The following is a 144,179-nucleotide window of genomic DNA, read 5'->3' as shown; positions in this document are numbered from 1 at the left end:
TTTAACCTGTTGTTGAGTTAGAGCCAGCGCAATGGCCAACTCTTCCGCCTCCATTACTGTCGAGTGTCTGGTGCTGCAGCACGCTACCGGGCCTCCGTTTTCCCTAGTGGCTACCGAAATGTGCCCTGAACTGTTTGTGCATTCTGCGGCATCCGTATACAAGACATCCTGCCGGCCCTGAAAGCGGGGTCTCATGGTAGATGGGATGCGTGTTTTTGTTGAGTGGGGGTATCTTTAATTTGTCCCTAACCTGTCTAGGAACCGGGTCCGTATTTCTCGAGCACGCTCGAGGCTCGTGCCCCAGCTTCTGCAGAATGCTGCGACCAGTACGACTGCGTAAATGTCTCTGATACTGCGAGGTCCTTGCAGCCTCAATGAGCTCTTCGAGGGTATTCGAAACCCCTAGACTCAAAATCTTGTTTGTTGGCGCACAGGGTGGTAAACCTAGTGCTGTTTTTATCCCTTTACGGATTAAAACATCCAGCTTGTTCTTTTCCGCCTGGTAAAGCCGCAAATAAGGTGCCACGTAGACTATCCTGCGGATTATAAAAGATTGCACTAGCCTAAGGAGGTTAGCTTCTTTCATACCCGCATGTTTGTTAGCGATTCGTTTTAGGAGTCGGCAAGTTTGGTGCTAGTCTCTAGTCTCTGAATCGTTTCCGAGTTCCTGCCGTTCGCCTGAATTCGTAATCCTAGAACCCTAATGCTTTCCACCGCTGGTATTACGTTACCGTTGACCCTGAGTGTGATTCCCGCGTTATACGGTCCGTCCTGCTCTATGCGCCGACGTTGTGGCGACCGCATGGGCGCGAGAAATAGCGCTTCCGATTTCTTGGCCGAGCAGCTGAGACCGATTGGTTCTAAGTATTTTTCTGTTACATCTATAGCTCTTTGAAGCGTCAGTTCAATTTGGCTATCACTGCCCCTGCACATCCAGAGAGTCAGGTCATCTGCGTTCAACGTATGGTTCAGCCCCGGAATTTTGTCCAGTTGTGCGGGGAGGCCAAGCATTGCGATATTAAAGAGGGTCGGGGACAACACCGATCCCTGCGGTGTGCCCTTCTTGCCCAGTCGAATACCCGTCAGTGTGTTACCCCTCATGCTTATAGATGCCGTTCTGTTTGTAATGAAATCGCGTATGTGGTTGTAGGTACGAACACCCACGTCTAACGCAGCCATACCCTCCAGAATGGAACACCCACGTCTAACGCAGCCATACCCTCCAGAATGGCCGAGTGCTTTACGTTGTCGAAAGCTTTCGACACGTCTAGACCAACGATCACCCTGGTGTCTAGCGTTGAATTTTCTATTATCTGTTCTTTTAGCTGCAGCATGACATCACATGCCGACAAATGCGGTCTAAATCCAGTCATGGTATTTTTATATAAACACTTGTCCTCAAAAAATTGTTTCAGCCAGGTCTGAGTCGCATGTTCCATCAGTTTGCCCACGCAGGCCGTGAGCGAAATGGGACGCAGGTGCTCGAAACCCGGCTGTTTTCCCGGCTTCGGGAGGAACACAAGGTTCGCGTCCTTCCATGCTGTCGGTAGTCGATCGGCTTCCCAACACTCCTGCATAAAGGTAGCGAGATGTCGGATCGATGTGTCCTCCAAATTTCTTAGAATTCGGTTGCTGACCTTGTCCGGACCCGCGGCAGTCCTGGTTCTCAATCTGTTTATTTCTGCCCGGACTTCGGCAACCGTTATCGGTTTATCGAAGTCCGGGTGTTCCTGCCCCCCGTAATCTGGTAATGGTTCAGCTGTACCCGTCGCGCAGCTCAAGTACCGGTCCCGGACTTGGGATATGAGCGTATCCGTGGTCCCGTCAAGTGTATGTACTAGCCGGTGAAGTTGTTGCCTGGCCTCCAGTATGGATTTGTCCGGATCTAGAAGATGCCGAAGCAAGTGCCACGTGCCTGCTTTCCCGATGTTCCGGTCCAGTTTGTCGCAAATTTTGTTCCAGTTTTGCCTTGTTAAATCGAGCGCGTACTCTTCGATTTCCTTGTTAAGCACGGCCAATTGTCTTCGCAAGTTCCTGTTCCCCCTCTTGTGCGCGATTCGCGTTTCAAGATCTTTCTTCTTGCGCCAGAGACGGACCATGTGACGATCTACTCCCTCGACTTCTTCGTAAACCTCTACCTCCTCTGTTGCCTCGCGGACCGACTGAAGGACATTTTTACTCCACTCATCAATGTTGCTTACGCCTTCCTCCTGACCCGTGCGGCCATTTCGGAAACCTTCCCAGTTCACCGAAGCCACCTTCTTGGTGCGGGAAACCGGTGGTCCGTTGTCGACTGCAATTTCGATAATTTTGTGATCGCTACCCAAGTTTTCGTCCGTGTTGCACCAGGTTGCCGAGATGCGGCCTCCGGTTACAGTTAAGTCCAGGGACGTGTCTGTCGAAACACTGTTGCCCTGCCTGGTAGGTCTTAGGGGATCCGTCAGAAGCACTAGGCCATTCTGCTGAATACTAGTCCATAGTTCGCGTCCTTTTACTTGCGTGTACTTATACCCCCATGCCGGGTGATGCGCGTTAAAGTCCCCGACTATCAAAAGGGGCCCTCCCTTCGAGATCACGCGCGCTTTCGGGAAGAGCTCATCGAAGCTGCATCGAAGCTGCAGCTGCATCGAAGCTGCATCGAACCTGCTCCGACCAGCCGAGTCCGACAGCCTTGGCGAGGGCCTGACTGATCAGCGGGCCCGACGTGCGTTTAATCACGCCCAGACCTTCACGAGGTCTAATAATCACCTTGATGCCTTCATCCGGGAATCTCGGAAGATTCATAGCGATCGATCGTTCAGCCGCTTTCCTCCGGACCACTTTGGTAGGACCTAAAACGGCCACACCTGCAAATTTGTCTCCGGCTTCCCCGCGTCCGACACGGTGCGTCTCCATCTTGGCGTTCTCCATGGAACCTTCGAGAAGCTTCCGTTCGTGTTTCGCTTCAACCTTTCGTTGGAGCACTTTGACCCAGCTACTGTCATAATGTTCCGGATCCAGGTCCGTACCTTCGACGGTCACCTCCATCGACATGGTGGGTCCACATAATCGGCGGTTGACCGGCGGCGTAGGGGCCTCCCGGCCGGCGTCTCCGGCCGAAGATGGGCTAGGCCTAACGGACGCCTAGCGCGTCCATCATCATCATCTTCAGCCTTACTACACCCACTGCAGGGCAAAGGCCTCTCCCATGTCTCTCCAATTATCCCTATCCTTTGCCAGCTGCATCCACCCTTTGCCTGCAAACTTCTTAATCTCATCCGCCCACCTAACCTTCTGTCGCCCCCTGCTCCGCTTACTTTCTCTTGGAATCCACTCCGTTACCCTTAAGGACCAGCGGTTATCTTGCCTTCGCATTACATGCCCTGCCCAAGCCCATTTCTTTCTCTTGATTTCGACTAGGATGTCATTAACCCGTGTTTGTTCCCTCACCCACTTGCCCGCTTCCGATCTCTTAACGTTACACGTATCATTTTTCTTTCCATGGCTCGCTGCGTAGTCCTTAACTTAAGCTGAACTCTTTTCGTTAGCCTCCACGTTTCTGCCCCGTAGGTGGGTACCGGTAAGATTATGCTGTTGTACACTTTCATCTTGAGGGAAATTGGTAAACTGCCACTCATGATCTGCGAGAATTTGCCATATGCGCTCCACCCCATTCTTATCCTTCTAGTTATCTCCCTCTCATGATCCGGATCAGCTGTCACTACCTGCCCTAAGTAGACGTATTCCGTCACAATTTCTAGGCTCTCGCTGCCGATTGTGAACTGTTGTTCCCTTGCTAGGCTGTTGAACATTACCTTGGTTTTAGCCGCCGCGGTGGCTGAGTGGTTATGGCACTCGGCTGCTGGCCCGAAAGTCGTGGGTTCGATCCCGGCCGCGGCGGTCGAATTTCGATGGAGGCGAAATTCTAGAGGGCCCGTGTACTGTGCGATGTCAGTGCACGTTAAAGAACCCCAGGTGGTCGAAATTCCCGGAGCCCTTCACTACGGCGTCTCTCACAGCCTGAGTCGCTTTGGGACATTAAATTCCGATAAACCAAACCAAACCATTACCTTGGTTTTCTGCATGTTAATTTTTAGACCCATCGATCTGCTCTGCCTGTCTAACTCATTGATCATGATTTGCAGTTCACCTTCTGAGTGACTCAGCAAGGCAATGTCATCAGCAAATCGCAGATTATTTAGGTATTCTCCATTTATTCTTATTCCCAACTGTTCCCAATTCAGGCCTCGAAATACCTCCTGTAAACATGCGGTGAACAGCATTGGCGAGATCGTGTCTCCTTGCCTGACGCCCTTCCTTATTGGAATTTTATTGCTAACTTTATGGAGGACTATAGTAGCTGTGCAGTTGCTATATATATCTTCCAGTATTTTGACATAAGGCTCTTCTACCCCCTGAATACGCAATGCCTGTATGACTGCTGAGGTTTCCACTGAGTCGAATGCTTTCTTGTAATGAATGAAAGCTATATATAGAGGTTGATTATATTCTGCGCATTTCTCTATCACCTGATTGATAGTGTGAATATGATCTATTGTGGAATATCCTTTACGAAAGCCTGCCTGATCATTTGGTTGATTAAAGTCTAACGTTGCTCTCACTGTATTAGCGATTACCTTAGTAAATACTTTGTAGGCAACGGATAGTAAGCTGATCGGCCTGTAATTTTTCAAGTCCTTGGCGTCTCCCTTCTTATGAATTAAGATAATGTTTGCATTCTTCCAAGCTTCTGGTACAGTCGAGGTCATAAGGCATTGCGTATACAGGGTGGCTAGTTTTTCTAGCACGATGTCCCCTCCATCCTTCAACAGATCTGCTGTTACCTGATCCTCCCCAGCTGCTTTTCCCCTTTTCATTGCTTCTAAGGCTTTCTTTACTTCATCTTTCGTTACTGGCGGGATGACGCATTGCTGTGCACTGCTGTCTGTCTCATTAACGCTCTGATTACATTGGCTACTGTACAGGTCTGTATAGAACTCGTCGGCTACGTTAACTATCTTATCCATATTGCTAATGACATTGCCCTGCTTGTCTCTTAATGCATACATCTGGTTTTTACCTATGCCTAGTTTCCTCTTCACTGTTTTTAGCCTACCTCCGTTCTTTACAGCATGCTCGATTTTCTCCATATTAAACATCCTTATGTCGGCTACCTTGCGCTTATTTATTAACTTTGATAGCTCCGTTAGTTCTATTCTATCTGTAGGGTTACATGCCCGCATGTTTTGCGCTTCTTAATTAGATCTTTCGTCACCTGAGATAGCTTCCCGGTATCTTTTCGAACTGTCCTACCGCCTACTTCTACTGCGCACTCTGTAATTATTGATGTCAGATTATCGTGCATTGAATGAACATCAAGATCATCTTCCTCAGTTAAAGCCGAATATCTGTTTTGCAGCGCTATCCTAAACTCCTGTGCTTTCCCTCTTACGGCTAACTCGTTAATGGTCTTCTTCTTCACTAGCTTCTTCCGTTCCCTCTTCAGGTCTAAGCTAATTCTAGACCTTACCATTCTGTGGTCGCTACAACGCATCTTTCCGAGGACGGCCACATCCTGAATGATGCCAGGTTTAGCGCATAGTATGAAGTCGATTTCATTTTTAATCTCGCCATTGGGGCTCTTCCAGGTCCACTTAATAATTAATTAATGAGGAATCCCACACCTAGTTCTCGTCTATCCTCTAACCCGCGATAGCACAGTACGTGTCCGTCCTTTAGTACTGTATACGCCTCACCTGTCCTCCTAACTTCGCTAAGCCCTATCACATCCCATTTAATTCCCGCTAGTTCCTCAAACAGCACTGCTAGGCTAGCCTCACTAGCTAAAGTTCTAGCGTTAAACGTTGCCAGGTTCAGATTCCAATGGCGGCCTGTCCGGAGCCAGAGATTCTTACCACCCTCCGCTGCGTCACAGGTCTGACCGCCGCCGTGGTCAGTTGCTCTGCAGCCGCTGGGGACTGAGGGCCGAGGGTTAATTGGTTTGATCATAGAAGGTTGTGGCCAAGTACTACACCAGGGTGGCCAAATCCTGCTCTGGTGAGAAAGTGCGTTGTCGGTTCTGGTCACCGAGATCAGGCCGCACTCCAGGCCTGGTTATGCAATTCCATCGACACGCGGATTTTTTTTAAACCCGGTGGAGAATTGCGCGGCACCAGGATTTGAACCCCGGTCCTCTTGCACGCGAGGCGGATGTTCTACCTCTACGCCATCGCTGCATTTCGCACAAAATCGATAGCAACAGACAAACGGTTGCACTCACAGTCACAAATTTGGTATCCACGTGGTCCTGACGTGTTCCCACGCACAAGGTATCATTGAATTCAACATCCGATAAACGTTTCTGGTACAACGAGACAGAATTTCCGGAGCCGACGTGAATCATATCCGCGCTCCTCGGCCCCAGGTTGCCAACCCTTTCGCTCCTGAGCGCGTGCGAAGAGCGCCCTTGTGCAAGCCTTGCGCCTCGTGCTCGTAGTTGCCATTGCAAACTGCGGATCAGTAATTTCACCACTACTCTTCAATATAGCAATGATCGGACTGGCCAAGCAACTAGAAAAGATAGAAGGAATCAGACACGCGATGTACGCCGACGACATCACGGTCTGGATAAACCGAGGCGCGCTCGGAGAAAGAGAAGCTGCAAGAAGCGGCCACATGCATAGAGGAATACGTAAAAGCAAGAGGCCTAACTTGCTCTACAGAGAAATTAGAACTGCTAAGAGTCTGGAGAGGCTAGATGAACCAGACGGTGCCACAAGAAGAAGCGTATAAGCTAAGGGTTTATCTGGAAGGGCAGCCGATACCAGAGAAGACAACCGTAAAAATACTAGGAATGTGGCTCCAGTCCAATCAAAGATGCAACCACACTCTGGCGCTACTCAAGAACACCACGGCGCAAGTAGCACGCGTGATAAACAGAAGACGGGATGAGGGAGGAAGACACGCTCCAGCTGGTCACAAGCCTCGTTATCAGCAGAGTAACATACAGCCTCCCCTACCATAACTACACCAAGCAGGAAGAGAAAAGAATTGACGCTATAATAAGGCAGGCATACAAAAGAGCATTACACCTGCCGCAACGCACATCAACCGAAAAACTATTAGCGCTAGGGATACATAATACCTTTCCCGAGCTAAAGGAGGCAACAATGAGCAACCAAATCCGAAGCTTAAACCAAACCAAAGCAGGAAAGGTACTCTTAAGAAGATACTGCAGCGAAGGATTAGTAAAGGAACTCGAGGCCACAAAAGAGATACCTGAAAATTATTGGAGCACAATACATGTCGCGCCCATACAAAAAATGTGGATACAAATCTACATAAGGCAAGAAGAGAAGCTAGGGCCGAACACATGCAAAAAAAGGTTAGATTAGAAAAGCAACGTTGCATACACTGACGCTGCGAGATACGACCACGACAACGGCGCACTGGCCACAGTTGTAAACGAAAACCTACAAGAAGTTACAAGCGCGTCACTAAACGACTGCACGGTTGTGGAGGCGGAAGAGGCGGCGATAGCTCTAGCAATCTCGGAAGGCAACCGTACCGTTCAGATCCCTGACAATCGTAACAGACTCGCAAACGGCAAGTCGAAATTACATGAATGGCAGAATAGGGAGCAGAGCGCCACGCATTATAGACACCCACCCAGCCGACAAAAAAAACATTAAACACACGATTGTCTGGATACCAGGGCATACAGCGGTAAAGGGAAACCAAGTGGCTGATAGAGTGGCTCGAGGGCCTACAAGCCGAGCACCGTATGCATAGAGCTACGAGGAACCCGAACCAGTAACTCTAAAATATTCAGAGATATATATACCGAATTACTACAAAGGTGTAAGAAGATATCCACCACCCAACGCAAGACTAAGCACTGAAGATGCAGCTGGATGGAGAATAATCCAGACACCTTCCCCAACCTAAATATCTTAAGGAAAATGTTTCCTACACAGTACGAGGCAAGATGCCCATGGTGAGGTGATAAACCAACACTCTATCATACGTCATGGGCCTGTAAAAAGAGAGCCCCCGATCATTACGATAGTCAATAACCCGAATATGGAACAGTGGGAGGGTATGCTGACCAGCACACACCTGGAGACTCAAAAGGGTCGGATAAACAGAGTGCGAGGCGCAGCCATACTCAGTGGAGCCTTAGACTAGGGCCCCAATCCTGTAACAAGATGGAATGTCAACCGAAGAAGGAAGACACCGTCTGAAGCCTTCAAAAACGAATTTGAGAGCTCAATAAATGTTCTTTCCTCCTTCTCCATTGCATAGGCACACGAAGTTGTTTACGAGTGTGGAGTGGTGTGGCGGGGAGGTTGCTGGTAGGTTGTGCTTCTGGAGCATAGAGGCTTCATACAGACGCCGTAATTTTCCCAGTTACGTTACTGCTACCGCAGTAAAGAAAAAGGGGGAAGCGATAAAGAGAGTTCGGGCAGATTGCACGCATGGCTTCTGACATGCGTTGGTGTGCAGAAGCCGCTAGGCATGCAATGCGACATTGGAGGCAATGGCGCTTGGTAAAATTTTCAACAACTTTGGTTTTCTTGACGGTTTCCTCTGCTCAACTAAATAGCACTACGCTGAAACTCTATGCTAAAACGCCTGCCCTGTCTGGGTGGTGCTGTGGTTATTCCACGGCAGAATGAAACCGAAAATATATCGTCAAAAACCATTTCTGACGTGTCAAAAGCGAGACAATATACACCCGCTAGCCTGATTGACTGTCTCGTTCTGGTGCGCCTGAAAAGGTTTTTCCTAACCAACCTGCGTGCGCTCGACTTGATCTGGTCACGCTGACGTTTAGGATCAGTGTGCCTTGGGCAGAGCGCGATACATGGCCGCCCGTATCGCACGCGCGGCAGCCCTCCACGCGTCATACCTAGGCGGCCGCGGCGTGAACTCACGTGCCTCGTGTCCAGGTCTGTCTGGTGGCGTGAATCGTGGCTTATACAATGAAAAATAAAAATATGTGCTGGATTAAAAAGATCTCGCCTAAATGAATGTTAAAGCTCTACGGGTGCCTAAACTCCTCCACTAAATGGCTGGAAGCAAACACTGTAGCCGATAGACTTTTGTCAGGCGTTGTACATGTCGCCTCCTCGCTGCTGCAGTCCTTGCGCCTTTGGCGTTTGCCACACGTGCCATTATACTCGCTAAGTCTACCTGTCGCTGTTCTCACCGCACGGCCCGTCGCACACTGCACGTTTCACATTTGGCAATGCGCTCTGCAGTTCTGGCAGTGAGCCGGAGACGTTTTTCTTTGCTCCGTCATCCTTGCGTTCTTTCCGTTCTGACCACTCGAAGCACCAAGCAAATCCCTCGACCTCGCACTCATGTGCATGCAGCCCGCCGCGCACGCAGTGTGCCTCAATCCGCTCGTGTCCGTTTTTGCTCCATTTACATCGTACAATACACATTCATACTGATATAGCATAGCATTCTTTACGTGTCTTCCACCGCACCACAGAGCGCACTTCATTCTTTGTTTTTGTACTCGGAACAGCGCTCACACGAACATGTGCAACATAAACATGTATGTCACTGTTCGCTCTTGACTTCGACATCACTCCTAGCTTACCAAATCCTTGTTTTTTGTTGCGATATACTCGTAAATTTTGCAACGCTATTCCCCCAGTCTACCTGTAGCTCATGTTTGCCTGCAACTGTCCTTTAAATTAAAGAAAGATATACTTATATCTGCCAGCAGATCAGCCCAATTGTTACTGTGCACTCATGTCGGCTTCTTCAAATTTCCAGGTCGTTTTTGTTCGTTTCCGGAAGGCTTGGTGCTCATGAGCCGCCGTCACCTCCGGCGAGACATTCCGAAGAAAGAAGCCACACGCGGGACCACCCGCTCTATCACCAGTCATCGAGTCATCACCAGCAAGATGCAGAGTAGTCAGCTGGCACAGCCACTTTTGTCCCACGCGGCAGCCACGGTGTCCTTGGCGAATGCCAGCAGACCAGGCAGGAAGCTGTCTTCGGGATCCATTCAGAGGCAAGAATCTCGGTCTACTCTTGAGACGCTTTAAGGGGTACAGACACAAAATTTAGAACGCACACAAACGATATTTTTGTTTCATGGGCGATACCTTCTAACAAGTTCCTGTCGAAAGCATTGAGTCGAACATAATTACGATATTAAATGTTGTCTGAGGAGCCGCTCGGCATATGGACCTGAATGAAGTGAAGTCATGGTTCACTTGCCCCCAATTATTGTGACGTAACCGAACCCAGTGGTTGTTCGCTGGAATGAGCAGCGCTTGCCGTCGACCGTGTTGGCCGGTCGACCGTCACGTCAATGTTCATTTCAGCGCTGGCGCCGACCAAGTCCGAAACTGCCGGAGCAAAATCGTTCGTAATTATTAATGCTGCGCGCTTATGTTTTGAGCTAAATTTCATGATAACTGGGCCCAAAGACTTTTTTCAAAGGGAAAATGCGGATGCCTCCGCAACTCTGTACCCCTTTTTGCACCCCTTTAAGCTCGGTGTGCCTGCAGGGTCCAACCGCCAAGCTATTTTGATAACGTAAGGACAACGTGGGCTTCCTTGATTTGAGACACGTCGGCGGCCAGAGCACAGCGCACAGGAAGAATAGCTTACTGGAATCCACACTTCATCTGACTATTTCCTGCAGTAGCCAGCGCACGCGACGGCTACCACAAGTGAGCTATTCTCACGCGCTCATGAGCCAACCACAGTGTACATAGTCTGGAGGTGCATGGTCGCCTGCAGCTCATAGGCTCTACCCGTTGTGAGTCGGCGGAGGCGACATGGCTCGGGGAGCCCAGCGCGCACTGCATTCCTTAACGACTTGCCAGGAAGTTCAGACGCAAAAACGTTGACGAATCAGGTATTGCCTATCGATCTTTTAAATGCAGGCTGAATTTAAGCGCCTTGACATTCTCGACGAGAGCGCGCTGTGGAACCCGACTGCCGGATTTTGTCCCATCTCGTAAATAACGCAGTATAGCCAGCCATGGTTCTCTCCTGTTGACAGCTGAAGAAACGCCGGTCTAAGAGTGAGCGGCTATTTGCGAATTTGATGCTTTGGGATGGCGTGCTGTTAACTATTTAGCTTAGCGCTGGTTTCACTTGGAAAGTGCGTCACTGTGATTTCGGCATTTGCTATAGTGCAAAGCATCTCTATGCGGTGCTGGATATATACAGTGTTGCCGGTAACGCGTTACAAGTAACGGCGTTACCGGTAACGTGTTCCTTTTTCCGGGAACTTAGTAACGTACTCGTTACCTCTTCGTAACTGTAACGGGTAATGTCCCTCCGTTAACATTTTTGGTAACGGGAGGAGTCACGTTACCAGTTACTGTTTGTTCCAATTATCATCCACTCCACCCCCCCCCCCCCCCCTTCTTTTTCTCAAAAAGCGCAGAGCACGAAAAGTAATGTTTTAAATAAACAACACGTATAGGTGCTCTCGACGACCCTTGTTGCGGCTCGAATGCATGCCAGAAAACACCTGCCGTTGACGACGCAGCAACTAAAAAAAAGGGCGTCTCCCTCTCAAACGCCAAATGCCCTGGTTCGAGTCAGAGCCTCGGCACAGGTTTGATTTTTTTTAATCAGTGAGTGTGCGGGGTTTTCAGTGGCACCCATAGATCCCGCCACCTGGATACGTTGGTTAGCGGTTAAGCGCAGGCTCTGTTGCGTTTATACTCCGGCGTAACGCGCGCGCACGCTGCACGGCGACGTCACGTGGGCAAAAGCGAAACCCTCTATATCCAACTGCGCTTGACTGCCGACGCGTTCGGCGGCTTTGGCGCATTTTGACCGCAATGGCGGAGACTTGGAGCGTCTCTATTTCGCGCCGAGTGCGCCAGCCGCCGCAACCCCGGTTCGGCTCCGCGGCGAGGCGCGCGTTGTGATGTCATGTGCTTCCTGGGAGCACCGCCACGGCGAAATCGCAAGTTCGCCACCAGTAAAGTTTTCGCTTTAAAAGGACAGAATACGCATCAAGCACGAAACATGTGCATGAACACTCATTCACACAATTGCCTTCAACAGCCTCCGCTTCCCAAACCACTCACACACACACAACTCTCTAAAGAGTGGAAGCATGCGGAGCATTTGGAATATAACATTTTTCAGAATTACCTTAAATTGGTTGATAGTGCGGCGAGGTTTTCTTTGTGAAGCTAGAAATATTGATGTGTCATTTTGTGCTTAATGTCACATGCAGAAAATGGTTTCACCATGTGCCACTATAACATTGCTAAGCTCCTGCAGATTTGTGCAAAATAATCGTTAAATCAGGACTTCGCGTGAAATTGTTGTTTGAGCTAGACGCTTTATGTGAAATGTGAGCTTTATAAAATTGTTGTCGGTTCATAAGACGAAGACTAATTAAAGTTAGTGGCCATGAAGTAACGGCAGAGTAACGTGCGGTACTTTTTTTCGGTAACGGTAGCGCGTTCCTTTTATTTTAGAGTAGCGAGTAACGTATTTAGTTACCTTTTTTTTCGGTAACGCCTACAACACTGGATATATATACCGGGGTTCGCGTGCCCCTTTTACTTCGCGTTGTTCTGGGAGCATTGTACATGAATTGATCGCGTTAGCACTCGATTTCAACTGGCTTAGAGCCCGTTCACCAAGGTATCCAGGCTGCTTGCAATTCGTAAATAATGGGTGGCTTCTCACAACTTATTTCAAAAATTTTCCACAAAGAAAAATGCTGTCCATACATAAGGTCTAGTTACGCAAAATAGGTAGCTGCCAATCACTGCCAGATTGCATAGTAAGTGTGAATTCTCGTCTTTGGAAACCAGTAATAAAAGAACAAAATATGCACAAAAAGTTTGCAGAGTGAACTATAGGCAAGGAAGAAGTCCTGAACCTGTTCAAAGTGCCCATTATTGCAAACACACATAACGGCGCAGCAACGAATAGCTCTTGTTCAGTCTGTAGTTCTCCCTTGGAGCGCGGCTAACGCACTTTAAGGTGTGTTCAGGGACCCCGGATCAGGGGGGGCAGCCCTCTGCCCCCCCCCCCCCCCCAACATTTTTCCAGAGGGAGCAGAATCCTCAGGATCGCATTGAATATATTCTACGGTGCACCTTGAACAGGCATTTTTGGCCGCTCATTCACATTGAGTTTCTTAATGGATCTCAAGTGAGGACGTACAGTACACGCGCTGCCGACTTCGGGCAATCGGCAGAGCCCCAACATCTGGCAGCTGCTGAAAGGTTCTACACTCACGGCTTGCAGGCCCTTTTTCAGCCAGATATAATTAAGGAGCAAAGCATCGTCCGTTTCGAAAGCAGAACGCTTTCTGGCACCTTACAGACGGGGCCAAAGGGCTGAGGCGTCTGCAGCAACACACACTGCTTGCTGCTGGTACACCCGTTCGACAAGGAAGCTGAACCGTGCATTGCCGCTGCTAGCGCGGCACACGACACCCTGCTCTGCGGCTGCGGCTCCAGTGGGTACAACGGACGGACGTGACGTGGCTGCACCTGGCTCCAACTGGGTCGCGTCTAGGGCCGCTGATTTGCGTAGACGTTCCTGCGCTCCTTCTCCCGGTAAGTGGACATTCTCGAAATGGGTTGCACACCTCAGGCTGCTTGCTTTCGATTCTCTAAATGGATCATACATGGACAATTTATATTTACCGTAACTTTTATGGCTGGTTCATAGCATATTTAAACGCGACTGCTGAGCGTTACAATGAGGCTTCACACAAAAGACGATGTTTTTTTCTTATACACTATGCCAGCACTTTGTGATGATTGTTATTCTGCGTTGTTACGCTTTTTTTTGTGTGCACTAGGAAACTGAACCCAATGAAACGCGGAATGTTGGATATATACTGTTTAATGAAGACAAATTCACCATAAGATGGTAACAATGTTGATCAGTAGGCTGGACTGTAACATTATTATTCATCAGAATTATTGAGGATCTGCTGTCTGTCTTCTATTGTAGGTTATCATTCACTGTTTTGTTGGCTCATTGGGAATCGTCTTTGGGTGCATCAGTGGGTTTGCGTTGACAGCTACAACCGCTTTTTGTACCCGCATTGTACGCTTAATTAAAAGAGTTTTTCTGCTTGCGTGTTTTCTTCTGTGAAGTGATTGTTGAGACATTAATGTACATAGTTATGTAACGTACATTAATGTAATGTACATTAATACCCTTATAATAACTTACATTAGGGGTCACAGACGAATTTTTTCGGCACGAGGCGAATGTAGGGTTACTTGACGGCGGACCGAAACACTGGCCCGTCAACTCAACGGTTTGGTCGAAGAGGCCCTTTTCCCAAGCATCTCACCCCAGGAGAGCCAAGCACCAAGATGGGGGAAATCTTATACCCATTAGAAAACCGTTGGCTATCAGGGGTATCGAACCCAGCACCTCCCGAACTCGACGCGGATACCCAACCAAAAGGCCACGCTTCTGTTCATTGGATTTATGGGGTATTCTCCTTCGACGGCTACATAAATTACTTTTGAGTTTCTTGATGCTGTTTTTATTTTAGTTTCATTAAGTTAGCAAGGTTTCATTAAGTTAGCAAAACACCTTGGGCACAGCCACTGGGGTCCAATACAAAACGTTGTATTTAGTTTTGCCGAAATAAAGAAAATTTATTATACCCTCAGGGCCACTACGGCATTACAGAGGGGAGTGGTTACAAAAATGAAATCAATTTAACAAACTGGAGGTAATGAAACAGACAACGCTTATGTATTTGGTTATTTTTTATTTATTTAATTTTAGGACTGGTCGTTGTTGACGGCGCTTCGTGCAGGCAACTGGAGAGTGGTGTGTAGGGTCTGATCAACGTGAGGGGCAAGGGGGCATATAACAGAATGCGAGGTCCCACCTGCGGTCTTGCACCATGGGGCCTTTTTGAAATGTATTTCTTGTGTAACCTAATTGTTCTTAATTTTTCACTAAAATTTCACCTTCAACATTCTAACCTACTTTATAGGGCGTGTCCTCGGAGCAAGCCGTCGTAGACCGGTCGGCCGAACTCCGAGCTGTGCTTCGGCAGAGGAGAGCTACAGCGCGGGCTCGGCCACTCGTGGCGCTGGCACGCAGCCGCACTCGCGACCTGGCATTAGCGTCGCAACGGGACCGGGAACAAGCTCGGGCGTGGGCCAAAGTGCCCGCGTGCGTGCAATCCGACTCCCGACACCGGCCACTGTCCGAGACTTGGTTAGTGCTCTGGGCATTCTGTGGGATCTTCCCTCGTATTAATTGTGACAGCTGTGGGGTTGATTGGGGAGAGATAAATACGTTCTTCGCACTTAATCGCGACTGACCTAGTTCAAAGCCGCCTGGACCCCACCCGGTGGTCGCGTACGCAACCGAAAGCACGCCGACCACGGCGAGTCTTGCTCTGAGGGAACAAAGGAACGACACTCTACCTGACACAAACAGGTATTTATTGCTACAGCAACAATAACGCCAGCTATCAACAAGATACGATAACGAATCGAGCTCGTCCGACTCACCAGCAAGGTTCCGAGCGAATGTTCTCCCGCGCTAGGGCAAGGGATATGCTCCACGGCCGGACGGGACGAGATACGGGAGCCAGTGTTCCCACCGCTTCCTCGCCCCGTTGGCGAAGAGCGGAGCCGCGGGCGACACGTCCGCTCGCGCCAACGAACCCTGCCGAACCGTCATCTGCCCTCTTCCGCGTGCGAGCAGGCTCTCGCGCTGCGACGCAGGCACCCTCTCTCGTTAATTATGGTAACAAGAGAATGTGCTCCTCCTCGAGGCGAGGCTGCTGCTGCATCGCGGGAAAGTCTACACAGGGGACTGCCGGGCAGATCCCCACATCCCCCCCAACCTAAAACACCCACGCGCCTGAAAGTACATGATATGGAGGAGTCTCCTGGTTTTCATGCATTTGAGGCAGGTCTTGCTGCGGAGGTCACGCTGTCAGCGTCCACGCAGACTTCCGCGGTGTTCCGAAGGCGGCGTGAAGGTCTCCGCTGGGACGAGTGGTATGGCCCGCGGATTACCGTGTCCGCAGGCCCGCGAATAGAAGGCCGGTGGGAAAACTGCAGGCCAGGATTCTGCAGCAGTCGCCAGGGCAGCAGCAGCCGGAGGTTACTGCTGACTGGTCTCGCCGCAGCTGTCCCGGGTGGATGCGGCGAACAAAATACAGGCCGCTCCGTCGCAGTATGTCGCAACGAGACGATGTGCACCGGACAGCATGCCTGGGTTGCTCCACCGGGTCTGCAAAATTACCGAAACGCTCTCAGCGTGCCTTTAACATAGGTCACGGGAGGGGAAACGATATCCGCAAGGGCCTCGTGGCACAATGCCTAACTCGCTAGCAAAACGTGTCGGGCGGCTGTGCTAACGCAAAGTTCGAGTGAAATAAGCCCTTTCTTGAGTTGAACGAGACTGCTCAGTTCGTGCAAGGTTACAAAAAAAATGGGCGGGCAGGAGAGTGCGCACCCTCTCAACACCACGGTCTGGTGGTCGTGCCTCTTCTGACGTGGTGCAAGCAGCTCCGAAAAGCAATAGGCGTGACTACCACTGACAACGACCGTGACCACAACAAAGACCCGAAACGGATTACGAGCGCGCAGCCGCGAGGAGACATCAGCTTGTGGGGTGGTCCTACCCGGCTCACTGCACAAAGCAGCTTATGAGGGGTCGGCGCCCACCCTATCAGACGGTGTCGGGGCGCCCGGTGCCGAGCTTTAATACCAACGAACTCGTAGCGGCACCCGCGGACCCAGGCCACCCGGTTCCCAGAGCCGCTACTCCCAGAGTCGAAAAAAGAAACAGCAGAGAAAATATATACAGAAACTCGGACCACCCGCGCGGCTTCCACACTCACTCGCTTCGAACTCGGCAACTCCGCGGGCACTAGCCCTCGCGCTCCCTCGATGCGGACCAAGTGGTTCTCCCGAAGAAACTCCAGGGAAACTTGATGAAAAACGTGCTGAGCATGTCGAAAACTTCAAACATACTGCAGCGCAATACACCTCGCTCTCAAGACAGCATGCCGCAGGGCGTAGCGCTCAAAATTCACTCTAGGTTTAGCAGTTTTCAAGTCGGGACAAAGAGCGTTCATCGAATCGAACCGACAGTCGTGCAAAGTTCAAAGAGCAGGTCCCACGTTGGGCGCCAGATGTGGGGTTGATAGGGGAGAGATAAATACGTTCTTGGCACTTAATCGTGGCGTACACAGTTCAAAGCCGCCCGGACCCCACGTGGTGGTCGCGTACGCTATCGAACGCACGCCGACCACGGCGGACCTTGCTCCGAGGGAACAAAGAAACCACACTGCGGATGACAAAAAGAGGCATTTATTGCTACAGCAACAATAACGCCAGCTAGCAACAAGATACGATAACAAATCGAGCTCGTCCGACTCACCAGCAAGGTTCCGAGCGAATGTTCGCCCAGCGCTAGGGCAAGGGATATTCTCCGAGGCCGGACGGGACGAGATACGGGAGCCAGTCTTCCCCCGCTTCCTCGCCCCGCTGGCGAAGAGCAGAGCCGCGAGCGACACGTCCGCTCGCGCCGACGATCCTAGCCGAACCGCCTTCTGCCCTCTCCCGCTTGCATGCAGGCGCTGGCGCAGTCACTCGTTAGTTAAGGTAACTAACAAGGGAGTGTGCTCCTACTCGAGGCGAGGCTGCTGCTTCACGGTGCATCGCCGGATAGTCTACACAGGGGACTGCAGGGCAGATCCCCACACAGCAAACGAGAACTGCCAACAGCTGCTGCGTTGCATCTCGCCGGTGTCTTTCTCGAAGCTTTAGCTCTAGCTTCCAAAAAAAAAAACACTCACAGAATGGTTACACATACAAAAGGTGAGGAACCAGAAATAACGGCATCGTTTGCAAGAAAAATCACCTAACACTGCTTTATAACCAGATATGTAGACAAAAATAAACCCTGTACGTTTTGGCAGAAGCAATACCTGCGGTTTGAAAAATGATGATCTACTTCGTAAAATGAGGGGGGATCCAATGGTGTAAAAAAACTTCATAGTGTCCCAAAACAAGGCCCGGCACATGAACGACAGGTGTATTGAATGAGCACTTCTCAACCTAACCATTTACAATGTTTAAAGCTCCAGAAATAAAACACAAAGAATTAATTACACCAGATTGTTCAGCTGGTCGAGTGGATTCTGATGCATAATGAAGAAGCAGCGCAGAAATACGATGAAGGAGAGAAGGGGCATGACACGGGTACTGACTATCAACACCTGGATTGATTGCAGGAATACCATACATATGCCTCAACATAAACAACAGAGGGAACGAATTAAACCACTGTCAGCAGTCACCATGTCGCCGAGTGTTTAAGCTCGCAAGATGGCATGTTTACGCATATATTATTGTCGTATACGCAAAATGAAGAGACCCCTGTCCAACGTGTGCCAATCGACGCCAAACTGCATGCGGGCGTGACCTGACGAAGCACTCCTGTTGTCGAGACTCACGCAGCCCGCTCGCTGCATCTCTGTGCTCGTGATCGTCGCCAGCTGGTGCACCATCCTCGACACCAGGATTGCTTCATTAGGCTGCGCTAGCATTCATTTTGGAATGCATCGGCACGGGTTGGCTGGGGCCTCTTTATTAATGCGCCAGCATTGAAGGTCCCATGTCACACAAGAAGCGGTGCCGTCGTTGCCGTCCTCGAGCAATTCCTAATGGAAGGAGTTGTGACGTTGCAGCAATATTTCCTCCCGTGGGTAATTCAAACACGGCAGTGCAATCACACTCTTTCTTCCCATATAAAATATACGCTGCTCCGTCTACGCGCGGAACCTGCAGGCTGTGAAGGAGTTCAATTGTTGCTAGCGTGATCTTATTGGTCGCAAACGTCTGAAGCACGTTTATGTATGCAACCGCCCGTCCTGTCTGGTCTTTCTGTGTGGTTTGAGTCAAAATTAGCGCTGTTTTTTATCTTTTGTTACACAATGTTACACCAACTAGCCCAGCAAGAGGTACTGTTAAAGTAAAGTAACTTCGGGGAAAAATGAATCGGTATGAATAGGGTGGGATTCAAGCCACGACCTAGCTTGGAATGCGAGACGAGCAGGCTACTCCTACCAGGCCGCAAACGCTCGAGGGTTTAAGCGGGATAGAGGTGGACCTGATGAATGCGTTGTGGTCTTTGACTTGATGTGGTTCCTAAGGACAAGTGCTCATGTATGTATAGGTAATTATGAGTAGGCTAATTATCTATTAAATAATTCAACCACATTAATTCGATTTTTGAGATGCTTTATTGTACTTGAACAGTTTGATGCGTGAGTATGCGTGATGTATCGATGTGAGCAGTAGGATTCCTGCATCACTAATCTAGGAAAGAAGGAGAGGTATATAAAGGCTTCGCGAGGCTGGAGAGTGTGCCGCCACATGGTGATGCGATACTTCTTGACATTAGGTCTCGTCTGACTGTCGTGGCTTGGTTTCGGGTTTGGATTGGGCTGTAATTTCTGCTACACTCAAAAGAAAAAGAAGTAAGCATCTGGTAGAATGTTTGAATCCGCCGTTTGCACATGTTCCTGCTCGATCCGCTGAACGAATCAAATAGTGCATTCAGAAAAATATTCGAAATGAATCAAGTATGTTTTCAAGTTTTTGAATACTTGTCGAATAACTGGCGCTAACTTTGATGAAGGCTGGACGTGGATTGTTTCCACAACAGGGTGCACTCCGGTGCTGCACAGCATGCTGCCGCAGTCGATATGCTCGGGATGGGAAGTTTCGGCGGGACCAGGCGGTCTCTTCAGGTGGCCTTCGTTCGTTACAATTCACACGTGGCCTTGAAAGTTGGGCGATATGGCATGACACGGGCAGAGTTTGTAAGCCCTGCCTTAGGTTTGGGAATCCATGACTAACACGTAGTTCTCGCCATTCTCATGCAGTGAGATGTGGCATTAGTTTATTCCCTGTCGTAAACAGTAGCAAATTGAATTTTTTGCATACACAGGACGGTGATGGTCACATATCTATTACGCTGCCTTCATGACACGTACTCCTTTGTAGAGATGAGTGTTGCGTACTTTGAAAGGTATAGTTATAAAGCTCTTAAGTTATGGCGCGGTACGGCAGCGCCACCGCTAGCGCTTCGCTGTGACACACGATAATTGGTTTCGCGCGAGTTTTCATGCTAGTACCTGATTTTTGTGAAAGATTTCATTCGTATTCTATTTGATTATTACATACAGGATCCATATTCGATTAGATTTTGAAAGTACTATTCGCATACACCGCGTTCACTTGTAATTTCTCTAAAACATGCCCTGGATTGATTGCAGGAATGCGATACATATAACCTCAGCATAAACAACAGAGGGAACGAATAAAACCACTATCAGCAGTCACCAAGTCGCCGAGTATTTCAGCTCCAATATGGCATGTTGACGCATATATACTGTCGTATACGCAAAATGAAGAGACCCCTGTCTAACGCGTCGTTTAGTCCGCGTTAGCCAGCTGATGTTCAAGAGCTCTCTTCGTTTGCGCAGCTCGTCGTGCCCTCGTCATCCGGACCTGCGACGCCGACGCTGGGATCCGCAAAAGCACCTCCCGAGCTACACCTGAACTTCCAGCCGCAGTCTTTCGGCTCTTCATGACGTGCCAGGCAGCAGTCGGAGCGTAGCTCTTCTGGTGTTGCATGGTGCTGTAAAGGTGCAGGACCATTCAGCGCCATGCTGGTGTGCATGGCCAGCACAGCTGTGTTAAATTTAAAGTAGATTAATTGTTTTAGGTGTTTTTTGAAAAAACACGTATAATTCGATGTATGATTGGTGTAGGGTGTGGATTCGCCTTAGGAATCCAAAGAATAAAATAACAAAGATTTGATTCGTCACTCCTGTCGTCGTGAAATTTTTTTATGACCAGGCGAAGTTGTCGTGGTCCCGCTATCGCACTTCATTTAATACCGTAGTCTCAATTGGATCTTTGTATTGTTGACCTGTCGCTCCAGTTAATTCCATTCTTTCCGTCATCTGTAGCCTCACTTCGAAATGAAAACTACCGATATCTGCAGTCCCTTACTTTCGTCAAACTTCACCGAGCATCAAGTCGGAAGCTATAAACTACATTGCATAAACAGTTTTGCATTTTTGCATCTCGCATGCTGCCCTGGCAACGAAAAGTTCATGGCTGCGTCTTATTCGTACATGTGTGATGTTTAAGATGTTATCACTAACTCAAAACAGGTGTTATAAGAAACTCTATTCTGTGTGTGTTTTCTTTTTTGCGACGTGCTTTAAGCTTGTACAAATCAATACATTGATCCCACATCCACGGAATTTTCGAAAAGAACACGGCCATGTCAATAAAACCAGGCGGAGCATGAAATTTTGTCAGCAGAGAAAAAAAGACTGGCTCTACAATGGAAGAGTATGAAATCAACTGATGTGTCGAACAACACATGCCCACCACTTGAAACGGTAAGATGTGGCTTTCCTGAAGCCCCGCTTTCAGGTGAGAGTACTGATAAAGTATGGCGGCTAATCCGAAACTTTATCACCGCGGAGCGCAAGCAGCCGCACCCCATTGGACAGGCCACTGGGCGATGTGCACTATGTGTACATATACCCTTCACGCGCATTCCCTGTGACACAAGGATTCCCCTGCGACACAATGTTTATCATGTTGTTGGCTGCTTGGAAATTGGCACTGGAAATAGGCTGCGTCGTAATAGCTGAGCAGCTCTCCGTTTCTGCTCAGGTGTAAAGTAAATCACGGAGTGACAAGTTCGCCGGCCAGTGACGCGTGGTCTTCGGTGTGGTTGCGTGCGTTTTTTGGCGATGTGGTTTTTGTTCAACCCACCTTGACCGCTGATGAGAATTAAAATTTACATTATTCCAAAAACGAAACGTGGTATTACTGCTGTTCATTTGCGAACCTCAAGTTACAAAGAGGTGCTGAAACGTAACTGTTTATAAGCTTGATTTTAAATACCCTGCTCGATCATCTCTCGCCGAAGGTAATCGCCTTTTCGGAATGCACGGATAACAGTAATATTGGCATTCCTCGCAATGGAACTGAGTAACATTTAAATTTAGGCGAGTATCTGTTCACCGTTCAGAGGCAAGCACTGGACACATAAGTCGTCTTCCTGTGTAGTCCTCAGCAGCTACGTAGCGATGTGGAAATTAATAGGGGCACCTATGCATTTATCATGTGTAAATGCCAGAGAAAGTGTAACTGGCTCACTGCGTCACTGAAGACATCAGTCGCGCTGATAATAGGCAGTGGCGTGCACGTACAAAGTGGAGAAATTTTGCGCCTTTCATTTTCGGAATACCAGCGGAAGGTTTAGACTTTATTTTGAGAAAATGAAAGGCGCATAAATTGTTTTCTTTCTATTTCAAAACTGAAATAAGTTCAAGAAAACTATGTACAATGGTACTGAACCCATAGCCAAGGCTAGTGTCTGGTCCATCACAAAGATACCTTGCAAATACAGCAAGTGGAGAGAATACTCACGTAAAAAAATTCAAAATAATAAAATCCCAACACACAATTTGCGCATCAATTTTATTAAAAAATGTCAGTATATACAATTGCTGTTCATGCGGACTTTCTTTGCACATAACCTTAACAAAATTATTCCGTCCAAAATTCACCCTTCCAACCATCCTGAAAATTAGACTCAGCAAGAACATTTTGAGGGATTGTGAAAAATTACTTTTAATTTTAACATCATTAGGAAAGCCATTCTGTATTAGTGCACCGTTGTACTCAGTCATCCTTTTCCCGTATGTATTGCGGCATAAGTTTAAATGATTTGAACTTGCAGCTCGTGTCCTTTTTAGTGGTTATAAAAATACTTTGGTGAAACGGCTTATTGGATTCCAGTATTTTATGTATTGTCTGGGCAGTTTTTAACGTATAAATTTAATGTAAAGGTAATATATGGGCTGTCTGAAAAAGTGGCTTGCTAGGGCAACTGTGTTTGGAATATGTTATGATTCTTAGGGCTCTCTTTTGTAGTCGGACTATGCGTTCGAGATATGTGGGGTATGTGTTGCTCCAAGATTCTCTGCAGTAACTTAACTGACTATGTATAAAAGCAAATTATAGTATGCATAGAATCGAGTAATCAAAACATCCTCGCGCTTTCAAGAGAATGTGACATCCATATGCAAGTTTTCAACAAAGTTGTTTTATGTGATTTCTCCAGTGCATGTCAGAATCGAAATGCACACCTAGGTATTTAAAGCTTGTTACATTTTGTATCGGCTCATTGTTTACATGCAAGCGGATTTCGTTGTAGTTTAAATTTTTTTCCCCTTGAGCTGAGCACAGTTTATTTTGTTTTCCGGGTATTAACAGTTAGCTGGTTGGTAGTAAACCACTTTAAGACCCTAACTACTTCTTCGTTTACTTTGCTGTTTAGTTCTCCTATTGGGTCTCCTATAAATACTAACACTGTGTCATCAGCGTACATTAATGATTGGGAATATTTTAAGGTTGACGGAAAGTCATTTACGTAAAGCGAAAAAAGTTCGGTACCAGTACTGAGCCCTGTGGCACCCAAGTCAGCACGGCCCGGTACCAGTACTGAGCCCTGTGGCACCCAAGTCAGCACGGCCTGTGGTTTAGAGATCAAGTTATTCATTACAACATGCTGTTCGCATTTGGTGCGATAACTCTTAAATAACTACGCTATTTTCCCTCTAAAACCGCACTCGGTTCTTGGGTTAGTGAACACTCAATCGCGCTTTGAGCTACACTCGCAAGGGGTTTGCTTTTGAGGCCTACATTATGCTTCGTTATGCATCCTCAGCGACCATAACCTCTCTAAAGAGGAATGGCTTTGCGTCCTCAATCCTCCCAAACTTTAGACTTCTACCAGGAAAAAGTTTCAAAAATAGGCATTTTGGAGTAAAAATTGGGTTTTCCGGCGTACTATTCCCAATGTTGGAGGATATCAGAAAACCGGTAAATCATCTTAAGTGGTAAGGTGTCTAAATAATTTTTAATAATTATCTTTTTACGTTATAGAGTTACGCGCCTAGTTTCGATTAGAGATTTGTAGCTGTTCCTTAGTATAGCCATGCCGGTTTTTAGAATTTCGAAAACGCAATCATCCTTGGCGCTAGATGTTGCAGGAAAAAATTTGGCTTTTTTAACCTATTACGTGGAATGGAAAGGTGGGTTTGCCTGCATGCTTTCCGAAAGCGCATGTATTTTGGCAAGATGTAGCCAAGTTTTGTTGAGCCACAGCGCAGAGAATAATCGCGTTTTTCGAAATTCTAAAACAGGCATGGCTAGACTAACGAGCAGCTACAAAATCGTGACGTACTCAGTGTCTGCATATATATTTGTCATGTGGAAATAAACCGGGGTCCTTTATTCTTTGGCGTTCGCCAGGGGGGAGGGGGGGACGCAGGAGTCATTATCGAGGTGTTGTCCAGCAAGAAACCACATTTTGTCGGAAGTCGCTGTCCAAAATATAGTGTACCCACTGCAGATATCGCTGCCTGTTGCCAGCCGCCAGCATCATTGTATACCATCCGGATAGCAGCAATGGAAAATGTCACAAGAAACGAATGTTTCTTCCCAGCCTTTTTTAGTGCAGCCACCAGCGAGCTTCATCTTTGACAAGACGTCCGAATGGCCGGCGTGGATACAAGAATTCGATTACTACCGATTCGCCTCAGGACTTTATGAGCGACCTCAAGAGGCTCAGGTGCGTACGTTGCTGTACACGATGGGACGACAGGCACGCAGCATTTTCAAGACTTTCATCTTGTGCAAGGAAGACTCGAAGAAATACAATGTTGTGAAGAAGCAGTTCGATACCGATTTGGTTGCCACACGAAACTTGGCCTACGAAATCGGGTGCTTCCATCGCCGCCACCAAGAACCAGTCGAGCATGTTGTTACATACGCTGGCCGATAGATGTGACTACGGGAGATAAAAAAGCGGGTGATTCTTTTTCGACCGCTTTGTATTTGGACTACAAGACGCAATGGTTCCGAAGCTTATCGAATGGATGCGACGCTGGGACAGGCTGGTTGCTCACTGGTGCAGTCAGTTAATTTTTACGAACTCGACGCGAACTCTGGTTTCAAGCAAGGGAGGTTAGCAAGGAACGGTGAACTGCTCACAACATTCAATACTCTGGCCGTTATTGCTGTGAGCGGCCACCATTTGACGTAACTTCGGCTGCGGATTATTTTCAAAGACAAATATGGGATATTCTTGATGGAATTCCGGGGGTCATGAACTTAAAGGGCAAGTGAACAGGTTTAAGAATTCGATGAGTTTTAACCAGCCGAATGTTTGGAACTTGTAGGTAAAGCATGCGAAATCTTTTTCCGCCAGCATTTGAAACGGTGACGTAACCGCCGACTAAAGTGGCGTCAGTGTTCAGACTTCTCTGCCGTGCCCAGCGACAGGCAGAGGCCGCAGTGGTCACGTAACGCATAGCGGCAATATGTTCCCCACGACGAAACGGTTGTTTCAAGGAAGAAAACGAATGCCGGCGAAGGTGAAGCTCACGAAGCATTGTGCATAGGAAGACGAAGGGCATCATGCAGACAAATGCAGCGCACATATGAAATTTCTCCAGCATTACGTCACCATGAGTTTCCCCGCGCACCTTCATCGCACAAAGGAGAAACCTGAGCACCGTCGAGGTTAGAATGAACTAAATAATAGTTCACCGTAGTTGAGGCTTTTTTTGGTCAGTACGTCACAATTTTAAATGCTAGCGCAAAACTATTTCGTATGCTTTACCTAGAAGCTTCCTAATTCGAATTCTTCAATAGCCGCCAATTCTCAGAAAACCATTTTATTTTCCCTTTAACAAACGATGTCCTTACCCAGGTGAAAATTTGCTGCTGGTTTGCTGCTGGAATCCTACTGGTTCCAGTAGTACTGGTTTATTAGCACATTCCCAGCAGCTACTGGAACAAGCAGCTGATGGAACCAGTAGCCTATGGAATCAGTAGGTGTTGAAGACATTAGCGTCCATATAGCATCGAAACATTACATTTAATTCAGTTTAGATAAATGATTCGTAGGATATATCCTTTAATTTTTGAAGATTTCTGAAGCATAAAAACAAATTTAAACTTCCTAAACATTAAGCATGCAAAAAAACACTTGAAACCTGCGGTAAATTGGTAAACTCATCCTGCAGGACCATGCAAACCTGCCCCTAGTAGAAACTCAAGTACAGCTTCAAACCCCGTCTTGAAAAGCAGCAACTAGCAACAGTAAAGCCCTAAAATATAATACAACTTCCATGTGTGACTTGTGCTCACATTCTAATACCACATGGGTTCTTGCTGATATATACCCCCAAGATGGGTGTCCCACTGGTGTTAGTGGTGAATATTTAATAAGAAAAGTTATCTCATTAAATTTCTGACTTTTTATTCAAATCTTGCGCTCCTAGTCGGATAGGTTAATAGCCTGATACTACTTTAGTCTGCAGTGAAGCACCGCGCAAATTCACGACCGCCGCACAGATTTCCTCCACGACAAAAAAGTAGACCGTTGTTAAAACTTTTCTTGTTCCCTAAGCAACAAACTAATTGCAAGAAAAAATATTGGATCTACAATTTTAATGCCCTGCTTGTTTAATGTAGTCAAACATTAAAATGTTTATTTCGTTTACTATAGCGATGGGCCAGCGGAGTAATACAGTACGCAGCGGATCATGGCCGAGTGTTCGCAACTGCTGTTTTTTTTAAGTTGTATTCTGCTATAGCTGCAAATTTCTGTTAGCTGAAGGATATATTATTCACAAAAAAGCTCTCCGAACAGAACAACAAAAAATCCTTATGCTGGAACCAGAACGACTAGCAGAAAACTAGAATAAGCACCGGGCTGAAACCGGTGCAACAAGCAGGAAACCAGGAGGTTTCCTGCTGGTTCCAGCAGAACCAGTACAAACTAGTCGGTTCCCATACACAAATTTTCAAATGGGAATCTTTGGCCCTACTCAGAAGGAACACGGCGAACGGTTGTTTCGCGCCTTGGAACGCTTGGCCTTAAGCGGCATGACCCTAAACGAAAAAAAAAATAGAAAGTTTAGTGTAAAGGAGCTTTGTCTTCTGGTGTGCCGCGTGAGCCAATATTGCATACGCCCGGATACAACGAAGTTTCTGCGCAACTAAAAATTTAAAGTCGCCATCGAACGTGGCAGAAATGCGCATATTTTAGATCTTGCTAACCATTACTCACTATTCATATCAGGGTTTCAGAGTTGGCTGAACAAACGACACCTTTGGGTCAACTGCAGCAAGAGGACACTGAGTGGGTCTGCGCTGCGCTTCAGCCGAATATAAAAAATCGGTCGGATGTTTTTGTCTCAAGGTCAATGAGAGTAACTGAGATGCGCTATGCGCTAACTGAAAAGGAGACGTTAGCTATAACATGATCCGCAAAACGTCTCGAAAGCTATGGGCGTGGACTGCACATTATTCTTTAAGCGGATCACAAACCGTTGGTTTCTTTGCTAGGAAAGACTCCACTTTATCTGGATCCGCCTCTCTTTCAAAGGTTCAGAATGCGGCTAATGGAGTTTAGTTTCGAGGTGCAATATGTCCCGGGCAAAATTCTGTAAATAGCTGATGCACTCTCCAGAGCACCAATGCGAGGCCAAAAGACGAACTTCCTTTCGGTCGATGAAGTCAACTGTAACATTGCCGTATTGGAGTTAATCGAGTCGGAGCACTTCAGGATACAAGCCGAAGAACAAACGGACTAGACTTGTACGTTAATTGCGTCGCTATGTCCGTGAGGGCTGGCCTAGTCTACCTTCGTTATCGGCCGTTTGGAGGCCCTGTAGGAAGGATCGTGCCGTTTTGAGCGTATGTAAAGGTGTCTTCATGCACGGCTGTCGCCTTGTTATGCCACACAGCTTTAGGAGCAGTATGTTAAAGCTGGTTAATGATGGCCACCAGGGTGTTGTGAGATGTAGAACAGGGGGATGGGAGTCCGTGTGGTGGCCAGACTTAAGCTCTCATCTTGCGGTATTCAATGCCGTCTGCCGCGCGTGTTCCCAATTTCGCCTCCAGCCGTGCGAGCCGATGATTCCGACCGAGACGGCTTTTCGGCAATGCCAAAGGGTTGCGGCGGATATCTGCCACGTGAAATGCTGTGACTACTTGCTCATGGTGGATTACATTTCTTGATTTCCGGTATTGTGTCCGCTGACCTCTCTTAGCAGCACTGAAGGTATTTATCATATAAAAATAGTGCTTTCTACGCACGGCATACCAGAAACGCTGGCATCAGATAACGGTGGTCTATTTGTCGGCCAAGAGTTCAAACAGTTCGCGCATGTTGATGGATTCAAAAGTGTGACGTGTGGCCCTAGGTACAGGAGGCAAACGGGGAGGTACAAAGAATGGTTAAAACCGTGAAAGAACAGTTTCTAAATTCTGGTGAACTAAATCTGGCTTTCTTAGAGTACAGGGATACGCCGGGACCCCTACACAAAACGACAGCAGAGCTACTCAAGAGGCGGCGGCTCCGCACTACCTTGCCTCTCCAACCAAAGGAGTAGCCAGCTAAGACGCCCAATCTGAAAGAAGCGCGGGACATAGACGCAGCTTTCAGGGAGAATCAGCGGCAAAATTATGATCGCAAGCATGCTACCCGTCACCTTTTTGTGCCAGGTGATTCTGTTCGGGTCAAGGACTGCAGGCGAAAAGGCGTGGTTCTTCAGAGTGCAAAGCGGCCACGATTGTTTATAATGGTTTTGGAGTACTGTACTCTTGTGATACTCGTCGCGTGCGTGTGACGTACACAGTGTCTGGATATATATATATATATATATATATATATATATATATATATATATATATATATATATATATATATATATATATATATATATATATATATATATATATATATATATATATATATATATACACTTTTTGGAGTTCGCCTGGGGGGGGGGAGGCGAGGCACGAGTCTTCATCGAGATGTCGTCCTGCGCAGCACCACAATACTAGGCCGCAGAAGCCATGTCTTTACCAACCAAAAAGCCTTTTTTTGAAAATTTTTGAAAGCCTCCCTGAAATATTTCGTGTATGAGGAGGGAGTTCCGCTAAACAGCTTTGAAGCGTACTCTTTGGACTGTTTATTTTTGACGGGGGCTGTACCGGGGGGGATCTTTCATTAGCGCGTGCGTCCGATACATTATCTGTATCACATAACTGCAGGAAGGTGAGATAGAAATAGTAGAGGCGCAAGCCTCTGCAACGGCCTGATTTAAATTTGACTATAACCAAGCGGCGAATTTGAATGAACTGTTTGACAGGTCCCTGAAAGAAGTATAAGAACGTGCATGTGAGATGCTGTAAATAGAACGTCGGCCAGCAGTCACACGTGAAAGTTGCATAGTAGTAGTAGTAGTATAAGTGTTTAATAAAAAAAATATAATAAAAAAGGAAGTTAAAAGATTTTTGCTCACCCCGGCATCTGCCATCACTGTATCGGCGGCACCTGAGCTGGGGCAGCGGAAATTAAGGTTAGAAGGCAGTATGAAGAAGAGAAACGAAAGAGGTGAGGGGATAGCAAGAAAGGACATAGGGAGTAGTCATATTTACACTATTTACAGAGTCCAAATAATGTTGTCCAGGTCGTGCGCGCGTACAGTCAGAGAAGGAAAATAAAAAACACGCGCACATTGTTCGCTCACGGGTGCGCGCACTGCCCTGCGGCCACAGTAGTGTCTTGAGCGAGTCCGGGAGCAGGCCCAGCTCTCTGTAGGCCGCGAGCATATTGCGACGAGCATCAGCGAACGCGGTACAGCGAAGGAGCTGGTGCTCCAGTGTCTCCACTGCACCGCATAAATCACACACTTCACTCGTCGCGATTCCGTGACGCATCCGTCGGTCCCCGGGCCACACGCAGCCGATGCGCGCACGGAGGATCATTGCGCGTTGCGACCGCGATAGAGCGCGGCAGCCGTTGATGCTGGCAATGCGCTCACCTCCGGCGATGCGTGGGTCGGGGTGCTGCCGTCGGAGATGTTCGTGAATGACCGCTCGCACGTCCTCCAGCGCGAGGGGGAGATCTCGTGGCGGTAGCTGGTGTGCGGCGGTCGTGAGTTCGGCGGCCTCCTCTTTGCTGGTGATGCCGCAGTGGCCGGGCACCCACTGTAAGCGCACGACGCATCCTTGCTGCGCTAAGCACGAGACGCTTGCGAGGATGTCGCGCCGCACTAATGGAGTACCACGGCCGTTGCACTACTGTCGCACAGCAGAGCAGTTCTGGGTGGCGAAGGGACGATGGAGAGCAGCAGGTCCAATCCCAGCTGGATCCCCATCAGCTCCGCCGTGGTGGAGGATCCCAGGAAGGTGGTGTGTGTCTGGCTGTGCAGCTGCAGGGCGGGTATAGTAGCCGCCGCTGCGAGGGAGTGGCTTTCGCGGACAACTGAGCCGTCGGCGTACACGAGATGGTCCTGAAGCTCCTCGTGTAGGACGGCTATGGTCAGCAGCTGCACAGCGCACAGGGGGTGCTCCGCTTTCCCGCGATGCCGACGATTTCTCGCTGTATCTCGGAGGCAGCAGGCCAGGGCGGGCAGTGGCCGTAGGGGGGGGGGGGGGAGGGCGGCTTCTGTGAGGCGCTCATATTCCTGTAGCGCCGCACCCATTCGTGAGCGTGGGTGCGTGCGTATTCGTTGCAGAAGCGATCCGCCGTCCGGTGCGCGATGGAGACGGTCGATATGATGCAATGCCCTGCGCGCAGTTTGTAGCTGGAGAGGCCACGCTCCTGCCTCGGCCAGTGTTGCTGCGCACTGGGAGTTCTTAGGCAGGCCGAGGCATACGCGCAGGGACTTGCGGTGCTGGAGCTCCAGTTTCCTCCAGCACGGCTTGCGCACCGAGACGAGCGGCAACGCGTAGTGTGCCGCCCCCAATGCTGCGGCGTTGTACAGTCGCAGCGCGGCTTGCTGTGAGATGCCCTGGCCTCGAACGGTGAGCTTGTGAACGGCGGCGGTGATCCTCCTCATCTGCAAACAGGCCTTGGTCGCCGCGGGGCGGAAGGAAAGGCGCCAGTCAATGTCCAGGCCAAGGTACCGCAGTGATTTACGCCAAACAATCGGACTCTCGTCTAGTAACAGTGGCGCAAGGCGCGCGCGCGAGAGGGAAACGCAAGCCATGGCTACCGATTTGTCCGCGCTCAGCGACAGACCTAGGCCGCGCACGCAGGCGTCAATTGCTGTCAGCGCTTCCTGAAGGCACTGCCGCACGCGTAGCGCCTCGCCCGGTGGCCCCCGGCACCACAGAGCAATGTCGTCCGCATATATGGACATGTACACATGGTGTCGGCCGCTCTTAGGGAGGCAGGCCGGCACCACCGACATGGCCACGTTAAACAAAAACGGGGATATGACAGAGCCCTGCGGCACGCCCAGTTCCACCGGGCGAGGCTCGGAGAAATTGCCCCCTACTCGTACGCGCATGGTGCGCCCGTTCAGGAAGCCGCGAACATATGCAACAGGCGCCCGCTCACACCAGCTCCCTCGAGCACCGCGAGAATTGGTGCGCGATGGACGTTGTCAAAAGCGCTCGAGACGTCCAGCAGCAGCAGCGCAACCTGTCTTGCCGCCCTGGCGCGTTCCAGAGCCGTGACAACGTCCGAAATCGAATTTACCGTGCACCGCATCCCACGAAAACAAATCAGCATCCGCGGCTCGCTCGTTCAAACGCTGCAACGCCATATGCTCCATGAGCTTACCCGCCGCCGATGTTAGTTCCACTGGTCGGTATCCGCTTAGCTCCGTAGGTGGGCGCCCTGGCTTTCGGACAGGACAGACGACCGCGGTGCGCCAGTCCTCCGGTAGCTCCCCGTGTTCCCAAACAAGGTTGATCTGCTGCAGGAGGATCTGTCGTTGCTCCGCATCCAGGTTTCCCAGCATCTGGTAGGTCAACCCGTCCGGTCCTGGCGCCGATCGGCGGCGGCAGCGCTGCACCGCGTTGTTCAGTTCCGCCGCGGTGAAAGGCGCGTCGCAGGGACCTTCCGAGGTGACGAGAGAGGGAGTGGCGCCGCTTCTGGGGCTCTCGAGTGCAGCTATGCTAGCTGCACCTGCGGGGCTTAGCGGCACGAACTGGTCGGCAAACCGCTCAGCGAGCTCTTCGTCCCTGAGCCCGCTGGATATCGCCAGGGCGGAAAGCGGCTGCGGGTTTGCCTGTGGTTCCGTGATGCGCCGCAAGGTGTCGAACAGCCTCCGCGAGCTGGCGTCTTCCTCCATCCTATGGCATAACGAAGCCCACTGCCGGCGGTACAGTTTGTGGACGTGGCAGCGCGCTGCCGCGTCCAGACGGTTTTAGACCGTCCAGTTGGCGCCCCTGTCTGTCCGTCACGCCCTTCGCTATGCGTAGTCCCTTTTTTCGCGCAGCTCGAGCAGTTTGTTGCCAGGTGTGGGCTGCCCCACCCTCACCTCTGCTCTTCGGGTGTATGCGAGGGCGCTCCGTACCAGACTGGTGAAAAATGGGGCGCCTGAGGCGGCCGCCTCGTCTACAGCCTGCCTGAACGCACGCCAGTTGACAATGGAATATGTGCGTGTGGCGCGCGCCTCCGTCGCAGTGGGTTCAACCAGGATGGAGTAGTGTTCCGAGCCCGAGAGAGATGGTGATCGGTGCCATATCGCCTCGATGGCTCTGGATGCGAAGGCAACGTCGATGCAGGAGCCGGGTGTTCCGCGTCGTCGGAAGCTGGGCTCGCCGGTGTTCATTGGTGTGATTCCCAGCTGCATTGCTGTGTCGTGCAGGTCGTCTCCTCGCGCGGAGTGGTGCGCACTGCCCCACGCACTGTGGCGAGCGTAGAAGTCCCCACCGATGATTCGGCGTGGGGCACAACACGAACTCACTGCACGAAAATACAGCGCGTTCCACGCGACAGCTGAGCGCACGTAAACACAGGCCACCGACGTGTCAACAGCACCAACGCGCATTGTCACCACCACACACTCCTGGGCATCGGTTGTCGCCGCCGCCGAGCCAACGAGAGTATGTTGTACATCCCACCGCACATACACTGCACATCGCAATTTCCCAGGCCGATGGGAGCGGTCCACACAGGGCACTGCAGCACAGGACTTCTCCTCACATGTAGTTGCCGAATGATAACCAACATAACCTGGTAGCCGCCGTTGCGGCTCCCCATCGAGGACCCGCACATATGTTTCCTGCAGCGCGATAACCTCCGGCGTGCTTTCGTTGATGCGCACGCAAAGCTCGGAGTACCGCGCTGCAAGAGATTGCACGTTCCACTTCAGGATTGTGGGGATCCATGGTGGAGCCCGGCGACTAGCCATGTTGGGTGGCATCCAGTCGAGGAGAGCCTGCAACTTCTAAGCATGCCCGGCGTCCTTCTGAGACCTCCGGAAGCAGGGAGCTAAGCGCCCGCAGGGCAAGCTTGAGCATCTCAACCTCCCGGGCCCGTCCATCCGTAGGCTGGCCTGGGAATTTGCCAACAGGTGCGGAAGGTGCCTGGGGAGAAGTACGCGGGCCCGGTCTCTTTCGGTCACGCTGTGGAAGCTGCTGGCTACGCTGACTCCGTCTGCCGGTCACCACCTGCGCGTACGAAAGAGCGCCAGGCGGTGTAGTGCAGCGCTGCAGGGAGGCCTGGGGCGCCGTTTCCGCGGTGACCATGGCCCGGACCGCGCGCCGAGACAGAGGCACCTGCGACGTGGGGAGCACGGTAGCCACATGTCGCTCTCGCTGCCAGTGAGGGCACGCGGGGTCCGTGGCCGCATGTCCACTGTCCCGTGGACGTTGTCCGGGACCTGCACCGCGGTGGCAGCCCTGACCAGGGCAGCCTGGCGTCGCCGCTGGGCCCGCGACGTTGGCTGCCTCCACGGCACCAGGCCGCAGTTCGGTTCCATTCCGCTGGAGCTGTGCGCGGCTTGCTGCTGCGTGGACGACAATGTACCGCCCGCCGCCAGCTCGGCCGCCTCGGCTGTTTCCTCCAGGCGGCCCGGCGGCGCCGACTCCATCGTATCTCGCCTCCCGGCAGCCTGCGTGGGAGAGGGGGTGCTTTTCTCCTCGGTGGGCCCCTCTCCCCTCGCGCCGGGTGGGGCGAGGCTGAGCGGAGAGGGGAGGGCTCTTCGCAATGGCGGCCTGGTCTGGGCGAAGCCGGAATGCCCGCCATTGTGCTGCTCGGGTTCCCTGGAATGCGGTCCGGCCGGGCGACGAGGCGAGGCTGCCTGCTGCACTTCTTGTTGCGCCACGTGGTTGCTTTCCGCGGCCATCGGTGTTCCGGATGGGGAAGGCGAGCGACGGCGCTTCCGGTGAGTGGACTCGTCCATGGCATCGTATCCCAAGTCCGAGACCACGGCCGCACGTTTTGAGTCACTCTCCGGGGGCCACCTGGATGGTAATGGGGAGGCCCGCCATCGTTGCCAAGGCCGCTGGTGGTGGTGCAGCAGCCGACCCACGTGGTTGCTCCCGGCTCGGTCCAGGGAGTTGCAGGGCTTGAACTGACGCAACCGCCTCGGCCGGGGATAGGCTGGCAAGCTGCACCTCCTGAGTGGCACGCTCCAGTGCCACCAGCAGCCTGGTCAGGGTGGCAGCATCACATGGGCGAGCGTTAAAGCTGATCGACCTCGGCAGCGGCCTCAACGCACTCGGCTCGCGGCGAACGTGTCCGGGGCATGGTGGAGCCCGTCGACGCGAGGAAGGCTTAGGCGCTGCTAAGAGAGTGCCCTGAGAAAACACGTATGCTCCCTTCGAACGCCCAAACCGAAATCAAAGTAGCATTCATGGCACCTGAAAGATTGCTGAGCTTGTGCAGGATGCGTTGCCCGGTAAGAGGCGAAAGCCCGGCTGATGTATTAGATACAGGAAGACCTATATCTCTTCTCGGTGGGCAGTGGTGTACAAGATTCTACTGTCATGCGGAAAGTTCAACATCGGCCAAACGGGCAGGTGTATAATTGTGCGCCTGATGACGTTGTGTTCGTTCCCTTTCTTTTTGCATTTTTCAACACCTGTATATTTATGTTCCTGATCATGCGATTGGCCTAATCCTCAGTTGAAATTTGACCCTTGTCCTTGTCTTCTTGCTTGTCTTGTCGTTTTTGTGCACTATTATTTAGTTTTGAGAAAATATAGACCTAATATGCTTAATGAGGCTAACAAGAGGTTTATAAAGTAAGCACAAACGGTTTGGGCAGGAAATGTGCGTAGAACCGAAAACCACTAAAACGAAGACAACGTCATCAGAGTGAAAACGCACGCCTGCACCAGCTGTTCGCGCCATATATTCAATTTACTATTTTTCATGAATTTATCGACTTCCTGATGACACACTTGGTTTCAGTTCGCACCATCTCGGAGGCATCTACAATCTCACTTGTTAGTTGGTCGTTGTGATCTTACAGAATAACGGTACAGTGAAAAAAAGTGGTCGGCAAGGTAGGCTATAGTCACACGTTTTGCAATGCATAGCCAAATGGCCGTCACAGCCAACGCGAACCTTGTTCTTGTGCTCTTTTCGGCGTAAATTTATACACCTGCCCGTTTGCCTAATGTAGAACTTTCCGCATGACAGTGGAATATTCTACACCCCTCCCCGGTGACAAGGGACATAGGTTTCATGTGTCTGATAGTGGAAATGCAGTGAATAGAAGAGATAACCCCTAAGAGTGCAGACAAGTACTGAAATATCAAGGACGGTGTTAAGGTTATGAACTTGGCTGGAATACGGTGGTGCTTGCTAGCGTAAAACAAGGCTAAGTGGCCTTTTTCCTGCTGCTGCCTGATTAGGCAAAGGCTCATAAATCTCGTTGCATAGGTCAAGCAAAGTGCACAGCGCTGTAAAAATTGGAGATACGGGACAAGTTTCAATTACAAAGTTGGCATATAAAAAAACCGCTGAATGAGGAAGAACCTGAGCGGTACTTGACGCAGTGCGTTTCGTGCTTGAGATAAAGCGCACCGGTCTGAAATTTTTACCACAGTAATGCGTATTTTGATCATGAACGTCTGCCATACTGGCTGCTGGCATTAGCTCAATATGGCGCAGCCGCAGTGGTTATCAATACGTGATTGCTGTGGTTCCCCTGCTCAGGCGTGCCCAACACACTGCTGTGCGCATGTTGTTCGTTTACGTGACTGCAGACATTCACAGGTTAACTTTGGTCTTGTTGTCGCTCGCCTCCGTTGAAAATGGTCCATACCCAGAGCGCAGGTCGTTGAGCAGCGTTCGGTGCAAGCCGAAGCAAGATCTCTCAGAGTTGTTATTTTACTGCTATATTAGCTGAAATTTCAACTGCAGCGGCTATCTTCTCCGAAATGGGTTTATGCAGACGGATAATCGTGCTGACTTCTGTTGTGCATGTATCCGCTGCCATTCACGCGAGTGGATGGCGCGCATTGGAGGCTTAACTATAAGCTTCGTATTTAGGTTTGCTTAGTTGCTTTGCAGGCGATTACCTGTTGTAGGTGAATTCAGTTACTGAAAAAGTGCGCGATTGCGGCGAGGTTACCGGCAACGTCGCCGCAAGACATATATTATTGTGGGCAGAGAAAAAGAAAGAAAAATAATGTTTCCCAGCCCGCAAAAAAAAATCGCCGCAAGACAGGAGGAGCGACAGGTGGCGGGTTAGGACCGCGTACACAGACGGCGGCGGGCAGTGAGGACGCATGCGCAGCGTGCCCGCAGCACTAGTACAGGAACGGAAGCTGAAGCTGGCGCGCCAGCAAATCAGGGGCCGAATGTTCAAAACACCTCAAATCAAAATCCGAAGATAGATAACCAGCGTTGTCATCGTGATAACAGAGCGTGAGCAAAGCCAACTAAACAGCCATTACAACGAGTCAACAGCTTTGAGAATTTGGTATTTAATGTATGGTTTTCGGCCAACAGATGTTGAAGCCAGGTATAGCTTTCCGAGACCTGCTGCCAGAAGCCAAAGGACGGTCTTTCGACGTGTGCCTGAAAACAAGGGACACGTGAGAGAGGCTGCACACCAGGTACCACCATGCAGCATCCGTATAATTTAGAGGGTATATAGTGAGCCTCGGCGTTTTTTCAGGCATGTCTTCAAGACTTCGCCTTGCAACCTTCGTGGTGGCTCGGTGCTGATGGCGCTCGACTGCTGACCCGAAAGACGCGTGCTAGATCCTGGCCCCAGTGGTCGCATTTTGGATGGAGGTGAAATGCAAGAGGCGCGTATACTGTGCGATGTCCGTGCGCGTCGAAAGAACCGCAGGTGGTCGAAATTTCCTTGAGCCATTCGCTACGGCGTCCCTCATACCCTGTGTCGCTTTGGGGTGTTAAACCCCCATAAACAAAGATTTCGCCTCGTTTCCTTCCCGAAACCTATCTCTGTATAAGTAGTTTCATTTCACAGCTTTCCTTCCAAAACCCTTCGTACGCCCAGCGCTATTTTCGGAAAGTTGACACTGGCAACAGCGGCAGCACCGTGAAGACAATACTCCCTGTGGAGTGCCACATTTATAGCAGGATATGCGACTTGCACTAGGTAAAAAGTCGCATTAGCGGCTTACAAATTGACGCACGTGCATGGCGAAATTATGGTTCACTTGACATCGCAAACCCGTATTCACCGAGGGAGAAACTGCGTTAGCCCTCGCGTGAAGTGAATTGCGCATGACTTGCGTCGCGCTCGCCTCTTTTTCGCCAGCACACGAACTGACGTAATGGCGACATAGCTAGGAAATGTAGATCCTGCAAATGAGTATGCAGTTACCAAGTCACATCAAGAAGTTTACAAATGCTAAAAACCGCACGCGTTTTTATCTATGCCGCCAGTGATTACCCGACTTAGGAGAAATGCAAGCGCTGCATTTTGTTTTGCACACGATTTCAAAAGGCGAGGGCGCTCTCGTTCCTGCGGTAAAGGTCCCGCTCGCAAGTACACTCACCTTTTGGCGCTATAATTTGAGCACTGTGCGCAATTTATTTCCTTCATAAGCTCAGGCAATGCACTGCACAGACCATCGAAGCAGACACACAGAGGCAGCCGGGAAGAGTAGGTTCTTGCGGACGTCTTCGACCAGTGTCACTGAGAATGGATACTTGAAGAACAGCGACAGAATGGAGCTGGTCTGACAGAGGGAGCCGACCAGGCAGCCGGAACACGCGCAGGCCGGTTGACGCCGACATCGCCGAAACTAAAGCTCAGAAGGGCGCATGCCGCGGCGCTTATATGCATGCTCAGGTGCCATTGATTGGCGATGACGCGTCTGCGGCGATTTCCAGGAGACTAAAAACATCCGTTGAACGGTCGTACCAAAATGAACATGGGGGCTGTGCCATGTGGAGAGCGAGCAGTGCAACTATGGAATCGCGGGACTGGGTTGGTCGGCGTTCGAGCAACACTTGGCCACAGTAGGGTAGCGATGTTAGATAGAAGCAGAGATTTGCCTACATGCTGATTTAAAATTAGATGCGAAGCAGAAAAAATGATGGCTTCATGACCAACGTACGTGTGCGTTTCACAACGCACGCATGCGTGCACGCAAGTGCTCGTCGCATCTTCGCATTGTTCCTAAAAATGCGACCGCAAGGTATGCCACGTGTACAAGGAATTGCAGTGGCTGATTCGTGCTTCAATAGCGAACAGGGAAGCTACCTTCGCGTCTCGCTGTTGCGATGGGCCAAACATAAACGTCTGCCGAACGGTCAATCAAAGCGCTCGCATTGGTTCGATACTACAGCAAAGTGCATGCGTGGATGCGAGCTACACAGGCGTGCGCCAGGCGCCAGGTATTTCACGGGAAGGTAGCGCTGCGATCGCATTCTCTGCATGACCGCAGCAGAAGCTCAATTCGGGACGATTCGGTGCGCCGTGTACCACCTGGCTTTGGATACTTGCGGCAAAGAGGCAGACGCTGTACCTGTGATGCGAATGGCGGAGGGCAACAACACGTATTATTTATATACCCCATGAAATGCATTCGCATAGAACTGACGTACAACGGAGGCCTTAATTTTTTCGGCTTGAGGCACTAACTGCCTCGAAAGCTCGCTCGAAATTTTCTAGCATCTGAGGTGAAAGCACGCGTCCAAATGGACGCGACATGGGTCCAAATAGCATGGAGGCTAACTGCACAGCAAAGTTCGGCTCCACACGACGAGGGGGAAACTGCACGTTGAGCAAACACTGCATCAAACGCCCGCCACAACAGTACGTTGAAAAGACCAGCGTGTCGACAAAACAGCACGGTAACACGATAACACGGTGAAAAAAAAACATACAGTAAAGATCTTTAGTAATGCTTAAAGATATTTTTGAGAGTAAAAAAACGGTCTCTTCGAGATAGTGTGCCAGCAGTAGCGGATGTAGTTGGCCTGTGGCTTGTATCGACTGGGTACGACGTTCTAGTCATAAAAAGACCAATCTCACCGAAAACGCAGCTTTTTCAAGCTACGAACAACCAAGGAAGGAAATACAGCTGTCGCCACCACCGGACGATTCCGCAAATGAAATGCGTTCCTCAGAACCTCGCGCCGATCTCAGGGGCTACGCTACACTATAGTTCACTTCAAAAAGGAGGCCTCCCGACCTTTTCAGTAAGTTCGTCACAATATTTAATCGATTGACGCGAGGATTTTTAAATGCAATTTTTTCGCCTTACGCGCGCATTTTGGTGACGGACAAGCGTCAACACAGCCACAAAGAGCCATATATATTTCAACTTGCACTGACTGAGAACCGCAACTGGATTCTGTTGTCAAATTAAAATATTTGACAGCTTAATATCACAGTTCTCGTTTTAGTTTATGATTTGACGCTGCGGGAGCAATAAATATCTGCAATCAGCTTTAAATATCCACTAACGCGATTCTCATTGGTGCCAGGGAATCGCCCATGCGGCAGAGGCGGCAATTGCTTTGGCGATGGTTTCCCGGAAGGTGTCGTGTGTAATTGCGGACTCCTAGATTGCATGTCGTAACTATACCAGAGGAAGGATTGGTAAATACGGATATAGAATACTCAGAACTAAAGAAGACAGACTTTAAACCCATAGTCATTTGGACTCCAGTACACTGCAGATGTTGGAAACGAGGGTGCTCACGCCACTGACCACGCGCTATTACTCCGGGTCCCCCAAAATTCGCAGGAACATAAATATTCAGAACCGCTATTAAGCTATTGTGTTTTACTCCAACATTTAAGTTTAACGAGGAAAGTGTACGCCGAACAGCACAGAAATGTAAACAGGAAGCAAGGGGCCATTCTAAAAAAATTGAATTCGAACACTCAAATAAAGCTTGTCAAACACAGCGATATGTTTCCAAACTAATACGATCCGCATTGCGCCTTCCGCGCCGAAGCAGCTAACTTATGCCATAAGGTATAGCCATGCCAGAAAAACCCACAATAACCAAATAACTCAGGACAGGGGGGGGGGGGGGGGGGCGCCCTGTAGAGCTCAAATTCGGAAGACCAGATTTTGCTGTACAACCAGGCAAGAGCGGTGGCAAAAGCCTATAGGCTCCTGGAATGAGGGCCCACCCAACTATTATATGCATTAATCCCTTACTGCATGCATGAATTTTTGCTGTCTTTCTCATCGTCCGACAGATCCCTGTCGCTGCTTCGGTCACCATCGCTTGGAATTGGCCGGACTCCACAGAACTTGCCGACATCCATTGCCTGAAAAAAAAGGATGCTGCATGTTTCAGCACTGACAAAGCAATCAGAATTATGGCGCCAGAGCGCATTCTTGTTACTGTCACGAAGGCGCCGAGGCGTTCCCGAACCACAAATCTTGTCCCTAACTGCATGGTGTAAAAGTGGTCCTCACGGCGCATTGCAAGGGTTTTCAATCTTCAAAATGTCACAAGAGGAATATAACGAGCTAATCTACACGCTAGTGATTTTTTTAAAGACAACACAGCATTTACTTACCGAATTTCTCCATGGAACGCAGGAATCTAACTCCTGCTACAGTGTTCCTGGTGTTGTCGAACGTACATGGGGTTCAAAATAGCTTCAAAAGATGGAGGCACTACGGGTGCCGTTGCTAGCCAGGATACACATTCACGCTAAGCACGGAAAAATTCGTTTTTTTTTCGCTAGCTCTACAAGGAAAGTAGATAGTCTGGTGCGTATCATATAGCATAACAAACGGTTTTGTTTATCTTTCTCTCACTTTTATTTTGTACCAAATCAAAGATAATGCAGGTTATACCACACTAACATTCTGGAAGTCTTGGTACAGTAAAAAAAATTAAAATAAAAAAACGCGTAAAATAAAATTATTTTGCACGGAGAATGAAGGCAATAAAAAAAACGTGCTTGCACGCATTCACAGCTCGGAAATCTAATGAACGATGATAAGAAACAGAGTTTATGATAATGATGATGATGATGGCCTCTGGATGAATGGCACGTACCCACGATGGGGGATTGGCCGGGGTACATTGTTGATACAAAAGCACACATGTGTAAGGAGTGGAGTAATTAAATAATTTTGTGAAGAAGATGCAAATGTGGAGAAAAAAGGTGAAAAAGAAGGAAATGAAAAAGCCGTGAATTCAAATTTTAGCATAAGAATCGACCTGATGCAATTATATACCCGTGAATAAAATCGCACACAGGTTTCAAGGCATATCCCTTGGCGCTTGCCTCTAAGGAGAGTAGGATCGGAATAGATAGAGGGAGCCCCAGTCGAGCGTAGAGTTGCACGAGCAGAGTTGCGCGACGCCACGCAGCGCGTGCTCTCCCTGAGCTGACTGTGTGTCGATGCATGTTCCTTGCGACTTCCTTGCGACTCGAACGCTGAGGCCGTCATTCAGAAAACAACATTGACTGAGAAAAGACTTTCTGTACCTGAGCAGCATTCCTCTTCGTTAGTGGCTCCAGTGAGTGCGACGAGACAGCTGTAAAAGGTGAGCACCGTTTCTCAATTCTCCGCTGTCCTGAGCGTTCGTGCCGACTTAGCACAATGAAAATTGAAAATTAGTTATTGGGGAAGGAAGTGGCGCAGTATGTCTCACATCTCGGCGAACACCTGAACCGCGCCGTAAGGGAAGGGATAAAGGAGGCACTGAAATAAGAGAGGAAGAGATGCCGTAGTGTAGGTCTCCGGAATCATTTCGACCACCTGGGAGATCTTTAACGTGCACTTACATCACACAGCACACGGGCACCTTCACGTTTCGCCTCCATCGAAACGCTGCCGTCGCGGGCGGGTTCATACCCGGGCACTCCGTATTAGTAGCCGATGCTGAACCACTGAGCCACCGCAGCGGGTTATCACAATTCTCCGTAGGCATGTTTTAGAACCGTCTTTGCTTTCCCGTACAGTGAGTTCGATTATTACCCTCACCATCTCATTGTGACGTAGTGCTGCGTTTCACTACACATGAAAGTCGGCTTGAGCCTTTAGCACTGAGCGCGTTGTGCCTCAGTTGTCAAAAGCTGAATGCTTTCTTTGAGAGGCGAAAAGGAAAAGAACTCAGAGCGCTACAGAGCGCTTTGAAAAGGGACCTCGGTTTCCGCTGGTCGATACCGGGCGCTCTTTTTACATACGTCTGATTCGTTCGCATGCAGCGTCGCCCTCCAGCATGCAGCGAGATTCATTGAAAAGAATCCAGTCTATCTCGTCGCCTAGATAGATGTAAGCACGAAATGCGCTGGAGTAAAGACATATCGCTTGGAAAACTGCTCATAGACGGTGGCAGCCGCAACGGAGTTCTTGAAGAGCTTCTGTCATTAACAACCTTTGTATTCCTAGCACTACTTTTGCGAGCCCAAGCGTGCTCGCCGCCTTCCACCGCCACTTTTTGTGTATGGCGACGCGCGTGATCAGCGCTCGCCACGGGCCGTAGAAGTGGCGGTGGCGCCAGCACGTGCTACGCAGAACGCCGGGACGTTCGCCTCGGTTGGACGCCGCCGTCGCATCGTCGATGAACCCGTGAACGGAACAGTGGTCGCGGTTATGCAGTAAACCTCAAACTAATTCAAATTAAACATGAATCCGGCATTACGGCACTTAATTTCTCATCTTTTTCTTCTTTCACTCCTTTCTTGATGCCATTCGCCACGCCGCGATTGAGGCGTACACTGAGCAGTGAGACAGATGCCGCGTCTTTCCTTTCCTCAAAACCACGGTTTCGCTCAGCTGTCTTCGAAAAAATTCGGGGCGCAGAATGAAATGAAAATGAAAATTGGTTTGGGGGGAAAGGAAACGACGCAGTATCTGCCTCACATATCAGCTGACATCTGAACCGCGCCGTAAGGGAAGGGATAACGTAGGGACTGAAAGAAGAGATGAAGAAAGAGATGCCGGAGTGGAGGGCTCCGCAATAATTTAGACCACCTGTGTGTCTTTAACGTGCACCGACATCGCACAGCACACGGGCGCCTTGGCGTTCCGCCTCAATCGAAACGCAGCCGACGCGGTCGGGTTTGAACCCGGGAACTCTGGATCAGTAGCCGAGCGCCCTAACCACTGAGCCACCGCGGCGGGTCATATTCTCGGCCGACGTAGCAGCGTTTCGATTGGAGGTGGTGGTGGTAAACGTTTCGAGGGAGGCGAAGCGCGAAGGACGCCTGTGTGCTGCGCAATGTCAGCGCTTGTTAATGAACCTCAGGTAGATTCCAGACACCTCCACTATACGGCGTCCCTCACTGACCCTACGTCGCTTCAGGATTTCAAGACCACAATTTTACTTAAAGATGAAGACGCCGATATGCAAGGAACCGCGTGAAAGGCTCCGGTCATGGCAGCCTGATGTAATGCAGCGGGAAACGAAGCTGCTCTATTCGCGAAGCCGGCGGTTAGAAGGGCAGTTTTTTAGAGCAAAAGCTCTATTCGACGAAAAACGATTTCTGATTGCGTGTCTCCGATGGCCTTTCAATAACCTTGTGATGCCTGACATAGCAACAGCGTTGTTATAGGCTATAAACGCCATGCCATGTGTACAAGCTTGACCATGACCACCCTGGGGCCCGATTTTCGATATTCACATTCGCCTGTCGCTAAGGCGCCCGTGTGCTGTGCGATGTCAGTACACGTTAAAGATCCCCAGGTGGTCGAAATTTTACCGGAGCCCTCCATTACGGCACCGCTTTCTTCGTGTTTTCTTTCATTTCCTCCATTATCCCTTCCCTCACGGCGCGGTTCAGGTGTCAAACGATATATGAGACAGATACTGCGCCACTTCCTTTCACCAAAAACTAATTATTATTATTATTATTATTATTATTCGTCTGTCGGCGCCATGCCGCCTCCCTGATTGGCTCTGAGAAGTGCCAATCAGCGTCAGTTACAGGCGCACATTTCGTGTTGACGTCAAGTTGACGTGGCGTCGAAAATTGCTTTTTAGAAGTGCTCTTCATGGTGCCCTTCTGTTAAGTATATACGATTGTGAAGGGCAAAAGAGGCTGCAGGTAATACGTATAAGAACACATGGGTACGAGTTGCCAATTTAGAGAAAATAGCTACATACTGGGAATGGGCAATTCCTGAAGTCTGATGGGCTAGACCAATGTCACGTGAAACTAGTGATACACATGAATTATGCAGTGATGCCAAATTGACGTTTCACCATGGGTACAATGAGCCGCCATTCCCAAAAATAGCTGCCCGGGCCGCAAGGTAATTGTATCATTACAGTGTTCTAGAAGGGGTAGTGCGCTCACATGGTGGCGGCGCTTGATGCACTTCGTGTCGCCGCCGACAGGTGGCGCGGTTCACAGCGTCACCTGAAACTCGCTGCCATGTCGGAGTAGAACGGGTACCGCGCATTGCTGCAGTTCCCGAAAGAAATGCAACACTCACGATATGCAATGCGCGATACTTGTTGTGGTGCATCTTATCAGTGTACAGAGAAAAAAATTACCGCCGCTGTGGCTGATCTACGGAGCGTAGGCGATGTCTTGTACCGGAGGCGCGGATGAACGCGCCTGACTATTAACGCATATACAGGGCGCGAAGCAACGGACGATCCTCTTTTATTTCCTGCTATTAAAATGTGCAATGTGGTTTCTCAGCTTTTGAGCGATGGTTTTACAAGCCCTGGAAGGTGCTCGTCGGACCCTGGATCTCCTTGTGAAGAGGGCCTTCCTGAAGTATTTGCAGCTCATGCACTGTCCACCTGAAAATAGAAATGCGCGAAACATATAAAACAAAAAATTTAAATGCGCCAAAATGCAGAGAAAGCTTTTAAATTATGTAAAAAAGAAATGAAAGTACATGGCTACAGGCGGGTGACTAAATGTTACCCACCTTTTTTGGTTGTTACTTTACCGCTGCAGTGGACGTTGATTTAAGTCGCATGCCTGATTTTGAGCTGCTTCTGGAGGCCTGCTGTTAAAAAGCAGGTATCATAATCTTTGGCATTCAGTGCACCAACCCAAAGTTCGGTATATAGCTTCCACGCTCTCGGCTTCTTCCCGAGATTTTAGGATGCCTTCCTCAATCAGGCGCCCCCTCATGTACACCTTGCAGTAAGCATCGGGTTGTTTATCACAGAAGAACATGACAACTTTTATGGACGTGACAACGCTTTGTTCAAGGTAAGTCGACGTGCAATAAAGCACTCCGTTAAGGTCAGGAAGCTGATGTGTACACCAGTACTTGGAAATAATAATAATAATAATAATAATAATAATAATAATAATAATAATAATAATAATAATAATAATAATAATAATAATAATAATAATAATAATTTTTTTATTTTCTCATTCCAATACAAATGCGGGCCTGCCAAAGCCTTAGAAGGCTTGAGTGGCAGCGCCCGGCAGCAGACGGCACAAAACTGATGCACCGAGCACACAAACAAAAACAAAAAAGGGGGAGAAGGAGTTTTTAAACGAAAACAAAACGACAAACAGTGTTGATGCTCTGATGGAACGTCCTCTTGCGCCGAGCTGCAGTCCACCCCTGAAGCGCCGAGAGCAGCCGGTAGAAATTCGGAACGGTCACTGTCGTGTGCGCTTCGGCACTTTTTCTTCGTGGCTGCATTGTCATTTTCGCACCTCTTCCTTTTGCTCCTGAGCTTCGGTGTCTTCTTCGTAAGGTACTGCGGCAAATTCGGAAGAATTGTGGGGACGGCATCCTCCGACAGCAGCGGCTTGTCACGAGGATTGCGCACCTCTTTGCCGTCTAATATGTGCACGAAGTCCCTGGTTACAAAACGCGGTTCAAAATGGAGCTCGCAGACTGCACAAGACTCATCTAGCTTCTTATCTGCACGGTGGAGATTCCTCTCCCACCCCTTTCGCCGTTCTTCATCATGTGGGACGCTGAACAAAGACGCCTTTGGTGCATCCTTCGCACGACTGTATCCAGTCCGGCTCCCGGGTGCGAAACAGTAATTTCGACGGCGGCCAGGCATTCTCACGCACACATACTGCACATTGAGCCAAGCACCAAGCACAGCACAGGCACAGAGAGATATTTCCACGCATACAACGCCGGCGGTATCTGCAGTCGAGCGCCAACAACGCCGAACCAACCGAGCTGCACCGAGCGCTCCACCGCAACCGCAACACGAGGCAAGAGGTTTTTCAGGTGAAACATGCGTCAGCGCTCCTGGCGGGCATGCGGGAAGTCGACGCTGGGTGCGCCGTGGCCGAGCGGCGCAGGGATACGAAAGTGAGCCCACTGCCCATTCTAGAAAACTTCTAGAACACGTATCATGCAAATATGTGAATGAAACGCTGATTTATACGGCGTTAGGTCGTCGCAGTTTACCAGGCATTTATTTGAAACCAAAACTAGGCTTGTAAAAGTCTTCTTTTGTTTGCACAATCATTGAAACGCCGTCATAAGGGCACATGTGAAGTAAGCAACGCTTGAGAGCGTTAATATGGTTAAGGGAGAGCTTAAATGTGCTGCCGCATAGGGGCGCTAACTGCTTTCCCGTTCAAACCCTTCGCTCGCTGTGAGATATCATCAGTCGCGGCTTATGTAGTGTGGCAATGGCTGCGCTGGTGGTGCGTTTTGTCAGTTTTGCTGCTCGTTAGATTTATTCGTCGTCGGTCACACCCTAGAACTGCGAGAGGTGAGCGACTTTCGAGAGCACCAGGATGCTTTCGTGTTCTCTGACTAGACAGCTCGTCTGTGACCTGACGAGGCGTATGGTATGGAACCTATGCAAGGATGCATTGCCGTAAAAGGCAGTAGCGAACTGTCGAACTGTGAGGTGCGATCGCCAGCAGTGAAGATCGGTGAACGGATGGTGGCTTTGCGCGCTTGACGAGTGGATGACACGGTAGGTGTTCGTGCGGTCGACCAACAAACTTAAGGAATGTGTCGGGCTTCTCGACGAGACATCCGTGTGCATTCGCGCACTATCTGATGACAGCGTTGTCAGCAAGACAGCGTAAACGTCTGCCGGGAAAGGTGCAACGGGACAACGCCTCCAGCATCATTCAGGTAAGAAAACAGTTTGTATAGCGTCATCCTCGTTCCTTTTGCTCGCAGGCTGGAAATGACTTTAAAGCAAGGAAAGGAGTATCTGCAGGGCGCATGCTGCGAATACAAAATTTCTTTTCGGGATTTCGCTTTGCTCTGTGCAACATACTCCGTTTCAGTTTATGCACACAGCGCCAAGTTGAGAAAACTAAAGCGTAGCAAGCTAGTACATTCGTCGATATCTTGGTTTTTGAGGCCGATGAACATGAAAGGAAGCATAGGTTTGAAATCAGCTGGGAGGAGTGATTTCCTTAAGTGTGGAAAAAAATTGCCTGAAAGCTTGAAAGAATACTTTAGCCGATCATAAGCATTATTAATGAAGCACATAAAGGTGATTTCACTACTCAAGCTGAAATTTTCATAGCAGTGTTGCAGCATCAGTTACACTGTGGTGACGTGGAAATGAATGCAGGAGGGAGATAAAAATTTCTGTAAGGGGCACGCGGAAAACAAAAATATGAGTTTTGTACATTTCTTTCTAGAGGTGTGCTGTTCCTGCCGGCGAAGGTTCCAGCACATAAGTCTGTGTAGGATCCATTAATGACCAGTTTGCGTGGAATATGTTCATTGTCCAGTACTGCCCGCATGGAAATCGTCAAGCTGGTGAGCACATGCTTAGGGTGTTGTAGCAGGCATGAAGGGATAATGTGTTTACCTGGAGGAAGATGGCATACGGTTAGTGACATTGCATTTATATATATTTTATTGAGGCAGGAAGGACATCGTAAATAGAGCCTGCATATGAAAATAGTGTAAATTAAACTGCTCTAGTGTTTTCAGATAACCGCAGAGATAGGTGTGGGTGACACAGTGTTGTTCTCTGGTTTTGCATTATTCTTACTGACCACAATGTCACGGCAGCCCCATTTTTATTACTGCAAAATGCAGAAGAATGCATATACTAATAAACTCAAGGTAGTCATAAATAATTAAACCTGTGCCCTTCCTTGCAATGTTTTTTGTAGTGGTTTTCTTTACTTGAGTATAAAAATAATTACTTGTGCCCATCAGTTAGGGAAATCCACCTTCTAGTACCTGTAGGTATTATGAAACAGCTCGTTCTTTACTAATGATTGGTTTTGCAGTGAGCATATTTTACATTAGTATGTAAAACTGAACTCTAGTGTAACTTGCAGCTTCAACAATCTCACATATCTGGAAACCCAATGTCTAGATTGTTCGAAGATTTCAGTGGACAGGATTAACATGCAGGTGATGACGTGCATCTTATGCAGACGTCTCGGACAGCTCTTACCTTTGCGTTTCATATGCTCGGGAGCCATGATGCTAGATTCATCTTCGCTCACCTCTTGGCTGGACTGGTAAGCTAGGTGGGTGGCCATGCCAGGCTCCTGAACGATTACATGAGGTGCCTGCAAAGGTGTCGAGTGCTGTACTGCATGCTCAAGAGCTCTCTTCGAAGAGCAGCACGCCTTGGATTGTGCAACACAAAGTATTCATCCACGCTCAGGTGCAGGACCATGACACCACAGGCAAGTGGTGATAATAGCAGGAGCACCAGCATCTACAACATGGAGGAGGGAACAGCACTATTTGGATTCTACCTAAAGTACCGGAAGTATATGGTCAGCTGCTTGTGGGAATTACACTCACTGCCGTGGTTTTCATGTGTAGCTATGCCCCAAACAGTCAGTGTACATTTTCTCTGCTTCAAGTTTGATAGCATACTGTTAGGAAGCTGGTGAAGTCTTCATCATTTTGGTGCTCTTCTTTAAACAAGACCATATTTTTGGCTTTAAATTTATTGGTGGTATGCATGACAATAGAGATTAGCTTTTTCTGGTGTTGCAATTTTTCGTGAGTCAGGAAGTGTCCCAAGTGCTTTCTGCCTTCCGTGCACCAAAAGATGCTTTGCTGATTGTGAAGAAATGCCGTTCCTTGGTGTAGTGCCTCCTTTTGCGTTCTGCTTGTACAGTCGCGAGTAAAAAAATATTAGCACAAATCACTGGCGATCAGAATTTGTATATCTCACCACGTGGCGCTGTGGTTTGCAGACCTGCCTATCGGGCAGTTTCCATTTTTGCAGCATAGGAGGGATGGCAGGAAGTAAGTTTCATCAAGCGTGCCATCGTCCGAGCGTTGAAGTGCCGACCCTACGTGACTATACGTGCGGCATTTTTTTAGGCTCGGTTATCATTGTCAAATATGGCTTCTTTTTATTACTGTTTTTTATGTCCGTGATGGTTTGTGAAAAGGAACTCGCGGGAACAATAGATGAAACCGCTGCTTTTAGCCAGTATTCCACATGCTCGAAAAACCGATAGTTTATTTTTCTGATGCAACTAATTCACAAAAGTCACTTTATTGGGAAAGTGTAGTAACAATATTAACAGGAGCACAATACCCTCAATTCAGGAAAAGAAGTAAGGAGGATAGCCAGCTCGCTGTCGTGATGCGAGCAAACACGTCGTTGCACTAATGGTGTGCATATGCCCCATCGACCATCACAACGCTTTGAAGGCGCTCAGTAAAGAGTCAAACAGGCTGCTTTCAAGGTCAGGAAGAGCCTGGAGCCTGCTCCATTCCTCTTGAACTGACACCCAAAGGATATCTGACGATGACTTGAGCAGCTGCCTTTTAGCTAGTCTTTCATTAACCCCCGTATATTTTCAATTATATTCAAATGTGCTCCCTTGGGAGGCCATGGCAGCCCCTGGATGCAGAGGTGTTCAAGCAGTTGCCAAGTGCAGCACGGCTGAAGCTGCTCGCAAAAATAACTGCCAGACAAGCAAAAAAAAACAACTATCCTATTCTTCATCAGTTGCCTGCGGGAGCAAGGCTGCGTTAAAAAAAAGAGAGGGCGAGACAGAAAAAATAAATTTTGCTTGGCCGTGACAGTCCTCTGAACCCCCCTAATGCTGTAGAATGAGAACGTCCCAGCACTCTAGTTATCAACCCCTTCGTCACCCGCAGCGCCACGCGTTGTCATTCCGGCGCTCCGGTGTTCCGTCAGGTGTGCTAATCTTTTTTACTCGCGAATGTACACAACGAATATTTTATTTGGTGCTCAAGTTCGGTGGAAGAGAGGAAGGTACCAATATGTTTTCTTTCTGGTACCAGAGTGTTGACTGGACATAATTTCATCAGTGCTTGTGCAGAGCCAGCAGTCCACAACATGCTCAACGTACAGCATGGTCGCTATGCCTATAGTCATGTACAACATCTCTTCTTGAGGGTGGAAGACACCGTGTGTGGCACTGTTTGTGTAATAAAATCTCATTGTTTCTTGCCTCATGTCCTTTGGTTGCCTCTGTGCTGGCTTTAGGCTGATTCTTTCACATGCTGCATGTAGTTACACTACATGTACTACACCAAAGGACTGTTTTACTAAAGAACTATTACACTAAAGAAATATTATCTTGTGGGAAAAGCCAAGCAGTTGTTTCATGGTTAATAATTTCCAGGTAAAAATGCAAGGCTTGGGCACAGTTTTGACAGGCTACCCATTCCAGCTTTTCTAGTCGAAGTGGATAAGCCTGTCAAAAAACCTAAACGTTCTGCATTAATTCAGCTGGAGCTAACTGGAAGTATAAATTATCTGCCTAGATCTAATTTGTGTGTCAATAATTAAGCAGCAATTGATATTTTGCAGTTGGAAATGAACGGTTTCTAGCTGGAAGGATATTTCCACTTCAGCAATTCCTAGAAATGAGATATTTTTTTTCATCTGGGCTGTCAACCTTGTACGCATGCAACACAAGATCACTGCCCGCCTATGTGCTTAGTGGCACTGTGTGTGATCCCATTTTCACTGAGTCAGCATTTAGAATTTGCTCCGTGGAGGTTGGTGATGCTGTTCGGTGATTTTAAGGAAAATTGCAGTCAACCTGCTTACCCTGTGCACTCTTAATGTGACTGTGCCTCCAATGATGAACATGTTGCCATTTTCCAGTGTAACAAAGGTGACGGTTGGTTTCTCATCTTTGACATTGATGGAAGGCAGCTCTCTTGAAAAAATTTGTCCTTGTGTGTGAGCCATACTGGTGAATATTTGATGTTCCAGTAGGTAATGAACTGCAGTGTGGCTGCATAATGTATTCCAGCTTGCATAGAGGACAGTAGTGAAATTAAATCATTACAAAAATATTACACTCCACAAAGTGTAGACTGGGGGCGAAAAACACACCTCACTCCTGTCAGGCATAGCAACTTGTCTTCATCCCCCCAAAAAACTTTCCGTTACTGTGATGTGCGCAGGCTTTCCATACCCTTTTTCTACAGTTGCACATCTGGCCATTTTGATTCTTAAAGGGGCTCTGAAATACATCACTGCATTGGGTGCTCGTAGCCGCCTCCGTCGCTTGCACCTGCGTATATTAGTTGAGAGATGGCTATTGGTTAAATTTTTTGGACATCTACCAGCTACAATAGCCACGGCCAATAAGCCGTGTAGCTCCGGCTGGTCAGGAAGCTCTGCCCTTGAAGGTGGGGCCGGCAGAGGAGCACCAGGCTTCCATCGTGCAGAAAGTGACTAGAGGAGAGGGAAACGCGCGCAGATGCGGAAATTCAAATTTTGACTAGTGATCGCTCAGCTTCTACAAAGCACACTAAAAAACTTTTTCTTGGACAATACTTGCAAAGCGGCGTGCTTAACATCCCAGGCAACGTTATTATAGCCGCTTTCAAAGCCCCTTTAAGGTGTTGCCGATGCCACCAGCCATACAGCACTGCTGATATTATCTGTTAGTATGACAAAAAAAAAACTTTTATTCTGACAGTACAAGGAAAGAACCCTGACTTGCTTTGCTTTGGTTCTCGGGTCTAAGTAAAAAATAAAATTGCCAACACAGGAGTAGAAGAAGCTAATTTTTCAAAGGGCCTTAAATTCATATATTTTGCAACCTTTTCTACCATTATATTAGATATTAATTGTTTGTGTTATTTATAAACTTTAACACTTGGAAATTCAGCGTCATACCTGGACCCTGTGTTTCGAACTGCCTGAATGATGCTGCAAAGGCACTTTACCTTCCATGTGCACACACCACTATGCATCTTAATTTTTTTTGTTCCTACAGCAAGGGACTGCACTTGCCTTTGTGCCGATGCAGTTCAACCTTTATAATCATGTGCACTTAAAACATTGACTGAAAAAATCTATGGTGCAGTATTCGTGCTCGCACCCTCCTGTGTCGCTTGCATCTGCGTATATAAGTTGAGAGATGACTATTGGTTAAATTCATTGGACGTCTACCAGCTACCGTAGCCACGGCCAATAAGCCGCGTAGCACAAATACCCACCCTTTCCGTAATACTGCTGTGCTTATGTTGTCTAAAATTCTCTGTCTGCTGTCTGTGCTTTTTGCATTCTGTTGATGTTACTTTGCTCCTACTTGTCCAGTTTCCAGTAATTAAGTACCCCAGCAAGGACGATTTGAGGCATCATTAAACAAATCAATAAATAAATGACTTGAAATGGGCTGAGTGACTGCAATTATTAACATGGAGAGATTCCTTTTTGTTGGTTGGGCTTTGGAATCAAGGAAAGCATTATGGATGCATGTAAGCTTGAGTAATTAGCAGTAAGTGCTTTATGCCATCATCGGTACCTCAGTAGACACAGTAATATTTTTACCTGCTAGAAACAAAAGCAAAGATAAACATGCAATGCACTGTGATGTCTAGGGCATGGTATGCCTCAAAGGGAGCACTTGGACATGTTGGCTAACAGCCAAGAGGCAAAAATTCCTTTTGTTCATTTCTGCCTGCGTTATATACTGGTGTGCGGTGATAAGGTACGTACATGTGCCGTTTTACCATGGTTGCACACAACCATGCGCACACAGATCGGAGTGACACCACATGCCCGAAGCTGCCGCTCTCTAAAAGCGACAGGTGAAGACTACACAAGGAAACAATTTTTAAGATTTTTATGCTTTTCACACTCCAATGCTTAGTGTTATTTGAGGGCTCTAATTTAAAGTTGTGATGGGTTCTTGTCTCATGCACCCTGCTGACATTGTAAATCATTTGGCTTTTGAAGAACAGCTTCGATCGATTTGTTCCTTGATAATTTTCTCTGAAGAGGTTACCAAGCATTCATGATATGCATTGTCGATCTGTTTGATGTGTTCTGTGGTTGCAGTTGTCTATGTGATTTGAAGGGCCGCATGCTGCGCATTTAGTCATGCAGCTGTGTATAGTCTGGGCGGAATGACTCGAGAACATGCATATTGCGTATAGTCTTGGCGGAATGACTCGAGAACATGCATATTGCGTACTTTTCTACTTTGCAATGAGCTATCCATTAAGAAGGAGTTTATAAATGTGTACTTCGGTTGATCCTTTACTCGGAAACATGAGTCAGGCTCGTTGCATACTAGAGGTGAAAGCATGCAGATAAAATATTTTTGTTCATAGGCGCAGTTCGTATTTCATTCTAGCTTGACTGTACATATGAGCCCTGCTCTATTTTATAAATACTTGTTTTCATCAGAATTGCAGCTGGACATATTTTATACTTTGTATTCTTTTGTATGCACTACACTTATTGTTCGCAACTGCATTTTGTCTCGCTTGTCTTTTAGAAGATCTGGTGGACACTGCTTTCTGGCGATTCACAGATGCCCTTAGCACTTTATTTCGTGTTGTTCATTCCTGGACTGTTTTTTATTTTGCTCACCAAAGCCATGGTTACGAAAACACAACTCTTCATGAACGCTTCTGGCAGACATGAGAAGTTTCTTGGAGCAGGAAAAAGTTAAAGCCATTAAAATATGTTTTCACCTTCCATCTTCACTCTCTGCCTCTACGTTCCTTCCCTTCCGCAATGTTGAGTTGCTTATGTGAATACATTTTTTTCTAGCCGACTTCACCCTTCCAGACATTGAACCTTTCCCTTTTACGAGGAGTCTTGCTTCATTAGAAAAAGCTGCCTGGCGATGCTGTAGATTTAATATATTTAGTAATACTGCAGGCCAATATGTTGGCCTAATCAGGAGGTATTTCACAAACAAGAAGAAAGCACGGACAAGCGTATATCCTGTGACATGAAATGAACATAATGCACAAAAAGAAGCACGAATCTTGCGTCAACATCGCTAAATTTCACAAAGCAGATTTTGCAATGTAGCCATGAAATCGTTCGACTGAAATTCACCACTGGGAACTGAATTCCACTCGTTCAACATATGAGGGAGTAAACTTTACTTGTGAGTGTTCGTTTTCACGAAAATTGACACAAACAAATTCTCATGACTGTGTCATGTTCTCCTGGTATTAGGCCGACATACGGAAGCTGTTAGCCTGATACTTTCTCCAAAAAGAGTATTGTGTAGTAGTACAGCACAATTAATTTTTCTGTGTTTCTAGTGTCTATATTCTGTTTTGTAACATTTATGGCAATGGCTTCTTCTTCGTGAAATATTTTCCATATATAAATCTTGCAGCTTTTCTCTGGACTCGCTCGAGGTTCATAGTGTCCTTTTTAAAAAGTATGTGGGTCTTAGAGTTCACAAGCATATTCTAACTTAATTAGCACCATTGCATTGTGGGCTAACATTTAGGTTCTTACAGGTGCGTGTTTAAGCTTCCTTTCACGAAAATTGACACAAACAAATTCTCATGACTGTGTCATGTTCTCCTGGTATTAGGCCGACATACGGAAGCTGTTAGCCTGATACTTTCTCCAAAAAGAGTATTGTGTAGTAGTACAGCACAATTAATTTTTCTGTGTTTCTAGTGTCTATATTCTGTTTTGTAACATTTATGGCAATGGCTTCTCCTTCGTGAAATATTTTCCATATATAAATCTTGCAGCTTTTCTCTGGACTCGCTCGAGGTTCATAGTGTCCTTTTTAAAAAGTATGTGGGTCTTAGAGTTCACAAGCATATTCTAACTTAATTAGCACCATTGCATTGTGGGCTAACATTTAGGTTCTTATAGGTGCGTGTTTAAGCTTCCTCTTTATGAACCACAATTTCTTTAGCGCAGCTGTGCAAACTACTTAGATATGTGTTGGCCATGTAAGCTTATTGTTAAGAGTAACACCAAGGCAGTTATATTTTCGACTTGAGGGCAATTCTGTTTCCAAGCTGGCATGAAAATCTAGGAGATTTTTTTTGTTGCGTGTAAAAAAAGTTTTTCTGCCTTGAGCTCCATTTTCCATTTGGAACACCAGTCAGTAATTTCTGCAAGGTATCTCTGCAACACATTGTGATCATCAAAGGACACAATTTCCTTGTAGATGAGACAATCAACTGCATTTGACCAAATGGGCTCTTTACCAGGAATAAGATCAAGTCAATAACATAAATTAAAAGTAACAATAGCTCTAGCACACTGCTTTGAGGGACTCCTGAGGTGACGTGATGAGTACTGGAAGTACAGTTTCGAACTTCAACAAACTGTCCTGTGTTTTTGAGAATCTGGTATCCACTGTATGATACGAAAAAGAGGTCCAAATGTTCCTAATTTATATAGTTGCTTTACATGGGGAACCTAATCAAAAGCTTTGCTGATGTCCAGAAAAAGCACATTTGTCCAGATAAATCAAGTATCTGGAATAGCTCATGTATGATTGTTACGAGTTGATTCACAGTGGAGAGTTCTTTCCTGAAACCGTGCTGAAAAGGTGACAATATCCTGTGACCTTTCAAGAGCTCCTGTATGAAACCAGCTACAATGTGATGATGATGATGATTATGGATTTTTATGGCGCAAGGGCAGCTATGTCCAAAGAGCGCGATGTCACATGGTATTTTTTCTTTTTCTCAAGGTGGGGTCAGAGACCCATTTCCCAAGCATTTCACCCTAAATAAGCCGAGCACCAGACCAGGGGAAAGCTTGTACTCATTGTATCACCGGTGGGTACCCGGCGGCACTGGGGATCGAACCCCGCACCTCCCGCATACGAGGCGGATGCTCAACCACTTGGCCACCGCTGCGGTCCAGCTACAATGTGTTGCAATAGCTTGCAACACGTGCTAGTAATAGATACAGTATGGCAATTTGAAACAGTTTGGCGATCTCCTTTCTTGTGTACCGGCACAACAGGCGCTTTTCGCCAGTGTGATGGTATTACTCCTAATTTTAAAGATAAATAAAACAAATAGAAGTGAACTCATATATTGTTCAGAATGTCGCCTCAAGAAAGCATTGGGGCTGTTATGTGGCCCAGCAGGCTTTTTAATATTTATATTTAGAAGCAATGCCAGAACACCTCCGCGAGAAATTAAAATAGGATCTACCGATGGGCTACTTGTACTGGAATGTTCAGACTGATCAAGCTGTGCAAACACACTTCGAAAATAAACATTGAATTAGTCTGCAATGCTGTGCGCTTCCTCTCTTTCAATTTCCATTGATTTTAATGCTTTATATCTTTTGGTTTCTTGGATGTATAGCTGTAGTGAAAACTTTTTTGGATCGCTAGAAACAAATTCTTAAAGGTTCGAGCTATAGAACTTATCCCTGGCCGAATTTACCTTTGTCAGTAATTCTTGCTTCAGCTCCGCAATTTGTGGGTTCGTTGTTTTGTCTGTCTTTCTCAGTCTTTATTTTGCGCTGGGCCTAAATAATATCGATTTATCCAAGGACTCAGGTGTTGTTTTCGAACTGCTTTTAAAGGGACAGAGTGCTCTGTACCATACCTTACAGTCTCCTGAAAACGTTGCCATGAAAGTTCAACATTATTTTGAATCATTTGAAGGTGTGTATCTAAATAATTTGTGATCGCAACATCATCTACCTTAGTGAAGTCTCTAATTTTTGTTCGGCTCTACGATTTTGGTGGTTCTCCACAGGGACTTTCCCGGAAAAAGATATAAGCTTGTGGTCCGATATACCATCATCGACCATTGTCGTTCGGCCATAAAATACTTCGCTCACGAATAGATCAAAAATATTATTTCCCCGGGTATCATTAAAGGGGCTGCGAAACAATGGTTGAACGGATGCCGGTTACACTTCAGCTGGATTCTTTGTCACACAGATGCTGAATCAGAAAGAATTACGAGAATCGATGCATAGGGACGGGAGTTATTCATTGAATAAATTTTAAAATACAAGCGAACAAAATGCTGCCCTCAACTCGATTTTTGCGCAGCTTCCCATTCCCATTCCACTCTCCCTTTGACGACACTTAGTGCCACCAATAAAAACAGCCTATCTGAGCGCGTGGCGGAAGTTTGCCCTCCATGGTTGCCTGTTCTCTGTAACTCGTTCATGCTAAGGCTGGCAGCGCCGTTTGCATGGTTACAACAACCATGTGAACGCCCAGCTGACCCAGCGATGCGTCATCGTCACGTCGACGGCGCAGATGGGAACACTGATCTGTGACGTTCCCTTACTTACGGATCCGAACTCGACGGTGTGACCGCCTGCGCAGGATATAAGACACATTCAGCATAGTGCGTGCCGCTACTGCTTACCGCCTACCATCGCCCGTCGCTCCTAGCGCGCTGGTTGGTCACGGCGAACAAGGAGCGCGCGCTGTTGACGGGAAAGTGGCGCCATCTGGCGCCGCCGCCCGGTGATCCTCTACAAGCTGACGATGCGCACTGCCTGCTAAATGTGAAACGAACGCATCCTTCTTTGGGACCGAAACGAACGCTTATAGAGTGAAATGGCCCTATCATTGTTTTCATTGTGTTCATTACCGTTAGCGTTGACAAGGTTCTAGACTCCGATGATATTTAGGAAAGGAAGGCGCGTGGCTGGCTCTCTGTCACTGTACGGACGCCTCAATCGCGCTTTGAGGTACGTGGCGGTGGTGAGAGAGAGAGAGAGATGTGGGCGGGCAATTTTTGCGGCAGACACGCGGCACTGCAGCAATAGGCCGCAGCGTTCATTGGGTGAGCAACCTCTCGCGATCAGCGATTAATTTAACTGCCACCTGCCAGGGTGGCAGGGTGGGCGCACTCCCTATCCAGTGTGCGGAACACAACGTTACAGACGCCAAGCCGCGTCTAGTTGCCGGATACACCTCAGCTTTCGCTCTCTAACCAGGTTTAGCAGTAGTTGAACCGCAGCTCATTTTTTTCCGTGACGACCGGCTTGTAAGGTCTTCGCATGCGTTCAGCACCATCACCCAGCGAAAGTGTGTGGCGGTTACGCGAGGACCGCCGCCGCAACGCGTTTCAATTCCCTCTCTACGGCAATACTGAGCGACGCGTACGCATGTACGTACACGCCGCAGCTGCTCGGCTTCAGGCATGACTTTAGAGCATCGGTGTGTTTTGTACTTGGCACCAGGTAGCAGACGACAGTATTTATTATTTCATACTTCTTTATTTTGCAATTTAGTCTGGCGCAGCAACGATGTACAAGTCAGGGGCACGCCCCGCTCTGGGGAGGATCGGCGAATATCGAGAATCGGGCCGCTGGACATTGTGAACCTTGACCACCCTGGGCCAGCCCCAAAGCATGACCCACCCACGACCAAAAATTTGACCTTGGCAGATTTGGGCCAAAATCAATGTCTAGCCATAATTGACCACGCCCAACACGATGGTGATCACTTTAGAAATTTGGCCCGGGCTAGTCCCGAAATTTGGTCCACCCACCTTCGAGTTTTGACCTTGGCAGATTTGGCAACCCTCGAACTAGTCCCGGACAATTGCCAAAATTTGACCTTTGTGATTTGGTTTGGTTTATGGGGTTTTAACGTACCAAAGCGACTCAGGCTATGAGGGACGCCGTAGTGAAGGGCTCCGGAAATTTCGACCACCTGGGGTTTTTTAACGTGCACTGACATCGCACAGTACAGGGGCCTCTAGAATTTCGCCTTCATCGGAATTCAAGTGCCGCGGCCGGGATCGAAACCGCGTCTTTCGGGTCAGCAGCCGAGCGCCATAACCACTGAGCCACCGCGGCAACTCCTTGGTGATTTGAGAATGCTTTCGCAATGTAATAGGTTTAACCAAGTTCAAACCCTGAAAATTTTTTCTCTGCCCCCACCCATTCGCACAGACAAGATACGTGTTTCGGATACGTTCGAGTTCATGCTCTTCAGGTCTGGGCTAACGTTCGGGTTCGGCTTCGTGTTCTTCAGCTTTTGACGATGTTCGCCGGAGTTTGCCGAGATTAGAGCTAAAAAAAATTCATGCTCAAAGTAAGTCAGAGTGGTCGCGTCAAGACGAGCTCTTGTGCGGGTGCTCCTGATCACGTGGGGTACGTCCCACCATTGGAAGAGGTGCGTTTCCAATGTTGAACCAAATATTGATGAAAAAATTTTCTGCTGTCGCTACTTGCGGATACTACTTTCTACCTCTGCTCGCCTGTATCATTGCAGTCGCTATGTCGATATCGTTCTCTATACAAGTTATTTTTAGCAATATCGCTGATATGCATGCATTATAGACAAACCGACACGACCTCGATTCGACTTTGCTTCGTGATGTGTTCTCACACCAAATGTCAGCTGCAGCGCAACCAAAATAATAAAGTTAGTACAAGGCTTTCTATGAGCACGACATATGCGATGTATTGAGACGCGCATTGCACGCAGTGGCACATAACGGTCGAGTGCTAGCCCACTGACAGCATCTGCACGCTGTGAGGAAAAGTGGATACGTCTACTCAAGTGACAGGTTTCAGCGCTTCACGGTCGCTACGGCAAAAAAAATCAATGGTCCGTTAAAATCGTTCAAACGCACGTCAAATTAGCTGCAGCTATTACGCGCAGTAGCCAGACTACGGCGCCGTATTAACCACACCAGCACAGGCTAACGTTTAGCGACTATCAATGTTAGCGCTCAAGTCATGCACATACGCCGCATGCTCTGGTCCTGCGATGAGACAGTATACAAGCATCGACGATGCCGCACGAAAAAAAAATAGTGAATAGACAAAGCCATTTTGCACGGCGACTGCGATGAAACAGGCCATAGGGCGCACTGGACAGGCAAGCAGTAGCTAGCAGATAATTTTTTACATCATCCGTTTTGCTGCCGCTAGAAGCACGTCGCCAAACCTTACCCATCTCAGCGCTGCGCCGCTGGTCGCAGTCACCTGATTCCGGGCGATGAAGCAGCAAAGTGGCAGTGCTATGATGTTCTTGCGCACGAGTTCTCCAAAAGGTTCAAGCTGACGAAGTTAAGGAGTATGGGCAGGAGTCTCGGACCTTTCCTTCGCGGTACGTAAGCAGCACTGATGCGTAAGCAGCACTGAACATTGATATGTTCGCGGCGGTGATTGCACTTGCATTTGCAAATTTTTGACGATTGATCATTGCCGCGGTGGTCTGGTTTTGTGCTCTGCAAATGCAGCGCTGGTGTTAATCAGTGGAAACAATAGAAAAGAAAAAGTGTGTGTGCACGGCGATAGTGCAATGTTTTCGTGGATCATAGTGTCAGTGTCAGCTGGAGACTTACTGGCTGGGAACTACACTGGTCAAGCTCTAAAGGCATGTTTCGGTGCCGATCAAGCAGCTGTTGTCTCGCGAATAGCCTGATGATGTAATGTGCATGTACTTTTGCGTAAATTTATGATGTGGAATAAATAAAACACACCGATCATTGGAAATGGTCGGTGGTAGCCACAAGGCTTTCAGGTTCTGTTTCCGTCATGCTACCGCTCTGCAAGCGCCTGACATATTCGGTCTGGCGGCGCATGCTCCGACAAAGATTCAGAGTTCGTACACGATCTGTGCGTGTACACTTTGCAGCTGTGACTTTTCTACCCGAACGGTGGCACAACATCTAGCGCTCGCAAGCAGGTCTGAATTGGTTTCCTACACGATCTGTGTGCTCTGGTTCAGACGATCAAAGCGATCAGTCGAAGAAAATTTTAACAATTTGAACTTCAGTTTTTAACCGTTAACCCTGGTGAATGCCCTTCATGATGTGTAAGGCATGATTGAAATTTCTGCTTTGGGTAACAGCGCCGTGAAGCTTTTCCTAGCGAGGCGAAGATGCAGCGTCGAGGGGAATGCGCAGCAGTTTCTCGATACCAATTGTTGTGGCATAGCTCGAGGCTCGGGCATCCGTGCTCTGGCCAGGCCTTACGTGGCGTACTGGTTTTTGTCGTAACGTGTACCATGCTGTCTAGTCTTGGTTTCCCCAAGGGCTGCTCCGGTGACACCTTTAGGGGAACAATGGAACGACTGCAATGCAAACTGCGCAATGCAGGCCGTTGCTGTATCTACAATGAATGCCTTACAAACGGTTGTGTATATGACTTGCTTAAAATCGGTTAAAAGAAACTGTACTAACTTACATATAGCCACTGGACCTACGAATAGTACCAAAGTATACAACCAGAGCCATGGGAATGTCATGTTCGCCCAGTTATAGGTTTAGATAGATTATTAAAAGTGAGGCGCAATAAACGTCTGTCTCGGTGAACGGTTCAACCGCGCCATTAGGGAAGTAGAGAAGGGGATGATAAAAATTGGCAGGACGATCGTGACACCTGGCATGAGAAAGCTGCGATAGCAGTTGCATTTAACTTTGGTGATTGATTTGATGCTTTTGGTCTAATGAATATTTTTGCTCTAAGCTGAGGCTTCACACACGCTACAGAATTTTTCTGGACGATGAAGGTGGGCGGAGATCGGTCGAGAGTGGCTGTGGGTGGTGTTTCTGGAAGATAGCGGGCTTTCCCACTGCGTCCTTAATTTAGTCTCGTTGTCTCTTTTAATACAGTATCATTTAGGCTGTCGTCGCACTCTAAACATAAAGGAGAATAAAATTAGTAAGCTTTCCTCTGGCGCAGCCCCTTTTAAACAAGGGTGTACGCTAGGGGAAATCTTACTCCCTTTTTACTCTTATATAGCCGTATTCATGTTTACAGTGCATGCAGCTTCCGGTTCCACCCGTAACGAAATTCTTTAATTGGTAAATTCTGGTCACGTAACCTTGTGCCGTCATCACAACTTGCCCACCGTGGCAGGTGGCAACTTGCCCACCTGATTTTGAGCAGTTGACTGCCCACCGCTACCAAAACCAATACATTTACCACATGCTCTCCATGGCGCTGCGCATGAGCCTTACCGGAGCTCGGGAAGAGCAACTTGGGTCTCAAAAGCCCCACAGGTGGCTTTGTTTTAAGCAGCCACCTGCCGGGGCAGGGGCGCATCGGTTAACCGCTGCACCACTTCACCATTAGTGGTATGACTCCCCGTGATCTATGAATGCGTTTCATATGGTCGTGACGTCATCAACAACACATGACCTCCGATGAACCTAAGACACCGCCAAGTATTGAAACCTGAGGACCTCCAAAATTTGGAAGTTCGCCTAGCCCAAAATATGGATTAGGGTGGATTGGTATGTCAGATTAGTATGATCTTGTATGATAATACAACGGAAGTTACTCCAAATTTTAAAAGGTGATGACTCATGTATACCATGCAAGGGCAATGCAACCGGTGGGGGAAAATTGCATCAACACAAAACGAAGACAGGCCTCTCCCCTCGTTTGTTCACTAAGTAATTATCAAGAACCCTCTGACAAACCTCTATCTACCATTGTTCACTTTGTGTGTATAAAGAACAACATTAGACACTCATTGTAGACACCATAGCAGGCAACTGAAACGCTACCGAGTTTTCATGTTTAAGGCCGTGGTTAAGAAGGCTCTCACGTTTTTCTTTCTTTTTGCTCCTCTGATGCATGTGCTTCTTCTGTGTGGTGGATCGCGCTTCTGGAAGCTAAAGCTGGGCGGTGTTGGGATGGACAGACGGATCGAAAGAGGCGGTGGGCGCATGGGCAGCTCTGTATCAGTACTAGGGGTAAGCTTTCTGTGGCTATGCATAGGAAGCTACGCGCGCTCGACGGCAGCTTACACGCGTGTGGAATGTCTTTCGCTCCTGAGCGTGCGTGAAGAGCGCCCTTGTGCAAGCCTTGCGCCTCGTGATCGTAGTTTTCATTGCAAACTACGGATCAGTAATTTCACCACTACTTTTCAATATAGCAATGATTGGGCTGGTCAAGCAACTAGAAAAGATAGAAAGAATCAGACACGCGATGTACGCCTACGACATAACGGTCTGGATAAACCGTGGCGCGCTCGGAGAAAAAGAAGAGAAGCTACAAGAAGCGGCCACATGCAAAGAGGAATACGTAAAAGCAAGAGGCCTCGCTTGATCTACAGAGAAATTAGAATTGCTAAGAGTCTGGAGAAGCAAGATGAACCAGACGGTGCCGCATGAAGAAGCGTATAAGCTAAGGGTTTATTTGGAAGGGCAGCCTATACCAGAGAAGACAACCGTAAGAATACTAGGAATGTGGCTCCAGTCCAATCAAAGATTCAACCACACTCTGGCGCTACTGAAGAACACCACGGTGCAAGTAGCACGCGTGAGAAACACAAGACGGGATGAGGGAGGAAGACACGCTCCAGCTGGTCACAAGCCTCGTAATCAGCAGAGTAATATACAGACTACACCAAGCATGAAGAGCAAAGAATTGACGCTATAATAAGGCAGGCATACAAAACAGCATTACACCTGCCACAACGCACATCAACCGAAAAACTATTAGCTCTAGGGATACATAATACATTTGCCGAGCTAAAGGAGGCAATAATGAGCATCCAAATCGAATGACTAAAAAACCAAAGAAGGAAGGGTACTCTTAAGGAGATACTGCAGTGACGGATTAGTAAATTACCTCGAGGCAACAAAAGAGATACCTGAATAGTATCGGAGCACAATACATGTTGCGCCCATACAAAAAATATGGATCCAAATCTACATAAGGCAAGAAGAGAGGCTGGGGCCGAACACATGCAAAAAAGGTTAGATTAGAAAAGCAACGTTGCATACACCGACGCTGCCAGATACGACCACCACAACGGCGCACTGGCCACAGTTGTAAACGAAAACCTACAAGAAGTTGCAAGCGCGTCATTAAAGGACGGCACGGTAGTGGAGGTGGAAGAGACGGCGATAGCTCTAGCAATCTCGGAATGCAACCTTACCGGCAGATCCCTGACAGTCGTAACAGACTCGCAAACGGCAAGTCAAAATTACATGAATGGCAGAATAGGGAGCAGAGCGCTACGCATTATAGACACCCACCCAGCCGACAAAAAAACATTAAACACACGATTGTCTGGATACCAGGGCATACAGCGGTAAAGGGAAACCAAGTGGCTGATAGAGTGGCTCGAGGGCATACAAGCCGAGCACCCTATGCAAAGAGGCACGAGGAACCCGAACCAGTAACCCTAAATATTGAGACATACTGAAATACTACAAAGCTGTAAGAGGATATCCACCACCCAACGCAAGACTAAGCACTGAAGATGCAGCTGGATGGAGAATAATCCAAACAAACAACTTCCCCAACATAAATATCTTAAGCACAATGTTTCCTACACAGTACGAGGCAAGATGCCCATGGTGGGGTGACAAAACAACACTGTCATACGTCATGGGCCTGTCAAAAGATAGAGCCCCTAACCCGAATATGGAACAGTGGGAGGGTATGCTGACCAGCACACACCTGGAGACTCAAAAGGGTCTGATAAACAGAGTGCGAGGCGCAGCCATACTCAGTGGAGCCTTAGACTAGGGCTCCAACCCTGTAAAAAATGGAGTGTCAACCGAAGAAGGAAGACACCATCTGAAGCCATCAAAAACGAATTTGAGAGCTCAATAAATGTTCTTTCCTCCTCCTACATTGCATAGGCACAGGAAGTTGCTCATGAGTGTGGAGTCGTGTGGCGGGGAGGTTGCTGGTAGTTTGTTTCTGGAGTGTGGAGGCTTCATAAAGACGCCGGAATGTTCCCAAAGTTACGTTACTGCTACAGCAATAAAGTAAAAGGGGGAGGGGATGAGGAGGGTGCGGGAAGATTGCACGCATGGCTTCTGAGATGCGTTGGTGGGCAGAAACCGCTAGGCATGCAATGCGACATGGGAGGCGATGGCGCTTGGTAAAACTTTCAACAACGTTAGTTTTCTTGACGGTTTCCTTTGCTCAACTAAATAGCGCTACGCTGAAACTCTGTGCTAAAACACCTGCCCTATCTGGGTGGTGCTGCGGTTGTTCCACGGCTGAATGAAACCGAAAATACATCGCCAAAACCATTTCTGACGTGACAAAAGCGAGACAATATACTCCCGCTTGTCTAATTGACTTTCTTGTTCTGCTGCGCCTTAAAAAGTTTTACCTAACCAACCTGCGTGCGCTCGACTTGATCTGGACACACTGACGTGTAGGCTCAGTGTGCCTTGTGCAGAGCGCGATACATGGCCGCCCGTATCGGACGCGCGGCAGCCCTCCACGAGTCATACCTTGGCAGCCGCGGCGTGAACTCACGTGTCTCATGTTCAGGTCTGTGGCTTATACAATGAAAAATAAAAATATGTGCTGGATTAAAAAGCTCTTCTCACCTAACCGAATGTTAACGTTCTACGGGTGCCTAAACTCCTCCACTAAATGGCTGGAAGCAAATACTGTAGCCGGTAGACTTTTGTCAGGCGTTGTACATGTCGCCTGCTCGCGGTTGCCGTCCTTGCAACGTTGGCGTTTGCCACACGTGCCATTATACTCGCTCAGTCCACCTGCCGCTGTTCTGACCGCATTGCCTGTCGCGCACTGCACGTTTCACATTTGGCAATGCGCTCTGCAGTTCTGGCAATGAGCCGGAGACCTTTTTCTTTGCTCCGTCATCCTTGCGATCTTTCCGTTCTGACCACTCGAAGCACCAAGCAAATCCCTCGACCTCGCACTCATGTGCATGCAGCCCGCCTCGCAGGCACTGTGCCTCAATCCGCTCGTGTCCGTTTTTGGCTCCATTCACACCGTACAATACACATTCATACTGATATAACATAGCATTCTATACGTGCCTTGCACCGCACGACAGAGTGCACCTCATTCTTTGTTTTTGTACTCGGCACAGCGCTCACACGTACATGAGCAACATAAACATGTATGTCACTGTTCGTTCTTGACTTCGACGTCACTCCTAGCTTACCAAATCCTTGTTTTTTGTTGTGATATACTCGTAAATTTTGGAACGCTATTCCCCAGTCTACCTGTAATTCATGTGTGCCTGCAACTGTCCTTTAAATTAAAGAAAGCTACTTATATCTGCCAGCAGATCAGCCCAATTGTTACAGTGCACCCATGTCGGCTTCTTCAAATTTCCAGGTCGTTTTTGATCGTTTCCGGAAGGCTTGGTGCTCATGAGCCGCCGTCACCTCCGGCGAGACATTCCGAAGAAAGAAGCCACACGCGGGACCACCCGCTCTATCACCAGTCATCGAGTAATCACCAGCAAGATGCAGAGTAGTCAGCTGGCACAGCCCCTTTTGTCCCACGCGGCAGCCACGGTGTCCTTGGCGAATGCCAGCAGACCAGGCAGGAAGCTGTCTTCGGGATCCATTCAGAGGCAAGAATCTCGGTCTACTCTTGGGACGCTTTAAGGGGTACAGACACAAAATTTAGAACGCACACAAACGATATTTTTGTTTCATGGGCGATACCTTCTAACTAGTTCCTGTCGAAAGCATTGAGTCGAACATAATTGCGATATTCAATGTTGTCTGAGGAGCCGCTCGGCATATGGACCTGAATGAAGTGAAGTCATGGTGCACTTGCCCCCAATTATTGTGACGTAACCGATCTCAGTGTTTGTTCGCTGGAATGAGCAGCGCTTGCCGTTGACGGTGTTGGCCGGTCGACCGTCACGTCAATGCTCATTTTAGCGCTAGCGCCGACCAAGTCCGTAACTGCCGGAGCAAAATCGTACGTAATTATTATTGCTGCGCGCTTATGGTTTGAGCTAATTTTCATGATAACTGGGCCCAAAGACCTTTTTCAAAGGGAAAATGCGGATGCCTCCGCAACTTTGTACCCCTTTCTGCACCCATTTAAGCTCGGTGTGCCTGCAGGGTCCAACCGCCGAGCTATTTTGATAACGTAAGGACAACGTGGGCTTCTTTGATTTGAGACACGTCGGCGGCCAGAGCACAGCGCACAGTAAGAATAGCTTACTGGAGTCCACACTTCATCTGACTATTTCCTGCAGTAGCCAGCGCACGCGACGGCTACCACAAGTGAGCTATTCTCACGTGCTCATGAGCCAACCACAGTGCACATAGTCTGGATGTGCATGGTCGCCTCCAGCTCATAGGTTCTACCCGTTGTGAGTCGGCAGTGGCGACATGGCTCGGGGAGCCCAGCGTGCTCTGCATTCCTTAACGACTTGCCAGAAAGTTCAGACGCAAAAACGGCGACGAATCAGGTAGTGCCTATAGATCTTTTAAATGCAGGCGGAATATATGCGTCTTGACATTCTCGACGAGAGCGTGCTGTGGAACCCGACTCGCGGAGTTTGTCGCATCCCGTAAATAACGCAGTACAGCCAGCCATGGTTCTGTCCTGTTGACAGCTAGGAGTGAGCGGGTATTTGCGAATTTGATGCTTTGGGATGGCGTGCTGTTGACTATATAGCTTAGCGCAGGTTTCACTTGAAAAGTGCGCCACTGTGATTTCGGCATTTGCTACAGTCGTACAAAGCATCTCTGTGCAGTGCTGGCTATATACAGTGCCGCCGGTAACGTGTTAAAAGTAACGGCGTTACTGGTAACGTGTTACTTTTTCCGGTAACATAGTAACGTACTCGTTACCATTTCGTAACTGTAACGGCTAACGTCCTTCCGTTAACATTTTTCGGTAACGTGAGGTGTCACGTTACCAGTTACTGTTTGTTCCAGTTGTCACCCACTCCACCCTCCCTTTTTTTAAAAAAAGCGCAGAGCACGAAAAGTAATGTTGTAAATAAACAACACGTATAGGTGCTCTCGACGACCCTTGTTGCGGCTCGAATGCATGCCAGAAAACACCTGCCCTTGACGATGCAGCAACTAAAAAAAAGGGCGTCTCCGTGTCAAACGCCAATTGCCCTGGTTCGATTCGGAGCCTCGGCACAGGTTTGATTTTTTTTATTCAGTGAGTGAGCGGGGTTTTCAGTGGCTCCCACCATAGATCCCGCTACCTGGATACGTTGGTTAGCGGTTAAGCGCAGGCTCTGTTACGTTTATACTCTGGCGTAACGCGCGCACGCACGCTGCACGGCGACGTCACGTCGGCGAAAACAAAACCCTCTATATCCAACTGCGCTTGACTGCCGACACGTTCGGCGGGTTTTGCGCATTTTGACCGCACTGGCGGAGACTTGGACCGTCTCTATTTCGCGCCGAGTGCGCCAGCCGCCGCCAGCACGGTTCTGCTCCGCGGCGAGGCGCGCGTTGTGACGTCAGTTGGTTCCTGGGAGCACCGCCACGGCGAGATCGCAATTTCGCGGCCAGTAAAGCTTTCGCTTTAAAATTACAGAATATGCATCAAGCACGAAACACGTGCATGAACACTCATTCACACAGTTGCCTTCAACAGCCTCCGCTTCCCAAACCACTCACACACAAAACTCTCCAAAGAGTGGAAGCATGCGGAGCATTTGGAATATCACATTTTTTTCAGAATTACCTTAAATTGGTAGATAGTGCAGCGAGGTTTTCTTTGTGAAGTTAGAAATATCGATCTGTCATTTTGTGCTTAATGTCACATTCAGAAAATGGCTTCACCGTGTGCCACTATAACATTGCTAAGCTCCTGCAGATTTATGCAAAATAATCGTTAAATCAGGATTGCGCGTGAAATCGTTGTTAGAGCTAGACGCTTTATGTGAAATGTGAGCTTTATAAAATTGTTATCATCGGTTCATACGGCGAAGACTAAAGTTAGTGGTCATGAAGTAACGGCAAAGTAACGTGCGGTACTTTTTTTCGGTAACGGTGGCGCGTTCCTTTTATTTTAGAGTAGCGAGTAACGTATTTAGTTAATTTTTTCGGTAAGGCCTACAACATTGGTTATATATACCGGGGTTCGCGTGCCCCTTTTACTTCTCGTTGTTCTGGGAGCATTGTACGTGAATTGATCGTGTTAGAACTGGATTTCAACTGGCTTGATAAAGTCCGTTCACCAAGGCATTTAAGCTACTTGCAACTCTTAAATACTGGTTGTCTTCTCGTAACGTATTTCAAAAATTTTCCACAAAGAAAAATGCGGTCTATACATCAGGGCTAGTTACGTAAAATAGCTAGTTGCCAATCACTGCCAGATTGCATAGTAAGAGTGAATTCTCGTCCATGGAAACCAGTAATAAAAGAACCAAATATGCAAACAAAGTTTGCATAGTGAACTAGGCAAGGAATAAGAAGTCCTGAACCTGTTCAAACTGCCCATCATTGCAAACACACATAACGGCGCAGCAACGAATAGCTCTTGTTCAGTCTGTAGTTCTCCCTTGGAGCGCTGCTAACGAACTTTTTAAGGTGTGTTCAGGGGCCCCGGATCAGGGTGGGGCAGCCTCTCCCCTCCAACAATTTTCCAGAGGGAGCAAAATCCTAAGGATCGCTTTGAATATATTCTACGGTGTACATTTAACGGGAATTTTTGGCCGCTCATTCCACGTTGAGTTTATTAACGGATCTCAAGTGAGAACGTACAGTACACGCGCTGCCGGCTTCGGGCAATCGGCAGAGCCCCAACATCTGGCAGCTGCTAAAAGGTTCTAGACTCGCGGCTTGCAGGCCCTTTTTCAGTCAGATATAATTAAGGAGCAAAGCATCGTCCGTTTCTAAAGCAGAACGCTTTCTGGCGCCTTACAGAGGGGGCAAATGGGCTTCCTCGGCTTCGGCAACACCCACTGCTTGCTGCTGGTACACCCGTTCGACAAGGAAGCTGAACCGTGCATTGCCGCTGCTAGCGCGGCACACGACACCCTGCTCTGCGGCTGTGGCTCCAGTGCTACAACGGACAGACATGATGTGGCTGCACCTGGCTCCAACTGGGTTGCGTCTAGGGCCGCTGATTTGCGTAGACATTCCTGCTCTCCTTCTCCCGGTAAGTGGACATTCTCGAAATGGGTTGCACACCTCAGGCCGCTTGCTTTCGATTCTCTAAATGGATCATACAAGGACAATTTATACTTACTGTAGCTTTTATGGCTGGTTCATAGCATATTTAAACGCGACTGCTGAGCGTTATAATGAGGCTTCACACAAAAGACGATGTTTTTTTTCTGATACACTACGCCAGCACTTTGTGATGATTGTTATTCTGCGTTGTTACACTTTTTTTCATGTTCACTAGGAAAATGAACCCAATGAAACGCGGAATGTTGGATATATACTATTTAATGAAGACAAATTCACCATCAGATGGTAACAATGTTGACCAGTAGGCTGGACTGTAACATTATCATTCGTCAAAATTATTTAGACGATCTGCTGTTTGTCTTCCATTGTAGGTCATCATTCACTGTTTTGTTTGCTCATGTGGGAATCGTCGTTGGGTGCATCAGTGTGTGTGCGTTGACAGCTACAACCGCTTGTGTTACCCGCATTGAACGGTTAATTAAAAGAGTATAGACGGCATAATTTTTGCTTGCGTGTTTTCTTCTGTGAAATGATGGTTGAGACATCAATGTACATGGTTATGTAACGTACGTTAATGTAATGCACATTAACACCCTTATAATAACTTACATTAGGGGCCACAGACCAATTTTTTTCGGCATGAGGCGTATGTAGGGTTACTTGACAGCGGAACAAACCACTGGCCCGTCACCGCAACGGTTTGGTCGAAGAGACCCTTTTCTCAACCATCTCACCCCAGGAGAGCCGAGCACCAAGATGGGGGAAATCTTATACCCATTCGAAAACCGGTGGGTACCCGACGGTATAGGGTATAAAACCCAGCACCTCCCGAACGCGACGCGGATACCCAACCAAAAGGCCACGCTTCTGTTCTTTGGGTCCTTGTGGTATTCTCCTTCGACGGCTACATAAATTACTTTTGAGTTTCTTGATGCTATTTTTATTTTGGTTTCATTAAGTTAGCAAGGTCTTTGACGTGACAGGTGGTTTAGGTCCTGTGAGGCATAAGAGAACTGCGACATTATCGTTGATACGCGGTTTCAAGTCACTGCACCGGTATGCAGACGAAGATTGAAATAGTTGCAAAACATTGGGCACAGCCACTGGGGTCCAATACAAGATGTTGTATTTAGTTTTGCCGAAATAAAGAAAATTTATTATACCCTCAGGGCCACTACGGCATTACAGAGGGGAATGGTTACAACAATGATATCAATTTAACAAACTGGAGGAAATAAAACAGACAAGGTTTATTTATTGGGTTATTTTTTATTTATTTAATTTTAGGACTGGTCGTTGTTGACGGCGCTTCGTGCAGCAAACTGGAGAGTGGTGTGTAGGGTCTGATGAACGTGAGGGGCAAGGGGGCATATAATAGAATGCGAGGTCCCACCTGCGGTCTTGCACCATGGGGCCTTTTTGAAATGTATTTCTTGTGTAACTTAATTGTTCTTAACTTTCAATGAACTTTCACCTTCAACATTCCAACCTACTTTATAGGGCGTGTCCTGGGAGCAAGTGGATCTTTTGGCCGAACTCCGAGCTGTGCTTCGGCAGACGAGAGCTACAGCGCGGGCTCGGCCACTCGTGGCGCTGGCACGCAGCCTCACTCGCGACCTGGCATTGGCGTCGCAACGGGACCGGAAACAAGCTCTGGCATGGGCCAAAGTGCCCGCGTGCGTGCCATCCTACTCCCGAAACTGTCCGGGACTTGGTTAGTGCAATGAACATTTTGTGGGATTTTCTTCCTCCATATTAACTGTCACAACTGTAGGGTTGATTGGGGAGAGATAAATACGTTCTTCGCACTTAATCGCGGCTGACCTAGTTCAAAGCCGCCCTGACCCCTCCCGGTGGTCGCGTATGCTACCGAACGCACGCCGACCACGGCGAGCCTTGTTTTGAGGGAACAAAGGAACAACACTCTGCCTGACACAAACAGGTATTTATTGCTACAGCAACAATAACGCCAGCTAGCAACAAGATACTGTCGAGGTCGTCCGACTCACCAGCGAGGTTCCGAGCGAATGTTCCCCCGCGCTAGGGCAAGGGATATGTTTCGAGGCCGGGCGGGACGAGATACGGGAGCCAGTGCTCCCAAAGCTTCCTCGCCCCGCTGGCGAAGAGTGGTCGCGAGCGACACGTCCGCTCGCGCCGACGATCGCAGCCGAACCGTCTTCTGCCCTCTCCCGCGTGCGAACAGGCTCTCGCGCTGCGACGCTGGCGCCCTCTCTTGTTAGTTATGGTAACATGAGAATGTGTTCCTCATCGAGGCGAGGATGCTTCATCGCGGGAAAGTCTACACAGGGGACTGCAGGGCAGATCCCCACATCCCCCCAACCTTAAACAGACCTACGCGCCTGAAAGCACATGCTATGGAGGAGTCTCCTGGTCTTCATACAGTTGAGGCAGGTCTTGCAGCGGAGGTCACGCCGTCAGCATCCACGCAGACTTCCGCAGTGTTCCGAAGGCGGCGTGAGGGTCCCTGCTGGGACGAGTCGTATGGCTCGCGGACTACCGTGTCCGCAGGCCCGCGAGTAGAAGGCGGGTGGGAAAACTGCAGGCCAGGATTCTGCAGTAGTCGCCAGTGCAGCAGCAGCTGGATGTGACTGCTGACTGGTCTCGACACAGCTGCCCCAGATGGATGGGGTGAACAGGCTACAGGCCTCTCCGTCGCAGCAGGTGGCAACGAGATGATGTGCACCGGACAGCAAGCCTTGGTGGCTCCACCAGATCTGCAAAATTACCGAAATGCTCTCGGCGTGCCTTTAACGTAGGTCACGGGAGGGGAAACGGTATTCGCAAGGGCCTCGTGGCACAATGCCTAATTCGCTAGCAAAACGTGTCGGGCGGCTGTGCAAATGCAAAGTGCGAGTGAACAAAGCCCTTCTTTCTTGAGTTGAACGACACTGTTCAGTTCGTGCGAGGTTACAAAAAAAACGGGCGGGCAGCAAACTTCCCCCCTCTCAATACCACGGTCCGGTGTTCGTGCCTCTTCTGACGTGTTGCAAGCAGCTCCGAAAAGCGTTAGGCCTTACTACAACTGACAACGACCGTGACCACAACAAAGACCCGAAACGCATTACGAGCGCGCAGCCGCGATGAGACATCAGCTTGTGGGGTGGTCCTACCCGGCTCACTGCACAAAGCAGCTTATGAGGGGTCGGCGCCCACCCTATCGGGCGGTGTCGGGGCGCCCGGTGCCGAGCTTAATTACCAACGAACTCGTAGCGGCACCCGCGGACCCAGGCCACCCGGTCCCCAGAGCCGCTACTCCCAGTGTCGAAAAAAGAGACAGCAGAGAAAACATATACAGAAACTCGGACCACCCACGCAGCTTCCGTACTCATTCGGTTAGGGTTCGGCAACTCCACGGGCACTAGCCTCGCGCTTCCTCGATGTGGACCAAGTGATTCTTCAGAAGAAATTCCAGGGAAACTTAATGAAAAACTTGCTGAGCATGTTGAAAACTTCAAACATACTGCAGCGCGACACACCTCGCTCTCAAGAAAGCATGCCGCAGGGCGTAGCGCTCAAAATTCACTATAGGTTTAGCAGTTGTCAAGTCGGGAGAAAGAACGTTCTTCGAACCGAACCGACAGTCGTGCAAAGTTCAAAGAGCAGGCCCCACGTTGGGCGCCACATGTGGGGTTTATTGGGAAGAGATAAATACGTTCTTCGCACATAATCGTGGCGGGCACAGTTCAAAGCCGCCCGGACCCCACCCGGTGGCCGCGTACGCTAGCGAACGCACGCCGACCACGGCGGGGCTTGCTCCGAGGGAACAAAGAAACGAAACTCTGGATGACACAAAGAGGCATTTATTGCTACAGCAACAATAACGCCAACTAGCAACAAGATACGCTAATGAATCCAGGTCGTGCGACTCACCAGCAAGGTTCCGAGCGAATGATCGCCAGCGTTAGGGCAAGGGTATACTCCGAGGAGATACGCTTCCTCACCCGCTGGCGAAGAGCGGAGCCGCAAGCGAAACGTCCGCTCGCGCCGACGATCCTAGCCGAACCTCCTTCTGCCCTTTCCCGCGTGCGAGTAGGCTCTCGCGCTCCGAGGCTGGCGCAGTCCCTCGTTAGTTAAGGTAACTAACAAGGGAGCGTGCTCCTCCCCGAGGAGAGGCTGCTGCTGCACGGTGCATCGCGGGAAAGTCTACACAGGGGACTGCAGGGCAGATCCCCACACAGTAAACGAGAACTGCCAAGAGCTGCTGCGTTGCATCTCGCCGGTGTCTTTCTCGAAGCTTTAGCTCTAGCTACCAAAAAAAGCACTCACAGAAAGGTTACACATACAAAAGGTGAGGGACCAGAAATAACGGCGTCGTTTGCAAGAAAAGTCACCTAACACTGCTTTATAACCAGATATTTAGACAAAAATAAACCCTGTACGTTTTGGCAGAAGCAATACCTGCGGTTTGAAAAATGGTGATGTACTTCGTAAAATGAGGCGGGATCCAATGGTGTAAAAAAACTATACAATGTCCCAAAACAAGGCCCGGCACATGAACGACAGTTGTATTGAATGAGCACTCCTCAGCCCAACCATTTACAATGTTTAAAGATCCAGAAATAAAACTCAGAGAATTAATTGCACCACATAGTTCAGCTGGTCGAGTTGATTCAGATGCATAATGAAGAAGCAGTGCAGAAATAAGATGAAGGAGATAAGGGGCATGACACGGGTGCTGACTATCAACACCTGGATTGATTGCAGGAATGCCATACATATGCCTCAACATAAACAACGGAGGGAACGAATTAAACCACTATCAGCAGTCACCAAGTTGCCGAGTATCTCAGCTCGCAAGATGGCATGTTGACGCATATATATTGTCGTATACGCAAAATGAAGTGGAGACCCCTGTCCAACGCGTGCCAATCCACGGTAAACTGCATGCGGGCGCCACCTGACGAAGCACTCCTGTCGTCGAGACCCACACAGCCCGCTCGCTGCATCTCTGTGCTGGTGATCGACGCCAGCCGGTGCGCCAGCCTCGACACCAGGATTGCTTCATCAGGCTGCACTAGCATTTATTTTGGAATGCATCGGCACGTGTTGTCTAGTGCCTCTTCATTAATGCGCCAGCGTTGAAGGTCCCATGTCACAGAAAAAGCGGTGCCGTCGTTGCCGTGGTCGAGAAAGGCCTAATGGACGGAGTTGTAACGTTGCAGCAATATTACCTCCCGCGGGTAATTCAAACACGGCAGTGCAATCACACTCTTTCTTCCCATATAAAATATACGCTGCTCCATCTACGCGCGGAACCTGCAGGCTGTGAAGGAGTTCAATTGTTCCTAGCGTGATCTTATTGGTCGCAAACGTCTGAAGCACGTTTATGTATGCAAAGTAAGGTAACTCGGGGGAAAATTAATTGGTATGAATTAGGTGGCATTCGGACCACGACCTAGCTTGGAATGCTGACGAGCAGACTACCCCTACCAGGCCGGAAACGCTCGACGGTTTAAGCGGGATAGAGGTGGACCTGATGAATGCGTTGTGGTCTTTGACTTGATTTGGTGTCATAAGGACATCTACTCATGCAGGTATATGTAATTATGAGTAGGCTAATTAACGATTAGGTAATTCAAGCACATTAATTCGATTTTTGAGATGGTTTATTGAACTTGAACAGTTTGATGCGTGAGTATGTGTGATGTATCGATGTGAGCAGGGGGATTCTGGCATCACTAATCTGGGAAAGAAGGAGAGGTATACAAAGGCGTCGCGAGGCTGACGAGTTAGCCGCCACGTGGTGATGCGATACTTCTTGACATTGGTCTCGTCTGACTGTCGTGGATTCGTTTCGGGTTTGGATTGGGCTGTAATTTCTGCTACACTAAAAAGAAAAAGAAGTAAGCATTTGGTGGAATGTTTGCATCCGCCGTTTGCACATGGTCCTGCTCGATCCGCTGAACGAATCAAATAGTGCATTCAGAAAAATATTCGAAATGAATCAGGTATGTTCTCAAGTTTTTGAATAGTTGTCGAATAACTGGCGCTAACTTCGATGAAGGCTGGACGTGGATTGTTTTCACAACAGGGAGCACTCCGGCGCTGCACAGCTTGCTGCCGCAGTCGATATGCTCGGGATGGGAAGTTTCGGCGGTACGACGCGGTCTCTTCAGGTGGCCTTCGTTCGTGGCAATTCAAACGTGGCCTCGAAGGTTGGGCGATGCGGCATGACGCGGGCAGAGTTTATAAGCCCTGCCTTAGGTCTGGGAATCCATGACTAACACGTAGTTCTCGCCATTCTCATGCAGTGAGATGTGGCATTATTTTATTCCTTGTCGTAAACAGTAGCAAAGCAAATTTTTTTCATACACAGGACGGTGATGGTCACATATCTATTACGGTGACTTCATGACACGTACTCCTTTGTAGAGATGAGTGCCGCGTACTTTGACAGGTATATTCATAAAGCTCTAAAGTTATAGCGCGGTACGGCAGCGCCACCGCTAGCGCTTCGCTTTGACACACGATAATTGGTTTCGCACGAGTTTTCACGCAAGTACCGGATATTCATGAAAGATTTCATTCGTATTCTATTTCATTATTACCTATACGATTCGTATTCGATTAGAGTTTGAAAGAGTACTATTCGCACACACCGTGTTCACTTGTCATTTCTCTAAAACATGCCCTGGATTGATTGCAGGAATTCCATGCATATAACCTCAACATAAACAACGGAGGGAACGAATAAAACCACTATCAGCAGTCACCAAGTCGCCGAGTATTTCAGCTCGCAAGATGGCATGTTGACGCATGTATACTGTCGTATACGCAAAATGAAGAGACCCCTGTTCAATGCGTCATTTAGTCCACGTTAGCCAGGTGATGCTCAAGAGCTCTCTTCGTTTGCGCAGCTCGTCGTGCCCTCGTCATCCGGACCTGCGACGCCGACGCTGGGATCCGCGAAAGCACCTCCCGAGCTACACCTGAACATCCAGCCGCAGTCTTTCGGCTCTTCATGACATGCCAGGCAGCCGTCGGCGCGTAGCTCTTCTGGTGTTGCATGGTGCTGTAAAGGTGCAGGACCACTCTGCACTCTCCGTCGACGATCTGCGCCACGGTGATGTGCATGGTCAGTACAGCTGCGGTAAATTTAACGTAGGTTAATTGTTTTTAGGTGTTTCTAGGAAAAACACGTATAATTCGACGTATGATTGGTGTGGGGTGTGGATTCACCTTAGGAATCCAAAGAATAAAATAACAAATATATGATTCGTCACTCCTGTCGTCGTGAAATTTTTTTATGACCAGGCGAAGTTGTCGCGGTTCCGCTATCGCACTTCATTTAGTACCGTAGTCTCAATTGGATCTTTGTATTGTTGACCTGTCGCTCCAGTTAATTCCATTCTTTCTGTCATCTGTAGCCTCACTTCGAAATGATAACTACCGATATCTGCAGTCCTTTACTTTCGTCAAACTTCACCGAACATCAAGTCGGAAGCTATTAACTATTTTGCATAAACAATTTTGCATTTTTGCGTCTCGCATGCTGCCCTGGCAACGAAAAGTTCATGGCTGCGTCTTATTCGTACATGTGTGATGTTTAAGATGTTATCACTAACTCAAAACAGGTGTTATAAGAAACTGTATTCTGTGTGTGTTTTCTTTTTTGCGACGTGCTTTAAGCTTGTACAAATCAATACATTGATCCCACATCCACGGAATTTTCGAAAAGAACACGGCCATGTCAATAAAACCAGGCGGAGCATGAAATTTTGTCAGCAGAGAAAAAAAGACTGGCTCTACAATGGAAGAGTATGAAATCAACTGATATGTCGAACAACACATGCCCACCACTTGAAACGGTAAGATGTGGCTTTCCTGAAGCCCCGCTTTCAGGTGAGAGTACTGATAAAGTATGGCGGCTAATCCGAAACTTTATCACCGCGGAGCGCAAGCAGCCGCACCCCATTGGACAGGCCACTGGGCGATGTGCACTATGTGTACATATACCATTCACGCGCATTCCCTGTGACACAAGGATTCCCCTGCGACACAATGTTTATCATCTTGTTGGCTGCTTGGAAATTGGCACTGGAAATAGGCTGCGTCGTAATAGCTGAGCAGCTCTCCGTTTCTGCTCAGGTGTAAAGTAAATCACGGAGTGACAAGTTCGCCGACCAGTGACGCGTGCTCTTCTGTGTGGCTGCGTGCGCTTTTCGGCAGTGTGGTTTTTGTTCAACCCACCCTGAAATCCAGGATTCCTTGCATGTCACCGCTGATTAGAATTAAAATTTACATTATTCCAAAAATGAAACGTGGTATTACTACCGTCCATTTGTGAACCTCTTGTTACAAAGAGGTGCCGAAACTTAACAGTTCATAAGCTTGGTTTTAAAAATTCTTCTGGATCATCTCTCGCCGAAGGTAATCGCCTTTTCGGAATCCACGGATAACAGTAATATTGGCATGCCTCGCAATGGAACTGAGTAACTGTTAAATTTAGGCGAGTATCTGTTCACCGTTGAAAGGCCAGCACTGGACTCAAAACTCGTCTTCTTGTGTCGTCCTCAGCGGTTGCGTAACGATGGGGAAATTATAGGGGTACCTATGCAATTATTATGTGTAAATGCCAGAGAAAGTGCGACTGGCTCACTGCGTCACTGAAGACATCAGTCGCGCTGTTAATAGGCAGTGGAATGCACGTACAAAGTGGAGAAACTTTGCGCCTTTCGTTTTCTGAATACTAGCGGAAGTTTTGGACAGTTTATTCTGAGGAAAGTAAAGGCGCATAAATTGTTTTTTTTTATTTGAAAACTGAAATAAGTACAAGAAAACTATGCACAATGGTACTGAACCTGTAGCCAGGGCTAGTGTCGGGTCCATCACAAAGATACGTTGCAAATACAGCAAGTGGAGAGAATACTTCTCGCATAAATAAATTCAAAATAATAAAATCGGAACACACTCTTTGCGCATGAATTTTATTAAGAAATGTCCGTATATACAATTGCAGTTCGTGCGGAAATTCTTTGCACATAACCTTAACACAATTATTCCGTCCAAAATTCAACCTTCCTACCATCCTGAAAATTAGACTCAGCAAGAACATTTTGAGGGATTGTGAAAAATTACTTTTAATTTTAACATCATTAGGAAAGCCATTCTGTATTAGTGCACCGTTGTACTCAGTCGTCCTTTTCCCGTATGTATTGCGGCATAAGTTTAAATGATATGAACTTGCACCTCGTGTCCTTTTTAGTAGTTATAAAAATACATTGGTGAAACGGCTTATTGGATTCCAGTATTTTATGTATTGTCTTGGCAGTTTTTAACGTATAAATTGAATGTAAAGGTAAAATATGGGCTGTCTGAAAAAGTGGTTTGCTAGGGCAACTGTGTTTGGAATATGTGATGATTCTTAGGAGTCTCTTGTGTAGTCGGACTATGGGTTCAAGATATGTGGGGTATGTGTTGCTCCAAGATCCTATGCAGTAACTTAACTGACTATGTATAAAAGCAAAATATAGTACGCGTAGAATAGAGCAATCAAAACATCCTCGCGCTTTCAAGAGAATGTGACATCCATATGCAAGTTTTCAACAAACTTGTTTTATGTGATTTCTCCAGTGCATGTCAGAATCCAAATGCACACCTAGATATTTAAAACTTGTTACATTTTGTATCGGCTCATTGTTTACATGCAAGGTGATTTCGTTGTAGTATAAATTTTTTCCCCCTGAGCTGAGCACAGTGTGTTTTGTTTTCTGGGTATTAACAGTTAGCTGGTTGGTAGTAAACCACTTCAAGACCCTAACTAGGTCTTAGTTTACTTTGCTGTTTAGTTCTCCTATTGAGTCTCGTATAAATACTAACAATGTGTCATCAGCGTACAATAACGGTTGGGAATATTTTAAGGTTGACGGAAAGTCATTTACGTAAAGCGAAAAAGTTCGGTCCCAGTACTGAGCCCTGTGGCACCGAAGTCAGCTCGGCCTGTGGTTTAGAGATCAAGTTATTCATTACAACATGCTGTTCGCGGTTGGTGAGATAACTCTTAAATAACTATGCTATTTTCCCTCTAAAAGCACACTCGGTTCTTGGGTTAGTGAACACTCAATCGCGCTTTGAGCTACACTCGCTAGGAGTTTGCTTGTGAGGCCTGCATTATGCTTCGTTATGCATCCTCAGCGACCGTAACCTCTTTAAAGAGGAATGGCTTTGCGTCCTCAATCCTCCCAAACTTTAGACTTCTACCAGGTATTTCAGGGAAGACAAAAATTTTCAAAAAAAGGCATTTTGGAGTAAAAATTGGGTTTTCCGGCGTACTATTCCCAATGTTGGAGGATATCCGAAAGCCGGTGAATCATCTTAAGTTGTAAGGTGTCTAAATAATTTTGAATAATTATCTTTGAAGTTTTAGAGTTACGCGCCTAGTTTCGATTAGAGATTTGTAGCTGTTCGTTAATATAGCCATGCCAGTTTTTAGAATTTAGAAAACGCAATTATCCTTTGCGCTAGGTGTTGCTGGAAAAAATTTGGCTTTTTTAACCTATTACGTGCAATGGAAAGGTGGGTTTGCCTGCATGCTTTCCGAAAGCGCATGTATTTTGGCAAGATGTAGCCAAATTGTGTAGAGCCACAGCGCAGAGAATAATCGCGTTTTCAAAATTCTAAAAACTGCATGGCTAGACTAACGAGCATCTACAAATCTCTAATCCCAACTAGACGCCTATCTCTACTAGTTAGAAATATAATTATTCAAAAATTAGTTAAGCAGCTTACTACTTAAAACGATTCAACGATTTTCTGTTGTCCGCCACCCCTCGTAATACTTGTGGCAATACCGCTCTTCATGTGCACGTGTACTCATGTGATGCTCGGCAGGTGCATGACGTACTCAGTGTCTGTGTATATACTTGTCATGTGGAAATAAAGCGGGGTCTTTTATCCTTTGGCGTTCGCCAGGGGGGAGGGGGGGACGCAGGAGTCATTATCGAGGTGTCGTCCAGCAAGAAACCACATTGTGTCGGGAGTCGCTGTCCAAAATATAGTGTACCCACTGCAGATATCGCTGCCTGTTGCCGGCCGCCAGCATCATTGTATACCAGCCGGATAGCAGCAATGCAAAATGTCGCAAGAAACGAATGTTTCTTCTCAGCCTTTTTTAGTGCAGCCACCAGCGAGCTTCATCTTTGACAAGACGTCCGATTGGCGGGCGTGGATACAAGAATTGGATTACTACCGATTCGCCTCAGGACTTTATGAGCGACCTCAAGAGGCTCAGGTGCGTCCGTTGCTGTACACGATGGGACGGCAGGCACGCAGCATTTTCAAGACTTTCATCTTGTGCGAGGAAGACTCGAAGAAATACGACGTTGCGAACAAACAGTTCGATACCGATTTGTCGCCGCACGAAACTTGGCCTACGAAAGCGGGTGCTTCCATCGCCGCCACCAAGAACCAGTCGAGCATGTTGTTACATACGCTGGCGGATAGGTGTGACTACGGGGAGATAAAAAAGCGGGTGATTCTTTTTCGACCGTTTTGTAGTTGGACTACGAGACGCAAAGTTGTCCGAAGCTTATCGAATGGATGCGACGCTGGGACAGGCTGGTTGCTCACTGGTGCAGTCAGTTAATTTTTCCGAACTGGACGCGAACTCTGGTTTCAACCAAGTGAGGTTAGCAAGGAACTGTGAACTGCTCACAACATTCAATACTCTGTTTGGCCGTTATTGCTGTGAGCGGCCACCATTTGGCGTAACTTCGGCTCCGGAGTATTTTCAAAGACAAATGTGGGATATTCTTGATGGAATTCCGGGGGTCATGAACTTAAAGGGCAAGTGAACAGGTTTAAGAATTCGATGAGTTTTAACCAGCCGAATGTTTGGAACTTGTAGGTAAAGCATTCGAAATCTTTTTCCGCCAGCATTTGAAACGGTGACGTAACCGCCGACTAAAGTGGCGTCAGTGTTCAAACTTCTCTGCCGTGCACAGCGACAGGCAGAGGCCGCAGTGGTCACGTCACGTACAGGGGCAATATGTTCCCCACGAATAAACGGTTGTTTCAAGGAAGAAAACGAATGCCGGCGAAGGTGATGCTCACGAAGCGTTGTGCATAGGAAGACGAAGGGCATCATGCAGACAAATGCAGCGCACATCTGAAGTTTCTCCAGCAATGGCGTCACCATGAGTTTCCCCGCGCACCTTTATCGCACAAAGAAGAAGCCTGAGCACCGTCGAGGTTAGAATGAACTAGATGGTAGTTCACCGTATGTGAGGCTTTAATTAGTCAGTACGTCACAATTTTAATGCTAGCGCTAAACTACTTCGTATGCTTTACCTAGAAGCTTCCTAATTCGAATTCTTCAATAGCCGCCAATCCTCAGAAAACCATTTTATCTTCCCTTTAACAAACGATGTCCTTACCCAGGTGAAAATTTGCTGCTGGTTTGCTGCTGGAATCCTACTGGTTCCAGTAGTGCTGGTTTATTAGCACATTATCAGCAGCTGCTGGAACAAGCAGCTGATGGAACGAGTAGCCTTTGGAACCAGTAGGTGTTAGAGACATTACCGTCCATATAGCATCGAAACATTACATTTAATTCAGTTTAGATAAATGATTCGTAGGATATATTCTTTAATTTTTGAACACTTCTGAACCATTAAAAACAAATTTTAACTTCCTAAACTTTAAGCATGCAAAAAAAACACTTGAAACCTGCCGTAAATTGGTAAACTCATCCTGCAGAACCATGCAAATCTGCCCGTTGTAGGAACTCAAGTACAGCTTCAGAGCCCGTCTTGAAAAGCAGAAACTAGCAACAGTAAAGCCCTAAAATATACATACAACTTGCATGTGTAACTTGTGCTCACATTATAATACCACATGGACTCTTGCTTATATATACCCCCAAGATGGTGTCCCACAAGTGTTAGTGGTGAATAGTTAATAGGCAAAGTTATCATTAAATTTCTGACTTTTTATTCAATTTTTTGCGCTCCTAGTCGAATAGGTTTATATCTTATATTACTTAAGTCTGCAGTGAAGTACCGCCCAAATTCACGACCGCCGCTCAGATTTCCTCCACGACAAAAATGTAGACCGTTGTTAAAACTTTTCTTGTTCCCTAAGCAACAAACTAATTGCAAAAAAAATTATAGGAGCTACAATTTTAATGCCCCTCTTGTTTAGCACAGTCAAACATTAAAAAGTTTATTTCGTTTACTATAGCGATGAGCCAGCGGAGTAATACAGTACGCCGCGGAACATGGCCCAGTGTTAGCAACTGCTGTTTTTTAAGTTGTATTCTACTATAGCTGAAAAGTTCTGTTAGCTGAAGGATATATTATTCATAAAAAAGCTCTCCGAACAGAACAACAAAAAATCCTTATGCTGGAACCAGAACGACCAGCAGAAAACTAGTATAAGCACCGGGCTGAAACCGGTACAACAAGCAGGAAATCAGGAGGCTTCCTGCTGGTTCCAGCAGAACCAGTACAAACCAGTCGGTTCCCATACACAAATTTTCAAGTGGGAATCTTCGGCCCTACTCAGAAGGAACACGACGAACGGTTGTTTCGCGCCTTGGAACGCTTGGCCTTACGCGGCATGACCCTAAACGAAAAAAAAATAGCAAGTTTAGTGTAAAGGAGCTTTGTTTTCTGGTGTGCCGCGTGGGCCATTATTGCATACGCCCGGATACAACGAAGTTTTGCGAAACTAAAAATTTAAAGCCACCATCGAATGTTGCAGAAATGCGCAGATTTTTAGAACTTGCTAATCATTACTCACTATTCATTTCAGGGTTTCAGAGTTGGCTGAACAAACGATACCTTTGGGTCAACTGCAGCAAGAGGACACTGAGTGAGTCCGCGCAGCGCTTCAGGCGAATAAAAAAAAATCGGCCGGATGTTTTTGTCACAAGGTCAATGAGAGCAACTGAGATGCGCTATGCGCAAACTGAAAAGGAGACGTTAGCTATAACATGATCCGCAAAACGCCTTGAAAGCTATGTGCGTGGACTGCACATTACCCTGGAAGCGGATCACAAACCGTTGGTTTCTTTGTTAGGAAAGACTCCACTTTATCTGGATCCACCTCTCATTCAAAGGTTCAGAATGCTGCTAATGGAGTTTAGTTTCGAGGTGCAATATGTGCCGGGCAAAAATCTGTAAATAGCTGATTCACTCTCCAGACCAGACTTAAGCTCTCAACTTGCGTATTCAATGCCAATGGCCGCGCGTGTTCCCAATTTCGCCTCCAGCCGTGCGAGCCGATGATTCCGACCGAGACGCCTTTTCGGCAATGCCAAAGGCTTGCGGCGGATATCGGCCATGTGAAATTCTGTGACTACATGCTCATGGTGGATTATTTTTCTTCATTTCCGGTATTGTGTCCGCTGTCTCTTAGCAGCACTGAAGGTATTTATCATATAAAAACAGTGTTTTCTACGCACGGGATACCGGAAACGCTGGTATCAGATAACGGTGGTCTATTTGTCGGCCAGAAGTTCAAACAGTTCGCGCAAGTTGATGGAATCAAAAGTGTGACGTGTGGCCCTAGGTACCAGCAGGCAAACGGGGAGGTATAAAGAATGGTGAAAACCGTTAAAGAGCTGTTGCTAAATTCTGGTGACCTACATCTGGCTTTGTTAGAGTACAGAGACACGCCGGGACCCCTACGCAAAACGACAGCAGAGCTACTCAAGAGGTGGTGGTGGTGAAAAGCCTTTATTTAATGAAAGAGGTGAGGCTCTTGAAAGAGCCCCGCAATGGGTGGTGTCCTTATTCCGGGACCCCATTGGTCGAAGCCGCCAGCTTAGCCCTCTTGACCAAAGCCTTTCAGGACTGAAGGTCCGAACAGCCAAGCAGGGCCGCCTCCCATTCCTCTCTGGTAGGGTTGGGGTGGGGGGAGAGAGCTGAGTTGCGCTGGCAAGCCCAAACCATGTGGTAGGTGTTTGCCACCTCCCCACAGTGTTTGTACCTGCCAGTGAACGCGGGATCCAAGTGTTTTAGTACTGCCGGGCACAGCATTGTGTTCGTGAATAATCGGAGCAGAACGCGTTCGTTTGCTTTCCCCAGTCCCTTTGCAGGGGCCGGATAGAGGCGATGTCTATCCTTATAATAGGATGTGATAGCTTTGAAGGACAGTAAGTAGCTACCTTCAGGTTCCAGGTACTCAAGAGGCGGCGGCTCCGCACTACCTTGCCTCTCCAACCAAAGGAGTAGGCAACCAAGACGCCCAATCTGAATCTGAATATATATATATATATATATATATATATATATATATATATATATATATATATATATATATATATATATATATATATATATATATATATATATATATATATATATATATATATATATATATTTGTTGGTACATAGTTCCAATACACTGTAGCGCAGCAAAAGACGAGGACGCAAGAGACGAGAAACGAACATATATATATATATATATATATATATATATATATATATATATATATATATATATATATATATACAAATTTTTTGGCGCTTGGCGTTGGCCTGGGGGGGGGGGGGAGGGGGCGAGGCACGAGTCTTCATCGAGAGGTCGTCCGGCGCAACACCACAATACTAGGCCGCAGAAGCGATATCTTTACCAACCAAAAAGCCTATTTTTGAAAATTTTTGAAAGCCTCCCTGAAACATTTGGTCTATGAGGAGGGAGTCCCGCTAAACAGGTTTGAAGCATACTCCTTGGACTGTATATTTTTGACGGCGGTTGTACCGGGAGGGGGGGGGGGGGCGGGGATCTTCGATTAGCGCGTGCGTGCGATACATTATCTGTATCACATAACGGCATAAAGGTGAGATAGAAATAGTAGAGGCGCAAGCCGTCTGCAACCGCCTGATTTATATTTGACTATAACCAAGCGGCGAATTTGAATGAACTGATTGACATGTCCCTGAAAGAAGTATAAGAACGTGTATGTGAGATGCTGTAGATAGAACGTCGGCCAGCAGTCACACGTGAAAGTTGCATTCATGGCACCTGAAAGATTGCTGAGCTTGTGCAGGGTGAGTTGCCTAGCAAGACGCGAAATCCCGGATGATGTATTAGACACAGGAAGACCTATATCTCTTCTTAGTGGGCAGTGGTGTACAAGATTCTACTGTCACACGGAAAGTTCTACATCGGCCAAACGGGCAGGTGTATAATTGTGCGCCTGATGACGTTGTCTTCATTCCCTTTCTTTTTGCATTTTTTCGACATCTGTATATCTATGCTCCTGATCATGCGATTGGCCTAATCCTGTCTAAATTGGACGCCTGTAATTGTCTTCTCGTTTCTCCTGTCTTTGTTGTGCACTATTATTTAATTTTGAGAAAAATATAGACCTAATATGCTTAATGAGGCTAACAAGAGGTTTATAATGTAAGCACAAAAGATTTGGGCAGGAAATGTGCGTAGAACCGAAAACCACTAAAACGAAGACAACGTCATCAGAGTGAAAACGCACGCCTGCACCAGCTGTTCGCGCCATATATTCAAGTTACTGTTTTGGATGAATTTACTGACTTCCTGATGACACACTTGGTTCCATTTCGCACCATCTCGGAGGCTTATACAATCTCACTTGTTAGTTGGTCGTTGTGATTATACAGAATAACTGTACAGTGAAAAAAGTGGTCGGCAAGGCGGGCTATAGTCACACGTTTTGCAATGCATAGCCAAATGCCCGTCACAGCCAACGCGGACCTTGTTCTTGTGCTCTTTTAGGCGTACATTTATACACCTGCCCGTTTGCCCAATGTAGAACTTTCCGCATGACAGTGGAATATTCTACACCCCTCCCCGGTGACAAGGGACATAGGTTTCATGTGTCTGATAGTGGAAATGCAGTGAATAGAAGAGATAACCACTAAGAGTGCAGACAAGTACTGAAATATCAAGGACGGTGTTAAGGTTATGAACTTGGCTGGAATACGGTGGTGGTTGCTAGCGCAAAACAAGGCTAAGTGGCCTTTTTTCTTGCAGCTGCCTGATTAGGCAAAGGCTCATGAATCTCGTTGCATAGGTCAAGCAAAATACACAGCGTTGTAAAAATTGGATACGAGACAAATTTCAATTACAAAGTTAGCATATAAAAAAACCGCTGAATGAGGAAGAACCTGAGCGGTACTTGACAGTGCGTTTCGTGCTTGAGATAAAGCGCACCAGGTCTGAAATTTTTACCAGAGGAGTGCGTATTTTGATCATGAACCTCTGCCATACTGGCTGCTGGCATTGTTAGCGCAATATGGCGCAGCCGCAGTGGTTATCAATAGGTGATTGCTGTGGTTCGCCTGCTCAGGCGTGCCAAACACACTGCAGTGAGCATGTTGTTCGTTTAAGTGACAGCAGACTTTCACAAGTGAAACTTGTTCTTGTTGTCGCTCGCCTCTGTCGAAAATGGTCCATACCCAGAGCGCGGGCCGTTGAGCAGCGTTCGGTGCAGGCCGAAGCAAGATCTCTCAGAGTTGTTATTTTACTGCTAGATTAGCTGAAATTTCAACTCCAGGTATATATCTTCTCCGAAGTTGGTTTATGCAGACGCATAATCGTGCTGGCTTTTTTGTGCATGTATCCGCTGCCATTCACGCAAGTGGATGGCGCGCATTGGACAGTTAACTATAAACTTCGTATTTAGGTTTGCCTAGTTTGTTTGCAGGCGATTACCTGTTGTAGGTTAATTCAGTTACTGAAAAAGTGCGCGATTGCGGCGAGGTTACCGACAACGTCGCCGGAAGATATATATTAGTGTGGGCAGAGAAAAAAAAAAAATAATGTTTCCCAGCCCGCAAAAAATTGCCGCAAGACAGGAGGCGCGACAGATGGCTGGTCAGGACTGCGTACACAGACGGCGGCGGCAGTGAGGACGCATGCGCAGTGTGCCCGCAGCACTAGTACAGGAACGGAAGCTGCATCTTGTGCGCCAGGAAATCATGGGTCGAATGTTCAAAACACCTCAAATCAAAATCCGAAGACAGATAACCCGCGTCATCATCGTGATAACAGAGCGTGAGCAAAGCCAACTAAACCGCCTTACAACGAGCCAACAGCTTTGAGAATTTGGCATTTAATGTACAGTTTTCGGCCAACAAATGTTGAAGCCTGGTATAGCTTTCCCAGACCTGCTGCCAGAAGCCAAAGGACGGTCTTTCGACGTGTGCCTGAAAACAAGGGACATGTGAAAGAGGCTGCACGCCAGGTACCACCATGCAGCATCCGTATAATTTAGAGGGTATATAGTGAGCCTCGACGTTTTTTTAGTCATGTCTTCAAGACTTCGCCTGGCAACCTCCGTGGTGGCTCGGTGCTTATGGCGCTCGACTGCTGACCCGAAAGACGCGTGCTAGATCCTGGCCCCAGTGGTCGTAATTTGAATGGAGATGAAATGCTAGAGGCGCGTATACTGTGCGATGTCCGTGCACGTCGAAAGAACCGCAGGTGGGCGAAATTTCCTTGAGCCATTCGCTACGGCATCCCGCATAGCCTGTGTCTTTTTGAGGTGTTAAACCCCCATAAACAAACAAAGATTTCGCCTCGTTTCCTTCCCGAAATCGATCTCTGTATAGCAAGTAGTTTCATTTCACAGCTCTTCCTTCCAAAACCCTGCGTACACCCAGCGTTATTATCCGAAAGTTGACACTGGCAACAGCGGCAGCACCGTGAAGACAATACTCCCTGTGGAGTTCCACATTTATAGCAGGATATGCGACTTGCACGTGGTAAAAAGTCGCATTAACTGCTAACAAATTGACGCACGTGCATGGCGAAATTATGGTTCACTTGACATCGCAAACACGTATTCACCGAGGGAGAAACTGTGTTAGCCCTCGCGTGAAGTGAATCGCGCATGACTTGCGTCGCGCTCGCCTCTTCTTCGCCAGCACACGAACTGACGTAATGGCGACATAGCTAGGAAATGTTTATCCTGCAAATGAGTATGCAGTTACCAAGTCACATCATGAAGTTTACAAATGCTAAAAACCGCACGCGTTTTTTATCTATGCCGCCAGTGATTACTCGACTTAGGAGAAATGCAAGCGCTGCGTTTTGTTTTGCACTCGATTTCAAAAGGCGAGGGTGCTCTCGTTCCTGCGCTAAAGGTCCCGCTCGCAAGTACAGTCACCTTTCGGCGCTATAATCTGAGCACTGTGCGCAATTTATTTCCTTGATAAGTTCAGGTAATGCACTGCACAGACCGTCGAAGCAGACACACAGAGGCAGAAGGGAAGAGTAGGTTCTTGCGGACGTCTTCGACCAGTGTCACTGAGAATGGATACTCGAAGAAGAGCGACAGCATGCAGCTGGTCTGACAGAGGAAGCAGGCCAGGCAGCCGGAACACGCGCAGGCCGGTTGACGCCGACATCGCCGAAACTAAAGCTCAGAAGGGCGCATCACGCGGCGTTTATATGCATGCTCGGGTGCCACTGATTGGCGATGACGCGTCTGCGGCGATTTCCAGGAGACTAAAAACATGCGTTGATTTGTCGTCCCAGAATGAACATGGGGGTTGTGCCATGAGGAGAGCGAGCAGTGCAACTCCGGAATCGCGGGACTGTGTTGGTCGGCGTTCGAGCAACACTTGGCCACGGTAGGGTAGCAATGTTAGATAGAAGCAGAGATTTGCCTACATTCTGATTTAAAATTAGATGCAAAGCAGAAAAATGATGGCTTCATGTCCAACGTACGTGTACGTTTCACAACGCACGCATAAGTGCACGCAAGTGCTCGTCGCATCTTCGCATTGTTCCTAAAAATGCGACCGCAAGGTATGTCCACGAGAACAAGGACCTGCAGTGGCTGATTCGTGCTACAACAGCGAACAGCTAAGCTACCTTCGAGTTTCGTTGTTGCAATGGGCAAACATAAACGTCTGCCGAACGGTCAATCAAAGCGCTCGCATTGGTTCGATACCACAGCAAAGTGCATGCGTGGGTGCGAGCAACACACGCGTGCGCCAGGCGCCAAGTATTTCACGGGAAGGTAGCGCTGCGATCGTATTCACTGCATGACCGCAGCAGAAGCTCAATTCGGGACGATTCGGTGCGGCGTGTACCACCTGGCATTGGATACTTGCGGCCAAGAGGCAGACGCTGAACCTGTGATGGGAATGGCGGAGGGCAACAACTCGTAATATTTATATACCTCATGAAATGCAGCCGCACAGAACTGACGTACAATGGAGGCCTTAATTTTTTCGGCCTACCGCACTAACTGCCTCGAAAGCTCGCTCGAAATTTTCTAGCATCGGAGGTGAAAGCACGCTAATAAAGAACATGCGTCCAATTAGCATGGAGGCTAACTGCGCAGCGACGTTCGGCTCTACACGACGAGGGGGAAATTGCACGCCGAGCAAACAATGCATGAAACGCCCGCCACAACAGTACGTTGAAAAGACCAGCGTGTTGACAAAACAGCACGGTAACACAATAACGCGGTGAAAAAAAAACATACAGCAAAGATCTTTAGTAATGCTTAAAGTTATTTTTGCGAGTAAAAAAAAAAACGGTCCCTTCGAGATAGAGTGCTAGCAGTAGCGGATGTAGTTGGCCTGTAGCCTGTATCGACTGGGTACGACGTTCTAATCGTAAATAGACCAATCTAACCGAAAACGCAGCCTTTTCAAGCTACGAACGACCAAGGAAGGAAATACAGGTGTCGCCACCACCGGACGATTCCGCAAATGAAATGCGTTCCTCAGAACCTCGCGCCGATCTCAGAGGCTACGCTACACTGCAGTTCACTTCAAAACAGAGGCCTCCCGACCTTTTCAGTAAGTTTGTCACAATGTTTAATTGATTGACGCGAGGATTTCTAAATGCAATTTTTTCGCCTTACGCGCGCATTTTGCTGACGGGCAAGCGTCAACACAGCCACAAAGAGCCATGTATATTTCAACTTGCACTGACTGAGAACCACAACCGGATTCAGTTGTCAAATTAAAATATTAGACTGCTTAATGTCACAGTTCTCGTTCTAGTTTATGCTTTGACGCTGCCGGAGCAATAAATATCTGCATTCAGCTTTAAATTTTCACTAACGCGATTCTCGTTGGGGCTGCAGTGCTAGTAATTCTAACTCCCCATCTGCTTAAGAGAGAAACCGTAACGAGCGATAAGCGCACTTAGCAACGCCCCCAAAGATCCGCCCTTCCAGCAACGCCTCACTGCGGCCTCCCCTCTTCGTAGCTGGGGTGTGACGCAGAATCGAGGTTGTGATGTCATTTCTTGTAAACAAAGAAATTGGGATTACCGGGAAGCAAAAAGGCTGAGAACCAGTGGAGATCAGGCGTTTTGGAAAATTCCTTCCGCCACCCCATTTCCTATCTACCACACCGATCTAATCTTCAAACCCTTCTGCCCATTGTCACACCCACTGTGGAAATAGCTGACATGGATCCGAAAGGTTGTGCTTAATTAAAGCAGATTTCAGTAGGAATCTATATATGCCTATTTAATTATTTTGCTCAGTCAGTCCGCCTTCCTCTTTTACAGCTGCTTCCAAACGGGGTGGATGCACCAGCAACCCGTTGAGCAGGGTCTGATACGAGTACCTTTACGTAACCGCCCCAGAGGCGCCACAAGTGCCAGCTTACATAAAGTAGGCTTAAAGGAACACAAAACAATGCCCGCAAATAAGAAGAAATAAAAACAATATTGCCAGGCCCGCACCGCCTTCGGCACGACCGGCCAGTGCCAACTTACAGTCGTCTTCGCACATCAGCCAGGGTTGCCTACTTCAGTCACCTTCTAAAACGAAAACACTGAGGCAGCTATCGACTGGTTCTTAGCCGCAGTCCCGCGGCACTTTAAATAAAATGAAAGATGCTGCTTTCGAGAGCATGCCTATATCGCCACATTCATCACACTTCCGCCCCTATTTTTTCTGCGGTCTGTTGGAAGACCAGCTTAGAAGCAAGATGAATGTGCAGCCCATTCCGAGGAATATGCACCCCCAAATTCATAACAAGAAATGTTAGCGTGAACGCCCCCAATAGAACATGAGGCGGGATGGAAGAGACAATTTATATGGATGTAAAAGTACCGGCCAATAGGATATAAACCACAGCACGCACGGTCGCGCAACGGAAATTAGTTAATGGGGCATCAATTCGGTGCCAGGGAATCGCCCATGCGGCAGAGGCGGCAATTGCTTTGGCGATGGTTTCCCGGAAGGTGTCGTGTGTAATGGCGGACTCCTAGATTGCATGTCGTAACTATACCTGAGGAAGGATTGGTAAATACGCATATAGAATACTTAGAACTGTAGAAGACAAACTTTAAACCCATAGTCATTTGGACTCCAGTACACTGCGGATGTTGGATACGAGGGTGCTCACGCCACTGGCCACGCGCTATTACTCTGGGTCCCCCAAAATTCGCAGGAACATAAATATTCAGAACCGCTGTTAAGCTATAGTGTTTTACTCCAACATTTAAGTTTAACGAGGAAAGTATACGCCAAACCGCACAGAATTGTAAACAGGAAGCAAGGGGCCATTCTAAAGAAATTGAAGTCGAACACTCAAATAAAGCTTGTCAAACACAGCGATATGTTTCCAAACTAATGCGATCCGTATTGCGCCTTCCGCGCCGAAGCGGCTAACTTATGCCATAATGTATAGCCATGCCAGCAAAACCCACAATAACCAAACAACTCAGGAAAGCGGGGGCGGGGGGGGGGGGGGGGCGGCGCCCTGTCTACCACAAATTCTGAAGACCAGATTTTGCTGGACAACCGGGCAAGAGCGGTGGCAAAAGCCTATAGGCTCCTGGAATGAGCCCTCACCCAACTATTATATGCATTAGTCCCTTATTGCATGCATGAATTTTTATTTTTGTGCGCAAAAATTTCAGTGGCCTAGTTCTGTAACAGAAACAACCAAACCAAATTTAGTTTTCAGAGAAACCACGCGGTTTCGACTTGCGACAGCATTTTCTTCGCGTGTCATATATGATACACAATGCAGTTACAGCTAGCCCATTTTTGTTGACAAGAAGAAAAACATAGGATATGGATATAAAAGAGACGCAGGCTGGGAAAATGAACAGGAAGGAACTGCGATAACACAATTTAATGCACAAATATGAGGTAGCTTCCAGAAATTGATCCCTGGGGCTCTTGTAGTGTGATGACGTCTCTCATTAGCGTGACAAGGACTTGTAGCCCTCCTAGTGAAACAATCCAAAGAAGTTTCGGTCTCGGTTGAAACAAAGGGCAGTGTCACAGTCTCGTTTTCACTCAGCCGTTTCACGTGGCGCCACCCAGAGGCAGTGCCATATATCTTATGTGAATAAAAATCACGGCGCGAGCAATGCATGTGTTGTTTTGCTAAGTGGAACGCGGTATACTACCTGCCTCTATCTTCTTCAGAGTATAGCCGTCGACGGCGACCTCCTAGCCGGTTCGCTCTCAGCAAAGCCTGAAAATGCTCGTAGCAGGCAGCAGTGTACTTTTCTCAAGATAGCTTTCAGAGGCGGCTGCAAGAGCGCTGTCTCCAGTGCCCACGCTTCTCAAGCCAATAAGGCAAGTGGTTCATTTTGTCCAGGCGAACATGAGTAGTTGGCAGCGGCGCCAGCGGTGCCTTCATCTCTGCGTGGTTGAGTGACTCTATTTCAGAACTAGGCGCCCTGCGCGCTTACTCTCGTGTGGTTTTGTCTTTCTGATCGTGTGACAGCTCCCTGTCGCTGCTTCGGTCACCATCGCCTGGAATTGGCCGGATGCCACAGAACGCACGACGCTAACTCCTGGTACAGTGCTCCTGGTGTTGTCGAACATACATGGGGTTCAAAATAGCTTCAAAAGATGGAGCCACTATGGGTGTCGTTGCTAGACAGGATACACATTCACGCTAAGCACGAATAATAATAATAATTGGTTTTTGGGGAAAGGAAATGGCGCAGTATCTGTCTCATATATCGTTGGACACCTGAACCGCGCCGTAAGGGAAGGGATAAAGGAGGGAGTGAAAGAAAGGAAGGAAGAGGTGCCGTAGTGGAGGGCTCCGGAATAATTTCGACCACCTGGGGATCTTTAACGTGCACTGACATCGAACAGCACACGGGCGCCTTAGCGTTTTTCCTCCATAAAAACGCAGCCGCCGCGGTCGGGTTCGAACCCGGGAACTCCGGATCAGTAGTCGACCGCCCTAACCACTGAGCCACCGCGGCGGGCCTAAGCACGAAAGAATTCGTTTTTTTTCGCCAGCTCTACAAGAAAAGTAGTAAGTCTGGTGCATATCATAAATCATAAGAAACGTTTTTGTTTATTTCTCTTTCTCTCACTTTTATTTTGTACCAAATCAAAGATAATGCAGGTTATACCACACTAACATTCTGGAAGTCTTGGTACAATAAAAAAAATTTAAAATAAAAAAACGCGTAAAATAAAATTATTTTGCACGGAGAATGAAGGTAATAAAAAAAAACGTGCTTGCACGCATTCACAGCTCGGAAATCTAATGAACGATGATAAGAAGCAGAGTTTATGATGATGGTGATGATGATGGCCTCTGGATGAATGGCACGTACCCACGATGGGGGATTGGCCGGGGTACATTGTTGATACAGAAGCACACATGTGTAAGGAGTGGAGTCATTAAATAATTTTGTGAAGAAGATGCAAATGTGGAGAAAAAAGGTGAAAAAGAAGGAAATGAAAAAGCCGTGAATTCAAATTTTAGCATAAGAATCGACCTGATGCATTTATATACCCGTGAATAAAATCGCACACAGGTTGCAAGGCATATCCCTTGGCGCTTGCCTCTATGGAGAGTAGGATCGGAATAGATAGAGGGAGCCCCAGTCGAGCGTAGAGTTGCACGAGCAGAGTGGCGCGAGGCCACCCAGCGCGTGCTCTCCCTGAGCTGACTGTGTGTCGGTGCATGTTCCTTGCGACTCGAGCGCTGAGGCCGTCATTCTGGAAACAACATTGACTGAGAAAAGACTTTTTCCGTACCTGAGCAGCATTCCTCTTCGTTAGTGGCTCCAGTGAGTGCGACGAGACAGCTGTAAAAGGTGAGCACCGTTTCTCGATTCTCCGCTGTCGTCAGCGTTCGTGCCAACATAGCAGAATGAAAATTGAAAATTAGTTATTGCGGAAAGGAAGTGGCGCAGTAAGGGATAAAGGAGGGACTGAAATAAGAGATGAAGGGATGTAGTGGCGGTCTCCGGAATCATTTCGACCACCTGGGAGATCTTTAACGTGCACTGACGTGGCACAGCACACGGGCATCTTCGCGTTTCGCCTCCATCGAAACGCTGCCGTCGCGGTCGGGTTCGTACCCGGGTACTCCGGATTAGTAGTCGAACGCGCTAACTACTGAGCCACCGGGGCGGGTTAGCACAATTCCCCGTAGGCATATTTTAGTACCGTCTTTGCTTTCTCGCACAGTGAGTTCGATCACAACCCTCACCATCTCATTGTGACGTAGTGCCGCGTTTCACTACGCATGAAAGTCTGCTTGAGCCTTTAGCATTGAGCGCGTTGTGCCTCAGTTGTCAAAAGCTGAATGTTTTTTTCAGAAGCGCGAAGGAAAAGAACTCCGAGCACTACAGAGCGCTTTGAAAAGGGACCTCGGTTTCCGCTGGTCGATACCGGGCGCTCTTTTTACATGCGTCTGATACGTTCGCATGCAGCGTCGCCCTCTAGCAAGCAGCGAGATTCACTGAAAGAAATCCAGTCTATCTCGTCGCCTAGAATAGATGTAAGCACGAAATGCGCTGGAGTAAAGACATATCACTTGGTAAAACTGCTGATAGACGGTGGTAGCCGAAACGGAGTTCTTGAAGAGCTTCTGTCATTAACAACCTTTGTATTCCTAGCACTACTTTTGGGAGCCCAAGCGTGCTCGCCGCCTTCCTCCTCCACTTTTTGTGTATGGCGACGCGCGTGACCAGCGCTCGCCACGGGCCGAAGAAGTGGCGGTGGCGCCAGCACGTGCTACGCAGAACGCCGGGACGTTCGCCTCGGTTGGACGCCGCCGTCGCTTCGTCGATGAACCCGTGAACGGAACAGTGGTCGCGGTTATGCAGTAAACCTCAATTGATTCAAATTAAACATGAATCCTGCATTACGGCACTCAATTTCTCTTTTTCTTCTTTCACTCCTTTCTTGATCCTATTCCCCACGCCGCGATTGAGGCGTACACTGAGCAGTGAGACAGATGCCGCGTCTGTCCTTTCCTTTCCTCAAAACCACGGTTTCGCTCAGCTGTCTTCGAAAAAATTCTGGGCGCAGAATGAAATGAAAATGAAAATTGGTTTGGGGGGAAAGGAAACGACGCAGTATCTGCCTCACATATCGGCTGACATCTGATCCGCGCCGTAAGGGAAGGGATAAATGAGGGTCTGAAATAAGAGATGAAGAAAGAGATGCCGGAGTGGAGGGCTTCGGAATAATTTAGACCACGTGGGGATCTTTAACGTTCACCGACATCGCACAGCACACGGGCGCCTTGGCGTTCCGCCTCAATCGAAACGCTGCCGACGCGGTCGGGTTCGAACCCGGGAACTCTGGATCAGTAGCCGAGCGCCCTAACCACTGAGCCACCACGGCGGGTCATATTTTCGGCCGACGTAGCAGCGTTTCAATGGAGGTGGTGGTGGTAAACGTTTCGAGGGAGGCGAAGCGCGAAGGGCGCCTGTGTGCTGCGCAATGTCAGCGCTTGTTAATGAACCTCAGGTAGATTCCAGACACCTCCACTATACGGCGTCTCTCACTGACCGTACGTCGCTTCAGGATGAAGACGGCGATATGCAATGAACCGCGTTGAAAGGCTGCAGTCATGGCAGTGTGATGTAATGCAGCGGGAAACGGAGTTGCTGCTCTATTCCCGAAGCGGGCGGTTAGAATGGCAGGTTTTTAGAGCAATAGCTCTATTCGACGCAAAACGATTTCTGATTACGTGTCCCCGGATGGCCTTTAAATAACCTTGTGATGCCTGACATAGCAACAGTGTTATTACAGGCTATAAACGCCATGCCATGTGCACAAGGTTCACCATGACCACCCTGGGGCCAGATTCTCGATATTCACATTCGCCTGTCGCCAAGGCGCCCGTGTGCTGTGCGATGTCAGTACACGTTAAAGATCCCCAGGTGGTCGAAATTATTCCGGAGCCCTCCATTACGGCATCCCTTTCTTCCTTTCTTCTTTCACTCCCTCCATTATCCCTGCCCTCACGGCGCGGTTCAGGGGGCCAACGATCTGAGACAGATACTGCGCCATTTCCTTTCACCAAAAACTAATAATAATAATTATTATTATTATTCGCCTGTCGGCGACATGCTGCCTCCCTGATTGACTCTCAGAAGTGCCAATCACCGTCAGATACAGGCGCACATTTCGCGTTGACGTCAAGTTGACGTGGCGTCGAAAATTGCTTTTTAGAAGTGTTATTCATGGTGCCCTTCTGGTAAGTATATACGCTTGTGAAGGGCAAAAGAAGCTACAGGTAGTACGTATAATTACACATGCGCACGACTTGCCAATTTAGAGAAAATAGCTACATACATGGAATGGGCAATTCCTGAAATCTGATGGGCTAGAGCAATGTCACGTGAAACAAGTGATACACATGAATTATGGAGTGATGCCAAATTGGCTTTTCACCATGTATACAATGTGCCGCCATTCCCAAAAATAGCTTCCCGGGTCGCAAGGTAACCGTATCATGCAAATATGTGAATGAAACGCTGATTTATACGTCGTTAGGTCGCGGCAGATTAAAAGGCATTTATTTGAAACCAAAACTAGGCTTGTAAAAGTCTTCTTTTGTTTGCACAATGCATTGAAACGCCGTCATAAGGGCACATGTGAACTAAGCAACGCTTGAGAGCGTTAATAGGGTTTAGGGAGAGCTTAAATGTGCTTCCGCATAGGGGCGCTAACTGCTCTCCCGTTCAAACCCTTCGCTCGCTGTGAGATATCATCAGTCCGTGCGGTTAATGTAGCGTGGCAATGGCTGCGCTGGTGGTGCGTTTTGTCAGTTTTGCTGCTCGTTAGATTTATTCGTCGTCTGTCAAACCGTAGAACTGCGAGAGGTGAGCGACTTTCGAGGGCACCCCGATGCTTTCGTGTTCTCTGACTAGACAGCTCGTCTGTGACCTGACGAGGCGTATGGTATGGAACCTATGCAAGGATGCATTGCCGTAAAAGGCAGTAGCGAACTGTCGAACTGTGAGGTGCGATCGCCAGCAGTGAACGTCGCTGCTCGGATGGTGGCTTTGCGTGCTTGACCAGTGGATGACACGATAGGTGTTCGCGCGGCCGACCAACAAACTCAAGGAATGTGTCGTTCTTCTCGACGAGACATCCGTGTGCATTCGCGCACTATCTGATGACAGCGTTGTCAGCAAAACAGCGTAAACGTCTGCCGGGAAAGGCGCAACGAGACAACGCCTCCAGCATCATTCAGGTAAGGAAACAGTTTGTATAGCGTCATCCTCGTTCCTTTTGCTTGCAGGCTGAAAATGACTTTAAAGCAAGCAAATGAATATCTGCAGGGCGCATGCTGCAAATACAAAATTTCTTTTCGGATTTCGATCTGCTCTGTGCACCATACCCTGTTTCAGTTTATGCACACAGCGCCAAGTTGAGAAAACTAAAGCCTAGCAAGCCAGTACGTTCGTCAATATCTTGGTTTTTGAGGTCGATGAACGTGAAAGGAAGCATAGGTTTGAAATCAGCTGGGAGGAGTGATTTCCTTAAGTGTGGAGAAAAAAAATTGCCTGAAAGCTTAAAAGAATACTTTAGCCGATCTTAGGCATTATTAATGAAGCACATTAAGGTGATTTCGCTACTCAAGCTGAAATTTTCATAGCAGTGTTGCAGCATCAGTTACACAGCGGTGACGTGGAAATGACTGCAGGATGGAGAGAAAAATTTCTGTAAGGGCACGCGGAAAACAAAGATATGAGTCTTGTACATTTCTTTCTACAGGTGTGCTGTTCCTGCTGGCGAAGGTTCCAGCAAATAAGTCTGTGTACGATCGATCCATGACCAGTTTGCAAGGAATATGTCCATTCTCCAGTACTGCCCGCATGGAAATCGTCAAGCTGGTGAGCACGTGCTTAGGGTGTTGTAGCAGGCATGAAGGGATAACGTGTTTACCTGGAGGAAGATGGCATACGGTTAGTGATATTGCATTTATATATAGTTTAATGAGGCAGGAAGGACAGCGTAAATAGAACCTGCATATGAAAATAGTGTAAATTAATCAGCTCTATAGTTTTCAGATAACCGCAGAGATAGGTGTGGGTGACACAGTGATGTTCTGTGGCTTTGCATTTTTCTTACTGACCACAATGTCATGGCGGCCTCATTTTTATTGCTGCAAAATGCAGAAGCATGCATATACTAATAAACTCAAGGTAGTCGTAAATAATGAAACTTGTGCCCTTCCCTGCAATGTTTTTTGTAGTGGTTTCCTTTACTTGAGTATAAGAATAATTATTTGTGCCCATTAGTTAGGGAAATCTACCTTCTAGTACGTGTAGGTATTATGAAACAGCTGGGTTTTTTATAATGATTGGTTTTGCAGTGAGCATATTCTACATTCGTATGTAAAACTGGACTGTAGTGTAACTTGCAGCTTCAACAATCTCACATATGTGGAAACCCAATGTCTAGCTTGTTCGAAGGATTCAGTGGACAGGATTAACATGCAGGTGATGGCGTGCATCTTGTGCAAACGTCTCGGACCACTCTCACCATTGGGTTTCATGTGCTCGGGAGCCATGATGCTAGATTCATCTTCGCTCACCTCTTGGCTGGACTGGTTACCTAGGTGGATGGTCATGCCAGGCTCCTGAACGATTACATGAGGTGCCTGCAAAGGTGTCGAGTGCTGTACTACTTGGTCAAGAGCTTTCTTCGAAGAGCAGCAGACCTTGGATTGTGCAACACAAAGTATTCATCCACGCTCAGCTGCAGGACCATGACATCACAGGCGAGTGGTGATAACAGCAGTTGCACCAGCATGTACAACATGGAGGAGGGCACAGCACCGTTTGGATTCTACCTAACATACCAGAAGTATATGGTCAGCTGCTTATGGGAATTACACTCACTGCCGTGGTTTTCATGTGTAGCTATGCCCGAAGCAGTCAGTGTACATTTTCTCTGCTTCAAGTTTGATAGCATACTGCTAGGAAGCTGGTGAAGTCTTCATCATTTTGGTGCTCTTCTTTAAACAGGACCATATTTTTGGCTTTCAATTTATTGGTGGTATGCATGACAATAGAGATTAGCTTTCTCTGGTGTTGGAATTTTTCGTGAGTCAGGAAGTGTCCCAAGTACTTTCTGCCTACTGTGCACCAACTTTCTGAGTGTATGCTTCATCACAGGCTTTGCTGATTGTGAAGAAATGCCGTTCCTTGGTGTAGTGCCTCCTTATGCGTTCTGCTTGTATAGTCGCGAGTAAAAAATATTATCAGAAATCACTGGCGATCAGAGTTTTTATATCTCACCACGCGGTTCTGAGGTTTGCAGACCTGCCTATCGGGCAGTTTCCATTTTTGCAGCATAGGGGAGACGGCAGGAAGTAAGCTTTGTCAAGTGTGCCATCGTCCGAGCGTCGAAGTGCCGACCCTATGTGGCAGTATGCGCGGCATTTATTTTGGATCGGTTATCATGAGCAAAGATGGCTTCTTTTTTATTACTGTTTTTTATGTCCGTGATGGTTTATCAAAAGGAACTTGCGGGAACAATAGATGATGCCACTGCTTTTAGCCAGTATTCTACAAGCTCGAAAAACCGATAGTTTATTTTTCTGATGCAACTAATTCGCACAAATCACTTTATTGGGAAAGTGTAGTAACAATATCAACAGGAGCACTATACCCTCAATTCAGGAAAAGAAGTAAGGAGGATAGCCAGCTCGCTGTCGTGATGCGAGAGCAAACACGTCATTGCACTAATGGTGTGCATATGCCCCATTGACCCTCACAATGCTCTGAAGGCGCTCAGGGAAGGAGTCAGGCTGCTTGCAAGGTCAGGAAGAGCCTGGAGCCTGCTCGATTCCTCTTGAACTGCCGCCCAAAAGATATCTGGCGATGACTCGAGCAGCTGCCTTTTAGCTAGTATTTCATTAACCCCCGTATATTTTCAATTATATTAAAATGTGCTCCCTTGGGAGGCCATGGCAGCTCCTGGATGCAGAGCTGTTCAAGCAGTTGCCAAGTGCAGCGCGGCTGAAGCTGCTCACAAAAATAACTGCCAAACAAGCAAAAAAAAACACCTATCCTATTCTTCATCAGTTGCCTGCGGGAGCAAGGCTGCGTTAAAAAAAGAGAGAGGGCGAGACAGAAAAAATAAATTTTGCTTGGCCGTGACAGTCCTCTGAACCCCCCTAATGCTGTAGAATGGGGACGTCCCAGCACTCTAGTTATCAGCCCCTTCGTCACCCGCAGCGCCACGCGTTGTCATTCCGGCGCTCCGGTGTTCCGTCACGTGTGCTAATCTTTTTTACTCGCGAATGTACGCAACGAATATTTTATTTGGTGTTCAAGTTCAGTGAAAGAGAGGAAGGTACCAAAATGTTTTCTTTCTGGCACCAGAGTGTTGACTAGGACATCTTTCACCAGTGCTTGTGCAGAGCCAGCAGCCTACAATACGCTCAACGTACGGCATGGTCGCTATGCCTATAGTCATGTACAACATCTCTTCTTGAGGGTGGAACACACCGTGTGTGGCACTGTTTGTGTGATAAAATCTCATTGTTCTTTGCCTCATGGCCTTTGGTTGCCTCTGTGCTTGCTTTCGGCTGATTCTTTCACATGCTGCATGTAGTTACACTACATGTACTACACCAAAGGACTGTTTTATTTAAGAACTATTACTCTAAAGAAATATTTTCTTGTGGGAAAAGCCAAACAGTTGTTTCATGGTTAATAATTTCCAGATAAAAATGCAAGGCTTGGGCACAGTTTTGACAGGCTACCCATTCCAGCTTTTCTAGTTGAAGTGGATAAGCCTGTCAAAAAACCGACAAGTTCTGCATTAATTCAGCTGGAGCTAACTGGGAGTATAAATTATCGGGCTAGATATATTTCCTGTGTCAATAATTAAGAAGCAATAGATATTTTGCAGTTGGAAATGTGTGGTTTCTAGCTGGAAGGGTATGATTCCCACCTCAGCAATCCCTTGAAATGGGATATTTTTTTTTTTCATCTGGGCTGTCAACCTTGTACGCATGCAACACAAGATCACTGCCCGCCTATGTGCTTATTGGCACTGTGTTTGATCCCAGTTTCACTGAGTCAGCATTTGAAATTTGCTCCGTGGAAGTTGGCAATGCTGTTCGGTGATTTTAAGGAGAATTGCGGACAACCTGCTTACCCTGTGCACTCTTAATGTGACTGCGCCAACAATGATGAACATGTTGCCATTTTCCAGTTTAACAAATGTGACTGTTGGCTTCTCAACTTTGACATTGATTGGAGGCAGCTCTCTTGAAAAAATTTGTCCTTGTGTGTGAGCCATACTGGTAAATATTTGATGTTCCAGTAGGTAATGAACTGCAGTGTGGCTGCATAATGTATTCCAGCATGCATGAAGGACAGTGGTGAAATTAAATCATTACAAAAATTTTTCACTCCACAAAGGGTAGACTGTGGGCGAAAAGCACATCTCACTAATCTCAGGCATAGCAACTTGTCTTGCTCCCCCCCAAAAAACTTTCCGTTACTGTGATGTGCGCAGGCTTTCTATACCGTTTTTCTACAGTTGCACATCTGGCCAAGTTGATTCTTAGAAGGTGCTCTGAAATACATCACTGCATTGGGTGCTTGCACCCGCCTCCGTCGCTTGCACCTGGGTATATAAGTTGAGAGATGGCTATTGGTTAAATTTTTTGGACATCTACCAGCTACAATAGCCACGACCAATAAGCCGTGTAGATCCGGCGGGTCAGGAAGCTCTGCCCTTGGAGGTGGGGCCGGCAGAGGAGCACCAGGCTTCCAGCGTGCAGAAAGTGACTAGAGGAGAGGGAAACGCGTAGATGCGGAAATTGAAATTTTGACTGCAGATCGTTCAGCATCTACAAAGCGCACTAAAAAAAATTTTCTTGGACAATATTCGCAAAGCGGCGTGCTTTAACATCCCAGGTAAGGTTATTATAGCCGCTTTCAAAGCCCCTTTAAGGTATTGCCGATGCCACATGCCATACAGCGCTGCTGATATTATCTGGTAGTATGACAATAAAAATTTATTCCGACAGTACAACGAAAGAACCCTGTCCTGCTTTGCTTTGATGCTTGGGTTTAGGCCAAAAATAAAATTGCCAACACAGGAGTAGAAAAAGCTAATTTTTCAAAGGGCCTTAAATTTATATATTTTGCAAATATATTTTGCAACCTTTTCTACCATTATATTAGAGATTAATTGTTTGTTTGATTTATAAACTTTAACACTTGGAAATTCAGCGTCATACTTGGTTCCTGTGTTTCGCACTGCCTGAATGATGCTTTAAAGGCACTTTACCTTTCATGTGCACACACCACTATGCATCTTATTTTTTTTTGTTCCTACAGCCAGGGACTGCAATTGCCTTTTTGCCGATGCAGTTCAACCTTTATAATCATGTGCACTTAGAACATTGACTGAAAAAATCTATGGCGCAGTATTCGTGCTTGCACCCTCCTGTGTCGCTTGCACCTGCGTATATAAGTTGAGAGATGGCTATTGGTTAAATTCATTGGACGTCTACCAGCTACCGTAGCCACGGCCAATAAGCCGCATAGCACAAATACCCACCCTTTCCGTAATACTGCTATGCTTATGTTGTCTAAAATTCTCTGTCTGCTGTCTGTGCTTTTTGCATTCTGTTGATGTTATTTTCCTCTTGTCCAGTTTCCAGTACTTAAGTACCCCAGCAAGGACAATTTGAGGCATCATTAAACAAATCAATAAATAAATGAATTGGAATGGCCTGAGTGACTGCAATTATGGATGAACATGGAGAGATTCCTTTTTGTTGGTTGGGCTTTGGAATCAAGGAAAGCATTATGGATGCATGTAAGCTTGAGTAATTGGTAGTAAGGGCTTTATGCCATCATCGGTACCTCAGTAGACGCAGTAATATCTTTTACCTGCTGGAAACAAAGGAAAAGATAAACATGCAATACACTGTCATGTCTAGGGCGTGGTATGTCTCAAAGGGAGCACTTGGACATGTTGGCTAACCGCCAAGAGGCAAAAACTCCATGTGTTCATTTCTGCCTTACTTATATACTGGTGTACGGTGATAATGTATATACATGTGCCGCATTACCATGGTTGCACACAACCATGCGCACACAGATCGGAGGGACACCACATGCCCAAAGCTGCCGCTCTTTAAAAGCGACAGGTGAAGACTACACAAGGAAACAATTTTTACGATTTTTATGCTTTTCACGCTCCGATGCTCAGTGTTATTTGAGGGCTCTAATACAAAGTTGTGATGGGTTCTTGTCTCATGCACTCTGCTGACATTGTAAATTATTTGGCTTTTGAAGAACGCCTTCAATTTGTTTCTTGATAAATTTCTCTGAAGAGGTTACCAATCATTCATGATATGTATTGTCGATCTGCTTGAAGTGTTCTGTGGTTGCAGGTGTCTATGTTATTTATGAAGGGCCGCATGCTGTGCATTTTGTCATACAGCTGTGTATAGTCTGGGCGGAATGACTCAGGAACATGCATATGGCGTACTTTTCTACTTTGCAATGAGCTATCCATTAAGAAGAAGTTTATAAATGTGTACTTCGGTTGATCCTTTACTCGGAAACATGAGTCAGGCTTGTTTAATACTACAGGTGAAAGCATGCAGATAAAATATTTTTGTTCGTAGGTGCGGTTCGTATTTCATTCTAGCTTGACTGTACATATGAGCCCTGCTGTATTTTATAAATATTTGTTTTCATCTGAAATGCAGCTGGACATATTTTATACATTGTAATCTTTTGTATGCACTACACTTATTGTTCGCAACTGCATTTTGTCTCGCTTGTCATTTAGATGATCTGGTGGACACTTCTTTCTGGCCTTTCACAGATGCCCTTAGCACTTTATTTTGTATTGTTAATTCCTGGACTGTTTTTATTTTGCTCACCAAAACCATGGTCACAAAAACACAACTCTTCTTGAACGCTTCTGGCAGACATGAAAAGTTTCTTTGAGCAGGAAAAAGTTAAAGCCATTATAATATGTCTTCACCTTCCATCTTCACTCTCTGCCTCTACGTTCCTTCCCTTCCGCAATGTTGAGTAGCTAATGTGAATACATTTTTTCTAGCCGACTTCACCCTTCCGGACATTGAACCTTTCTATTTTACGAGGATTCTTGCTTCATTGGAAAAAGCTGCCTGGCGCTGCTGTAGATTTTATTTATTTAGTAATACTGCAGGCAGGCCAATACGTTGGCCCAATCAGGAGGCATTTCACAAACAAGAAGAAAGCATGGACAAGCATATATCCTGTGACATGAAATGAACATAATGCACAAAAAGGAGCACGAATCTTGCGTCAACATCGCTAAATTTCATAAGGATGATTTTTCAATGTAGCCATGAAATCGTTCGACTGAAATACACCACTGGGAACTGAATTCCACTCGTTTAACATATGAGGGAGTAAACTGTACTTGTTGGTGTTCGTTTTTGCGAATATTGGCACAAGCAAATTCTCATGACTGTGTCATGTTCTCCTGGCAGTAGGCCAACATACGGAAGCTGTTAGCCTGATACTTTCTCCAAAAAGAGTATTGTGTAGTAGTACAGCACTATTAATTTTTCTGTGTTTCTAGTGTCTATATTCTATTTTGTAACATTAATGGGAACGGCTCATCCTTCGTGGAATATTTTCCGTATATGAATATCGCGGTTTTTCTCTGGACTCGCTCGAGTTTCATGGGGTCCTTTTTAAAAAAAGTATGTGGGTCTTAGAGTTCACTATCATATTTTAACTTTGATAGCACCATTGCATTCTGGGCTAACATTTAGGTTCTCACAGGTTCGTGCTTAAGCTTCCTCTTTATGAACCACAATTTCTTTAGCGCAGCTGAGCAAACTACTTATATATGTGTTGGCCATGTAAGCTTATTGTTAAGAGTAACACCAAGGTAGTTATATTTTCGACTTGAGGGCAGCTCTGTTTCCAAGCTGATATGAAAATCTAGGAGATTTTTCTTGTTTTGTGTAAAAAACGTTTTTCCGCATTGAGCTCCATTCTCCATTTGGAACACCAGTCAGTAATTTCTGCAAGGTATCTCTGCAACACATTGTGATCATCAAAGGACACAATTTCCTTAAGATGACAAAATCATCAGCATATGACCAAATGGGCACTTTACCAGGAATAAGATCAATCAAGTCATTAACATAAATTAAAAGTAACAATAGCTCTAGCACACTGCCTTGATGGACTCCTGAGGTGACCTGATGAGTACTGGAAGTACAATATCAAACTTCAACAAACTGTCCTGTGTTTTTGAGAAGCTGGTATCCACTGTATGCTACGAAAAGGAGGTTCAATTCTTTCTAATTTATATAGTTGCTTTACATGGGGAACCTAATCAAAAGCTTTGCTAATGTCCAGAAAAAGCACATCTATTTGTCCAGATAAATAAAGTATCTGGAATAGCTCTTGTATGATTGTTACGAGTTGATTCACAGTGGAGAGTTCTTTCCTGAAACTGTGCTGAAAAGGTGACAGTATGCTATGACCTTTCATGAACTCTTGTTTGAAACCAGTGACAATGTGTTGCAATAGCTTGCAACAAGTGCTAGTAATATATACTGTATGGCAATTTGAAACAGTTTGGCGGTCTCCTTTCTTGTGTACCGGCACAGCACGCGCTTTTCGCCAGTGCGATGGTATTGCTCTTAACTTTAAACATAACTAAAAAAAATAGAAATGAATTGAGATATTTGTTCAGAATATCGCCGCAAGAAAGCATTGGGACTGTTATGTGGCCCAGCAGGCTTTTTAATATTTATATTTCGAAGCAATTCCAGAACACCTTCGCGAGCAATTAAAATACGATCTACCGAAGGGCTACTTGTACTGGGAAGTTCAGTCTGATCAAGCTCTGCAAACACACTTCGAAAATAAACATTGAAGTAGTCTGCAATGTTGTGTGCATCCTGTGTTTCAATTTCCATTGATTTTAATGCTTTCTATCTGTTGGTTTCTTGGGCGTATAGGTGTAGCGAAAACTTTTTAGGATCGCTAGAAATAACTTTTTAAGATTCGAACTATAGAACTTATCTCTGGCCAAATTTACCTTTTGTCAGTAATACTTGCTTCAGCTCCGCAATTTGTGGGTTCGTCGTCTTGTCCGTCTTCCTCAGTTTTTATTTTGCGCTGGGCCTAAATAATATCTTGATTTATGCAAGGACTCAAGTCTTGTTTTCGAACTGCTTTTATAGGGACAGAGTGCTCTGTGCCGTACCTTACAGTCTCCTGAAAACGTTGCCATGAAAGTACAACATTATTTTGAATTATTTGAAGGTGTGTATTTAAATAATCTGTGATCGCAACATCATCTACCTTAGTGAAATCTGTAATTTTTTTTGGGCTCTACGATTTTGCTGGTTCTCCGCAGGCACTTTCCCGGAAAAGGTATAAGCTTGTGGTCTGATATACCACCATCGACCATTGTCGTTCGGCCATAAAATACTTCGCTCAGGAATAGATGAAAAATATTTCCCCGGGTGTCATTAAAGGGGCTGCAAAACACTGCTTGAACGGATGCCGGTTACACTTCAGCTGGATTCTTTGTCACATAGATGGTGACTCAAAAAGAATTACGAGAATCGATGCATAGGAACAGGAGTTATTCATTGAAGAAATTTTAAAATAGAAGCGCACAAAATGCTGCCCTCAACTCGATTTTCGCGCAGCTTCCCATTCCCATTTCACTCTCCGAATGACGACACTTAGTGCGACCAATAAAAACAGCCTATCTGAGCAGGTGGCGGAAGTTTGCACTCCATGGTTGCCTGTTCTCTGTAACTCGTTCATGCCAAGGCTGGCAGCGCCGTTTGCATGGTTACAACATGTGAACACCCAGCTGACCCAGCGATGCGTCATCGTCACGTCGACGGCGCATATGGGAACACTGATCAGGGACGTTCCCTTACTTATGGATCCGAACTCGAGCGCGAGATACTGCGACGATGTGACCGCCTGCGCAATATATCAGACACATTCAGCATAGCACGTGCCGCTACTGCTTACCGCCTACCATCGCCCGTCGCTCCTAGCGCGCTGGTTGGTCGCGACGGGAACGTGGCGCCATCTGGCGCCGCCGCCCGGTTATCCTCCACAAGCTGACGATGCGCACTGCCTGCTAAATGTGAAATGAACGCATCTTTTGGGGCCGAAACGAACGCTTATAGAGTGCAATGGCCCTATCATTGTGTTCATTACCGTTAGCGTTGACGTTCTAGACTCCGATGATTTTTTAGGAAAGGAAGGCGCGTGACTGGCTCTCCGGGACAGTACGGACGCCTCAATCGCGCTTTGAGGTAGGTGATGGTGGTGAGAGAGAGAGGTGTGGGCGGACAACTTTTGCGGCAGACACGCGGCACTGCAGCAATAGGCCGCAGCGTTCATTGGGTGAGCAACCTCTCGCGATCAGCGATTAATTTAACTGCCACCTGCCAGGGTGGCAGGGTGGGCGCACTCCCTATGCTGTGTGCGGAACACAACGTTACAGACGCCAAGCCGCGTCTAGTTGCCCGATCCACCTCAGCTTTCGCACTCTAACCAGGTTTAGCAGTAGTTGAACCGCAGCTCATTTTTTTCCGTGACGACCGGCTTGTAATGTCTTCGCATGCGTTCAGCACCATCACCGATCACCATTAGCACGTCGCGTTCAGCACCATCACCCGGCGAAAGTGCGGGGCGGTTACGCGAGGACCGCCGCCGCGACGCGTTTCACTTCCCTCTCTTCGGCAATACTGCGCGACGCGTACGCATGTACGTACACGCCGCAGCTGCTCGGCTTCAGGCATGACTTTAGAGCATCGGTGTGTTTTGTACTTGGCACCAGGTAGCAGACGACAGTATTTATTATTTCATACTTCTTTATTGCAATTTCGTCTGGCACCGCCTCGATGTACAAGTCACGGGTACGCCCGCTCTGGGGGGATCGGCGAATATCGAGAAACGGGCCGCTGGACATGGTGAACCTTGACCACCCTGATCCAGTCCAAAGCATGGCCCACCCACGTCCAAAAATTTCACCTTGGCAGATTTGGGCCAAAATCAATGTCTAGCCATAATTGACCACGCTCAACACGATGGTGATCACTTAGAAATTCGGTCCGGGCTAGTCCCGAAATTTTGTCCACCCACTTCGAGTTTTGACCTTGGCAGATTTGGAAACCCCCGAACAAGTCCCGGACAATTGCCAAAATTTGACCCTTGGTGTTTTGGTTTGGTTTATGGGGTTTTAACGTCCCAAAGAGACTCAGGCTATGAGGGACGCCGTAGTGAAGGGCTCCGAAAATTTCGGCCTGGGGTTCTTTAACGTGCACTAACATCGCACAGTACACGGGCCTCTAGAATTTCGCCTTCATCGAAATTCAACGAAACCGCGTCTTTCGGGTTAGCAGCCGAGCGCTGCTGATCCGCAAAGCCGCTCTCAGATAAGTAGAGAGTAGCCATAAGTGTTGAGTGCTAGGTCGTAGTGCGCAAATTCCTTCGATTAAAAAGTACTCAGAGCCTCTCGTGGGTGTATTTTTGTTTTACTTGCTCTACAGTACTTTTATCTATGGCAAACAAGTTGGTTTAGTTAATGTAATATAAAGCAAAAAATTTACAAAACGTATCCCTAGTTATTAACACAATTTGCAGTATATTTACTCCTTGTCCAATCATCGAGCTCCCACTAAGTGATGTCATATCCGCTGCTAAAAACCGCCACTGTATGGTGACACCGTCAACGCCACGAATTTGTTTTTGCGAGCTAATTATATTAGAAACCGCAGTATACGCCGTACGAACGATGCTAATAGCATCATTTTAACTCATTCTATGCAAGAAACATGCAAAGGAATGCACTGAAAATGTGTTTCGGGGACCCTTTAACAACCTGCTGGAGGCCAAGAGTGAACATTATATCTACCGCCAAGTCAGCATAGAAACCGACAAACCATAATTTAAACGATTCCTTGGCAGAGCACAAAAACACATTCCCCAGATAGATACCCTTCAAGAACAGATTTTCGTGTTTCATTTTTCGATCTGCAATTGTTACAGGAACACCGGATTTTGTTATGACTGCAATACCCCCGACGCGAAAACCCATATATTTTCTGCACAGATGATAGTTCGGTGGAACTATACTTCTGGCATTGCGTGAAAAGAAGCCGGAGCTGATGTGACTGTAAGAGCTAGCTATCGGCCGCAAAGCTGTTCGTTCTAAAATTTTGTTTGCGGCTCGGCGAGCTATCAGTTTCGGAAATCTGTTTGCGCCAATTCGAGACACAGTCCGAAGAAAAATACTAGTCATAAATTCGCAGCCTGTCGTGTATCAGCTGGACCTTCTGTACGTTATCTATTTCTGCCTTCGCACTAGTCCAAAGCAGTTTGTGTTTGTGCCGCGTTTCTGCGCATTAATCATTCTGGAGTGAAAAATCTCTTCCTTTTTGCTCGTGGGCGCTCTGCAGGACTGAGGTTTTTCCTTGTAGTCCTGAAAATACACGATAATCGGCTTATGCATAGTGTTGTCTTACAGCAAAGGAATTTTAGAGCTGTGCATGACAAATTTTGTTTCACCTCTCACATTTTGCTGTGTACTGGCATTACACGAGCGGTGTAGCTTCCTATATGCTTTTGGTAAGTGCTATGTGCTCATTTCAGTCAAAACGAGATTGTGGGCTTTTCCAAACATTAAAAAGCAAGTAGCACTACTGAGAGCCTTTTTTTAAAATTATGTAATGTACCTGCCACTCTACACAGTTATATGTGACTTCCTTTAATGTAAAGTTTTTGTGAAGTCTGCACGCAGGCACACTTCATATTTAATGATCACAAAGCAAAGCATGAGTACGTAACAGCATGCTAATGAGGCTATGTCTTCATATAGTGAATATTCCCTATATCGCTTTCGGATTTGATGCTTTTGACCATAGTGTCTTAGTGTACACTAGAGGGAAAGCTGGCGGGTTTTCATCACGACCTATTGAACTAGAGGCCTGCACATTTGGCACTGCTCCAGCGCGCATGTTCTAGTTCATGCCTTTTGCCGCTAGGGAAGGGCAGCTACGGGCGGCGTGGCGCTACAATTAACCTGTTGAGCAAGATGGCGTCGGTTATTTTACTTCAAGGATGTGATAGTTTTGTCACTTGCCTACGTTTTGAGTATTCGTCATTCATCCATTGCCTAGCATGGATGCCGAAAAGTCTCACGCATGCATGCGCGAAAACAATATTCACCGCTAGGATTTTGAGAAATGTCATATTTGCATTGTTCATTAATACGTTTCAAAATAATAATACAGTACAAATGCACAGGGAGGCAGTGAGAAGAGAAATTATTTGTCGAAAGCAGTCGATGATGATGATCATGACAGATGGATGGATGGATGGATGGATGGATGGATGGATGGATGGATGGATGGATGGATGGATGGATGGATGGATGGATGGATGGATGGATGGATGGATGGATGGATGGATGGATGGATGGATGGATGGATGGATGGATGGATGGATGAATGGATGGATGGATGGATGGATGGATGGATGGATGGATGGATGGATGGATGGATGGATGGATGGATGGTTGGACGGACGGACGGACGGGTCGTCCCTTTTGAAACGGGGTGGTGGTAGTTGCCACCATGCTCAGTTTTTTCCTTTTTTTGTTTAACACTGCAGCAAGTTGTCAATAAAATTCGCCTTTTTCTTTAAAATACGTCTTCCTAGACTTTTATACTTATGTCACCTCTCTGCTTTTGAGCCACCAATCCTCCAATCGCTTATTGCTAAATTCCACCGCAGATTTATTTACATGACTGTTGTTATCTCTAAACCCTAGGGCCTCAGGGAGAGTTACTGTGCCTGCATTGACATTGGGATGGATACCATCACATTTTAGAATGAGGTGTTCTATTGTTTCTACAGATTTACCACACACAGCAAATGTGCTATCTCCTTCGTTAAATTTCTTTTTGTAGCTGCGCGTTCTAAGACACACTGACCTAGCTTCAAAGAGGAGGGCACTGCCTCTTGAATTATCATAAAGCGTTTCCTTCCTGATCTGCCTTTTCCAGTATCGATATACTTCTTCACTATGCTTCTTTTCTATTGAATATATCCAATTTTTACCTTCGACGTTTCTAACCTGTCGTTTAATGCTCTTTCTCCTTCCTCGTGTCTGGCAAACTTACTGGGCAGATCTGTAGTTCTTTTCCGCCACTGTGAGTTAACGCTCTTTCTGTATAGGTATTTAAATACCTTAGCTGTCCACCTGTTATCGTCCAATTTCCTCAGGCGTTCTTCGTATACTATTTTACTCTGAGCTTCCCCTGCTTCGAACGTTGCCCAGCCCATATCCCCCTGTTGCCTCGTTTGTTGTTTTCCCGTGGCCACTTAGTGATAATCTTCCAACGGCTCTCTGATTTACTTCTAATCGCGACTGTACTTCAGCCTTTAAGCATAGACCCGCATTCCCGAAAGTAAGCCCCGGCACCATTATTCAAATACCTCTCAGTACTTCATGCCTGTTGTACCGCCGCAATGCCCTATGTTTCATTATTCCGGAATCTCTTCGCCCTTTTGCTATGAGAGACTATTGGTGATTTTCCGTGGACATATGCCCTTCGTTTACCCATACCCCGAGATACTTGTATTCGGCCACTCAGGGTATTTCATGGCCTTGTATTGTAAGCTCCTAATCAGTTGCACCGTTGAAAACCATCACACCTGACTTAGTCGCGCTAAAACTGAAACCTAGACTGTCTCCTTCGTCTCCACAGCAATTAAACAAAGTTATCAAATTTTCCTGGCTATCTGCTAACAGTTCAATATCGTCCGCATAATTTAAACCCGGTAGTCGTTGCTCAACAACCTTTCTGTCTAACCTGTACGACAGATCATAATCTAGATACTTCCTTGTAGCCTTCTTTCCATACTTATCATATAAAGCATGAACAGCAGTGGTGATAGAGGACAACCTTGCCTTAATCCTTTGTGTACCTCGACAGTTGTTTTACTCTTAATTCCTTCCCTGTTATTTCTGCTTCATTTTCTCGATATATTTCCTGTATAAAATCAATTATCTCATGACCGACACCTTCATCTTTTAATATGCTCCACAGAAGTTCCCTGTTCACGTTGTCGTATGCACCGCTTATGTCCAGGAAGGCTAAATACAGAGGTCTGTTTTCCGCCTTAGCTATTTCTATGGACTGGATAAGCACAAACAGGCTATCATCTAAGCGCCTACCAGTTCTGAACCCGTTCTGGAGTTCTCCGAGTATTCTATTACTTTCTAGCCATGACTGCATTTTTATTTTCACCGCCTGCATCGCCAGCCTGTATATAAATGATGTTATCGTAATCGGTCGGAAGGATTTAATGTTCGTCTTATCGCCTTTTCCTTCATAAATCAAATTCATTTTACTGTTTCCAGCTGTGCGGATTTTGCTTATTTGTTATAACGGCCTCCAATGCTTTTATCAGAGTTTCCTTGCTTGTTGGTCCAAGTTCAATAATTAGCTGGATTGGAATTTCGTCTATCCCTGCGGACGTACATCTTGGAATGTTTGCTTCCGCCTTTTTCCAGTTAAGATCGGTCAGTTCTAGGCTGTTTTCTATTGTGCTATCATGTGTTGCTCCCTCATTTGGGGTGATTATCCTATCGTCTTTCTTAAATGACTCAGCTGTAACAGATGTAGTCATCTCCCTCTAAACATTTTCCCTCGGCATGATGAATCTGTTTCTGCTTTCTGTGATTCGCTTTGCCCAGCCAGCTTATATGGTCCCAGAATTTTCTTGGCCCCCCTTTAAATTCATTGCGAACTTCAGCCAGCCAGCGATCAGAGGACTGCTTTATTTCAGCCTGGACGAGGACCTGCACTTGCTGTTTCATTCGTCGATAAGATACCCATTTTCGGCCTATTTCCTCTTCAGATAACTGCACCCTCTTTGCTTATCTGTGTTCCCGTGATGCCAACCGTCGTTTTTCGATGGCCTCCCTAATTTACTTATTCCACCAACTTCGTGGCTTCCCCTTTTCTCTTCAGCGGCTTACTCCTTTTACCTCTTTAATTTTTGTACTAATGAGTAGTTCTGACTCATTATAATCCCACTTTTCCATGGGATGTGTCTCTATTGCTTCCTCTATGCCGGCCGCTGTTTGCGCCATTTTTTCGTCTTTTAATTTTTCGTACTCTTTTTGACTGCCCTTCATTTCTCTTTTGAGCAAGGCTCCCAACTGTAGACTAATACGCTTATGATCACGTCCGAGGCTGTACTTCCCCTCTTCGTCTATTTCCATTATTGCGAGCTTGCTATACATCCCCTGCGACATTAAGCAGTAGTCAATGGTCGCGTGCCTGTTACGGGATTCGCAAGTGATTTGTCCCTCACACTTAGTTTCTCTGTTTACAATAACTAGGTTGTGTCGCTCACAGAAGTCTAGCATCAACTTCCCGTTCCAATCTGCATATCCATCCAGATCCTCGATGTGGTTATTCATGCCCCCCAGCAGAATAATATCGGCGCCTTCTCCAAACTGCTTTATATCGTCATTGAGATACTTAACGAACAGGTCAACCGAGCGCCCTCAACGGCCAAAAAGTTAACGAAAGTTGGCGCAAGCAGTCCTATAGTACCCCACCAAATGTTCAGGTCTCTAGTTCAGTAGGTCTTGCTTTTCACTACATTCACCATGGACGCCCGAAGCATGCTGGGATGACGTCGAAACCGGATAAACATCTAGTGGCTCGTTGACTGTGCTACGGACTGGATTTTTTTTGTTTGAGTTTCGTTTTCAATGCAGTAGGTTTGGTGATATTTTGCGCACTTTGTGCTTGTCTAGTGCAGCTACGCACGCAGTTCATTTTAGATCCGAAGCATCCAAAGGCGCTTGACTCGAAGTGAGCTGTGCACCGCTGTGCACAGTGTCTGGTGCCTGCTAGGCATAAATTTCGCTTGCCCCTAACTGGGAGCCATTTACGCAGCAAGCAGGGTTTTGCTCAGCGGGGACCTGTGGTACCTGTGCATTTAAATGTGAAAGAAGGGAACAAGTTTCTTTTTGTGAACTAAGAACGCAACAGTCCGCTGCAGTGACCACTCTGCACGTTTCTTGTAGGAGTCGTAGGAGTCTCGGAGACACTTTAAAAGCGCAAAGTACTTCTACATGCTTAACTTATGTTAGATTCATTTCGAAGACTGACGGTGACTGTGCATTGCGTGGAGGAACGACTTACACTTCATGAATTAATTCATACAAATACCCAGGTGTTGCACTTGTCAGCATGGAGATGTGGTAATAGAAGTTGCGCTTCCTAATTCCTGCTTTTCTTGGCAAAATTTGTAAACGCAGCGCCAGGCCATGCCAAGAGCTGGCTCTTAGTGCGGGGATAGGGTAAGTTTCTCGCGGCACGAACATATCCTGTGCACGGACATAGGGCGCGTCCTGTAATATCAGACTACACTAATGAAACGTTTATATTTTTCATAAAAGAGAAAAAGACTTCTAAAGTGTAGTATTTTTAGAATTAAATTTTTTTTTGTAGGAATATTGGCTAATAAGCATGGCTGTTAAACGCAAAAAAAAAAACAATTATTTTCCACGGTTCGCTACGTTTCGCGGAATGAAGAGAAAGCTGGACCTCTCTCGCTATGGGCAAATTCATTTTTTGTCTTCTTTTCTTCTAGTTTACTGCGATGTGCAGTTACCATATTTTTTTACAGGGCATACTCATTGCAAAACAACACTTCCTTGCAACGTATAATTTTCCAAAAATTGTATTTTTGAGTCGTAGTTACGTTTTAGGGCCAAGCCAATTGCGCCTCGCTGTCTTGCCGGCATTCTCATCGTAGATGAAGTGCTTTTTCATTGCTCTTTCAGAAACGCTTATACGGTGGCTCCGGCTTTCCCTTTCGGTCATGGAGGGAAAAAAAAACTGAATACGGAGTGTCCGGCGATAGCCTTGAAGCCTAGTCATAAAAAGTAAAGGCATTAAAAAGAAGAAAGTCTGTTCTCTTCCAAAAACATAAAACATAACAACACCAACACACCACGGACTGACTGGGAGAGCGATAAACGGGGAATGGAGTGACCTCACGGCCGTTTTAACCTACATGGCGGTAGCGACAGATGTGCGCTGCATGCGTTGGCATTCACAACGTTGTAGCAGAAGCGCGGCACTGAAGCTACAGACCGTCGCCGTTCATTGTGTTCATTACCGTTAGCATTGACATCGTTCTAGACTCCGATGATTTTTTAGGAAAGGAAGGCGCGTGACTGGCTCTCTGGGACAGTACGGACGCCTCAATCGCGCTTTGAGGTAGGTGATGGTGGTGAGAGAGAGAGGTGTGGGCGGACAACTTTTGCGGCAGACACGCGGCACTGCAGCAATAGGCCGCAGCGTTCATTGGGTGAGCAACCTCTCGCGATCAGCGATTAATTTAACTGCCACCTGTTAGGGTAGCAGGGTGGACGCACTCCCTATCCAGTGTGCGGAACACAACGTTGCAGACGCCAAGCCGCGTCTATAGTATCCCGATACACCTCAGCTTTCGCTCTCTAACCAGGTTTAGCAGTAGTTGAACCGAAGCTCATTTTTTTTTTCCGTGACGACCGGCTTGTAAGGTCTTCGCATGCGTTCAGCACCATCACCCATCACCATCAGCACGTCGCGTTCAGCACCAGCACCCAGCGAAAGTGTGTGGCTGTTACGCGAGGACCGCCGCCGCAACGCGTTTCACTTCCCTCTCTTCGGCAATACTGAGCGACGCGTACGCATGTACGTACGCGCCGCAGCTGCTCGGCTTCAGGCATGACTTTAGAGCATCGGTGTTTTTTGTACTTGGCACCAGGCAGCAGACGACAGTATTTATTATTTCATACTTCTTTATTTTGCAATTTCGTCTGGCGCCGCCCCGATGTATAAGTCACGGGTACGCCCCGCTCTGGGGGGATCGGCGAATATCGAGAATCGGTCCGCTGGACATGGTGAACCTTGACCACCCCGGGACAGCCCCAAAGCATGGCCCACCCACGCCCAAAAATTTCATCTTGGCAGATTTGGGCCAAAATAAATGTCTAGCCATAATTGACCACGCCCAACACGAAGGTGATCACATAGAAATTTGGCCCGGGCTAGTCCCGAAATTTGGTCCACCCACCTTCGAGTTTTGACCTTGGCAGATTTGGCAGTCCCCGAAATAGTCCCGGACAATTGCCAAAATTGGACCTTGGTGATTTTTTTTGGTTTATGGAGTTTTAACGTCCCAAAGCGACTCAGGCTATGAGAGACGCCGTAGTGAAGGGCTCCGGAAATTTCGGCCTGGGGTTCTTTAACGTGCACTGAGATCGCACAGTGCACGGGCCTCTAGAATTTCGCCTTCATCGAAATTCAACTGCCGCGGCCGGGGGGATCGAACCCTCGTCTTTCGGGTCAGCAGCCGAGCGCCATAACCACGGAGCCACCGCGGCGGCTCCTTGGTGATTTGGGAATGCTTTCGCAATATAATAGGTTTAACCTAGTTCAAACCCTAATAGTTATTTTTCTGCCCAATCCCATTCGGACAGACAAGATACGTGTTTCGGATACGTTCGAGTTCATGCTCTTCAGGTCTGGGCTAACATTCTTCTGGTTCGGATTCGTGTTCTTCAGCTTTTTACGATGTTCGCCGGAGTTTGCCGAGATTAGAGCTAAAAGAATTTAATGCCTAAAGTAAGTCAGAATGGTCGGGCCAAGAAGAGCTCTTGTTCGGGTTCTCCGGATCACATGGGGTACATGCCACCAATGGGAGAAGTGCGTTACCAATGTTGAAGCAAATATTCCTGAGAAAATTGTCTGCTGTCGCTATTTGCGGTTACTACTTTCTCCCCCTACTCGCCTGTATCATTGCAGTCGCTATGTCGATATCGTTCTCTATACTAATTATTTTTTTAGAAATATCGCTGATTATGCATGCACCATACCAAAACCGACAGAACCTCGATTCGACTTTGCTTCGTGGTGTGTTCTCGCACCAAATGTTAGCTGCAGTGCAACCAAAATAATAAAATTAGGACAAGGCTTTCTATGAGCACGACATATGCGATGTATTGAGGCGCGCAGTGGCACATAACGGTCGTGTGCTAGCCCACTGACAGCATCTGCACGGTGTGAGGAAAAGTGCACACACCGTCTACTCAAGTGACAGGTTTCAGCGCTTCACGGTCGCTGCGGCAAAAGAAACCATGGTCCGTTAAAATCGTTCAAACGCACGTGAAAGTAGCTGCAGCGATTACGCGCAGTAGCCAGACTACGGCGACGTATTAACCATACCAGCACAGGCTAACCTTTGGCGACTATCACTGTTTGCGCTCAAGTCATGCACATACGCAGCATGCTCTGGTCCTGCGATGGGGCAGTATACAAGCATTGACGACGACGCACGAAAAAAAAAATATTGAATAGACAAAGCCATTATGCACGGCGACTGCGATGAAACAGGCCGTAGGGCGCATTGGACAGGCAAGCAGTAGCTAGCAGATAATTTTTTACATGATCCCTTTTGCTGCCGTTAGAAGCACGTCGCCAAAAGCTTACCCATCTCAGCGCTGCGCCGCCGGTCGCAGTCGCCCGATTTCCGACGATGAAGTAGCGAAGTGGCAGTGCTATGAGCTTCGTGCGCACGAGTTCTGCAAAAGGTTCAAGCCGACGAAGTTAAGGAGTATGAATAGGAGTTTCGGACCTTTCCTTCGCGGTACGTAAGCAGCGCTGACCACGTAGCACTGATGCGTAAGCAGCACTGAGCACTGATATGTTCGCGGCGGTGACTGCACTAGCATTTGCAAATTTTTGACGATTGATCATTGCCGCGGTGGTCTGGTTTTGTGCTCTGCAAATGCAGCGTTGGTGTTAATCAGTGGAAACAATGAAAGAAAAACTGGGTGTGCACGGCGATAGTGAAATGTTTTCGTGGATCGTATTGACAGTGTCAGCTGGAGACTTACTGGCTGGGAACTACACTGGTCAAGCTTTAAAGGCGTGTTTCGGTGCCGATCAAGCAGCTGTTATCTCGCGAATGGCCTGAGGTTGTAATGTGCATGTACTTTTGCGTATGTATGATGTGAAATAAATAAAATACAATTACCATTTGCAACGGTCGATGGAAGCCAGAAGGCTTTCAGGTTCCGTTTCCTTCACGTAACCGCTCTGCAAGCGCCTGGAATATTCGGCCTGGCGGCGCATGCTCCGACAGAGATTCAGAGTTCGTACACGATCTGTGCGTGTACGCTTTGCGACTGTGACTTTTCTACCAGAACGGTGGCACAGCATGTGGCACTCGCAAGCAAGTCTGAATTGGTTTCCTACACGATCTGTGCGCTCTGGTTCAGGTCAAGTTGTCCAAAGCTCGGACATGTCCATGCCATATGGATCATGTCCGCTATGCCGTCGCAACGTTTGCACCCGGGGCTGAAAATCTCAGGGTGCCACTTGCTATAAAGCTAAGTGTTAGGGAATACTCCGGTTTGGAGCTTGCGCCATACAACCTCTTCGTTTTTGTTTAGCTGCTTACTTGCTTTTGGAAGTACCGCTCGGCCTAATTTGTAATGGTTTAGGATTTCCTGATACGTGTTAAGGTCGTCATCGAACTGTAGGAGCTCATCGCGCGAGGGGGACGGGGTTGTGCACAAGACGCCACTGGGATCCCGGAAAGTAGCTAATCCTCGGGCCAGTGCGTGCTCTTTCTCGTTTCCCCTCAACCCTTGGTGCGCGGGTGTCCAAATGAGCGCTACCAGTTCTGCCGGTGGTGGACTGCCGGCCAACACTCGTGCTGCTGTAGCTGAAATGCAGCCCGCGTCAAAGTTTCTAATCGCTGATTTTGAGTCACTCACGATAATTTTAACCTGTTGTTGAGTTAGAGCCAGCGCAATGGCCAACTCTTCCGCCTCCATTACTGTCGAGTGTCTGGTGCTGCAGCACGCTACCGGGCCTCCGTTTTCCTAGTGGCTACCGAAATGTGCCCTGAACTGTTTGTGCATTCTGCGGCATCCGTATACAAGACATCCTGCCGGCCCTGAAAGCGGGGTCTCATGGTAGATGGGATGCATGTTTTTGTTGAGTGGGGGTATCTTTAATTTGTCCCTAACCTGTCTAGGAACCGGGTCCGTATTTCTCGAGCACGCTCGAGGCTCGTGCCCCAGCTTCTGCAGAATGCTGCGACCAGTACGACTGCGTAAATGTCTCTGATACTGCGAGGTCCTTGCAGCCTCAATGAGCTCTTCGAGGGTATTCGAAACCCCTAGACTCAAAATCTTGTTTGTTGGCGCACAGGGTGGTAAACCTAGTGCTGTTTTTATCCCTTTACGGATTAAAACATCCAGCTTGTTCTTTTCCGCCTGGTAAAGCCGCAAATAAGGTGCCACGTAGACTATCCTGCTGATTATAAAAGATTGCACTAGCCTAAGGAGTTTAGCTTCTTTCATACCCGCATGTTTGTTAGCGATTCGTTTTAGGAGTCGGCAAGTTTGGTGCTAGTCTCTAGTCTCTGAATCGTTTCCGAGTTCCTGCCGTTCGCCTGAATTCGTAATCCTAGAACCCTAAAGCTTTCCACCGCTGGTATTACGTTACCGTTGACCCTGAGTGTGATTCCCGCGTTATACGGTCCGTCCTGCTCTATGCGCCGACGCTGTGGCGACCGCATGGGCGCGAGAAATAGCGCTTCCGATTTCTTGGCCGAGCAGCTGAGACCGATTGGTTCTAAGTATTTTTCTGTTACATCTATAGCTCTTTGAAGCGTCAGTTCAATTTGGCTATCACTGCCCCTGCACATCCAGAGAGTCAGGTCATCTGCGTTCAACGTATGGTTCAGCCCCGGAATTTTGTCCAGTTGTGCGGGGAGGCCAAGCATTGCGATATTAAAGAGGGTCGGGGACAACACCGATCCCTGCGGTGTGCCCTTCTTGCCCAGTCGAATACCCGTCAGTGTGTTACCCCTCATGCTTATAGATGCCGTTCTGTTTGTAAGGAAATCGCGTATGTGGTTGTAGGTACGAACACCCACGTCTAACGCAGCCATACCCTCCAGAATGGAACACCCACGTCTAACGCAGCCATACCCTCCAGAATGGCCGAGTGCTTTACGTTGTCGAAAGCTTTCGACACGTCTAGACCAACGATCACCCTGGTGTCTAGCGTTGAATTTTCTATTATCTGTTCTTTTAGCTGCAGCATGACATCACATGCCGACAAATGCGGTCTAAATCCAGTCATGGTATTTGTATATAAACACTTGTCCTCAAAAAATCGTTTCAGCCAGGTCTGAGTCGCATGTTCCATCAGTTTGCCCACGCAGGCCGTGAGCGAAATGGGACGCAGGTGCTCGAAACCCGGCTGTTTTCCCGGCTTCGGGAGGAACACAAGGTTCGCGTCCTTCCATGCTGTCGGTAGTTGGTCGGCTTCCCAACACTCCTGCATAAAGGTAGCGAGATGTCGGATCGACGTGTCCTCCAAATTTCTTAGAATTCGGTTGCTGACCTTGTCCGGACCCGCGGCAGTCCTGGTTCTCAATCTGTTTATTTCTGCCCGGACTTCGGCAACCGTTATCGGTTTATCGAAGTCCGGGTGTTCCTGCCCCCCGTAATCTGGTAATGGTTCAGCTGTACCCGTCGCGCAGCTCAAGTACCGGTCCCGGACTTGGGATATGAGCGTATCCGTGGTCCCGTCAAGTGTATGTACTAGCCGGTGAAGTTGTTGCCTGGCCTCCAGTATGGATTTGTCCGGATCTAGAAGATGCCGAAGCAAGTGCCACGTGCCTGCTTTCCCGATGTTCCGGTCCAGATTGTCGCAAATGTTGTTCCAGTTTTGCCTTGTTAAAACGAGCGCGTACTCTTCGATTTCCTTGTTAAGCACGGCCAATTGTCTTCGCAAGTTCCTGTTCCCCCTCTTGTGCGCGATTCGCGTTTCAAGATCTTTCTTCTTGCGCCAGAGACGGACCATGTGACGATCTACTCCCTCGACTTCTTCGTCAACCTCTACCTCCTCTGTTGCCTCGCGGACCGACTGAAGGACATTTTTACTCCACTCATCAATGTTGCTTACGCCTTCCTCCTGACCCGTGCGGCCATTTCGGAAACCTTCCCAGTTCACCGAAGCCACCTTCTTGGTGCGGGAAACCGGTGGTCCGTTGTCGACTGCAATTTCGATAATTTTATGATCGCTACCCAAGTTTTCGTCCGTGTTGCACCAGGTGGCAGAGATGCGGCCTCCGGTTACAGTTAAGTCCAGGGACGTGTCTGTCGAAACACTGTTGCCCTGCCTGGTAGGTCTTAGGGGATCCGTCAGAAGCACTAGGCCATTCTGCTGAATACTAGTCCATAGTTCGCGTCCTTTTACTTGCGTGTACTTATACCCCCATGCCGGGTGATGCGCGTTAAAGTCCCCGACTATCAAAAGGGGCCCTCCCTTCGAGATCACGCGCGCTTTCGGGAAGAGCTCATCGAAGCTGCATCGAAGCTGCAGCTGCATCGAAGCTGCATCGAACCTGCTCCGACCAGCCGAGTCCGACAGCCTTGGCGAGGGCCTGACTGATCAGCAGGCCCGACGTGCGTTTAATCACGCCCAGACCTTCACGAGGTCTAATAATCACCTTGATGCCTTCATCCGGGAATCTCGGAAGATTCATAGCGATCGATCGTTCAGCCGCTTTCCTCCGGACAGCTTTGGTAGGACCTAAAACGGCCCCACCTGCAAATTTGTCTCCGGCTTCCCCGCGTCCGACACGGTGCGTCTCCATCTTGGCGTTCTCCATGGAACCTTCGAGAAGCTTCCGTTCGTGTTTCGCTTCAACCTTTCGTTGGAGCACTTTGACCCAGCTACTGTCATAATGTTCCGGATCCAGGTCCGTACCTTCGACGGTCACCTCCATCGACATGGTGGGTCCACATAATCGGCGGTTGACCGGCGGCGTAGGGGCCTCCCGGCCGGCGTCTCCGGCCGAAGATGGGCTAGGCCTAACGGACGCCTAGCGCGTCCCAAGCGGCCCGCACAAAATCGACACTGCAGGGCAAAGGCCTCTCCCATGTCTCTCCAATTATCCCTATCCTTTGCCAGCTGCATCCACCCTTTGCCTGCAAACTTCTTAATCTCATCCGCCCACCTAACCTTCTGCCGCCCCCTGCTCCGCTTACTTTCTCTTGGAATCCACTCCGTTACCCTTAAGAACCAGCGGTTATCTTGCCTTCGCATTACATGCCCTGCCCAAGCCCATTTCTTTCTCTTGATTTCGACTAGGATGTCATTAACCCGTGTTTGTTCCCTCACCCACTTGCCCGCTTCCGATCTCTTAACGTTACACCTATCATTTTTCTTTCCATGGCTCGCTGCGTTGTCCTTAACTTAAGCTGAACTCTTTTCGTTAGCCTCCACGTTTCTGCCCCGTAGGTGGGTACCGGTAAGATTATGCTGTTGTACACTTTCCTCTTGAGGGAAATTGGTAAACTGCCACTCATGATCTGCGAGAATTTGCCATATGCGCTCCACCCCATTCTTATCCTTCTAGTTATCTCCCTCTCATGATCCGGATCAGCTGTCACTACCTGCCCTAAGTAGACGTATTCCGTCACAATTTCTAGGCTCTCGCTGCCGATTGTGAACTGTTGTTCCCTTGCTAGGCTGTTGAACATTACCTTGGTTTTAGCCGCCGCGGTGGCTGAGTGGTTATGGCACTCGGCTGCTGGCCCGAAAGTCGTGGGTTCGATCCCGGCCGCGGCGGTCGAATTTCGATGGAGGCGAAATTCTAGAGGGCCCGTGTACTGTGCGATGTCAGTGCACGTTAAAGAACCCCAGGTGGTCGAAATTCCTGGAGCCCTTCACTACGGCGTCTCTCACAGCCTGAGTTGCTTTGGGACATTAAATTCCCATAAACCAAACCAAACCATTACCTTGGTTTTCTGCATGTTAATTTTTAGACCCATCGATCTGCTCTGCCTGTCTAACTCATTGATCATGATTTGCAGTTCACCTTCTGAGTGACTCAGCAAGGCAATGTCATCAGCAAATCGCAGATTATTTAGGTATTCTCCATTTATTCTTATTCCCAACTGTTCCCAATTCAGGCCTCGAAATACCTCCTGTAAACATGAGGTGAACAGCATTGGCGAGATCGTGTCTCCTTGCCTGACGCCCTTCCTTATTGGAATTTTATTGCTAACTTTATGGAGGACTATAGCAGCTGTGCAGTTGCTATATATATCTTCCAGTATTTTGACATAAGGCTCTTCTACCCCCTGAATACGCAATGCCTGTATGACTGCTGAGGTTTCCACTGAGTCGAATGCTTTCTCGTAATCAATGAAAGCTATATATAGAGGTTGGTTATATTCTGCGCATTTCTCTATCACCTGATTGATAGTGTGAATATGATCTATTGTGGAATATCCTTTACGAAAGCCTGCCTGATCATTTGGTTGATTAAAGTCTAACGTTGCTCTCACTGTATTAGCGATTACCTTAGTAAATACTTTGTAGGCAACGGATAGTAAGCTGATCGGCCTGTAATTTTTCAAGTCCTTGGCGTCTCCCTTCTTATGAATTAAGATAATGTTTGCATTCTTCCAAGCTTCTGGTACAGTCGAGGTCATAAGGCATTGCGTATACAGGGTGGCTAGTTTTTCTAGCACGATGTCCCCTCCATCCTTCAACAGATCTGCTGTTACCTGATCCTCCCCAGCTGCTTTTCCCCTTTTCATTGCTTCTAAGGCTTTCTTTACTTCATCTTTCGTTACTGGCGGGATGACGCATTGCTGTGCACTGCTGTCTGTCTCATTAACGCTCTGATTACATTGGCTACTGTACAGGTCTGTATAGAACTCTTCGGCTACGTTAACTATCTTATCCATATTGCTAATGACATTGCCCTGCTTGTCTCTTAATGCATACATCTGGTTTTTACCTATGCCTAGTTTCCTCTTCACTGTTTTTAGCCTACCTCCGTTCTTTATAGCATGCTCGATTTTCTCCATATTAAACATCCTTATGTCGGCTACCTTGCGCTTATTTATTAACTTTGATAGCTCCGTTAGTTCTATTCTATCTGTAGGGTTACATGCCCGCATGTTTTGGCGCTTCTTAATTAGATCTTTCGTCACCTGAGATAGCTTCCCGGTATCTTTTCGAACTGTCCTACCGCCTACTTCTACTGCGCACTCTGTAATTATTGATGTCAGATTATCGTGCATTGAATGAACATCAAGATCATCTTCCTCAGTTAAAGCCGAATATCTGTTTTGCAGCGCTATCCTAAACTCCTGTGCTTTCCCTCTTACGGCTAACTCGTTAATGGTCTTCTTCTTCACTAGCTTCTTCCGTTCCCTCTTCAGGTCTAAGCTAATTCTAGACCTTACCATTCTGTGGTCGCTACAACGCATCTTTCCGAGGACGGCCACATCCTGAATGATGCCAGGTATAGCGCATAGTATGAAGTCGATTTCATTTTTAATCTCACCATTGGGGCTCTTCCAGGTCCACTTCCTGTTTTCTCGTTTACCGAAGAAGGTATTCATGATCCGTAAATTATTTCTGTCCGCGAATTCGACTAATAACTCTCCCCTGCTATTTCTAGAGCCTATCCCATAGTCACCTACCGCGTGGTCGTCAGCCTGCTTCTTGCCCACCTTCGCATTGAAGTCGCCCATCAGTACAGTGTACTGCGATTTTACTTTATTCATTGCCGATTCTACGTCCTCATAGAAACTTTCAACGGTCTGGTCATCTTGGCTGGATGTGGGTGCGTAGGCCTCCGCCACTTTCAGCTTGTACCTACTATTCAGCCTAATTACTATAGCTGCTACCCTCTCGGTAATAGTGTAGAACTCCTCTACGTTGCCAGCTATATCCTTATTAATCAGGAATCCCACACCTAGTTCTCGTCTATCCTCTAACCCGCGATAGCACAGTACGTGTCCGTCCTTTAGTACTCTATACGCCTCACCTGTCCTCCTAACTTCGCTAAGCCCTATCACATCCCATTTAATTCCCGCTAGTTCCTCAAACAGCACTGCTAGGCTAGCCTCACTAGCTAAAGTTCTAGCGTTAAACGTTGCCAGGTTCAGATTCCAATGGCGGCCTGTCCGGAGCCAGAGATTCTTAGCACCCTCCGCTGCGTCACAGGTCTGACCGCCGCCGTGGTCAGTTGCTCTGCAGCCGCTGGGGACTGAGGGCCGAGGGTTAATTGGTTTGATCATAGAAGGTTGTGGCCAAGTACTACACCAGGGTGGCCAAATCCTGCTCTGGTGAGAAAGTGCGTTGTCGGTTCTGGTCACCGAGATCAGGCCGCACTCCAGGCCTGGTTATGCAATTCCATCGACACGCGGATTTTTTTTAAACCCGGTGGAGAATTGCGCGGCACCAGGATTTGAACCCCGGTCCTCTTGCACGCGAGGCGGATGTTCTACCTCTACGCCATCGCTGCATTTCGCACAAAATCGATAGCAACAGACAAACGGTTGCACTCACAGTCACAAATTTGGTATCCACGTGGTCCTGACGTGTTCCCACGCACAAGGTATCATTGAATCCAACATCCGATAAACGTTTCTGGTACAACGAGACAGAATTTCCGGAGCCGACGTGAATCATATCCGCGCTCCTCGGCCCCAGGTTGCCAACCCTTTCGCTCCTGAGCGCGTGCGAAGAGCGCCCTTGTGCAAGCCTTGCGCCTCGTGCTCGTAGTTGCCATTGCAAACTGCGGATCAGTAATTTCACCACTACTCTTCAATATAGCAATGATCGGACTGGCCAAGCAACTAGAAAAGATAGAAGGAATCAGACACGCGATGTACGCCGACGACATCACGGTCTGGATAAACCGAGGCGCGCTCGGAGAAAAAGAGAAGCTGCAAGAAGCGGCCACATGCATAGAGGAATACGTAAAAGCAAGAGGCCTAACTTGCTCTACAGAGAAATTAGAACTGCTAAGAGTCTGGAGAGGCTAGATGAACCAGACGGTGCCGCAAGAAGAAGCGTATAAGCTAAGGGTTTATCTGGAAGGGCAGCCGATACCAGAGAAGACAACCGTAAAAATACTAGGAATGTGGCTCCAGTCCAATCAAAGATGCAACCACACTCTGGCGCTACTCAAGAACACCACGGCGCAAGTAGCACGCGTGATAAACAGAAGACGGGATGAGGGAGGAAGACACGCTCCAGCTGGTCACAAGCCTCGTTATCAGCAGAGTAACATACAGCCTCCCCTACCATAACTACACCAAGCAGGAAGAGAAAAGAATTGACGCTATAATAAGGCAGGCATACAAAAGAGCATTACACCTGCCGCAACGCACATCAACCGAAAAACTATTAGCGCTAGGGATACATAATACCTTTCCCGAGCTAAAGGAGGCAACAATGAGCAACCAAATCCGAAGCTTAAACCAAACCAAAGCAGGAAAGGTACTCTTAAGAAGATACTGCAGCGAAGGATTAGTAAAGGAACTCGAGGCCACAAAAGAGATACCTGAAAATTATTGGAGCACAATACATGTCGCGCCCATACAAAAAATGTGGATACAAATCTACATAAGGCAAGAAGAGAAGCTAGGGCCGAACATATGCAAAAAAAGGTTAGATTAGAAAAGCAACGTTGCATACACTGACGCTGCGAGATACGACCACCACAACGGCGCACTGGCCACAGCTGTAAACGAAAACCTACAAGAAGTTACAAGCGCGTCACTAAACGACTGCACGGTTGTGGAGGCGGAAGAGGCGGCGATAGCTCTAGCAATCTCGGAAGGCAACCGTACCGTTCAGATCCCTGACAATCGTAACAGACTCCCAAACGGCAAGTCGAAATTACATGAATGGCAGAATAGGGAGCAGAGCGCCACGCATTATAGACACCCACCCAGCCGACAAAAAAAACATTAAACACACGATTGTCTGGATACCAGGGCATACAGCGGTAAAGGGAAACCAAGTGGCTGATAGAGTGGCTCGAGGGCCTACAAGCCGAGCACCGTATGCATAGAGCTACGAGGAACCCGAACCAGTAACTCTAAAATATTCAGAGATATATATACTGAATTACTACAAAGGTGTAAGAAGATATCCACCACCCAACGCAAGACTAAGCACTGAAGATGCAGCTGGATGGAGAATAATCCAGACACCTTCCCCAACCTAAATATCTTAAGGAAAATGTTTCCTACACAGTACGAGGCAAGATGCCCATGGTGAGGTGATAAACCAACACTCTATCATACGTCATGGGCCTGTAAAAAGAGAGCCCCCGATCATTACGATAGTCAATAACCCGAATATAGAACAGTGGGAGGGTATGCTGACCAGCACACACCTGGAGACTCAAAAGGGTCGGATAAACAGAGTGCGAGGCGCAGCCATACTCAGTGGAGCCTTAGACTAGGGCCCAAATCCTGTAACAAGATGGAATGTCAACCGAAGAAGGAAGACACCGTCTGAAGCCTTCAAAAACGAATTTGAGAGCTCAATAAATGTTCTTTCCTCCTTCTCCATTGCATAGGCACACGAAGTTGTTTACGAGTGTGGAGTGGTGTGGCGGGGAGGTTGCTGGTAGGTTATGCTTCTGGAGCATGGAGGCTTCATACAGACGCCGTAATTTTCCCAGTTACGTTACTGCTACCGCAGTAAAGAAAAAGGGGGAAGCGATGAGGAGAGTGCGGGCAGATTGCACGCATGGCTTCTGACATGCGTTGGTGTGCAGAAGCCGCTAGGCATGCAATGCGACATTGGAGGCGATGGCGCTTGGTAAAATTTTCAACAACTTTGGTTTTCTTGACGGTTTCCTTTGCTCAACTAAATAGCACTACGCTGAAACTCTATGCTAAAACGCCTGCCCTGTCTGGGTGGTGCTGTGGTTATTCCACGGCAGAATGAAACCGAAAATATATCGTCAAAACCATTTCTGACGTGTCAAAAGCGAGACAGTATACACCCGCTAGCCTGATTGACTGTCTCGTTCTGGTGCGCCTGAAAAGGTTTTTCCTAACCAACCTGCGTGCGCTCGACTTGATCTGGTCAAGCTGGCGTTTAGGCTCAGTGTGCCTTGGGCAGAGCGCGATACATGGCCGCCCGTATCGCACGCGTGGCAGCCCTCCACGCGTCATACCTAGGCGGCCGCGGCGTGAACTCACGTGCCTCGTGTCCAGGTCTGTCTGGTGGCGTGAATCGTGGCTTATACAATGAAAAATAAAAATATGTGCTGGATTAAAAAGATCTTCTCGCCTAAATGAATGTTAAAGCTCTACGGGTGCCTAACCTCCTCCACTAAATGGTTGGAAGCAAACACTGTAGCCGATAGACTTTTGTCAGGCGTTGTACATGTCGCCTCCTCGCTGCTGCAGTCCTTGCGCCTTTGGCGTTTGCCACACGTGTCATTATACTCGCTAAGTCTACCTGTCGCTGTTCTCACCGCACGGCCCGTCGCACACTGCACGTTTCACATTTGGCAATGCGCTCTGCAGTTCTGGCAGTGAGCCGGAGACGTTTTTCTTTGCTCCGTCATCCTTGCGTTCTTTCCGTTCTGACCACTCGAAGCACCAAGCAAATCCCTCGACCTCGCACTCATGTGCATGCAGCCCGCCGCGCACGCAGTGTGCCTCAATCCGCTCGTGTCCGTTTTTGCTCCATTTACATCATACAATACACATTCATACTGATATAGCATAGCATTCTTTACGTGTCTTCCACCGCACCACAGAGCGCACTTCATTCTTTGTTTCTGTACTCGGAACAGCGCTCACACGAACATGTGCAACATAAACATGTATGTCACTGTTCGCTCTTGACTTCGACGTCACTCCTAGCTTACCAAATCCTTGTTTTTTGTTGTGATATACTCGTAAATTTTGCAACGCTATTCCCCCAGTTTACCTGTAACTCATGTTTGCCTGCAACTGTCCTTTAAATTAAAGAAAGATATACTTATATCTGCCAGCAGATCAGCCCAATTGTTACAGTGCACTCATGTCGGCTTCTTCAAATTTCCAGGTCGTTTTTGTTCGTTTCCGGAAGGCTTGGTGCTCATGAGCCGCCGTCACCTCCGGCGAGACATTCCGAAGAAAGAAGCCACATGCGGGACCACCCGCTCTATCACCAGTCATCGAGTCATCACCAGCAAGATGCAGAGTAGTCAGCTGGCACAGCCACTTTTGTCCCACGCGGCAGCCACGGTGTCCTTGGCGAATGCCAGCAGACCAGGCAGGAAGCTGTCTTCGGGATCCATTCAGAGGCAAGAATCTTGGTCTACTCTTGAGACGCTTTAAGGGGTACAGACACAAAATTTAGAACGCACACAAACGATATTTTTGTTTCATGGGCGATACCTTCTAACAAGTTCCTGTCGAAAGCATTGAGTCGAACATAATTACGATATTAAATGTTGTCTGAGGAGCCGCTCGGCATATGGACCTGAATGAAGTGAAGTCATGGTTCACTTGCCCCCAATTATTGTGACGTAACCGAACCCAGTGGTTGTTCGCTGGAATGAGCAGCGCTTGCCGTCGACGGTGTTGGCCGGTCGACCGTCACGTCAATGTTCATTTCAGCGCTGGCGCCGACCAAGTCCGAAACTGCCGGAGCAAAATCGTTCGTAATTATTAATGCTGCGCGCTTATGTTTTGAGCTAAATTTCATGATAACTGGGCCCAAAGACTTTTTTCAAAGGGAGAATGCGGATGCCTCCGCAACTCTGTACCCCTTTTTGCACCCCTTTAAGCTCGGTGTGCCTGCAGGGTCCAACCGCCAAGCTATTTTGATAACGTAAGGACAACGTGGGCTTCCTTGATTTGAGACACGTCGGCGGCCAGAGCACAGCGCACAGGAAGAATAGCTTACTGGAATCCACACTTAATCTGACTATTTCCTGCAGTAGCCAGCGCACGCGACGGCTACCACAAGTGAGCTATTCTCACGCGCTCATGAGCCAACCACAGTGTACATAGTCTGGAGGTGCATGGTCGCCTGCAGCTCATAGGCTCTACCCGTTGTGAGTCGGCGGAGGCGATATGGCTCGGGGAGCCCAGCGTGCACTGCATTTCTTAACGACTTGCCAGGAAGTTCAGACGCAAAAACGTTGACGAATCAGGTATTGCCTATCGATCTTTTAAATGCAGGCTGAATTTAAGCGCCTTGACATTCTCGACGAGAGCGCGCTGTGGAACCCGACTGCCGGATTTTGTCCCATCTCGTAAATAACGCAGTATAGCCAGCCATGGTTCTCTCCTGGTGACAGCTGAAGAAACGCCGGTCTAAGAGTGAGCGGCTATTTGCGAATTTGATACTTTGGGATGGCGTGCTGTTAACAATTTAGCATAGCGCTGGTTTCACTTGGAAAGTGCGTCACTGTGATTTCGGCATTTGCTATAGTGCAAAGCATCTCTATGCGGTGCTGGATATATACAGTGTTGCCGGTAACGCGTTACAAGTAACGGCGTTACCGGTAACGTGTTCCTTTTTCCGGGAACTTAGTAACGTACTCGTTACCACTTCGTAACTGTAACGGGTAATGTCCCTCCGTTAACATTTTTGGTAACGGGAGGAGTCACGATACCAGTTACTGTTTGTTCCAATTATCATCCACTCCACCCCCCCCCTCCTTCTTTTTCTCAAAAAGCGCAGAGCACGAAAAGTAATGTTGTAAATAAACAAAACGTATAGGTGCTCTCGACGACCCTTGTTGCGGCTCGAATGCATGCCAGAAAACACCTGCCGTTGACGACGCAGCATCTAAAAAAAAGGGCGTCTCCCTCTCAAACGCCAAATGCCCTGGTTCGAGTCGGAGCCTCGGCACAGGTTTGATTTTTTTTAATCAGTGAGTGTGCGGGGTTTTCCGTGGCACCCATAGATCCCGCCACCTGGATACGTTGGTTAGCGGTTAAGCGCAGGCTCTGTTGCGTTTATACTCCGGCGTAACGCGCGCGCACGCTGCACGGCGACGTCACGTGGGCAAAAGCGAAACCCTCTATATCCAACTGCGCTTGACTGCCGACGCGTTCGGCGGCTTTGGCGCATTTTGACCGCAATGGCGGAGACTTGGAGCGTCTCTATTTCGCGCCGAGTGCGCCAGCCGCCGCAACCCCGGTTCGGCTCCGCGGCGAGGCGCGCGTTGTGATGTCATGTGCTTCCTGGGAGCACCGCCACGGCGAAATCGCAAGTTCGCCACCAGTAAAGTTTTCGCTTTAAAAGGACAGAATACGCATCAAGCACGAAACATGTGCATGAACACTCATTCACACAATTGCCTTCAAGAGCCTCCGCTTCCCAAACCACTCACACACACACAACTCTCTAAAGAGTGGAAGCATGCGGAGCATTTGGAATATAACATTTTTCAGAATTACCTTAAATTGGTTGATAGTGCGGCGAGGTTTTCTTTGTGAAGCTAGAAATATTGATGTGTCATTTTGTGCTTAATGTCACATGCAGAAAATGGTTTCACCATGTGCCACTATAACATTGCTAAGCTCCTGCAGATTTGTGCAAAATAATCGTTAAATCAGGACTTCGCGTGAAATTGTTGTTTGAGCTAGACGCTTTATGTGAAATGTGAGGTTTATAAAATTGTTATCGGTTCATAAGACGAAGGCTAATTAAAGTTAGTGGCCATGAAGTAACGGCAGAGTAACGTGCGGTACTTTTTTTCGGTAACGGTAGCGTGTTCCTTTTATTTTAAAGTAGCGAGTAACGTATTTAGTTACTTTTTTTTTCGGTAATGCCTACAACACTGGATATATATACCGGGGTTCGCGTGCCCCTTTTACTTCGCGTTGTTCTGGGAGCATTGTACATGAATTGATCGCGTTAGAACTCGATTTCAACTGGCTTAGAGCCCGTTCACCAAGGTATCCAGGCTGCTTGCAATTCGTAAATAATGGGTAGCTTCTCACAACTTATTTCAAAAATTTTCCACAAAGAAAAATGCTGTCCATACATAAGGTCTAGTTACGCAAAATAGGTAGCTGCCAATCACTGCCAGATTGCATAGTAAGTGTGAATTCTCGTCCTTGGAAACCAGTAATAAAAGAACCAAATATGCACAAAAAGTTTGCCGAGTGAACTATAGGCAAGGAAGAAGTCCTGAACCTGTTCAAAGTGCCCATTATTGCAAACACACATAACGGCGCAGCAACGAATAGCTCTTGTTCAGTCTGTAGTTCTCCCTTGGAGCGCGGCTAACGCACTTTAAGGTGTGTTCAGGGACCCCGGATCAGGGGGGGCAGCCCTCTGCCCCCCCCCCCCCCAACATTTTTCCAGAGGGAGCAGAATCCTCAGGATCGCATTGAATATATTCTACGGTGCACCTTGAACAGGCATTTTTGGCCGCTCATTCACATTGAGTTTCTTAATGGATCTCAAGTGAGGACGTACAGTACACGCGCTGCCGACTTCGGGCAATCGGCAGAGCCCCAACATCTGGCAGCTGCTGAAAAGTTCTAGACACACGGCTTGCAGGCCCTTTTTCAGCCAGATATAATTAAGGAGCAAAGCATCGTCCGTTTCGAAAGCAGAACGCTTTCTGGCACCTTACAGACGGGGCCAAAGGGCTGCGGCGTCTGCAGCAACACACACTGCTTGCTGCTGGTACACCCGTTCGACAAGGAAGCTGAACCGTGCATTGCCGCTGCTAGCGCGGCACACGACACCCTGCTCTGCGGCTGCGGCTCCAGTGGGTACAACGGACGGACGTGACGTGGCGGCACCTGGCTCCAACTGGGTCGCGTCTAGGGCCGCTGATTTGCGTAGACGTTCCTGCGCTCCTTCTCCCGGTAAGTGGACATTCTCGAAATGGGTTGCACACCTCAGGCTGCTTGCTTTCGATTCTCTAAATGGATCATACATGGACAATTTATATTTACCGTAACTTTTATGGCTGGTTCATAGCATATTTAAACGCGACTGCTGAGCGTTACAATGAGGCTTCACACAAAAGACGATGTTTTTTTCTTATACACTATGCCAGCACTTTGTGATGATTGTTATTCTGCGTTGTTACGCTTTTTTCTGTGTGCACTAGGAAACTGAACCCAATGAAACGCGGAATGTTGGATATATACTGTTTAATGAAGACAAATTCACCATAAGATGGTAACAGTGTTGATCAGTAGGCTGGACTGTAACATTATTATTCATCAGAATTATTGAGGATCTGCTGTCTGTCTTCTATTGTAGGTTATCATTCACTGTTTTGTTGGCTCATTGGGAATCGTCTTTGGGTGCATCAGTGGGTTTGCGTTGACAGCTACAACCGCTTTTTGTACCCGCATTGTACGCTTAATTAAAGGAGTATTTCTGCTTGCGTGTTTTCTTCTGTGAAGTGATTGTTGAGACATTAATGTACATAGTTATGTAACGTACAATTATGTAATGTTCATTAATACCCTTATAATAACTTACATTAGGGGCCACAGACGAATTTTTTCGGCACGAGGCGTATGTAGGGTTACTTGACGGCGGACCGAACCACTGGCCCGTCAACTCAACGGTTTGGTCGAAGAGGCCCTTTTCCCAAGCATCTCACCCCAGGAGAGCCAAGCACCAAGATGGGGGAAATCTTATACCCATTAGAAAACCGGTGGCTATCCGGCAGCACAAGGTATCGAACCCAGCACCTCCCGAACTCGACGCGGATACCCAACCAAAAGGCCACGCTTCTGTTCATTGGATTTATGGGGTATTCTCCTTCGACGGCTACATAAATTACTTTTGAGTTTCTTGATGCTGTTTTTATTTTAGTTTCATTAAGTTAGCAAGGTTTCATTAAGTTAGCAAAACACCTTGGGCACAGCCACTGGGGTCCAATACAAAACGTTGTATTTAGTTTTGCCGAAATAAAGAAAATTTATTATACCCTCAGGGCCAGTACGGCATTACAGAGGGGAGTGGTTACAAAAATGAAATCAATTTAACAAACTGGAGGTAATGAAACAGACAACGCTTATGTATTGGGTTATTTTTTATTTATTTAATTTTAGGACTGGTCGTTGTTGACGGCGCTTCGTGCAGGCAACTGGAGAGTGGTGTGTAGGGTCTGATCAACGTGAGGGGCAAGGGGGCATATAACAGAATGCGAGGTCCCACCTGCGGTCTTGCACCATGGGGCCTTTTTGAAATGTATTGCTTGTGTAACTTAATTGTTCTTAATTTTTCACTAAAATTTCACCTTCAACATTCCAACCTACTTTATAGGTTGTGTCCTCGGAGCAAGCCGTCGTAGACCGGTCGGCCGAACTCCGAGCTGTGCTTCGGCAGAGGAGAGCTACAGCGCGGGCTCGGCCACTCGTGGCGCTGGCACGCAGCCGCACTCGCGACCTGTCATTGGCGTCGCAACGGGACCGGGAACAAGCTCGGGCGTGGGCCAAAGTGCCCGCGTGCGTACAATCCGACTCCCGACACCGGCCACTGTCCGAGACTTGGTTAGTGCTCTGGGCATTCGGTGGGATCTTCCCTCGTATTAATTGTGACAGCTGTGGGGTTGATTGGGGAGAGATAAATACGTTCTTCGCACTTAATCGCGACTGACCTAGTTCAAAGCCGCCTGGACCCCACCCGGTGGTCGCGTACGCAACCGAAAGCACGCCGACCACGGCGAGTCTTGCTCTGAGGGAACAAAGGAACGACACTCTGCCTGACACAAACAGGTATTTATTGCTACAGCAACAATAACGCCAGCTATCAACAAGATACGATAACGAATTGAGCTCGTCCGACTCACCAGCAAGGTTCCGAGCGAATGTTCTCCCGCGCTAGGGCAAGGGATATGCTCCACGGCCGGACGGGACGAGATACGGGAGCCAGTGTTCCCACCGCTTCCTCGCCCCGTTGGCGAAGAGCGGAGCCGCGGGCGACACGTCCGCTCGCGCCAACGAACCCTGCCGAACCGTCATCTGCCCTCTCCCGCGTGCGAGCAGGCTCTCGCGCTGCGACGCAGGCGCCCTCTCTCGTTAATTATGGTAACAAGAGAATGTGCTCCTCCTCGAGGCGAGGCTGCTGCTGCATCGCGGAAAAGTCTACACAGGGGACTGCCGGGCAGATCCCCACATCCCCCCCAACCTAAAACACCCACGCGCCTGAAAGTACATGATATGGAGGAGTCTCCTGGTTTTCATGCATTTGAGGCAGGTCTTGCTGCGGAGGTCACGCTGTCAGCGTCCACGCAGATTTCCGCGGTGTTCCGAAGGCGGCGTGAAGGTCTCCGCTGGGACGAGTGGTATGGCCCGCGGATTACCGTGTCCGCAGGCCCGCGAATAGAAGGCCGGTGGGAAAACTGCAGGCCAGGATTCTGCAGCAGTCGCCAGGGCAGCAGCAGCCGGAGGTTACTGCTGACTGGTCTCGCCGCAGCTGTCCCGGGTGGATGCGGCGAACAGGATACAGGCCGCTCCGTCGCAGTATGTCGCAACGAGACGATGTGCACCGGACAGCATGCCTGGGTTGCTCCACCGGGTCTGCAAAATTACCGAAACGCTCTCAGCGTGCCTTTAACATAGGTCACGGGAGGGGAAACGATATACGCAAGGGCCTCGTGGCACAATGCCTAACTCGCTAGCAAAACGTGTCGGGCGGCTGTGCTAACGCAAAGTTCGAGTGAAATAAGCCCTTTCTTGAGTTGAACGAGACTGCTCAGTTCGTGCAAGGTTACAAAAAAAATGGGCGGGCAGGAAAGTGCGCACCCTCTCAACACCACGGTCTGGTGGTCGTGCCTCTTCTGACGTGGTGCAAGCAGCTCCGAAGAGCAATAGGCGTGACTACCACTGACAACGACCGTGACCACAACAAAGACCCGAAACGGATTACGAGCGCGCAGCCGCGAGGAGACATCAGCTTGTGTGGTGGTCCTACCCGGCTCACTGCACAAAGCAGCTTATGAGGGGTCGGCACCCACCCTATCAGACGGTGTCGGGGCGCCCGGTGCCGAGCTTTAATACCAACGAACTCGTACCGGCACCCGCGGACCCAGGCCACCCGGTTCCCAGAGCTGCTACTCCCAGAGTCGAAAAAAGAAACAGCAGAGAAAATATATACAGAAACTCGGGCCACCCGCGCGGCTTCCACACTCACTCGCTTCGGACTCGGCAACTCCGCGGGCACAAGCCCTCGCGCTCCCTCGATGCGGACCAAGTGGTTCTCCCGAAGAAACTCCAGGGAAACTTGATGAAAAACGTGCTGAGCATGTCGAAAACTTCAAACATACTGCAGCGCAATACACCTCGCTCTCAAGAAAGCATGCCGCAGGGCGTAGCGCTCAAAATTCACTCTAGGTTTAGCAGTTGTCAAGTCCGGACAAAGAGCGTTCATCGAACCGAACCGACAGTTGTGCAAAGTTCAAAGAGCAGGTCCCACGTTGGGCGCCAGATGTGGGGTTGATAGGGGAGAGATAAATACGTTCTTCGCACTTAATCGTGGCGTACACAGTTCAAAGCCGCCCGGACCCCACGTGGTGGTCGCGTACGCTACCGAACGCACGCCGACCACGGCGGACCTTGCTCCGAGGGAACAAAGAAACCACACTGCGGATGACAAAAAGAGGCATTTATTGCTACAGCAACAATAACGCCAGCTAGCAACAAGATACGATAACGAATCGAGCTCGTCCGACTCACCAGCAAGGTTCCGAGCGAATGTTCGCCCAGCGCTAGGGCAAGGGATATTCTCCGAGGCCGGACGGGACGAGATACGGGAGCCAGTCTTCCCCCGCTTCCTCGCCCCGCTGGCGAAGAGCGGAGCCGCGAGCGACACGTCCGCTCGCGCCGACGATCCTAGCCGAACCGCCTTCTGCCCTCTCCCGCGTGCATGCAGGCGCTGGCGCAGTCACTCGTTAGTTAAGGTAACTAACAAGGGAGTGTGCTCCTACTCGAGGCGAGGCTGCTGCTTCACGGTGCATCGCCGGAAAGTCTACACAGGGGACTGCAGTGCAGATCCCCACACAGCAAACGAGAACTGCCAACAGCTGCTGCGTTGCATCTCGCCGGTGTCTTTCTCGAAGCTTTAGCTCTAGCTTCCAAAAAAAAACACTCACAGAAAGGTTACACATACAAAAGGTGAGGGACCAGAAATAACGGCATCGTTTGCAAGAAAAGTCACCTAACACTGCTTTATAACCAGATATGTAGACAAAAATAAACCCTGTACGTTTTGGCAGAAGCAATACCTGCGGTTTGAAAAATGATGATGTACTGCGTAAAATGAGGGGGGATCCAATGGTGTAAAAAAACTTCATAGTGTCCCAAAACAAGGCCCGGCACATGAACGACAGGTGTATTGAATGAGCACTTCTCAACCTAACCATTTACAATGTTTAAAGCTCCAGAAATAAAACACAAAGAATTAATTACACCAGATTGTTCAGCTGGCGAGTGGATTCTGATGCATAATGAAGAAGCAGCACAGAAATACGATGAAGGAGAGAAGGGGCATGACACGGGTACTGACTATCAACACCTGGATTGATTGCAGGAATACCATACATATGCCTCAACATAAACAACAGAGGGAACGAATTAAACCACTATCAGCAGTCACCAAGTCGCCGAGTGTTTCAGCTCGCAAGATGGCATGTTTACGCATATATTATTGTCGTATACGCAAAATGAAGAGACCCCTGTCCAACGTGTGCCAATCGACGCCAAACTGCATGCGGGCGTGACCTGACGAAGCACTCCTGTTGTCGAGACTCACGCAGCCCGCTCGCTGCATCTCTGTGCTCGTGATCGTCGCCAGCTGGTGCACCATCCTCGACACCAGGATTGCTTCATTAGGCTGCGCTAGCATTTATTTTGGAATGCATCGGCACGGGTTGGCTGGGGCCTCTTTATTAATGCGCCAGCATTGAAGGTCCCATGTCACACAAGAAGCGGTGCCGTCGTTGCCGTCCTCGAGCAATTCCTAATGGAAGGAGTTGTGACGTTGCAGCAATATTTCCTCCCGTGGGTAATTCAAACACGGCAGTGCAATCACACTCTTTCTTCCCATATAAAATATACGCTGCTCCGTCTACGCGCGGAACCTGCAGGCTGTGAAGGAGTTCAATTGTTGCTAGCGTGATCTTATTGGTCGCAAACGTCTGAATCACGTTTATGTATGCAACCGCCCGTCCTGTCTGGTCTTTCTGTGTGGTTTGTGTCAAAATTAGCGCTGTTTTTTATCTTTTGTTACACAATGTTACACCAACTAGCCCAGCAAGAGGTACTGTTAAAGTAAAGTAACTTCGGGGAAAAATGAATCGGTATGAATAGGGTGGGATTCAAGCCACGACCTAGCTTGGAATGCGAGACGAGCAGGCTACTCCTACCAGGCCGCAAACGCTCGAGGGTTTAAGCGGGATAGAGGTGGACCTGATGAATGCGTTGGGGTCTTTGACTTGATGTGGTTCCTAAGGACAAGTGCTCATGTATGTATAGGTAATTATGAGTAGGCTAATTATCTATTAAATAATTCAACCACATTAATTCGATTTTTGAGATGCTTTATTGTACTTGAACAGTTTGATGCGTGAGTATGCGTGATGTATCGATGTGAGCAGTGGGATTCCTGCATCACTAATCTAGGAAAGAAGGAGAGGTATATAAAGGCATCGCGAGGCTGGAGAGTGTGCCGCCACATGGTGATGCGATACTTCTTGACATTAGGTCTCGTCTGACTGTCGTGGCTTGGTTTCGGGTTTGGATTGGGCTGTAATTTCTGCTACACTCAAAAGAAAAAGAAGTAAGCATCTGGTAGAATGTTTGAATCCGCGGTTTGCACATGTTCCTGCTCGATCCGCTGAACGAATCAAATAGTGCATTCAGAAAAATATTCAAAATGAATCAAGTATGTTTTCAAGTTTTTGAATACTTGTCGAATAACTGGCGCTAACTTTGATGAAGGCTGGACGTGGATTGTTTCCACAACAGGGTGCACTCCGGTGCTGCACAGCATGCTGCCGCAGTCGATATGCTCGGGATGGGAAGTTTCGGCGGGACCAGGCGGTCTCTTCAGGTGGCCTTCGCTCGTTACAATTCATACGTGGCCTTGAAAGTTGGGCGATATGGCATGACACGGGCAGAGTTTGTAAGCCCTGCCTTAGGTTTGGGAATCCATGACTAACACGTAGTTCTCGCCATTCTCATGCAGTGAGATGTGGCATTAGTTTATTCCCTGTCGTAAACAGTAGCAAATTGAATTTTTTGCATACACAGGACGGTGAGTGTCACATATCTATTACGCTGCCTTCATGACACGTACTCCTTTGTAGAGATGAGTGTTGCGTACTTTGAAAGGTATAGTTATAAAGCTCTTAAGTTATGGCGCGGTACGGCAGCGCCACCGCTAGCGCTTCGCTGTGACACACGATAATTGGTTTCGCGCGAGTTTTCATGCTAGTACCTGATTTTTGTGAAAGATATCATTCGTATTCTATGTGATTATTACATACATGATCCATATTCGATTAGATTTTGAAAGTGCTATTCGCATACACCGCGTTAACTTGTAATTTCTCTAAAACATGCCCTGGATTGATTGCAGGAATGCGATACATATAACCTCAGCATAAACAACAGAGGGAACGAATAAAACCACTATCAGCAGTCACCAAGTCGCCGAGTATTTCAGCTCCAATATGGCATGTTGACGCATATATACTGTCGTATACGCAAAATGAAGAGACCCCTGTCTAACGCGTCGTTTAGTCCGCGTTAGCCAGCTGATGTTCAAGAGCTCTCTTCGTTTGCGCAGCTCGCCGTGCCCTCGTCATCCGGACCTGCGACGCCGACGCTGGGATCCGCAAAAGCACCTCCCGAGCTACACCTGAACTTCCAGCCGCAGTCTTTCGGCTCTTCATGACGTGCCAGGCAGCAGTCGGAGCGTAGCTCTTCTGGTGTTGCATGGTGCTGTAAAGGTGCAGGACCATTCAGCGCCATGCTGGTGTGCATGGCCAGCACAGCTGTGTTACATTTAACGTAGATTAATTGTTTTAGGTGTTTCTTGAAAAAACACGTATAATTCGATGTATGATTGGTGTAGGGTGTGGATTCGCCTTAGGAATCCAAAGAATAAAATAACAAAGATTTGATTCGTCACTCCTGTCGTCATGAAATTTTTTTATGACCAGGCGAAGTTGTCGTGGTCCCGCTATCGCACTTCATTTAATACCGTAGTCTCAATTGGATCTTTGTATTGTTGACCTGTCGCTCCAGTTAATTCCATTCTTTCCGTCATCTGTAGCCTCACTTCGAAATGAAAACTACCGATATCTGCAGTCCCTTACTTTCGTCAAACTTCACCGAGCATCAGGTCGGAAGCTATAAACTACATTGCATAAACAGTTTTGCATTTTTGCATCTCGCATGCTGCCCTGGCAACGAAAAGTTCATGGCTGTGTCATATACGTACATGTGTGATGTTTAACATGCTATCACTAACTCAAAACAGGTGTTATAAGAAACTCTATTCTGTGTGTGTTTTCTTTTTTGCGACGTGCTTTACGCTTGTACAAATCAATACATTGATCCCACATCCACGGAATATTCGAAAAGAACACGGCCATGTCAATAAAACCAGGCGGAGCATGAAATTTTGTCAGCAGAGAAAAAAAGACTGGCTCTACAATGGAAGAGTATGAAATCAACTGATGTGTCGAACAACACATGCCCACCACTTGAAACGGTAAGATGTGGCTTTCCTGAAGCCCCGCTTTCAGGTGAGAGTACTGATAAAGTATGTTGCTAATCCGAAACTTTATCACCGCGGAGCGCAAGCAGCCGCACCCCATTGGACAGGCCACTGGGCGATGTGCACTATGTGTACATATACCCTTCACGCGCATTCCCTGTGACACAAGGATTCCCCTGCGACACAATGTTTATCATGTTGTTGGCTGCTTGGAAATTGGCACTGGAAATAGGCTGCGTCGTAATAGCTGAGCAGCTCTCCGTTTCTGCTCAGGTGTAAATTAAATCACGGAGTGACAAGTTCGCCGGCCAGTCACGCGTGCTCTTCGGTGTGGTTGCGTGCGTTTTTTGGCGGTGTGGTTTTTGTTCAACCCACCTTGACCGCTGATGAGAATTAAAATTTACATTATTTCAAAAACGAAACGTGGTATTACTGCCGTTCATTTGCGAACCTCAAGTTACAAAGAGGTGCTGAAACGTAACTGTTTATAAGCTTGATTTTAAATACCCTGCTCGATCATCTCTCGCCGAAGGTAATCGCCTTTTCGGAATGCACGGATAACAGTAATATTGGCATTCCTCGCAATGGAACTGAGTAACATTTAAATTTAGGCGAGTATCTGTTCACCGTTCAGAGGCAAGCACTGGACACATAAGTCAACTTCCTGTGTAGTCCTCAGCAGCTACGTAGCGATGTGGAAATTAATAGGGGCACCTATGCATTTATCATGTGTAAATGCCAGAGAAAGTGTAACTGGCTCACTGCGTCACTGAAGACATCAGTCGCGCTGTTAATAGGCATTGGCGTGCACGTACAAAGTGGAGAAATTTTGCGCCTTTTTCGGAATACCAGCGGAAGGTTTAGACTTTATTTTGAGAAAATGAAAGGCGCATAAATTGTTTTCTTTCTATTTCAAAACTGAAATAAGTTCAAGAAAACTATGTACAATGGTACTGAACCCATAGCCAAGGCTAGTGTCTGGTCCATCACAAAGATACCTTGCAAATACAGCAAGTGGAGAGAATACTCACGTAAATAAATTCAAAATAATAAAATCCCAACACACACTTTGCGCATCAATTTTATTAAAAAATGTCAGTATATACAATTGCTGTTCATGCGGACTTTCTTTGCACATAACCTTAACAAAATTATTCCGTCCAAAATTCACCCTTCCAACCATCCTGAAAATTAGACTCAGCAAGAACATTTTGAGGGATTGTGAAAAATTACTTTTAATTTTAACATCATTAGGAAAGCCATTCTGTATTAGGGCACCGTTGTACTCAGTCATCCTTTTCCCGTATGTATTGCGGCATAAGTTTAAATGATTTGAACTTGCAGCTCGTGTCCTTTTTAGTGGTTATAAAAATACTTTGGTGAAACGGCTTATTGGATTCCAGTATTTTATGTATTGTCTGGGCAGTTTTTAACGTATAAATTTAATGTAAAGGTAATATATGGGCTGTCTGAAAAAGTGGCTTGCTAGGGCAACTGTGTTTGGAATATGTAATGATTCTTAGGGCTCTCTTTTGTAGTCGGACTATGCGTTCGAGATATGTGGGGTATGTGTTGCTCCAAGATTCTCTGCAGTAACTTAACTGACTATGTATAAAAGCAAATTATAGTATGCATAGAATCGAGTAATCAAAACATCCTCGCGCTTTCAAGAGAATGTGACATCCATATGCAAGTTTTCAACAAAGTTGTTTTATGTGATTTCTCCAGTGCATGTCAGAATCGAAATGCACACCTATGTATTTAAAGCTTGTTACATTTTGTATCGGCTCATTGTTTACATGCAAGCGGATTTCGTTGTAGTTTAAATTTTTTTCCCCTTGAGCTGAGCACAGTTTATTTTGTTTTCTGGGTATTAACAGTTAGCTGGTTGGTAGTAAACCACTTTAAGACCGTAACTACTTCTTCGTTTACTTTGCTGTTTAGTTCTCCTATTGGGTCTCCTATAAATACTAACACTGTGTCATCAGCGTACATTAATGATTGGGAATATTTTAAGGTTGACGGAAAGTCATTTACGTAAAGCGAAAAAAGTTCGGTACCAGTACTGAGCCCTGTGGCACCCAAGTCAGCACGGCCTGTGGTTTAGAGATCAAGTTATTCATTA

This window comes from Amblyomma americanum, chromosome 1 (genome assembly GCF_052857255.1).
Source record: "Amblyomma americanum isolate KBUSLIRL-KWMA chromosome 1, ASM5285725v1, whole genome shotgun sequence".
In the NCBI taxonomy this organism is placed as follows: domain Eukaryota; kingdom Metazoa; phylum Arthropoda; class Arachnida; order Ixodida; family Ixodidae; genus Amblyomma; species Amblyomma americanum.
Note: the sequence above shows the minus strand (reverse complement) of the source record.